This window comes from Cnephaeus nilssonii (assembly GCF_951640355.1).
Source record: "Cnephaeus nilssonii genome assembly, chromosome: 19".
NCBI lineage: Eukaryota > Metazoa > Chordata > Mammalia > Chiroptera > Vespertilionidae > Cnephaeus > Cnephaeus nilssonii.
This window is the reverse complement of record NC_137090.1, coordinates 36,140,423-36,284,601: the sequence shown is the minus strand read 5'-3', so window position 1 is coordinate 36,284,601 and position 144,179 is coordinate 36,140,423. Positions and strand designations below refer to the sequence as shown.

Sequence of the window (144,179 nt, the reverse complement as noted above, 5' to 3'; positions counted from 1 at the left end):
AATATGAATCCTCCCCTCCTGAAAATGCTTCTCCTTGGGATTTGTCCAAGAAAACAGGATGAGGAAGGTCATCTCTTTCCACCTCCTGAAGTAATTGTGTATGGAGTGGGGAAGGGGAGATGTGCATGCACACGTGCATGAATGCACTAACACTCACCCAAGTGCATTATCTTAGAGAGGAGCTACAACCCCCCCCCCCCCCCCACACACACACACACAAACACCCTTTGCTCCCACAGTCAAGGGTGCTTGCTAAGAGCCCTCTTCCAGAAATTATGTTATTTCATTGTCAAAGCACTGATGAATGAACTGAACTATCCGGGGGTCTCAGCGCTCAGTGATTCCCCTCTGGCTTGTTTGCTGCCCCAGATGACAAGGAAATGCACTTGGCTCTTCTGTCCCTTCCAAACTGTCCTCAGCATCATCACACTCAGTGAGGGATATCTCACCGCACACTCTCCAGGAGAGGGGTTTTCAGAGGCTCAGCATTGGCTGGTGCTCTTACTCTGCCTCTAGCGTTCAGGCTGATGCATCTCCTGGCTCTCCCACTGCGGGCCTGTGGTTCTTTACCTCTTTCTTTAGGGTTTCTGCAGAAATCCTTCCTCCCTGGAATGACACTGTGACCCTTGACATCCTGCACTGAGGATCTCTGTCCTCACTCCCTGTGCTCAGAAGCCTCTCTGCTCTGGTTCCTGTTCAGTCTCCGCATTGATTATACCAACCACTTCTTTTCCAATGCTGTTCTTTCTTACACTTTTAGTTCTTTATCATTTTATTACCTGTGGTTGTAATTGCACCAGATTATCTTTCAAAATAGTGTTTTACTGACCACTCATTTAACGTATATGCCCAAATACCTAGGCTTATTTATATTAAACCAAAGGTTGTATATTTCTATTACCAGGCTTGAAGTTCTTTTGGTAGAATTATTTGAGATTATCTAAAATTTCTCTTGCTGTTGTGAATGGGAAATTTTTAAAATTATAATTTCTAATTTATTGTTACTTAACAATAGAAGCTGTATTGCTTTTATTATTGATTTATATCCAAGAATTTTATTAGCTTATCTATAGATTGCCTTAAATTTTCATTGAAGACAAGCATGATTTCTGTGAATTTGCTCTATTTTGCTCTTTCCTTTTCAATTGCTACATTGCAAAATAAATAAATAAACAAACAAACAAATAAATGTAGTGCTCTTTTCCCAAATAGATCACAGTTCAAGTGCTGTAAGTGGGGAGCTCAAGTTACGCTTCTACTTCCTATGGATCTGTGGCTACATTTCCTGCACCAAAGAGACATTATCACCCTAGACTCTGGCCCTTGGAGCTTAATTCCTGGTTGATAATGCTATTAGGGCAACCCAAGCAACAGTTTTTGCTTACAACCTTTGCTCTAGTTTTCTTTTTGTTTCTCATGCCTAGGTATTCCTTTTTTTTTTTTTTAAAGCTTGGCCACAGGGTTGATTTGTTTGTTTTTACCATTTGTGTGTTATCTAGAATTTCTTTAATACAAACAAGGCATGTTTCAACAGCAGCTTAAACTGCCATATTACTGAGACCCCTCCTCCAAAATCCTACCTAAGTCATAATCTCTGAGCCCTCCAACTTACTAAACACTTATAATTCTGACATATTATGATTCCGTGTCGAGATAGAAGAGGGCATTTCAAGAGAGAAAACGGAATTCCTTCAGGTGCAGATATGAGAAAGCACATCACATTTGGAGAATTAGTCAGCATCTTCCTACCAACCAATCTGAGCAGATAATTTACATGTATACAATAGAATTGGTGATTTAATTAATTTTATACTTCATTAATTATTGAATAGAGGTTCAATAATTAGTGAGTTACTTAGGATATCCTGGACCACATTAACAAATTGGTCATGAAATAAGTAATAGTTTAAATGGAACACAATTTATTTATCTCCTATGTTACAGTCCTAGTGGGTGTTTTCTTGGTGGGTGGTGGATCTGCAGGATGTGGAAAACTAGAAACACAGACTCTTTCCACCATGTGACACCACCATCCCATTCAGCCTCCTGGCCATTTGTAAGCAACTGGCACAAGAGCAAAGATAATTTGGAGGAAGTCCAGAACAGGAGCACAAGGATGCATTGGCTAGAACTCAGTCACAAGTCCACACTTCAATGCAAGGGAAGCTGGGAAGCATACTCTAGTTGAGTGACCAAGAAATGCACAATTTAGAATTGGCTGAGCAGCTAATAGTCTCTGCCACAAGTACGATGGTCACAAGTGCCAGAGACAAAAGAGGAAGGAATCTATAATCAAGCAGGGAAGGGAACATTACAATGTACATATTTGTGTTGTTTGTTTGTTTTTGTCAATCCTCACTTGAGGATATTTTCCTATTGATTTTTAGGGAGAGTGGAAGAGAGAAGGAAAGACAGAGAGAAACATCGATGTGAGAGAAACACATTGCTTGATTGCCTCTTGCATGAGCCCCAACCAGAGCCCAGGCTGGGGAGGAGTCTGCAACTGTGGTATGTGGCCTTGACCAGAATAGAACCTGGGACCCTTTGGTCCACAGACTGGCATTCTAGCCACTGAGCCAAACCAGCTAGGGTATTAGTACAATATTTTTAAGTAGAAAATTATGATAGTCTAAGTTAAAACACTGAAACAATAGTTACAAATTTTGAATTATGTAGGAGTTATTTTAAATGAAGAGTTACCAAGATCAGGTGTAGAAGTGGGGATAACTGGATGACTGTGCCTGTACTTCACATCTGGGAAGCCTGTAAAATAAACCTAGGTATGACTCAAGAAATATCAAGTGCAAACTTATTGGTGCATAAAATGAATAATATTCCATAATAATCTCTCCGGAGGAGATGTAAATAAACAAGATATGGTTTTCCTCCTTAAAAAGGTTTGCAAACCAATTAGATTGGATATGCAGAGTATGGGGTTTAGTTTGACATGTTAACAGCATGACAAATGTGGAAATATAGGAAAGAGATATCACGTCTAAGGTCAAACCTGTTCCTAAGAGTCTATGAAGCAGTAGCTGAAGCCACTATAAAGTTGCATGAGTCCTCAAAAAAGTAAATTAAAAACAAACAAAAAAATAAATAAATAAATAACAAAGCAAAGGAAAAAAAAACCAAAGAGAAAAACATTTTGCTTATATATATTTAAGGTGTGGAAAAGAGATAAAACTTATCAAAGAGATAGCAAAAATACACTTTGATAATGGGAAACCTGAGAGAAATTTACTGGCTTACTTTGCTAGACCTTTTCCCAGTTGTCTTTCTGATTTAAAATCTTTTAACACAAGTGTAGACAACTGATAACACCTGGACTCTGATATCATTCCGATATTGTTCGGTGGAACAATTTCTAATTCCCCAGGATCCTCTTTGTATGACACACATTGTACTCTAAGAGTTTTCTTCAACTACTCCCAAATGCTGTCCTTTTCTTATCATGCATAGCAAATTAGTATGTGAACATTGTTTTGCTGCGGAGAGCAAAGACTATGTCACTTTTGTTGAAAAATGGATAAAACAAAATGTACTTTTCACATGTTCATAATTTTCCTGTGAGACCTAACCAAGAAGCTAGCACATCCAATATGAAATTTGAGTATCTGTTAACCGATTAAATCCAATGTGCTTGAGAGATGGTACTGGGATTGGTGGGAGAGAGGGGGTGGTCACCTTTGATTCACATTGCTAACTTCTTAGACATAAATGTCAATGGCTATCTGACAATTAGTCCAACTGACGAAGAGGAATTTTCCCCCCAAGAATTGGTGGTTATCTCTGGATGTAGTATACCCAAGCATAAATACAGGTAATCAAAGGTGGTGAGTAAAAAAGATATTAATAACAGTAACTTCACTAATAATTCTGATTCTTCTCCCTTTCTTAATAAAAGAGACATGAGGGAAGGTAATCAATCCTTTACCCTGGATTTTATCCTCCTGGGAGTTAGCGGTCAGCAGAGACAGGAAAATTTCTTCTTCATCCTCTTCCTGCTCATTTACCCCATCACACTGATTGGAAACCTGCTCATCATCTTGGCCATTTGCTCTGACATTCGCCTTCACCACCCCATGTACTTTTTCCTTGCTAACCTCTCCTTTGTTGACATCTTCTTCTCTTCTGTAACCATCCCGAAGATGCTAGCCAACCATCTCTTGAGCATCAAAACCATCTCCTTTGGGGGATGCCTGACACAGATGTATTTCATGATTGCCTTGGCTAACACAGATAGCTATATCCTGGCTGCAATGGCATATGATCGTGCTGTGGCCATCAGCCGGCCACTTCATTATACAACGATTATGAGCCCACAAACTTGTGTCCTGCTAGTTGTTGGGTCTTGGGTGGTTGGAAACACTAATGCCCTCCCCCATACTCTGCTCACAGCTCGCCTGTCCTTCTGTGGCAACCAGGAAGTGGCCAACTTCTACTGTGACATTGTACCTTTGCTCAAACTGTCCTGCTCTAACATCCATTTTAATGTGAAGATGATGTACCTCGGGGTTGGTGTTTTCTCTGTGCCATTGCTGTGTATCATCATCTCCTATGTTCGGGTCTTTTCCACAGTCTTACTAGTACATGTTCCATCCGCCAAGGGTGTGCGCAAAGCCTTCTCCACCTGTGGTTCCCACCTCACAGTTGTTTCTTTGTATTATGGGACAGTCATGGGCATGTATTTCCGCCCTCTGACTAGCTACAGTCTAAAGGATGCTGTGATAACTGTGATGTACATGGCAGTGACTCCAATGTTAAACCCTTTCATCTACAGTCTGAGAAATCGGGACATGAAGGCTGCCCTGGGGAAACTTGTCAGCAAGAGAATCTCCATGTAACCAATGTGAGGTCGTATTGGAGACTATAGTCACCATTAGGAGGCACCTGGAAATCCATCTCCAATGTCTTCCCCTCTAAGAAACTGACTTTGATCTTTCTAGTTAGAAATTCTTCTCTGCTGAGAGTATTGTGCTAAGTGAAATAAGCCACTCAGAGATAGACAAGTATCACATGATCTCACTTATATGTGGAATTTAATGAACAAAATAATTTGACAAGCAAAATAGACCAGAGACTTGGAAGCATGCAACAGACTGAGGATTCTCAGAGAGAATGGGAGGAGGGAAGGGATCAGCCAAAGGCCTTATATGCATATATGCATAGCCGACAGACACAGTCAACAGTGGGGTAAAGGCCTGGAGAGGGGATGGGAGTAGGGAGAAGGGGGTCAAGGTGGGGGAAAAGGGAGAACACCTGTAATACTTTTGACAATAAAGATAAAGTAGAAAAAAAGAACAATGGAACAGAATACAAAAAGGGGGGGAAAAGGAATTCTCTGAAATCTTATAACAATTTATGATACATCTTATTGAATTTATCACTTTTTACACATTATTGTCCCTTGGCAGGGTTGCAGCACAAAATATTGGGTTCATGCCTCAGCTATGGCACTATCAAAGTAAAGTTGAGAAAAGACTGAGGCTAAGCATCTCTATCTACATATTAAGAATACTAATTATCTGCCTAACCACTGTCATAATGTGTGAGGTCACAATAATTCATGCTGAAGGGTATAAAACATTATTCAATTGTTATTTTGATTGGACTATATGTTCTCACCTCTACTATGCTTAAAAGCCACTTAACATGAGCTGTCTTAACATATCTCTTTACTTTTTATAATCTTGGTCAAATAAGTGCATCCAATGAATCTTGGTAGAAAACAGAATGAATGTATGAAAATATTAGTCTTGGAAATGTAATATGACAATGATTATACATAATTACACGGGGCATTAGCTATCCATTCTGGAAAGACAAATGACACTAGATATGTTTAAACCAAGAATACTTAACACAGGAAATTACATACATAGGTGTGTCCTGAAAAGGAATAAAGGTGGCAAAAGAAAGAAGCTGAAGTGACCCAGAGATGTAAACTGTAGAAAAAAGTTTCACCCTCTTGATTGGGTAACAAAAAAGCAAAAGGTGGTATTTCCACAACATAGGAGCTAAGAAAGGGCTGACCACATGTCTGATGCTCAGATCTCTGACAAGAGTGTCAAATAACTGGCATTGGTCTTCATTTATTGATGTTACCCACAGTTTTATTTCTGGGGGGTCTGATTCCTTAATTGTGTTGCTTCGGTGGGTGGGGTTTTTTAAATTGTTTTGGTAACCTGTTAATCTTTGCTATTGAGTGGGGAAATGCTACATTCACTCTAGACATAGTTTTAGACATAGTCTTCCTTGCCCCTCATTGTGTAGCAACAACACAATATCCACGATCATTAGAATCTACAACTCTAACTCCTTTTTTTCTGAATGGACCACAGAGGCATGCTCTAATTTGGTTAAATAATAGCAACATAATATTAACATGGTCTGAATGTTTGTGTCCTCCCATCTCAATTCATATGGTCAAATCTTCATGCCCAATGTGATGGTATTAGGAGGTGGGGCCTCACAAACAAGACTAGTGATCTTATAAAAGAGATCCTACAGAGGCCTCTCCCTGCGTCTGCTAAGAGAGGACACAGGAACCAAGAAGCCTGCATCATGATTCTAGATTTCTCAAGCCTCCAGAACCATGAAAAATAAATTTCTGTTGTTCATAAGCTACCTAGTCTGTGGTATTTTTTTTATATAAGCCCAAATAGACTAAGGCAGTTTCTGAATTCTTTCCTGAACATTATTAACTTTTTTTCTGAAATGTCAATTCTGCCCAGAAAGCCAGTTAAAATTAATTTTATGTTCCTTATTCACTTCTGTCTGCTGTTTCTATATCAATTTCATTTTCATCTAAATTTTCTTCTGTTTGATACTTTCTTATTTTAAACTAGAGGCCTGTTGCACGATATTCGTGCAAGAAAAGGCCTTCCTTCCCCTGGCTTCGCTCCCGGCAGCCTGGGCACCCGCAAGTCCTTACTCCTGGCTGCCCAGGAGCCTGGGACCCCGCAAGTCCTCGCGCCCAGCCAGAGCACTGCTCCTGTAGCTCCCTCCACCACCACCCCCTCCTCATAGCAGGTGTTCCGCCACTCCACGCCTGTATATGCAAATTAATCCAACATCTTTGTTGGGTTAATTTGCATACTCACTCCTTATTGGCTGTGGGCATAGTGGACGTACAGTCAATTTACATGTTTGTCTATTATTAGGTAAGATGTCTTAAGAATATGGAAAAAATTTTTTGTTTAAAGTATTACAAATGTCTCCTTTTTCCCCCATGGACTCCTCCCCAGCAACTCCCACCCCCCCAGGACAAGCCCCCACCGCCCCAGTGTTCATGTCCATTGCATGCAGATAAGTCTTTTGGTTGATCTCTTTCCCACCCCTTCACCCTCCCCTACCTTCTCTCTGAGGTTTGACGGTCTGTTCAGTGTTTCTCTGTCTCTGGATCTATTTTTGTTCATCAGTTTATGTTGTTCATTATATTCCACAAATGAGTGAGATCATGTGATATTTATCTTTCTCTGACTGACTCATTTTGGTTAGTATAATGCTCTCCAGGACCCTCCATGCTGTTGCAAATGGAAAAAGTTCCTTCTTTTTTACAGCAGCGGAGTATTCCATTGCGTAGATGTACCACAGTCTTCTAATCCACTCATCTGCTGATGGACACTTAGGTTGTTTCCAAATCTTAGCTATTGTAAATTGTGCTGCTATGAGCATAGGGGTGCATATATCCTTTCTGATTGGTGTTTCTGATTTATTGAGGAAAATATTTTTAAAAAATATTTTTGAAAAATTTTGGTTTTTCTTCAAAGTGCTTAAGGTGTTGCTCCTCTTCTCTTACTCTGCAAATAAATTTCATAGATCATTATTCTTTACGTTTCTTTATACTAGAAGAAATTTAACAAAGCCTGGAATTTTCTAGCAATTCAATTTAGCCTCTTTCACCATACACAGGATTTTTCTCTTTAGGATATGGAAGGTAAGATATTTCTTTCATAAGCTAATGAAAGATGTAGTCAGTCACTATACATGGAAATATTTGCAATGTTTAGGGCAGTGATGGCGAACCTATGACACGCGTGTCAGCACTGACACGCGTAGCCATTTCTGATGACACGTGGCCGCTTAGGCGGCCGCATGCCGAGGATGAAACATTTGCTGCTCCTGAGGATGAAACATTTGCGAAATAATGTTTTTTCCTCAAAGTGACACACTACCCGTGTTATGCTCAGTTTTTTGGCGAAGTTTGACACACCAAGCTCAAAAGGTTGCCCATCACTGGTTTAGGGTTAAAACATCGTTTTGTTCATAGTTCTCTTTGATGTTGTTGCACAAGTCCTTGACCCTAATGGTACCCAGAAAATAAAACACGGGAGGAAGTGGTCAGAGATTCCAAGAAAAACATAAAGAGCAAAATGTGATCACTAAGAAGAAAATATTCTCATGAGATGTCATTTTATCCATGTCGGGGGAGCCCATGCCCTGAACCCTGCAGCATGATCTGAACACAGGAGCAAACAGGAGGGTGCAACTTGAAAGACGTCTAAAGGAAAATGTAATTCAACAAATATTTCAACATCTACCATGTGAAAATCTGAAGAAGATTTTGGAGTGTTGTTTAACCATTACATGACTCATAGTAAAATTGGCAGTTAATAGGCATATTACCTATAATAATAAAAACATAATATGCTAATTAGACTGGACAGCCAAATGACCTTCCAGACATCATTCCAGGCATCCTTCCAGACAAAGCCACTGTGGCGGGGGACGAGGCAGAGGTGGTTAGGGGTGATCAGGCAGGCAGGAAAGCAGTTAGGGGCAATCAGGCAGGCAGGCAGAGTGGTTAGGGGTGATCAGGCAGGCAGGCAAGTGGTTAGGGGCGATCAGGCAGGCAGGTAGGTGAGCAGTTAGGAGCCAGCAGTTCGAATTGCAAGAGGGATGTCTGATCAAGCCTAAACTGGCAGACAGACATCCCCCAAGAGGTCCCAGATTGTGAGAGGGTGCAGGCCAAGCTGAGGGCTAGAATTTCATGCACCGGGCCGCTAGTAGGTAATGAAGAGGTAGTAAAATAGTTAAACATTTCTGTTATTCTAAGTGCTAACTATGTACCAGGCTCTGGTTTCAGAACTTTTCATATATTAATTCCTTTGATCCTCAGAACAATTTTATGAAGATGTTGTTATTGTTATGCAGTTGTTATTCCCATTATAAAGATGAGTGAGCACATACTGTCCAAATTCATTTATAGCCAGTAAGCTGCAGAGCCTGGACTGAAACCCAGCCAGCACTCACAGTCTTTACCGTGGTCTTCTACAGAGGAGGGGCTAAGTCACAGCACAGTGAGCATCAATCAGGGCTGTCATAAAGGTGATACATACACAAAGCGAGCTAGGTAACATCTAGGCCCTTGGCATCTCTACGAATCTAAAAAATCTGGAGACCCACTATCAAAATACTAGAAAAAAACAAGTTTACTAGTAAATAGGTCCCTTGCCCATAACACTTCTCAAGACAAATCCTAGACAAAGGTGGGATACAATTCTTCTTCTTCTTAATACCAGAAAGGCTTGAAATAAAGACCAGGAGCTCAGTCGTACCACAGTCCCAAGGGATGGTGCCAAGTTTGTCCTGAACAGCAGAGGACAGGGGCCCATATTCCAACAAAGGGGTTAGACTTGGACAGCCTAGTGCTTGGACCCTGGAGACATACTATCTCAAAAAACCCATTGCCCCTTCTTCCTTCTAGAAGAACTCTGGGAAAGATTACTCTTGAGAGCACGATGTCCCCTCAGGCACAGCTGTAGGAGTGTCTAATGAGTCTCAACAATTACTCTACGGCTTGAATGAACATGGGAGACCTGTTTCAAGAGACTTTATAACCTGGTGCAGAAGTCACAGTTTTCTCTATCCTATGAGCTTTCCTGCTGCCTAGAGGAGGAAACTCATCTTCCGGCTCCATCCAGGACAGCTGCGGCCATCCCTTCTGCTCCAAGGTCAGAAAACCTGGGGCTCCTCTTCTAAAGCATCCAGGCCTTATCTCTTCTGGCTCAGGGACAGAGGACTCCTGCTCCACACCCGGCCTCCAAAAAGGAACGATAACAGGTGTTGGACCAGCTGGCTGTAAACTTCCCATTTGTGAGAGAGGAGTGAAGGCCACAGGACCAGGGCCCTTTCTGAGAGCATCTGAGCTACTCCCTAGGTAGGGCCTGTGGACATCAGAGAACAGATTCTCTATGACAGTGACATCAAAGGATAGGTAGCCAGCAACTGCACTACATACATCGTCCCCCTTGGACCCTTACAACACCTCCAAGAGGTGAGTAGAATTGTTGGTTTGGTTTTTTTTATAAGATGAACAAATTGGTGAATTGAATTGCCTGAAGTCACACAGAGAAGGACTGGCAAAACTCACACGTTGGCTCCAGAACCCAAGGTCTCAAGAAAGACTAAGAAAGAGAGAGAGAAAGAGAGAGAGAGGAACCCTTCCCATCTGAAGATGGTTATTTTGAGGCCTCATTCATAAAAACAGGATCAGGAAGGGGTAGTTTTTTTTAACCTTTTTTATTTATTCTTTTATTGATAATTGTTTCTATTTACCAGCACTGTGTTATTCCGTGTTTAAAGCTCACTGCCACCATTTAATTTTTAACATTTTAGTGTCCTTTTGAATTCTGCAACCGGCAGACATCTGCACAGTACAACATTGCTATCAACATTTTGCTTGTTTCATCTTATCCAATAATTTAGAAGTTTAAAATTTTGTACCATATTTTTTGTCCCAAAACAGTTATAACTCTATGTATTAATAATTTTCTAACCCAATCTTTCTTTTGGATCCCCTTTTATTTCAAAAAAGCAAGACATAGGAAGGGGTAGTTTTGATTTGGGTATTTCAGTCCTGAGCTCTCCGCCTCCTGAAGGAATGGTGTGTGTGTGTGTGTGTGTGTGTGTGTGTGTGTGTGTGTGTGTGTTTCTGTTACCCATGATGCCAAAGGGAAGTATTTGGTTTCTGTGTCCCTGAAAACCTATCCTCAGCACTGTCACACTCAGAGCACCAATATTTTCCAGGAAAAAAGATTTCCGTGGCTCACCACTACCTGGAACTTTGGTTAATTCCAGTGAACTCAGGGCTCTCACTCTGTCTCTGTCATTCATGCTGATGCTTCTCCTGACTCCTCTCCCTGTAGGCCTATGGTCCTTTCACCTCTCTCCTCAATCTTTCAGCAGAAATCACCGCTCCCATAATGACACTGCAGAACATGAAAATCCTGTGCTCAGAACCTTCTCTTCTCTGTTTCCCTTGTGTTTAGTTCTCATATTGATTATACCAACCACTTCTTATCTGGTGCAGCTTTTTCTTACATTTATTAACTCTTTTTTTAATCAACTTATGATCATCCTTGCAACCAGATTGTCATTCAAATGTTGACTTACTCATCAGTCATCTTATATTGCCAAAATATCTAAGTTTGTATTAAACAAATGGTTGCATATTTCTATTACCAAAAAAAGTGTTGTTCAATTTACATCCACTGACCTAATTTTTAGTATGCAAGGAATCCAGTCCATACTAAAAAGTCCCCACAGTATAACCACAAACTTATTTTCCAGGCTGATTTCCTACTTGTGCGTGTTTTCTCTATTATTCCTTGTTAAGTTTTGTTTTTACTTCACATTTTTCTTTTGTTTGTTGGCTGTACCTTTCCTCTCCTGACTTGTCTAGTCTAACCTTTTGCCCATTATTTCCTACTGCATTTTTGGTCCGCTTATTTTTTTAAATATATTTTATTAATTTTTTACAGAGAAAAAGGGAGAGGAATAGAGAGAAACATCGATGAGAAACATCAATCAGCTGCCTCCTGCACACTCCCCACTGGGTATGTGCTCGCAACCAAGGTACATGCCCTTGACCAGAATCAAACCTGGGACCCTGAGTCCGCAGGCCGACTCTCTATCCACTGAGCCAAACCGGTTATGGCTTTGGTCCTCTTCTTATCAGTGTGTGAGACTCACATGTATTCTGAATACTAGTGCTTCATTGATTATGTGTATAGCAGACACCTCTTTCCAAGCCAAGACTTATCTTTCCCCTTTCTTTATAGTGTCTTTTTCATATAAATGTTTTCAATTTCATTTAAAGTAGTCAATGTGTAAAAATTTTTTCTTATATTTGTGTGTTTTGTGCTGGTTTAAGAAATTAATTACATTTCCTGTATCATAAACATATTATCCTCTTAAATTATTTCAGTGTAATTGAGATATAATTGACATATAACATTGTATAAGTGTAAGGAGGACAATGTCTTGATTTGATATGCTTACATGTTCCCCTACATTTTTTGAAGTTTTGCTTTTCACAATTGATCCTTTAAGGATTATTTTTCATATATAGGTATCCCATTGTTCCAGCACTCTTTACTTCATGGTCAGTCCCTCCTTTCCCTGCCCATTTCTAAGCCAAGACATGTCATATGCCCTCTGCTAATAAATGCTTGATCTGGGTCTGACTCTATCATCTGTTAATAGGTCTATATTTCATTCCCGACATCAGCACTACTTCACTGTTTGAATTTCCATAGCAATTCATCTTGAATCCTAATGGGACCATTACTCCCTCCTTATTCTAACCTGTCTTAGCTCTTTATGGCTCCTCATTCTTCTGCATGTTAAATTTCATATTTAAAAGAAACCAGTAATATTTCGATTGAGATTGCATCCAATTCATAGATTAATTGGAAGAGAACTGACAATTTTACCACATTAAGTCTTGCCATGAACATTGCTTATCTCTTCATATTTTTAGGTATTCTTTTATTTATTTTTTTTGTCCTTCAGTAAAATTTTGTAATTTTTGAAACCAGTTGGATCTCTTTTGTTAAATGATTTCTAAATTCTTTAGTGTTTTCTATTGCTGTTGTGAGGAGTCTTTATAAAAATTGTATTTTCTGATTTATTATTATTTAAGTATATGAACAGTGTTGATTGTTTCTAATATTGGTCTATATGAAACAAACTTGCTGATATTTCTAGAGATTCCCTTGGGAATTCTTTTTCCCCCCACTCAATTCTTCCACCCAACTCTCTACCAAGCCCCTCCCCCCCACACACACACCAACATCTGTCAGCCTGCTCTCTATGAGTCTGTTATTATTTTGCTTGTTAGTTTATTTTGTTCGTTAGATTCCACATATGAATGAAATCATATGATACTTGTCTTTCTTGGGAATTATTGACTTATATAGAGATTATATTGGATTTTCTTTGTGGACAATCATTTTTTCTGTGAATTTTCTTCTTTTGTACTTTGCTTTCCAATTCTAACATAGCAAAAAAAAAATCTAGTGTTACTTTACAAATAGGGAAGGACTTGCATGTTTTACACAGAGGACTCAAATTAGCTCACTACTTCATGTAGATCTGTGGGCACATCTCCTGTACCAAAGAGAAATTACAAGCTAGACTCCTGCCTTTAGGGCCTTGTTAATAGTTGGGAACCTCAAGGGGCCATAACAGATTCAGCTCTGGCTTGCTGAGCATTCTTTTTGTTTCTCATACCTACGTATTCACATTTCTTTCTTACAGATTTGGTTATATGTATATTTCATTATTTTAAAAATTTATTTATAATTTCTATGTACTTTACTTGGAATGGGCTCTGTCCACATCAGCTTGCTTTGCCATATTGCCAAGAATCACAGCCCTAAAAACCTTATACTTCCACACCAAAGGAATTACCATGCTCTCTGAGCCCTTCAGCTTTATTGAAACCTCTCAACCCTAAGATATTATGATTCTGTACAAAGATAAGAAAAGGAATTTCAGGAAATAATTCCAGATTCTTTTAGGTTCGGAGATAGACAATCTGGAAATTTTAGGTTCATTATGTTTGGGGAAAATATACTTAGATCTATATCCCCTGTGCCTAGCACATAACTCACACATGTTGAGAATAATGTTTTAATTAATTGTTGAGTAGAGTTCTTTTTGGAAAAATTAGTGAATTATTCAGGATACCCTGGGGAAAGGATATTAAATAGTACAATATAAGATAATAAATGCTAAAGTTAATAAATAGATCTCAAACTGTATAATTGTTTAAACAGAATGAAAGGGTCTGTCCCTCCTATGCAACAGTCCCAGTGGGTATCTTTTGTGGTGGGTGGCTCTGGTACGTGGAGAACTAGAGACACAGGCTCATTTCACCATGTGACTCCACCATCCCATTCAGCCCCTTGGCCATTTTATCTAGCATGCACAAGGGGAAAACAAGTATGGAGAAAGCCCAGAAACGGAACACATGGATGAACTGGCAGTTGAAAACTCAGTCACGTGGCCACACCTCAGTGCAAGGGAGCTTGGGAAATCTAGTCTACTTGTGCATCCCGGAAGAAAAGAACAACATGGGTTTGGATAAGTAGCTAGTAGGCTCTGCCATAGTTAGTATGCCTCAGAGTACAAGTGGATCAAAGAGGAGGGGATCTATAGCCAATAAGCTAAGGAAACACTACAGTATTTCAGGTAGAAAATGATTATCTAAGCTAAAGCTCTGAGACAGTGGCTAGAAAAGTTAAATTATGTGACAATGCTTTTAAATAATCAATAAGATTAAATGTAAAAGTGAAGGATAAACTTGTGTGTGTGTGCCTGTGAGCATCCCACATGTGGGGAACCAAAGAAATAAACCCTGAATTAACTCTAGAAATATTAAGTGCAAACTTATTGGTTCATAAAATGAACAATGTTTCACAATGAACTCTCTGGGGGTGATTAAAACACACACACACACACACACACACACACACACACACACACAGTATGGTTCCATGCCTGAAAAACAGCCTGCAAACTATAGGTTGGATGTGCAAAATAGAGAGTTTGGACAGACATGATGGCAGAATGACTGAATGTATAAATATGGGAGAGAGACATCAAAGGGACAGATGCAGATCTGAGAGTTTACTGTGCTGTCCATGAAGTGACTGTAGAATTGGATGAGTCACCACAAGAAATAAAAAAGAAAAGAGAAGACCAAAGAGAAAAGCTTTGCAATGATCTATATTGGAGAGTTTTACAAAAAGGTAAAACTTATCTAAGGAGGCGGTGAAAGTCTTATTTGTAAATGGGAATGTTGGGGAGGAAATTCACTAGGCTTGTTTTTCCTAGATCGTAACTCTGTGGTCCTTGTGGTTTATAATCTGTCAGCGTCAGTGCAAATACCTTTTACTCCTTGGGCCTGGGATCACTATGACTTTGGTCACTGGAATAATTCCTAATTTCCAGGCTGGTCCTTGTACTAACACACCTTTTGCACTGGTGTATTTAGCCAAAGACTCCAAAATGCTGTCATTTCCATATCATATTTAATAAAATTGCCATGTGATTCTGGCTTCTCCATTAAGTTGGAAGGTCCCTGAGAGCAGAGACTATGTCTTACAGGTTGAATAAATAGATTAAAAGATTGCATTTTCACATATTTTTTATTTTCCCGTAAGCCTAACAAAGTATCTAGTTCATGCAATGTTGAGAATCAAGTGCTTGTTAATTGATTAAATACTATATGGTTGGGTAGTGGCACTGGGATGGGGGAGGTTTGGCAATTCTGATTCAAAAATTGCTCACTTCTTAGACATGAGTGTCCAGGCCTAACTGTCAATTAGTCCCACTGAGCAACAAGGATATTTCCCCAAAATGCTGGATTTCTATGGATTTATTAAACTCAGTTGCGGAGATGACTTATCATTGAGACAAAACTGGTGGATACGGAAGATCATTATACACACTAACTTCACTAATAATTCTGGATTTCTCTCCTCAATCTAAACAAAAGAATAATGAGTGAAGATAATCAATCCTCTACCCTGGATTTTATCCTCCTGGGAGTTAGCAGTCAGCAGGAACAGGAAGATTTCTTCTTCATCCTCTTCCTGCTCATTTACCCCATCACACTGATTGGAAACCTGCTCATCATCTTGGCCATTTGCTCTGACATTCGCCTTCACCACCCCATGTATTTTTTCCTTGCTAACCTCTCCTTTGTTGACATCTTCTTCTCTTCTGTAACCATCCCAAAGATGCTAGCCAACCATCTCTTGAGCATCAAAACCATCTCCTTTGGGGGATGCCTAACACAGATGTATTTCATGATTGCTTTGGGTAACACAGATAGCTATATCCTGGCTGCAATGGCATATGATCGTGCTGTGGCCATCAGCCGGCCACTTCATTACACAATGATTATGAGCTCACGAACTTGTATCCTGCTAGTTGTTGGGTCTTGGGTGGTTGGAAACGTCAATGCCCTCCCCCATACTCTGCTCACAGCTCGCCTGTCCTTCTGTGGCAACCAGGAAGTGGCCAACTTCTACTGTGACATTACCCCTTTGCTCAAACTGTCCTGCTCTAACATCGACTTTAATGTGAAGATGATGTACCTTGGGGTTGGTGTTTTCTCTGTGCCATTGCTATGTATCATCATATCCTATGTTCGGGTCTTTTCCACAGTCTTACATGTTCCATCCACCAAGGGTGTGCGCAAAGCCTTCTCCACCTGTGGTTCCCACCTCACAGTTGTTTCTTTGTATTATGGGACAGTCATGGGCATGTATTTCCGCCCTCTGACTAGCTACAGTCTAAAGGATGCTGTGATAACTGTGATGTACATGGCAGTGACTCCAATGTTAAACCCTTTCATCTACAGTCTGAGAAATCGGGACATGAAGGCTGCCCTGGGGAAACTCATCAGCAAGAGAATCTCCATGTAACCAATGTGAGGTCGTATTGGAGACTGTAGTCACCAATTAAAATGCACTTGGCAACCCATCCCCAATGTCCTCACTCTTCAAGAAACCACCTTTGCTCTTTCCAGCTGAAAATTATTCTTCTCCAATATTTGTAACAATTTATGATTCATCTTATTGACATTGTCACTTTGAACACACTGTTGTCCTTGGGCAGAGTTGCAGCACAGGAATATTGGGTTCAGGTCCAGCTACTGTCTTGTCTCTCAGAGTAAAGTGGAAAAGGCAAGAAGCTCAGCTTCCACATCCACATTTAGTAACATCTGCCTGCCACTCTCACAGGATGTGAGTATAGTGGTCATTCTTTATTTGAAGGATATAAATCATTCATCAAATGGCCAATTTTTATTGCACTATTATGTTTAACCATCTCTGCTCAGCTTACCACCTTCTGAGAGCGGGTCTTAACACATCACTCTACCTTTCATAATCTTGGTCATAGAAACTATATCCAATAATTCTTGGTGGAAAGTGGGATGAACAAATGAAAAATATCAGCCTCTGAAATGTAATGTGCCAATGACCAGGCATAATCATCCTCGATGTTACTCACCCATCCAGGAAATCTTTAAATACACTGACCTGGGGAAGCATTCTTGTTCTTGCTGTATTGTGAAGCAAACTAGACTGTTTCTAAAGAGCAGACGACTCTCCCTCAAATGACACTCATCAATTGTTATTGCATTCTAAACTAATAAATATTCTAAATCAATTCATATAATAAAGTGTTGATTTAATTACTTATAAAATTAAAGAAAGCTACACTGAAAAAAGTCCGGGTGCCAAATAAGTGAAGGAAAAAGAGAAGTATTGAGGATTAGGTGGCCTTGCTTCTCCAGAATGGCCCAGCAAAGATGAGTTTTTATTCTGGATGGCCAGCCCTGGTGATGCAGGTGATAGTCCCCAAACAGATGTAGTTAACCCAGCAGGTCACTAAGTAACCACTAATGAATTCCACTACCTATGATTTGATTCTGTTCATGAGAAAACTATAAATTTTTTCTCAAAATATAAATAAGATATAAATGATTGTCCTTAAATATCATATTCCCAAACAGGACAACATTTTGAAGAGGTAAATTGACTGTGTCATAGAACAGTATGCAATTTGTTTTATTATCTACTATTTTAAACTGCCAGTAAAAATATAAAATTATCTCTTATAGCTAATTCACAATGCCAAGAATTGTCCATGAATGTTAGAAGACGGTGTTATTCATCTTTTAATACTTTCTTTGCCTCTAAATACCAAGGATGATAACTAGACCAATTATCTTTCTTTTTTTAACTAAAAAGAATTTGATTATAAATGCATATGAACCTGTGTGAATGAATGACAAAATTATGGAGAGAATGAAGATATTTCATTTAGGGAATTTTCAAAGTTAGCCAATGAAAATATTACGTGAATTTCTGGTTGGTCTCACCCCAGGGGAAGGTGAGGATTAGGGCTCGGTTTTGTTCTGCTGTAGCTTCAGCACTTAGTGCTGACATATAGTCATTAGTTAATAAATTTGTATTGAATTAATAAACAAATCCTGCAATATTATGTTTAAATGATGAATGCAACAAGTTTAATTTTCCTGTCATGGGTAAACAAAAAACCCAAATGTTATGCGATATTTCAAATATTTCCCATAATAAAATATTAAGTGCCAAGAGGAAGTTATACAAGAAGAGCTGAAGATGTAAACTCTTAGAAGAATTCCTTACCACCAACCTGCTCTGTCAGTCTGACATTATTTCTGTTCTAATACAGACAAAAGACTTTGATCTCCATAGTGTATTCTGTACAATAACCATAAGAATTGATATGTATGTTTATACCTTTAAATGCAAATTAAAGTCATTGCACCCCTATGTAAAGTCCCTGTCTCAGCCATCTTTCTTTGATTCTGTGACATATGCCATCCTTGTGTAATTTTGGCATTATAACGTAAATGACATTATGTACCAATGTCTAGGGATTGGTTAAGTCTGAAAAAGACTCTATAGTGAGTAGATCTGTTCAGGTCAGTGAGGGTCCAGTCAGGAAACAGAAATAACATCTGCTATGTTTAAACCACGAAGATCGAATACAGGGAAGTAGATGCATATAGGTGTGTCCTGAAAGAGACGAAAGGAGAAAAGAGATGGATCCCAGAAGGAATTACTCCCCCTGGTTACAAAAGGAAAAGGTGGTGTTGCCTTAACCTGGGGGCTCAGAGGACGAATGGCCACGGGTCTGATACTCCAAGGGAACTGCTGAACAGCTTCCATGTGGCTTCTCTCCTGCTGAGGGGACGCAAACTTTTATTCTTGAGGGACCTGAGTCCTCAACAGTACTTCTCCATTTGTGTGTGTGTGTGTGGGGGCGGGGGGGGGTGAAGGGGGGACGCTGCTGTACTTGCTATTAATCTCTGCTGGCCTGGGGAGGGAGGGAGAGTGGGTCGGGGGAAGGTCAATGGGGGAAAAGGGACATCTATAATTCTTCAACAATAAAGATAATTTTTTTAAAAAGAAGACTAAAAAAAGGCATCCCAGACATAGTTTAAGACATGGTCCCCCTTCCTCCCCTTCATTATGTATCAGCAGCACAATGTCCTTGGTAATTGGGTCAGTTGCTCTTTTTCTGAATGACCCACAGAGACATGCTACAATGTGACTGAATTTTAGCAACATAATAGTAACATTTAAAAATGTGAATCCCAAAAGATTATTATTGCTATCCTTCTATCTATACTAATAAAAGGGTAATATGCTAATTAGACCGGGAGACCTTCTGGGAGACCTTCCGAACGTCCTTTCAGACAAAGCCATGGTGGCAGGGCTGAGGCAGAGGCCATTAGGGGCGATCAGGCCAGGAGGGGAGGGCAATTGGGGGTGATCAGACTGGCATAGGGGGCAGTTGGGGCGAGCAGGCCAGCAGGGAGGGCCAGTTGGGATTGAGCAGGCCAGCAGGGGTGGGCAGTTCGGTGCAATCAGGCTGGCGGGGGCGGGGGGGCAGTTGGGGGCTAGCAGGCCGGCAGTTGGGGGCAAGTAGGCCGGCAGTGGTGGGCAGTTGGGGGTGACAGGCAGGTGGAGGGGGCAGTTGGGGGAGATCAGGCTGGCGGGGGAGCTGTTGGGGTGAGCAGGCTGGTGGAGGAGCAGTTGGGGTGAGCAGGCCAGCAGGGGGGGATTGGGGGTGAGCAGGCCAGCAGGGGGAGCAGTTGGGAGAGATCAGGCTGGCAGGGGGGGAAGTTGGGGGTGAGCAGGCTGGCGGGGGAGGGGCAGTTGGAGGTGAGCAGGCCAGCAAGGGGGGGCACTTGGGAGCGAGAAGGCCAACTGGGGGGCACTTGGCGCGAGCAGGCCAGCAGGCAGAGTGGTTAGGGGCAACCAGGCAGGCAGGCAAGTGAGCAGTTAAGAGCCAGTGGTCCCAGATTGTGAGAGGGATGTCCAACTGCCAGTTAGGCCTGATTTCCCCCTGCTGGCCTGATCACCCCCAACTGCCCTCCCCTCCTGTTTTGATCACCCCTAACTGCCTCTGCCTCAGCCCTGCCACCATGGCCTAAACCAGCAGTTGGACATCCCTTGAGGGGTCCCAGATTGGAAAGGGTGCAGGCCAGGATGAGGGACACCCCACCCCTCCACCCCCCATGCATGAATTTTATGTACTGGGCCACTAGTAAGTTATAAACAGTTAAAATAACCAAAAAAGAAATTTGCTAGGAATAGGTATAAATGCCCCCTTCTCCCCCCCCCCCCCCCCAAAAAAAAAAAGCTTTGAAAACAAAGTCAAGGCGAAATGGGCATAGGATTCAGATTAAAGAAATTCAAGAGGGGAGAGTTAGGAGAATGCAGCAGAAGCTACAATGTAGTTAGATGTAAGTTATCACTAAAGTCCTAACTTTCAGATTGCATGGTGGGTCTAGGGGTATTTGTGACATTATTCAGATAGATAAATAGATAAGTAGACAGATGATAGATGGTAGACAGATACATAGATGATAGATGACAACAGCTCTACATGAAGCAATGATGAGAGTTTGTCTTGAAACAAGATGGGATAGAGAGAAGTAAGGGAGCAGAAAAGGGTGGTGACATCAGGAGTTTAATTAGGCAGCTCTGAAGAATCTAAAGAGCTCTAAAGAACTGAGAGCAATCTAAACAAGCAGTGAACATATAGATAAAGGATCTAGAAGCCAAGGTAATGTGGAAAGGGAAAGAACAGGAGGTGGCAATTTGTATGAAAGTTGTGAGTAAGAGGATGTCTTCTAGGTTTTAAGCTTGAGCTGCTGGGGAAAAAAATGCGGTTGTACCTTTAATGAAAAGAGAAAACATGGCTCTGATACTTTTGGGTGTATTTTCAAGAGATATCCAAATGAATAGTAGAATGAGAGAGAAAACAAAGCACGGATCAGAGTTGATAAGTGAAGTTATAGAAATAGATGAAGTCATCTAGGAGTAGGAGAGTCACGCCTGGGATTCTTGCAGAATGACTAAATGTTTACACAGAATGAGGATCCTAGTGGGGGAGAAAGGCATTTGTACAATCTGGAATTGATATCAGGCTCTTTGTTTGTCTCCTTTTTGTATCAGCCAAAGAGCACAGCAGAGTGTATTTGATAGTAATTTGGAGTAGGCATGCAATTGAACTGTAATGTATAATTATACAATATAAAACACGTGAGCTAAACTATAATATATGCACATACAATGTAAATACATAAATAATAATGGAGTTTTATTGTATCTTTATATGTTTGAAATATTTTCTACACTAATAAAAGAGAAACATGCAAATTACCATCACTAATCTATGCTACCAGCCAATCAGAGTGAATATGCAAATTAACCTGAAAACATGGTGGAAGCCCTGCCCCCCCCCCCCCCCCCCGCCCCCGTGGGGGTCAGAGAAGTCAGGCGCCAGTGCCTAAGGCTGGCTGCAGCACGGGAGATGAAGAAGCCGCCTGCACCCTGATCCCAGGCCGCAGCCAGCAGCAGAAACTTCATGTCCGCCTGCCCCATGTCCTGGGGGAGACAGAGAAACCGGACCCCAGCGCCTGATGGCTGGGTGTGGCCCGGGAGACGAAGAAACCGCCTGCCCTGTGATCCCAGGCCACAGACAGCCTGAGAAGTCACCCACACTGCATCCCAGGGAAGACTGAGAAGCCGCCTGCCTGCGGCCCAGGCACCAGTACCTGTGGCTGGCTGTGGCCCAGGAGATAGAGAAGCCACCCACCCCGTGGGTCCCAGTGCCAGCACTTGCTGCTATAGCCCAGGAGAAGCCACCTGCCCACCATCCCCTGCGGCTACAGCTGGCCTGGGCGCCTATGAGTGACCAGAGGCAGGGAAGCCCGGATCCTGGGTGCCTGTGGTCGGCTGGAGGAGGGAATCCTGGGTCACAGATGCAGGGCCAAGGCAGAGGTGGTTAGGGGCAATCAAGCCAGCAGGGGAGCAGTTAGAGACAATCAGGTTGGCAGGCAGAAGAAGTTAGGGGCAATAAGGCAGGCAAGCGGTTAGGAGCCAGCAGTTCTGGATTGTGAGAGAGATGTCAGACTGCCGGTTATCCCCTGAGGGTCCCAGATTGGAGAGGGTGTAGGCCGGGCTGAGGGACACCCCCAACCCCCGCATGAATTTTGTGCACTGGGCCACTAGTGTAATAATTCTTTTAAACATTAAATGATGGTCTTTCAGAATAACCAATTAAATTACTCTTGGACTTTAGGGATTAACCTTGACACGACTAGCTCTCCCTCACCCATAACCATCCAATAAGTCACCAGTTTACATGGATAAACTACCTTTATCATTTCTGTATCTTTCCTTCTCTCTTCTCTTCCCAGAGCTGCAGTCTTCTTTTGGACCCTCAACACATAGAGCAGTTTATCAGCCACATGGTTGCAGCCCAATCTTTCCAAAATGCAAATCTGATCCTATCTCCCTGCTACTTGAAATCCATTAAGATCACCCTCGGCCTTCAGAGTTATCTGCTGCCTCCTGCAGGCAGCTGTACTGAAAGAATTGCAGCTCCCTGACCAGTCAAAGCACTGACTGCCCTAGGCCTTCATTCATTTTGCCCCCACCCCCCACAGTTTAGAATTCCCCCTTTGTCTCCTTTCTCTTGCTCCCACCTGCACTCAACTCATTTACCTCCACCAATCAGTTTGGGCATCGTCTTCTCCAGAAAGTCAACCCTTATGACCACAGACTTGGGGGTTTAATTTCCATACCATGGCTCATGCTATACTAGGGGCTTAATCACAAGGAACAACAACAGCCTGTAATTATTGGAATCGAGAGTCTAGGTCAGTGGTTGGCAAACTCATTAGTCAACAGAGCGGCAAACCGTGGCTCGCGAGCTGCAATTTGCCGACCACTGCTCTATAGCAACAGTCCTCCAAGCATGGGCCAGGGCTTCCTCAGGACCTTTTCCAAGGTCCTGCGAAGACAAAACTATTTCCTGAGAAATACCAAGACATTATTTGCTTTTTTCACTGTGTTCTGTTTGCACCAATGGTGCCAAAGCATCAGTGGGTAAAACGGCTAGTGCTTTTTCATGAAGCAAGGCAGTGGCACCCAACCATACTGGTACTCATTGATTTCTTCAGCATCACACACTTGCAGTAAATTTTAACAATGTTAAAGCCCAGATTCCCTCAAATAGCTCCGTGATGAAGCAGTAAGAATTAATATTTTTATTCACTTAAGTACCCATCCTTTTAAATATTGATGTCATGAGGAAAAGCATTTGTGAGACTGTTCGAATTGAGAGCTAAATAGGCACTTTTTTCCTGGAATACCATCTTACTTAAAGGAAAAACTGACATACTATGGTTATGGAGACTTGGGTATTTGGAAGATATTTATTTAAAATGAATGAAGCGCCCTAGCCAGTTTGGCTCAGTGGATAGAGCATCAGCCTGTGGACTGAAGGGTCCTACGTTTGATTCCGGACAGGGGCACATACCTCGGTTTCAGGCTCCTCCCAGGCCCAGTCCCTGGTCGGGGCTCATGAAGGAGGCAACCAATCAATTTCTCTCACATTGATGTTTCTCTCTGTCTTTCCCTCTCTCTTCTACTCTCCCTAAAAATCAATGGAAAAATATCCTCGGGTGAGGATGGACAAAAAATAAAATAAAATGAATGAAGTGAACCTGCTATTTCAAGGAAAACAACTGACAGTATTTGTTGCCAATAATAAAATTCAAGCACTCAAGAAAATAATTTTTTCATTAATTTTTACTGAATTTATTGGGGTGACATTGGCTGGTAAAATTATATATGTTTCAAGTGTACAATTCTATAACACATCATCTGTATATTGCGTTCATCATCCAAAGACAAGTCGCCTTTCATCACCATGAACCCCCCCCCACTTAACCCTCTTCTGCCTCCCCACCCTCCCTTTCCCTTTTGTAATCACTTTACTGTTTTTGTGTCTATGAGGGTTTTTTTTTTAAATTAATCCCTTTACCTTTTTCACCCAACCCCTCAACCTCCCTGAGTTATGACAGCTGTCAGTCTGTTTTCTGTATCTATGTGTCCGTTTCTATTTTGTTTGTTTGTTTGTTTTATTCATTAGGTTCCACATATACATGAAATCATATGGTATTTGTCTTCCTCTGACTGGCTTGTTTCACTTAACACCGTGGTCAGCAAACTGCGGCTCTTGAGCCACATGCGGCTCTTTGGCCCCTTGAATGTGGCTCTTCCATATAATACCACGGCCTGGGCGAGTCTATTTTGAAGAAGTGGTGTTAGAAAAAGTTTAAGTTTACAAAATTTGGCTCTCAAAAGAAATTTCAATCGTTGTTCTGTTGATAGTTGGCTCTGTTGACTAATGAGTTTGCTAACCACTGAGTTAGCATAATACTCTCCAGGTCCATCCATGCTGTCACAGAAGACTTCCTTCTTTTTTTTTGGACAAGTAGTATTCTATTGTATAAATATACCACAGCTTTTTTATCCATTCATCTATTGATGGACAATGAGGTTAAAAACAGATTTTATGTTTAAAAATGTATAGATAGAAATATCACCCATTTTCTAGGAAAAAAAATAGTAAAGATAACTTAATATGCCAAAATTACTAGGTGTGTAGTTTTGCTTTATATAAAATTCCGTCAAATTTAAATGTAATTCCCATGTAGCAATAAAGTCCATATCTCTGGACTATCTATAACTTGCATGATGGGATCCAAGAAACTGTCTAGAGCAGTGATTCTTGCTTTAAAAGTACACTTGTGGAATATTGGTTTTGATGTAAACCTCACCATTTAACATTTAAATTTGAAAGTAGGTTACCATTTTTAACACCACCAAAACATATTGACCCTATATAGGAAGTTGGATCAGCGTTAGAAATAAAGATTCACAGTTTGCCTTTCCAAATTTGTCATTAGCATTTCACACTTATGCTCTTGGCTTTCTTTGTGTGCCTCACAGGTGAATTCAAATTCAAGCATAATCGCACTACTGTGCAATGTTCATTAGGCAGTTTCTCCAAATCTGAGAACATCAGTGCTAATCTAGCTGTATTATTTTGAGGCTTCACAGCTTAAATCCATCATAGCATTATGGAATCCATAGCTCAGGATTGTGAAGAAGGGCTTCAGGGAAGAGTTCTTTGTTGTTACAATAATCTAATTAAGGGACCAATCCCACAAAATGTGGAGTGGGTCAATCATTAAAAAATAAGGCATAAACGGGAGTGGTACCTCTGGGGCAAGAGTTGATGTGACCAGGAGGAAATGTTTGAGTCGGATAAGGGCTCTTACCAGACTGATAATGGGAAAGCAGAGTGGAGAAGTACATTTGGTGAAAGAACAGCCGGTCAGCAGAACGGAGGGGAAGCATTTTGTGACCTTGTGGAAAGTGCTGGAATAAAGGGTGTAAGACCAGGGGAGCAGGAGATCCACAGGGGATGGGACATCCTGAGGCCTTGACCACCTGGCCACAAACCTGGGCTGCTCTGGAGGAGATGGGAGCTCAGCTGCTGTAGGGAAGACAGGTGATCAGATCTGTAATGTAGAAAGCACACCTTGTGCAGCAAGGAGCGTGCTCAGCCAGTACCGCATACTTTGCATGAATTTGCTCCTTTCCTTCTCACAGTGACAGCGAGGAGTAGGTCCTACTAGGATCGCAGAAGCATAATTGGTATTTTTTTCTATTTTACTAGGTAAGAAGAAATTGTTTTTAACATAACAATGATCATGAACACACATACAAGTGGAATACATACTGACTTAAAATGGCTTCACTGTGTGCCCTTAATTGAATGGAGTGTGCACTTTCCTTGTATCTCTAATGGTGGGAGTTTAAGTTGCTGCGTGTGTGTGTCTGTGTGTGTGTGTGTGTGTGTGTGTGTTAACAAGGCCCTGATAAACATCTTATACATACACACATCTATGTTTCTGTCTTGTTAGAGTTTAAGATAAATCCCCAAACTGGGATTGCTTTCCTTCCGCAGTGCTCATTATCCAGTGCTTGACTAGACTGGCTGCTTCGTCCTTTGAGAGTCAAAGAGAGAACACAGGTCAGAGTGATCATTGTTGAGAGAGAGAGAAAGAGAGAGAGAGAGAGAGAGAGAGAGAGAGAGAGTGAGTGACACCAATGTGAGAGAGAAGCATTGGTTGGTTGTCTCATGTACTCACCCTGCCTGGGGGGATCAAAACCAAAACCTAGGTATGTGCCCTGACCAAGAATTAAACCAGCAATCTTCCAGTGCACAGGACAATGCCTGAGCCACTCTGTCTGGGTTAGGCACTGACATTTTGTAACCAAATCATGGGAGTTGGATTCCTTTGCCGTCTCCTATGGCGTCACTACTGACACCCACACTTAAAGGGAGGGCACCCATTCACACCACACAAGGAAGGTGAAGACCATGGGGAGTCACTGAGGAGAGAACCGGTGACTCGAGAGGTACATGCCTTGTCCAGGATCACAGACAGCCAGAATGCAGAGCCTGAGATAAACCCAGCTGTGTGTCCTCAAAGTTGGGGTCCTAGGTGCAACCAGGTTTGCTCAGGGGCTCTGGAAAAGGCTGTGCTGGTGGAATCGTGTACAGACATGGAGATGGTATGGGGAGAAGGTGAGCATTCGGCAGCCTAGACAGGCATTGGCCAGAATGTGTCTGAAAAGGAGCCCAGATTTGGAACCACAGATGTGCACCTCTGTCCACAGCCCGTCCAGGGGGGAGAGAACTGGGCTCCCTTTATACTGAGCTCACATTTAAGCAGTTCTGAATCACACCCTCATTGGATAATTGGGAAGCTGGGGCCCATAGACAGGCAGATGCTGCTGAATGTACATGACATTCAGAGACCCGAGTTCAGAAATGTTCAGACCTTCTAGGCCGAGGCTTTCCCCCAACCCCCCTCCACAGAGTTGGTTTGAAAATTAGAAATGCTGACAGATTAGGAAGCTCCTGCCTATTCCTCCCTATGTGGGGCCTGTTATGTACTGGGACCTAGGAAAAGAGCACTGGCATGCTTACACACACACACACACACACACACGCACACACACACACACACACACACAGAGTCTAGATGTGATGACCTTGGGTGGGATTAGAAGAAAAGCAGACACAGAGGAGGTGACAACAGGAAGGAAAAGGAGGTTGGAGGCACTACCTACATGTGACAGTCCTCCTCCTAATTTCCAGCTACTCCCCACATGAGCCTGAACAGCCCTAAGAAGCACTTGCTGCATAACCCATTGTGCAGGCAGGAGAGAGAAGGGCCCTGACAGGCACAGTGACTTATCCAGGATCCAGAAGAGGTAAGAATGAGGGCTTGAGTCTGAGCCCAGGTCTGTCTCCTCAAATCTGGATCTTGGCTGCCACCAGAAGTTCTAAGGTGCTGGGGAGAGGGGTGTGTTGGTGCCTCTAGGGGTGTGTTGGTGCCACTGTGTATAGATCAGGTGCTTCATGGGGAAGAGGGGTCCGCAGACAGTGCCCACAGGACTATTTGCATAGCTGTCATGAGATGAGGGGACTCAGGGAAGACAATCCCAGGTACTGAGGTCACTATCCAATAGAACTTGGACACCCTGTAACCAGGCACCCACCTCTAGCCCCACAGGCAGCTCACTTGCCACGAGGCATTTGCCAGCGCAAGATGTTCTCTTGTTGTCTTCCCAGTGATTGGTGCTCTTGCTTCCGGAGAACCCGCAGTGAGAGCTTTTTCAGTCGGTGTAGGCGTTGGTTCAACCGTCGTCCCCGATGTTGCCGGCTATCTTCAAAAATATGGCCTCAGGTAACATAAGGTGGCCGGAGTCAGACCAGTCCTGGCTAGGCCACCTCTGTGGGCCATCCCTGTGCAGCCCACATACCCCCGGGACAGAAAGAGGTTGCTGGGTCTCGGATAACCTAGCAGTCCTGTCATGGTCACACCCCAGGACAGGGCAGGCAGATGGAGGCAGATGGGCTTCCAGAGGGGTCCCTTATCTGTGCCAATGGGAGTCCTAGCCCTCAGGCTGTCACGCCTGTTCCTCACCAGTAGAGGTGTCAGCAGATCACACTGTGTGTGTGTGTGTGTGTGTGTGTGTGTGTGTGTGTGTGTGTGTGTGTGTTGTCCTGAATGGAGGGTCACAGGGGCAGAGAACCAGCAAAACAGGGCTCTGAGGCTTTCCTCTGGTGACTGGGAACTGTCTTTACAGAGCTCCGCGCAGGAGAATGGACCGGAGCCCACAGATGGGGTCCTCAACTCCATGCCCCTGCAGGAGGCACAGGTGCCCCATCCCTCCTCCAGCGTGCAGCACGGCCGCAGGGTGAGTGTAGGAGCTGGGTTGACCCAGACTCCAGGACCTCTTGCAGTCAAAGAGGCCCTCAGGTTTGAGAAGGCTCCCTTCTACTCCCCAGAGATCTCTCCCAGATTCCAATTTCCAAAGGAATCTGGGTCCACATCTCCTCCTTCCAACCCACTCTCAATGTCTATCCCCTTTTAGATAAGATGTAAGTCACTGTCCACAAAGTTTTGGGAATATCAGAAGGGAGACTTTGTATTATTTCACTTTATGCTCAGTCACGAGTATTTTTGCCGTTTTCTACAGACTTTCCTTTTGTTATAATATATAGTTTTAATTCAGAGAGAGGAAGGGAGGGGGAGAAAGATAAAAACATCAATGATGAGAGAGAAACTTCCCGTGGCTGTCTCCTGTACTCCCCCTCCTGGGGATCAGGCCTGCAACCTGAGCATGTGCCCTTGACTGGAATTGAACACAAGACTCTTCAGTCCACAGGCCAATGTGCTATCCACTGAGCCAAACCAGCTAGAGCCAGACTTTCCCTTTCTAATGCCCATTTCCACGTGTCCATGTTGTCCTGACAATCCTTACACACCTTCTCCCATCTTACACATCATGGTGATTAGTGGGGATGCTTTTCCCAAAAGGAAGTGGAGCTCAAGGTACCAAGTCTGTTGCTTTACCCTTTGCTGCCTTGGGGACCACATCCCCATAGACCCTCCCGGTCAGGAGCTGGGGCCTCCCTGGGCTGCACAACATACCAGGAAGGGGACATGTTATCAGGGCTGGCGATCCATCTCTTCACTGCTGTGGGACCTGGACGTGATCCCCTCCTGTTGCCATGTCAGCAGTGCTGCCCTGAACACCCCACATTTCCTCATATCCAGACCCTCCCACCCCAGAAAAACCTCTATGTTCTCATCTTAGAATGAGATGTTTTGTCAGAAATCCCAGGACTGATGCTGTTAATACAGAGAGGTGATGTCCATTCTCTGCTAAGAAATAACCTAAGGTACTAATGTGTTTCATCATTCCTCACCTATAATTCCTGCAAGTATCTTTTTCATGTGAAGAATTTTTGTGAGTTTATTTGAGCCAAAGTGTCACCAATTGCCAGGAAAAAAAATCTCAATGGATGGAGATAATGCTCTGGAGAATGGGAGCTTTGCACTTTATTTTATACATTAAAATTCAAACAGGAGACCTATGTCTCCTGTTCAATGGGTCCCATGAAGTCCATTGGTGATAGATTAGGGAGCCAGGAGAAAGCAAAGTGGGGAAAACTCTGAGGTTGGAGGAACAGTAAAATGGTAGACACGTACTTCTTTCACTTGGGTGTGTGCAGGGTAGTTAACAGTCAACAACGAACCCAATAACAATGAGGGGATGTGTGGTCTCTGCAGAGAGCAGAGCGGTGCCTGTGCTTGGAGGGGTCTGAAAAAAGGAAAATTACGTTGACATTCCGAGGATATGTTATTCTAGATGCACAAAGAAAATAGACTCAATTAAGGTAAAGATTGACCCCAGTCAGGGAAGATGCAGGCCTAGGATGTGACTGCCCACCATAAACTGCTTTTATTTTAGTTTAAAAGTTTTTATTTCAGACCATCCTTTGTGGCCACTTTAGGTCTCTGAGTTTGCAAGGCCGCCAGGTTAGCACATGGCCCCTATGGTCACTCCTGCCCCACCTATTGCCACCAATCACTGAGTGCCTGGGGGTTCAGTCTGAGCTGCAGCCCCCAACCCACCTGGCAGTTTATGAGCTGCCACTGATGGCATGTGCCCCCTCTCCCAACACAGGGTAAAAGTAAGACCTCTATGAGGCCTGCAGCTACAGCTTCATCACCATCTGCTGGCCTAGACAGCATGCCAGCTTCCTGCAAAAAACCGGAGCCTCTGAACCTCTTTGGAGACTGGGAGGTGGACTGCTCTAGCCCTACCTGCGTGCCCAGGCTATGCAGCCTCACCTTGACCAAGCTGCTGATTCTCAAGGAGCTGGCTAAGGAGCCGACCTCCTTAGTGATTTCTGTGAGGATTAAGGATGCAAAGTTCGTCCTGAGGTCTAATGAGATTGTGCTGCCTCCCAGGAGACCAGTGAAGACCGACCTGGCACTGACCTTCTCCATGCAGTACCCCCACTCTATCAAGAGGGAAGGCAACAAGCTGCAGATCATGCTGCAGAAGAAGCTGCTTCTTGAAAACCAGACCATCCTGGGTTACCAGACGCTGGCCATGGGCATCATCGACATGGCTGAGGTGATGCAGCGAGCCCTTGAGGATGGCCAGGTTTTGAGCCTCCACTCCACCATCAGGGAGGCATCTACCCACGTAGCCGAAGTCACCATCTCTTCACTGTCCAGCAAGCCCATTGACCTCATTCACAGCACCCAGGAGGCCAAATCCAGGGTTCATTATTCTGAAATAGAATATGAAACCATCTCTGAACAGCAGGTCACTCATGATCCTGGGCACAGGCAGGACCAGGATGAGGAGGACTTCAAAGTGGAAGAACCCAAAAAGCAGCAGGAAGAAAGAGTAAGTTCGCCATGCAAGACCAGGCAACAAGATGCCAACAAGAAAGTTGGGATGTGGCTGCGCCAGGTCCAAATGTGGAAGAAAGATCTGGACCTGGAGGAGGCGTCTTTGGAGAATGTCCCTGAGGTGGAGAACATAGATCTATTGTACGATTCGATAGAAAAGTTTAATGATAGTGGCCCATGAGAGTGTCCTGAGCACCATCCTCTCATGGATAAAGTTACTCTCACTACAATTCCCAGCCCCTGATGCCAATGAAGATCGTGGTGGCAGGGGCACAACACTACTTCAGCGCTGTGCTGTGGGTCTTAATGGAGCTTCTGTCACACGAGAAGCCTGACTGACTGGGCAACTGGGTTCCCACCCTATGACTAGGTACCTGCGCTCTGTGGGTTACCGCTACAACTTCTAAGACCTGGTCTGGTGGGACCTATTCCCTAAGCTGGAGGCTGGGAGGGTGTGCAGGACATGCTGAGCATGTGTTGATATCACACAGTACATCCAGGGGATCTACTGTGTCCACCAGTGGCCCATCAAGAAAGCCATGCTCTCCTACCAGCAGAAGCGCTCCAGTGAAGAAGAGCCCTTCCATTCATTCCCTTTGTGGGGATGGTGGAATTTGCAATAGTTGGACTGTCCTGGGCCACATCAGGAGACACAGACGATGCAGTCCCCTTGGGTGTCAGCATGCTTTCATCCACCCCGCCATACAGGTTTCACCACCCAAGATGCCACACTACCCACCTCCCCAAGGCAGAATATCAGCACCAAGCTGATGTGGCTTCAGCAGGCTGCCCAGCAGTGGTGAGGATGCAGCCATGCCCTTTATGTAGCTGCTGTGGTCACCAAAGTGAAAAATAAGAAGGTGATGCTTTTTCCCAACAAAACCAAGGACAGGGGTCGAGGGGACACTGCCAGGGAGGACAGAAGGGTTGGGCTCACTACCTCTGCAGGCTGGTGAGCCCGGGCTCCTTCTCTCAGAGTGACTGTGACTATTAAGAAGGATGGTATAATGAGGAGACAAAATGGCGGCAGAATAGACAGAAGTGTCCTGAGTCTTGTCCCAGAGCAGATAGAATGAACAGCTGAAACAAATAACATCAATCCCGAATTGGCAAAGGAGACTCAGTGGCCAAGGGCACTGCAACCTTGCAAACATCAGACACGTGAACAGCCTGCTCCAGTCCAATGAGCAGCAGCCCTGCGAGCAGCCCATCCCCTGTCCAAAGAGCAGCAGCTATATGAGCAGCCAGCCACCTTACCAGGAACAGCAGCATCATGAGCAGTCCACACTGGTCCAAAGAGCAGCAGCCGCCAGAGCAGGCCGCACTGATCTGAGGAGCAGCAGCCACCTGAGCAGACCACCCATGTTTGAAGAGGAGCAACAACCTAGCAGCAGCCACGAAAGCAGCCCATCCCCTGTCCAAGGAACAGCAGCGTTGTGAGCAGCCAGCCCCTTACGGGGAACATCATTGCCACACACAGCCCGCCTCCATTCAAGGAGAAGCAGCCGCCTGAGAAGCCCGCCCCAGACCAAGGAGCAGCAGCCACAGGAGCAGACCGCCCACATCCGAGGAGCAATAATCCTGCGCAGCCTGCACTGGTCTGAGGAGCAGCAGCCACATGCAGCCTGCCCCTGACTGAAGAGCAGCAGCGGGGTGAGGAGCCAGCACCTATCTGAGAAGCAGCAGCCGCACATACAGCTCACTCCCCACCAAGGAGCAGCAGCCGTGCAAGAAGCTCATCCCCTGTCCAAGCAGCAGCAGCTTTATGAGCAGCCAGCCAATGTAGAAGGAACAGCAGCACTATGAGCAGCCTGCACTGGTGCAGCAGCCAGATAGCAGAACGCCCATGTCCAAAGAGTGTCAGCCCTCCGCAGCCCTCACTGGTCCAAAGAGCAGCAGCCGCCAGAGCAGACAACACTGATCTGAGGAGCAGCAGCCACCTGAGCAGACCACCCATGTTTGAAGAGGAGCAACAACCTAGCAGCAGCCACGCAAACAGCCCATCCCCTGTCCAAGGAACAGCAGCTTTGTGAGCAGCCCAGGCCCTTATCAGGAACAGCAGTGGCACAAGCAGCCCGCCCCCAATGAAAGAGAAGCAACCGCCGGAGAAGCCGCCCTGGACCAAGGAGCATCATTCACAGGAGCAGATCGCCCACATCTGAGGAGCAGCAATCTTGCGCAGATTGGTCTGAGGTGCAGCAATCTTGCGCAGATTGGTCTGAGGAGCAGCAGCCACAGGCATCCTGCCCCTGTTCAAGGAGCAGAAGCTGGGTGAGTTGCCCGCCCCCATCCTCGAAGCAACAGCTTAAATGGCCTGAGGAGCAGCAGTCAAGCATGCTGTCCATCCCCTGTCCAAAGAGCAGCAGCTATGTGAGCAGCCAGCCACCTTCCGAGGAACAGCAGCTGACCAGGAGCAGCCCACCCTGGTCCGAAGAGCAGCAGCCTCCAGAGCAGCCCACACTGGTCCGAGGACAAGCAGCCACCCGAGCAGACCACCCATGTTTGAAGAGGAGCAACAACCTAGCAGCAGCCATGCAAACAGCCCATCCCCTGTCCAAGGAACAGCAGCGTTGTGAGCAGCCAGGCACCTTACCAGGAACAGCAGCGTCATGAGCAGCCCACACTGGTCCAAAGAGCAGCAGCCGCCAGAGCAGGCCGCACTGATCTGAGGAGCAGCAGCCACCTGAGCAGACCACCCATGTTTGAAGAGGAGCAACAACCTAGCAGCAGCCACGCAAACAGCCCATCCCCTGTCCAAGGAACAGCAGCTTTGTGAGCAGCCCAGGCCCTTATCAGGAACAGCAGTGGCACAAGCAGCCCGCCCCCATTGAAGGAGAAGCAACCGCCAGAGAAGCCGCCCTGGACCAAGGAGCATCATTCACAGGAGCAGATCGCCCACATCTGAGGAGCAGCAATCTTGCGCAGATTGGTCTGAGGAGCAGCAGCCACAGGCATCCTGCCCCTGTTCAAGGAGCAGCAGCTGGGTGAGTTGCCCGCCCCCATCCTCGGAGCAACAGCTTAAACGGCCTGAGGAGCAGCAGTCAAGCATGCTGTCCATCCCCTGTCCAAAGAGCAGCAGCTATGTGAGCAGCCAGCCACCTTCCGAGGATCAGCAGCTGACCAGGAGCAGCCCACCCTGGTCCGAAGAGCAGCAGCCTCCAGAGCAGCCCACACTGGTCCGAGGACAAGCAGCCACCCGAGCAGACCACCCATGTTTGAAGAGGAGCAACAACCTAGCAGCAGCCACGCAAGCATCCCATCCCCTGTCCAAGGAACAGCAGCGTTGTGAGCAGCACCCCCTCACCCCCCATGAGAAACAGCAGTGCCACAAGCAGCCCGCCTCCATTCAAGGAGAAGCAGCTGCCAGAGAAGCCCGTTCTGGACCGAGGAGCAGCAGCCACGCAAGCAGCCCATCTCCTGTCCAAGTAGCAGCAGCTGTATGAGCAGCCCGCCCCAGAACTAGGACATAAGCACTGAGAGCAGCCCGCACTGGTCTGAGGAGCAGAGGCACACCAGCAGATCACAGATGTCTGAAGAGCGGAAGCCCTTACTGGTCTGAGGAGCAGCTGCCACACAGCCTGCGCCTGTTCGAGAAGCAGCAGCTGGGTGAGCTGCCCACCCTCATCCCAGGAGCAGCAGCCACAGGTACAGCTCACTCCTGCCGGAGGTGCAGCAGCAGGGCAAGCAGCCCATCCCCTGTCCAAAGAGCAGCAGCTATGTGAGCAGCCAGCCGCCTTACCAGGAACAGAATGGTCGCGAGCAGCCCGCACTGGTCTGAAGAGCAGCAGCCGCCAGAGCAGCCCGCACTGCTCTGAGGAGCAGCAGTCACACGCAGCCTGCACCTGTCCGAGGAGCAGCAGCTGGGTGGGTTCCCCAGCCACCCTTCTGTGTTCATACAGAACATTTGCTACTAACCAACGTGGTGGGACCAACCATGTCCCAGGTGAGCCCTGCCCCTCCACAGCACAGTGGCCACTCGGCCACCTGCTTGCTGTGAGTCTTCAGGTCACTGCATCTCTCTTGAGTGTTTGATCCTCTGAACATGGGGAGAGCCTAGGCCCAGCCTCATAGGGTTATTGTAGGGACTCGGGTGGAGGGAGAGGTGGGTTCTCCCTAGAAAGTGTTGTTTGGGTGCCTGGACAGTGGAGAGTGAGCTGGAGGGGCTGTGGTTGTGCTAACTGGTCATTTTCTCTTCCTCTTGATGAAGCCTCTGCCTCATTTGTGATTTTCATCCGGGCCTTGGGCTAAACTCTTTTCTCATTTGATAAAGAGATTGGAGAGTCCATTAGGGGTCCCTCTCCAGGGTGAAATCAGGTTAGAAATCCCAGTGGTGAGCATTGGGGCCTCAAGGTCACCCAGCTATCTGATTAGGGCTCATTCATTCAGCAAATATGAGAAGCCCTGTCAGGTACAGACACGTCTCTAGGCACTGAGCATAATCCAGTGCACAGAGCAGACCCCAAGCCTGCACTGCAGAGCTTCCTGCTAGTTGGGAGCGATTCAGTCACACTAGGCCAGTGGTTGGCAAACTCTTTAGTCAACAGAGCCAAATATCAACAGTACAACGATTGAAATTTCTTTTGAGAGCCAAATTTTTTAAACTTCTAACGCCACTTCTTCAAAATAGACTCGCCCAGGCCGAAAACCGACTTCTGCGCATAGGCCACAAAGTTTCAATTGCACTGTACGTGTAAATATCACCCGCACATGGTATTTTGTGGATGAGCCATACTCGGGGGGCCAAAGAGCCGCATGTGGCTCATGAGCCACTGTTTTCTGACCACTGCACTGGGCTGCACAGGCAGGTAGTGTCCACAGGAGAGTTGATGTGACATCCTTCTGGCCTCCTTGATGTATCGCTGCATCTTCCCATGTTTTGAAGAGGAGGGTGGACCTCTGGACCAGCACAAAACGTGAGTGGGCTTAGAATCAGGGCGTTGAGGGCAGTATGGGGCTGTGATTTGGAGAAGCTGGCAAAACTCTGGATCCCACATATGGTGGAATTTCTGCAAGAGGACAGAGGTCTGAGGGCTTCTAGAAAAAAGGGAAAGAGTCAAAGAGAGCTGTGAATGTGGATTTGGTGGTGTGGGCAAGTGGGGATGGGATCTGGCTGGACCACACAGAGAAGAGCCCCCAGAGGCTGGGCTTAGGCAGGAGCACAGAGCCGCTCAGGTCAGTGCCCATGGCCTGCAGTCAGGAGGACTTCCCAGGGTGGGGGCTTGAACTGGGACTTCAGTGATGGAGATGGGAGGTTCCCTTCCTTGGAAGGCACACGAAGGACAGTCATGGTGTAACATGTTCTCTTCCAGGATCTACAGAAGCAACTCAAAGCAAGATGAAGAAACACCTAAAGAGGCAATGCCAACTCTGGTGCCCTCTCCTGAGCTCCATGCACAGATGTCACTGAACTTCCATGTGGGATCCCTTATCACATCCCGCGTGTTTCAGGGTTCCCGTTCAGGTCCGGTTTCTGGAGAAGGCCGCAATCAAAATGAAAAGAGACTGGAAAAGAGTTAATTGGGGAAAATGGGGGGCCAGGCGTGAGTCCACCTCTAGGGAGAGGACTGCCACAGCTCTGGCGTTGCCATCCCTTTTATTGGGGTTCTGAGATACACCCGCATCCTTTAGGCAGGAAATTCCAACAATAGACAATCAGCAAACATTTACATATGATTAACAGGTGAGAGTTGCTTTAACTACCAATGTCTCAACTAAACAATGAGTGACTAGCTCTGACCATTCAGAGCGATTAAGGTTGACCAAAGCATTCCGGATTCCCTTTTCACATTTAACTACCAAGTGTCAATGTTCGGTTTCCAGCACTTCCAGACGTGGAACCACCTGCAGCTTATGAGCAACGCGCCTGAGCTCCTGCGAGGCCTGCGGTCCCAGGTCCTGGGTGGCAGCCTGTGTCAGCTGCCATGGCAGAGAGGGCTTCCCCTCCCCAATAATAGCAGTTTTCAAAATGTTTGTGTTTATCTTACATATACTTTGAATTTTTCTGTGTTTTTCTTATACTACTGAGTAAAATAGAATGTATTTTCAATAAAACTTAATTAATACTATTAAAAATAAAGAATTTAAATGATATAACATTTGACTCTGTGATCCTTCAAAGTGTCAATCTCAACGTCATTAAGCAGATTCACCATTTTTGGCAACCATCACATCACATCACAATCCCTCTCCAGAATATTTCATCCAGACCAGTCCAGGTGAGTCCCTCATCTCTCTGTGTGTCTATGGATTTACGTACCTTGGGTGTTCATTGAACTGAAATCAGTTCACATGCCGCCTTTCATATCTGACAACGCAATTGATGAGAAGACAAGACTGAATTTGATTTGGTTTGAATAAAATTAAGTTTTATTAAGAGGGAAAATCCCTAAGAGTCAAAGATTATATGTAAAAAAAAAGAGGCCCCAATATTAAATATTTACATTACCTTGGGGTATGGAGCACTTTGAGAATTACGATATGAGTGTTCAGAAACCATAGGGAAATGCCTGGGTCTCTGAGACACCTTTAAAATCTTTCTTTTCTTGGACAGGCAGCGTTTAACCGTTTATAGTGTGCAGAGTATAAAAATATAAACTCAGATGTTTCCCTTAGTTACCATGTATTAAGTATTAAAAATGTGTTTTTAAAGTTTTTGATAAATGAATTTTGTTTTTTTTAAATAAATTTTTATTGATTTTAGAGAGAGAGGAAGGGAGAGGGGTAGTGAGATGGAAACATTGATGAGAGAGACATGGATCAGCTGCCTCCTGCACACAGCCTACTGGGAATCGAGTCAGCAACCTGGGCATGTGTCCTGACCTGGAATCAACCTCTTGATGCCTGAGGGAACCCTCAATCCACTCAGCCAACCGTCCAGGCTGCTTACAGTTCTTCTATGGGGTTTATAGTTTCATCTCTTACATTTATGTCTTTAATTCATTTTTAGTTTATTCTAGTATATGGTTTAAGAAAGTGGTCTAGTTCCACTTTTAAATGTATTTGTCCAATTTTCCCAACACCATTTATTAAATGGACTGTCTCTACCCCATTCTTGCCTTTGTTAAATATTAATTGACCATATAGGTGTGGGTTTGTTTCTGGACACTATTCTGTTCCACTGATTTACGTTTTTGTTTTTATGCCAGTGCCATGCTCTTTTGATGAACATAGCCTTGTAGAATAGTTTGCTATCAGGTAGCCTGGTACCTCTAACTTTGTTCTTTTTTCTCAAGACTGTTGTGGCTATTTGGCATCTTTTGTGCTTCCATATACATTTTTGGATTCTTTGTTTTAGTTCTGTGAAAAATGCTATAGATAGGCATTACGTTGAATCTATATTGGTTTGGGTAATATGACAATTGTAATGATGTTAATTTCTTTCTATCTAAGACTACCAGATATGCTTTTATTTTTTTATCTTCTTAAATTTCTCTATTCAATGTCTAATAATTTTCTGATTATTGTTCCTTTATCTCCTTCATAGCCTTGCTACTCAAAGTGTGCTTTTCACACCACCAACATTAATATCATTTGTGAGCCTCTTAGCTGTGCAAGGGATAGGGAAGATATTGGTGAAAGGCTGCAAAATATAGTTCTTTAAGATGAATAATTTCTGAAGATTGAACATCACTATGCCTATAGTTAACAATACTGTTTACATACTTGTTATCTCACATACTCACACACACACACACACACACACACACACATACACACACACAGGAGAAAATGGTAACTGCTTTATTTTAATGGTTGCTAAAATTTTTGCTTCATACCTTTAAGGCAATAAGTGTTTATAAGTGGAAGAGCTATAGTGGATGATGAATGTGTAGCTTAGTTACATCTCCTATGCTATATCCAGAGCCCTGTTAGGGAAGGGGTGAGACCTTGAGTCCTGGATGGGGAAGTTTGATAAGGTTAGCATGAGCATTTGGAACCCTCCAAATGCAATGCTCCTGAACTTGACTGGTAAAAGTATCCTTGCTCCCTTGCTAGAGGGAGTCAATCTTTTTTTTTTTTTTTTTTTTTGCCGATGATCATACAAAGGAGGTGATTCTAATCCTCCTCAAGAAGTTCTCCCATTTCTCCTCAGTGCCTCCAGAAAAATTAGGGTTAGGTCTAGGCATAAGAAAATCCCATCTATAATCCAATAGGAAATAATTATCTCCTGAAAAGAATTCCCATAGCTGGCTGTGGCAGGCTAAATAATGGCCCCCAAAGATATCCAGGCCCTAATTCCTAAAATCAACTTTTGATATGGTAAAAAAGACTGTAGATTATTAGAGTGTCTTGGAGCTGAGAGCCCAAAAAGCAAGAGTCTTTATAATAGACAAGTAGAGTTATTTTATTACAGATGGAGGCAGAGATTGGAGTGATGTGGCCACAAGCCAAAGGATGGATTCTCTCCTGGACCCCGCAGGAAGAACTTTCCCTGCTGACACCTTGAAGTTGGCCCTGTAGGAATCATTTTGGATTGGCCTCCAAACCATAAGCGAATACATTTTTATTGGCTTAAGTCACCAACTTTATGGTAATTTGGTAGAGGAGTAATAAGAAATTAATACACTGGCTATTATATCATGGCATAAACTGGAAGTTCCTATAGTTCATAGAGGAGCAATACGGGAATGGATCATGAGGAATGAATGATAGGTACAACGTAAGGCTGAATAGAAAGAGTTCATTGACATGGGAGCACTTTTCAGGATTTAGGGTTTAATCATCAGGCAGGGATGCCTGGAGCTGGCCCCAGTAAACTGCTGAGATGTCTCTTTGAAATTGGATATTGGTTATAGGGCTTCTGCAAGAACCACCATCAGACCAAGTTTGGCTGGCCTACCTGTGGGACTGTTCCTCCAAGTCACTGGGTGGACAGAAAGAAGTGTTCCTAGCCTGTGCTTCAAAGGGTAGGAGCTGGATTATGGGGTCACTTCAAGATCTGCAGTTGGGCCTAGCTCTGAGGACACAGAAGAAGAATGTGTCTTCTGACACTCTTCAGGATTGTGTGTTCAATTCCCAATCAGAGCACATATCTAGGTTACGTCTTTGATCCCCAGTGGGGGCACCTGTGGGAGGCAAACGATCAATGTTTCTCTCTCACATCAATATTTTTCTCTCTCCCTTTTCCTCTCTCTAAAATCATTAAACATATCCTAGGATGAGGATGTTTTAAAAATTTTCACACAGGAATCATGCTCTTCAGAGTTACTTAGAGAACACGTGACCATTCAGCTCCCATTTGTCCCCTCTATATTCCAGGGCATCTTTGTGTGATATAAAGAGATGAGATGCATTTTCAGACTTGTAGAAGCTTGATGAGATAAATAAAATAATCCTGATTTCTAGGCCTATGTTTTATTAACAGACCAAGTATACCTGAACTCCAGGCAATCAGATGACCCCCTGGTGGGGAAAATTTGCAGGAATATTTGGGAAACCCAGGCTATAACTAACCAAAGAGTCATTTTCAATGGGACTTGAACCTGTAAGCATTCAGGGCTCCCTAGGTTTCACTTCTCCCCAGAAAAGGGAGCACACAGTGACTGAAGTTGTAATTTGTCAAGGGAACTGACAGCATTAATTTACATATCCATTGTCTATAACTGGGCAGAGGTTCTTTGGGATGCAATCACTATTATCCCCTACCAAAAAAAAAAAAAAAATCCTCATGCTCAGAGAGAGAGAGAGAGAAGCAGTTACTGGCCCCAGAGGATTTCTCCTTTAGTCCAAAAAGAGAATAGGAGGAAGTGAAACTGGAAGCCTTATTAAGTCAGTGACCACTTCTCTGTGATTACCCTCCAGAGGGCACCCTGCACATCAGGGTTTCTAAGGCTAAAGATAATTGGATTCAGCATAGGGTTGAAGATGGTGTTAAAAATTGTTCCATAGAAGAGGCAAACCACAGTGAGATGGGAGCCACATGTGAAGAAAACTTTCTTCCTGCCTTCCACTGAGCGGATTTGTAGAACTGCAGCTGCCACGTGGATGTAGGAGGTGATGATGAGAACCACAGGTAGACCTGCCATTACAAAACTCATAGCGAAGAGCAGCCCCTCATTGAGTTGGGTACTAGAGCAAGAGAGCTGGAAGATCTGTGGGAGGTCACAGTAGAAGTGATTGACCTCATTGGGACCACAGAAATTGAGTGTAGTTAGGGCAATAGTGTGGATCAGTGCATTGGTGAGGGCACAGGCCCAGGACACAGCCACCAATATCCACTGCACTGAATGGCTCATGCGTGTGCTGTAGGTGAGGGGCCGGCAGATGGCCAGAAATCGGTCATAGGCCATGGCTGTCAACAGGAAGCAGTCCACCCCAGCCAACTGATGGAAGAAGAAAAGCTGTGTGTCGCATGCTCCATAGGAAACTGCACGCTTGTGGGACAAGAGGTGACCCAGCGTTGCGGGAACAGTTACGGTATTGCACCCACTGTCTAGCATGGATAGGCTCCCCAGGAAGAAGTACATGGGGGTATGGATTTGGGCTCCACCAGGATGGCAGCCAGGATGCTGAGGTTGCCCCCAACTGTGATCAGGTAGGCAAAGAGGAAGAGCACAAAGACAAGAGGCCACAGCTCCGGTGTCTCCACCAAGCCCAATAGAAGGAACTCAGTAATGGTTGTTCCATTGGACCCCGATTTTGGCTGCATTAGTTACTGCAGGAAAACATCCAAGGAGATAAAGAATCATTCCTCTCAATATATTTATTCAAAAAGAAGAAATTTTTTCTATATGCTGAGCCTTTTACTAAGTACCCACTCTCCAAGTAAGTACTTTCCTACTCCCAAAGACACACCACAGTTATTAACTCTCTTGTGACAATTACCTCAATGGCTTTCTTCATTCTCAGGTATATGGACAGGTGACATCATCATTCTGGACTTCTCTCCCTGTCTTAGCTGAAAGAATCTATTAGCAGAAATTATGAAGGGCAAAACCCTTGGGAAAAATAAATAAGTAGAAAGTGTATTTCTGATTTAAACATAGCAGAGTAAATCTGGAACTTTCTCTTCACAAATCTCTTCCCACTACAGATAAAACAAGAATAAAAATATAGATTCTATATTCAAAGAAACTAGCAAATATCCAAAACTCTTAGTGCACAAACTAGATCAGAGTACTTCAAGCATAGTGGAGGTTAAATAGCAGACTGGCAGAAAGAGAAAAATCCATGACCATAGCAAAATCTAGACAAGTATAATTCTCCATAAAAAGGGGGCACTCACTAGGGAATAAAACCAAAAGCCCTTCTTTGCAATAATGGGAATAGGGTACATAGTATGACATCATTACCTCTGTGATCCTGAGTTGGATTCAAGAAACAGGGGAGAGTTAAATGACAAATCTCACAGGTAGGCTGTATTTGCAGGCTGTAGACAAAACATAAAGCTGGGATGAGAGATAAAGAAAACAGTACTAGTTACCTATCTACATTGATTACAGACAAGGAAATGGTAAAATAACTCACCCCTAATTTTGAATCATAAGGGTGCCAGAAGAGGTAATAGTTATGCAAATGAATGCTCTCAATATATGGTATTCATATATACAGCCAAAAGTGCATGATTTCAAGCAGAAATAGAATAATAGCTAGTGGATTTTAGTTACTTTTACAATAGAGTTAATTTGATAGAAAAGTAAGGCTATAAAAGACCTCAATATAATTAATTATTCAAGAGGTAGAACTGATATGCTCACCTTTTTCTTTTTTTTCTTATACTCAACTTTTTCAAATGCCCACAAAACATTCACCCTCCCAAAAGAGCATATATAAACCAAAAATTCAGCAAATTCTTAAAGCATAAATAATTCAGATAATAATATTTAATCACAATTCAATTTAAAGGAAAACAATTTTTACCAATAAATCCCAATATTTTAAAAAATCTTTAAGAAACAGTTGGACCAAAGAGGGAATCAAAACTAAAAATAAATAATGTCTGTGGGAGGAAAAGGGGAGATAATGAAATCAATACACACTAAAGGATTATCACTAAATCAGTGTTCAGAAGAAAATGTATAACCCTAAGTAAATATATTAACAAAAAGAAAGGACATTGATTAAAAAATCAAATCAAGAAATTAGAAAAGAACTATAAGAAATGGGGAGAGATTGGAAAAGGGTGCATTTAGTTAAAAGAAGAATGAAGTTTAAGGATCAAATGTATAAGATGGTGACTATCTATATATGTAAAAGCCTAATATGCTAAGTGTCCAACCGATGAGTCGACTGTTCAGTTGACCACTGGACCAGTTGCTATGATGCACACTGACCATGAGGGGGCAGACGCTCCAACCAGTAGATTAGCTTGCTGCTGGGGTCTGGCTGATCAGGACTGGGCAAGATGGCCCCAATCGTCCTCAATCACCGGCCAGGCCAATGGACCCCACCCATCATGAATTCGTGCACTGGGCCTCTAGTTGTTAATAATACTGCATTGCATCATTGAAATTTGCTAAGAGAACTTAAATGTTCTCACACACAAAAAAAAATTAACTATGTGAGGTGATAGGTGTGCTCATTAATTTGATTGTAGGAATCTTTTCACAATGTAAATGTATGTAATCATTATGTTGTACATTTGAAACACATTTCAATTTTATTTGTCAGTCATATTTCAAAAAAGCTGATAAAAATTAAAATAAAGTGAAATTTTATAAGCTTTAAAAAAATGATGAGTCCAGGAATAGACCTAAGGTAATCTAGGAATTTAATACATGATGTAAGTGGAATCTTAAATGAATGGGAAAATGTACTATGCACTAAGTACTATGAGTAGAAGCAATAACAGAGCTATCTTGGAAAAACATAAGTTGCATATGTACCTCATATATTTTGCAAAAGTAAAATTCTAAACAGATCAAATATTTAAATGCAAAATTAAAATTATTGGGGGGAAATGTGGAATTTTAATAATATAAGGGTGATGCAAAAATATAGAAAAAACTTAAAAATAACCAAAATTGACTAATCTATAAAAATTTAAAACTTCCAGCAAATTAGCTAAGCTGAAACTACATTCCCAAATTCCATTCTCTGTATGATTCCAGGTTAGGTTTGGCCACAAGGGGAATTTGCATGGTAGTTGTAAGGCAAAATCAAAACGGAAAAAGAGAAATTTGGCAATATTTTTCAAAATTACTGGTGTGTTTTTTCTTTCACCCAAAAATTCCACTTCTGAGAGTTTATGCAAAAGGTATATGGGCACAAAAGTGACATACGCATGAGGTTATTTGTTGCAGCACTGTTTGTAATAGCAAATAATTGAAAATAACATAACTGTTCTTTATCAGAGGACTGGCTAAATTCATAATGGTATATCCTTATGAAGCAATACTATGCAGCTATAGAAAACAGCTTTTTCTGTGCTAATTTGAAAGATATCAAAGCTATATTATTAAATGTAAAATACAACTTGTAGGATGAATACAGTATGTTTTGGTTTACATTGAAAAGGAGAAAAAGAACACACACAGGCACAATGATTAATATAATATAATATAATATAATATAATATAATATAATATAATATAATATAATCCTACATAATAAAATGGTAATATGTAAATTACCATCACTCCGCTACGCCCACGATTGGGCCAGCAGGAGGCGCAAGGGGCGGGACTCAGGGTGGCCGGGGTAGCTGATTGGGCCAGCAGGACGCTGAGCTCGTGGCGCCACTGGCCTGGCTGTCTGTCTGCTCCGGCACAAGGCCTTTCGAAAGCCTCCGTCGCGCCGGAGGCTTTCGGAAGGCCTGTTGCACCAGGTGCATGATTAAATCATGCACTGGGCCTCTAGTATAGTATAATATAATATAATATAATATAATACAATACAATACAATATATAATATAATATAATATAATATAATATAATATAATATAACCTTACCTAATAATAGACAAATATGTAAATTGACCGTACTTTCGCTATGCCCACAGCCAATCAGAGTGAGTGAGTATGCAAATTAACCCACCAAAGATGGCGGTTAATTTGCATATGAAGGCAGGGTAGGCAGCACCATGGCCTGCTTCCGGGGGTATGGGTCCATCATGGCAGAGGAGGCCCTGCGGGCAGTGCCAGACACCGCCCACAAGGTACCAGTTCATCAGCTGGGGAGGTGGTGGGGTGGGCAGCGCCAGACAGCACAGGAGGCCCCAGGAGAGGCAGCGGCCTGCCTAGCCGCTCCCCAGGGTCCCTGGAAACATCGCCGCCCCAGGGAGGCGAGGCAGGACCCACCTAGCCGCTCCCGGGGGTCACTGGGAACATCGCCGCCCCAGGGAGGCGAGGCAGGACCGCCTAGCCGCTCCCGGGGGTCCCTGGGAACATCGCAGGCATGGGGTTGCTGAGACCCAGACCTGGCCTCTGGCCACAGATTCATAGCTTCGCGGAGACCAGGGCAGGGATCTGCCTCATCTGCAGAGAGACAGAGGTTCTGCAGTGGCCCCAAGACGCAGGTGGGCCCAGCCAGGGATCAAGGGGCATGGAAGGACTCCCGGGGAGAGGGGCAAGGACCCTCACCCCTGAGGCGGGGGTTGAGGGGTGGTGCCACTTCAGTGGAGGGGTGCTGCACTGCAGGGTACTGGACTGACTGATGTGATTCAGAGAAGCTCCCAGTGCTAACGGGCCTCGCTCAGGTGGCCTTCACACTTCAGAGGCAGTGACTCCTGCTCCTGCCTTGACCCAAAAGCAAGCCCACGGTGCCCTGCCCCATGGCAGAGCATGCCTAGGCAGTGAGTGTGAAGCCTTCCACCTGCTCCGGAGAAGCGGGGGCAGTAAAGAATGGGGGGCAGGGGACGGGGAGAGGAAAGAATGTGGAGCATCCGCAATGAAGAGGTGCTCGAGAAAGAGGCTCGGAAGCCTGACTGGAAGGTTTGTTCTGTTTGCTGGGTGGCTGCCCCTTAGGAAGCACAAAGAGCATGGCTCTGAGGGCTTCCTGTGTGCTGAGTCAAGTTCCACAGCCAACTGGAATTGGCCTCAGTTTCCTGGTCGGTAAAATGGATGAAGCGTGTCCCAGTGCCTTCACTGAGCTTTGATGGCCAATTGAGATACTATATAAAGAAAATGAGGGAATAAGTGAGAAAGAAAAGGAAGGACGAGCAACACAAAAGAAAGACTGAAAGGAACCTGTAAACCCATTGTCACTTAATAGGGAATATAGTCAATAGTGTTATAATGATGGTATGATGCCAGGTAGGTACTAGAAATATCGGGAAACACTTTGTAAAGTATATGATTGTCTAACCACTATTCTGTAACTAATATAAAACCTGAAACCAATACAAAATAATATTGAATGTAAAGAAATGAAAATGCAGCTGTGCATCACTGCAGGTTGCCCAGGACCAAACCAGAGAGGGTCAGACCAGCATTACCACCATTTGTCCACCATCCAGAACTGTAATGTCATTGCTGACATGTACACATAAGGAACTGTTGGACATTGAAATTGGGTCTCAAAAGAACTGTTGGCCCAGAAAGAAACTCACTACAGACTGATTCATTTGCCTGTCAACATAACCATTATTGCTTGTCTCATTTTCGGTTCTTATAAGTATATTTCTAATAGCACATGATCTCACTCATCTAGGGGAAATAATGAACAACATAGACTGATGAACAAGAACAGACCCAGAAACAAGGAGGCATCGATTGGACTGTCGGGCCTCAGAGGGAGGGGAGGGGAGGGTGGGGGTAAAGGGGAGAGATCAACCAAAGGACTTGTGTGAAAGCATATGAGCCTAACCAGCGGTTGAGGACAACATGGGGGTGGGGGCATGTGTGGGGAGGGGTGTGGGATGGGAATGGGGGGATGAGGACAAATATGTGACGCCTTAATCAATAAAGAAATTTAAAAAAATAAATTTCAAAGTTCAAATAAAAGCTGTAAAGGAAGGAAGGGGAGAATAAAAATAGTAATCCACCTGCAGCTCCATCAGCTTGGTGCCTATGCCCTGGCTGGGGGAGGAGAGTGGGATGTGTGAGGCCTCCTTGTTTGCCACAGACTGTATGGCATTCTCCGGCATGTTCTCCAGCATGTTATACAGAAGATATCCACCTGAAAATGGTCAAAACGCAGTTTTCTTTGCATGCCTAAATTAACTTTTTGGAATGCAATAAGAATTAGAAAAATGCCAGCTCTACCATTAAACTGAATGAATGGGAAGCATATCGTGATTTGGAAATGAGGAGATTCTAAGGAGAAGAAAAAATAATTTTTTTAAAAAAAGAAAGGAATTAGACATTTTAGAGACTGTGTCTGAACTCTTCCAAAGCTAATGAATACCAACAACCCATTCTTCTGCCTTCTCTGGCTCCCCCACTATATCCTTTGCCCTTTCCCCTCCCTTCTTCCTTCCCCTTCAGTCCCCTCCACTACCACTCCCTATTGACTTCAGGAATAATGAGAATAGGAATTCCAACAGCTCCCTTTGGAGAAAAGCTTGTCTCAGCGAGAGAGGAACCAGCAATTGTTCCTGATTTTCTCAATGACCCTGATGGGTTCACAAAGACATTTAACTGTTAGAACTTGTAATCCTGGCTCTTCCAATCTATGCTAATTAATATACCTCCTGGTTTCTATGAGCAAATGTAACACTATTACTAAAAATGGTTTGCAAGAAAATTCCTGTAAAGAAGTCTGGCCACTGTTAGGATTACAGAAAACTGAAATAGGATTTAGGAAAAGAAAAACAAGCATAGGGTTGACTCAAGGATGTTTCCCCTTCTCACTGAGAGTTTGGGAGCAGTTGAAATGATCATAGAAAGGGAAGCCACTAAGAAGCCTGTAGATACGGGGGCTACTTTATTTGTTTCTAACCACATCCAACTAATTGTCTTCTCCTTCAGAGTAAAGCTTCTGTACAAATGGCAGAAATATCTAACCAATATCTGTTTTTTAATCAAAACATATTTCCTTCCAACTAGAATATATATAATATGTATAATATATATATATATATATATATATATATATATATATATATATATTCTATATATATATCTAACCAGGCAAGATGGCCATTTCCTCAGTATTGAAAAGGAGCTGAGATTTGGAACCCACAGAGGTGCACCTCTGTCCACATCCCATCCAGGGTTGAGGGAGCTGGGCCCCCTGTCTTCTGAGCTCAGGCTTACTAGTATGCAGTTCTGAACCCAGCCTCAGTGGAAAATTGGGAAACTGACCTCAATAGAGTGGCAGATGCTGCCCAAGGTACCTGACATTCAGAGTCCAGAGTTCAGGAATGTTCAGGCCTTCCAGGCCAAGGCTCCAAACTCTCCTACAGAGTTAGTCTCCAAATTTACAAATCCTGACAGATTGCCTATTCCTGGGACCGGGGGGGGGGGGGGGGGGGCAGGGGGGAGGAGGGAGGGTGCTTTGTTCTGGGATATACACACACACACTAGATCTAATGACTTTGGCTGGAATTAGAAGAAAAGCAGACACAGAATAGGAAGAAAAAAGAGGCTGGAAGCATTACTGACAAGTGACAGTCCTCCTCCTACTTGATAGCTACTCCTCACATGAGCCGGAACATCCATCCCTAAGAAGCATATGCTACTATAACCCATTGTGCAGGCAGTTGGAGAGACGGGCCCTGACAGGTACAGTGACTTATCCAAGATCAAGAAGAGGTAATAATGAGGGGTTGAATTTGAACCTAGGTCTGTCTCTTCAACTCTCAGACCTTGACTGTACCCAGACCAATCTAGGGGCTGTGGAGAGGGTGTGTTGGTGTCACTGTGTACACTGTTGGTTTTCCATGGAGAAGGTGGGTGAGCAGTCAGCAGCCCACTGGACTATCTATAGCTGTTATTTAGGAGAGGGGAATGGCAGGTGGGGGCAATCCCAGGAAGTGAGGTCACTTCCTAATAGAACTCGGAACCCCCGTAACCAGGAACCCACTTTCTAGCAACAGCCCAACTGCCACTCACTTGGCAAGAGACGGTTGACAGTTCAACATGTTCTCTTGTTGTGTTCCCAGTTATCGGGGCTCTGGTTCCCGGAGACCCTGCAGTGAGAGTTGTTCCAGACACTGTAGACGGTTCAACACTCGTGCTCGACACCTCTGGCCATTTTCAAGAAGATCCCGTCAGGTAAGAGAAGGTGGCCTGGGTCAGACCCATTCACGCCAGGCCAGCCTCCTCTGTGGGCCATCCCTGTGCAGCCCACATGCCTTCCCTTCATGTGGTGGGAAGAGGGACCTAAAGGGAGAACCCCAGGGCAGGAACAGCTTTAGGGGCAGTGGATAACCTAGAGGTCCTACTGTGATCACACCCCAGGGCAGGGCAGGGCAGGTAGTTGGAGATGGGCTTCCAGAGGGGTCTCTTATCTGTGCCAATGGGAATCCTATGCCCTCATGGAGGTCTCAGCAGATCACAATGTGTGCATGTCTGGAGTGGAGGGTCACAGGGGCAGAGAACCAGCAAAACAGGGCTCTGGGGCTTTCCCCTGGTGACTGGGAACTGTCTTTACAGAGCTCCGCACAGGAGAATGAACCGGAGCCGACAGATGGGGTCCTCAACTCCATGCCCCTGCAGGAGGCACGGATACCTGATATATCCACAAGTATGCAGCATGACCTCAGGGTAAGTGTAGGTGCCCAGTTGACCCAAACTCCAGAACCCCAGGAGTCAACGGGACCCGGGTTCCAGAAGGCTCCCTGCTACTCCCCTGAGATCCCTCCTAGCATCCAGTTTCCAAAAGAATCTGGGTCCACATCTCCTCCAGGTCAGGATCTGGGGCCTCCCTGGGCTGCACATTGTACCAGGACAGGGAAGGCTTATCACGATGATCCATGTCTTCATTGCTGTGGGACCTGCACCTTATCCCCTTCTGTTGTCATGACAATAGTGCCACCCTGAACATACCACATGTCCTAATATCCAGACCCTCCACCCCAGGAAAAGCCTCTGTGTCTCATTTTACATTGGGATGTCTTGTCAGAAATCACACGGGTGACACTGTTAATAAAGCATATGCTGTCTGTTCCCTGCTAATAAAATTACCTAAGATACTAATGTGTTTCATATTCCTCACCTCCAGTTCTACTTTTCCTGCCAAGAACTTTTTCTCTTATCAATGTAAAAAAACATTCAAAGCTGTGAAAAAGTTTTGTGTGTTTATTTGAACCAAAGTGTGGACAATGCAGGCGAGCAAAATCTCAATGGGTTGAGAGAACGCATGGGAGAATGACAATTTTGTGCCTTATGTTATAAATTACAAGTAAAGTGCAGACTTATGTGGGTTACGTGAAATCCATGGGTGATAGATTAGGGAGAGAGGAGAAAGCAAAGTGTGGAAATTCAGTGATTGGATAAACAGTAAAATGATAGGCACATACTTCTTTTCCATAGGTGGATGTAGGATAGTTTCAAGTCAACAATGAACTCATTAACAACAAAGGGATTTGTGTTCTCCGCAGGGCACAGAGTGGTGCCTGTACATGAGTTGTCCAAAATAAGGAAGATTCCTTTGATAATCCAAAGATATGTTATCATAGAAGCAAAAAGGCAGTACACAGGCTCAGTTAAGGTAAAGATTGACCTTTGTCTGGGAAGATGCCAGACTACGACATGACTACCCACTTGAGCTCCTTTTAATTAATGTTTTAATTTCAGACTATCCTTTGTAGTTACTTAAGTTCTCTGAATTTGCAAGACCTCCACGCAGGACTTCCCTGAGCTAGTCAGGTTACCATGGGGCCCCTTTTCATCCACACATTCTCCTTTTGTTCATAAATCAATACACATTATGCATTAATGATGAGTGTTAGTGTTTTGTCTTGCTGAACAATGGAACATTGGGGAGGAGGCAAAACTATAAACTTAAATGGCATTCAAGGTGGAATTTGTATTCAAAATAAAAAGGCAGGTGAATGGGAGGTCATGAGCTCCTATATGTCCTTGTTACAAAATATTCTGAATCAATTTTTAATTTTGAGCTACCATGAGCAGAGTCCTTTTGCTGCTTGTCTTAAGTTTTGGTATTTTGCATCTAGTATAACATTTACATACCAGGAACAAAAGCAACAATATTAAAGCAGTAACACCATTTAGGAATAGAAAATGTCTAGTGCTAGACTGAGGGGAATAAGAATCCTAGTCAACCAAAAATCACTTTACATGTATTATAATTGTTTATTAAGCTAATTATATGTTTTCCTTTTTCATCCACTGTCTCTTGTACTTATGATATGTTTGGCCAGATGAATTAAGACTCTCTACTCTTTCGTTATCATAACTGATCATCAGAGTGTCATTGTCTAGTAGGAGGGAAAAATGAGCAGGTATCCAAATTCAACTTTTCATGTGTAATAAGGGAGGAGCCTGGGGAAATATATATTGTTTCCATTAGGAATCCATAAAGAGTTTAATCTACACTAATAAAAGAGAAACATGCAAATTGACCATCACTCCACTACATCCACCAGACAATCAGGAGGGAATATGCAAATTAGGACAAAAATGGTGGCTTCCCAGCTTCTGTAGGTGCAGAGTGGCCAGGCAGGGCAGGACGCCTGCTATGAGAGGGAGGGTGGGGGGAGAAGGGATCTACTGGAGAGGCACTCTGGCGCAGCAAAGACAAAGACAGCAGACTTTGGCCGGAGTCTGCAGCGAAGGAGCCAAGACGAAGATGGCAGACTCTGGCTGGAGATGAAGATGAAGGCAGCCTTCAGCTGGAGCAAAGGCCTGGGTTCCGGGTGCCGGAGGAAAACTGGTCCTGGAAGCTAAGGGAAGGAAGGCCTATTGCATGAATCTCTTCATGCAACAGGACTCTAGTCTTTTTCTCTTGGGAGTACTGTGAAATGAATGTCACTAATTTATCATTACCTATAACCTTCTTAGTGAGTCATTGATAGTAATGTAGAATGTCTGCTTTTAGTTTTCTTCAAATTTGGAAAAAAAATTATTTAAAAATCAGCAGTATTTTAAACAGAGTCATACAAAAAATAATCATATTCACTTCATTTAGTCCAATACCCATTTTTTGTTTATTCTGATTATTTGCCAGTATTTTCATGAATTCAGTTATTCCTTAGATTTCTATACATTTTCATTCAATTCAAAGATATGACCTGCTTAGAAACCTGTAATTTAGAGTAAATCAGAATCCTTTTCATGGATTTTTCTAAAGGTGTAACATTTGAAAATGCATTAGAGTAAAATAATAACTATCTATGAATGACAAAACAAAGTGGCATGGTTATAGATTAGATTATAATGCAATTGATAAAAAATTTTGCTTGTTTAGTAAGCTATATCATTTTAAGACAATAATTTTTGGAAAATAATTATTACTATAAAATGAGAGAGAATAATATCATATATATACGTACATATATATTTAGCTTCAATACATAATTTCAATATAGAAAGAACAAATAATATATAAGATTTTAAAACATTGTCCATGGATTCTTGTATTGAGCATTGGAAATAATTCATAAACTTCCAATGTTTGCGCCACAAATATCTGGAGTCCCACTGCCAGGCATCCTCACAGGGAACCATCCCTCTTGGCTGGACTGGTGTCGCTGACAAGTCAACTGTTACACCTGTGAGTTTCCTATTTGAACTTTTCTTTGAATCTTGGTAGATCCCTCAGACGGCAGGTTGAAATCTTTAGAAAATCCATTTTAATAAAAGCATATGTATACAAATAGAAATCATTTTTATTTTTTAATTTAGCAAAGTTTCCCATGTAATTTCAAGCATATAAAATAGGCCTAATTTAGTTAAAAAACATTCCTTTAATAAAGATAGAGAATAAATCCTTGAGGTATTCCAGGGCCCATTGGAATTAACTCAAAGTCATTCTTTTGTTCAAAAAGTATCTTTAAATGGAAACTTTGGGAAGGTTGCAAATATACATACACAAAAGCTTATAGCCTGGACTTTTTGTAAATTGAAGGAAAGCAAACACAGACTTATGGTAATAATTCTAAAAGACATTAATTTCTGTCAACACTTAAAAACAGTTTTAATATTAAATATTTTGTCCAGACTACAGAATTTGCCTTAAATTACATAAATATATAATCTTTTTAGGCCAATAAAAGATTATATGCTAGTAATGCCATCTGGAGGCTGAAAATTCACCACACATATCACATATAAACACATATCACATAAAGACTATACACATCATTTGAATTACTAATTTTTACAGAGAAAATGCAAGAATATTTTTATATAAAACTTTCACAAAATTTTATAGCCTATAGCCCCTTATACAAACCTTTCCTCAACTTTCATAAACCTTCTTACCCATTCAGAAATAACTATCCTTAGAGAAACTTGCATTTGTCCTTTTCCTTCAAATATGACTTCCCATACCTTAAGCCTTCTATTATCACAAATATATAATTGGTTCCAACTTAACTGGAACTTTTAACTCTTAGGAGCCTTAATTTCCAATGATAAGCACAAAAGTAAACAAATGGCATTCCTTAGATGGGCATTGATGAACATATTTTAATCACACTCTCACATTCAAGAAACACACCTTCAACAAAGCACAGAACATTACATCAACAGCTCCAAATCCATTTTATAGACCTTCTTTTTTTATTTTTATTAAGGTATTATATGTGTACATATCTTACCATTGTCTCCCCCACCCCATTCCCATACATGCCCTCACCCCCCCCCCCCTGAGTTTTGCGTCCATAGGTTATGCTTATACGCATGCATACAAGACCTTCGGTTGATCTCTTATTTTATAGACCTTCTATAATAAAAAACCCCAAAGCAGGTGAACTTAAGACTTGTCTAGCAACCAATGTTTCAGTATTTCATGTTATTTCAAAATATCCAGATATTCAATAACTTTCATTAATACTTACTAAGTTAGAAAGAAATAGTTGAAATAAGATAAAGTGATTTGGTAGGTGGCTAAGGTATTTTTTTTTCTATTGGGATAAGACATATCTTCCAGAGATTTGTATTTTTAAAAATAGCCTAGACAAGAGGTCTTGGTGAACTCAGGTATTTCCACTTCAAAGGTTCTGGGACTTTGGTTGCATAAAGCCAGTTATCTACAAGCCTCTGAAATGAATAGGGGAGTGGTTTGGGAAAGGTAAAAGGAGTTGGTGGGCTTTGAATTGTTTCTGGAGCCAAACCTCTGGCCCCTTGAAACCTTCATTTGTAAAACAAGGATAGTCATTTTCAATACCTCAGGGACTGGGTTGCCACCCAAATGTTGGCAAGGGACTGACAAAATCATTCACCCAGTTTTGGAATGTTTCTTTCTATTTGGGTACATTTTTCTAGTTTCCAGAAAGCACATACCTCTGAGAGGTATAAGTTCTTTCAGGTATATGAAACCTCTGTCCATCTCCCTTGGGAATGGCAAAACAGGTCCTAGCTGCAAGATAGTCTTGAAATTAATGGTGCGAAGCCTCTCTATCACCCACTTTATATTGGACCAGGTAGGTGGTGTAACAAAAGAAGGTTGGATTCTTTCTTGAAGGACTCAGGATCAAGTTTCTCCCATTTGGTGAATATGTACCCCAAAAGAGGACTCTCAAGTCACTGTGGGCTGGTTCCCCATCTATAGAGAGACATAAGATCAAGCCACGTGTTACAGGCATCTCTGCAAGTGTCTGGGCTGTTTGGGGCCATTCTGAGTAGGGTGTGTACCCTCTGAAGCCATCTCTCAGGCTCTCATGGAAGATAATAAAGAAGAAAAGATGATTAGCAAATGTTTGGTCAGTCTCAAGCTTAGTTTCCTCCTGGAAGGTTCCCTTAAAATCAATAATTTCCCTTTTGGTTCAGTATCTGATTCATTTATTCTAAATATATAACTATTCTGGGAAAAGCATATGTAAGCATCACTAATTTTATATATATATAAAAAAAACCTCCTCACCTATCAGGTGAATTGGGGCAGATTTGATTAGCAAACTATATATATGTTGTTCCATACCATGCCCTAGTTGAAAGGAAACAGGTTTTGATTAAAAAGCAGACATTTGTACAGGAGGTTTAGTCCAATGCAGAAAGCAATTAGTTGGGTGCGGTTAAGAACGAGTAAAGTAGCCCCAGTTTCTACAGTGGCCTTGGTGGATTACCTTTTTAAGATAATTTCAAATTTCCCAAACTATCAGTGAGAAGGGGAAATACTCTCGAAGCAACTCTATGCTTGTTTACTTTTTCTAAATCCTATTTCAGTTTCCTATCATCCTTAAAGTGGGCAGACTTCTCTATAGGAGTTTTCTTACAACCTCATTTAGTAATTCTGTTGCTGTGCTCCCAGAAACCAGGAGTGTATTAATTGGGATAGGTTAGAATAGCCAGGATTACATGTTCTAACAGTTAAATTTCTTTGTGAACTAATCAGGGCCATAGAGAAAATCCAGAACAATTGCTGGTTCCGCTCTCTCTGAGAGCAGCTTCTCTCCAAAGGGAGCTGTTGGAATCCTATTCTATCAGGAATATTAATGAGGGCTGGAGTACGGGAGTTCCCAGCCTTAGAGGCACAACTTCCCATGTTAATTAGAGGTGTATTTGTTGTTGTTTTATATCTTCAGAGTCTAAGCATATTTTCTAGGGATGTTATGGAGTGGGTCGAAGTGTGCAGCTTATGGCTCCATGATGCTCACACCCCTCGAGTCTCATTCAGCCCTCTCATGTGCCTCAGCTTCTCTCCCAGCTATCTAAAGTGACCTGAAGGCCTCTAGCCAGTTCGACTCAGTGGGTAGAATGCAGGTCCTTAGAGGTCCTGGGTTTGATTCCAGGTGAAGGGCATGACCTCAGTTGCAAATCCCCGGCCCTAACTGGAACATGTGGGGGAGGCAACCAATCTGTGTCTCTCTCATTCTTTCTCTCTGTATTTCCCCCTCCCTTCCTCTCTCTCTAAGCCCATGGGAAAAATATACTCCAGTGAGGATAAATAAGTAAATAAAAATAAAAACCACAGGAAGGGCTAGGAACGCTGGTGGACCACGCCTTATGGGCTCTCCCCCAGGAAGAGGCAGTCAGTTGAATTACAGTTGAGTTGGAATTTCCCTATGGGGCTCCTGCATGGCCTGAGGAGTCATCTCTGACAGCTCCGCAAAGATTCTTAGCTGCTTAAGAACAACTGAGATCCGGGTCAGAGGAGGATGTACCCCTCGGAGCTGAACAAGTTCAGCTCTCACTTATACAGTGAAGGTTTTTTTGGTCAGACTCTCAGAAAGCAAATCCAAATGAAAACCCAGAATTAAAAACCAGCCACCCATATTTCCTCTTGTCTCTCCTTAGCCTTGGTTCTGTCAACCCTTAACCTTAGTTCCACCTTGAGGATTTAAAAATACAGCTCAAATAAAGTCAGACCCTCTACCACAAGCAAAGGAAGATTCTGGATCCAAGAGACAACTGAGCCAAATTCACCTGACAGGCAGGGAACTGGCAGGCCAATGGGCCCTTTGTTAGGTCCGAGCACCGGGTCTGGGCCTGCAGGGTGGTCCTGATGAGCTTCTTTGGAATCCTGCCACAGCAAGCCAAGTAAATATCAATGTAAGCAGCATTCAACCCTGTGCAGAGTTTTTGTGAGTTTATTGGAGTCCAACTGTCAAAAATTGCCAGAAAACAAAATCTCAATGTATTGAGGGAGTGCTCCAGAGAATGGCAGTATTGCATCTTATTTTGTACATTATAATAAAAGTGGATATGTATGTGGGGTACATGGAATCCATTGCTTAGGGAGGCAGGAGAAAGCAAAGCAGGAAAATCTCTGGGATTAGATAAAGTAAAACGATAAACACATGCCTCTCTTATACAGGTGCCTACAGGCTAGTTAGCAGTCAGCAATGAACTCAATAGCAATGAGCAGATCTGTGGTCTCTGCAGAGCACAGAGCAGTGCCTGTGCTTGGAGGTGTCCAGAAAAAGGGAAATTCCTTTGACATTCCGAAGGTGTGTTATTATAGATGCCAAAAGACAATAGACAGGCTCAGTTAAGGTAAAGACTGACCTTTGTCAGAAAAGACACTGAACTAGCACTTGACCACACAGCATAAACTGCTTTTAGATAAAAAGTTTTAATTTCAGGCCAACTTTGTGGTTAATTTAGGTCTCTGAGTTTGAAAGACCACCATGCAGGCCTTACCGGTTCTAGTCACCGGCGAGCATGTGACCATTTTTCATCCACTTACTCCTTCGATCACTTGTGTTCCACCTCTTGCCACCAATCATGTCCCTCCTCTGTCCCACCACAGGGGGAGAAACCATCAAGTACCTGTTTGCTGCAAGCAGCTGCAGCTTCCTCATCACCTGCAGGCCTGGCCAGCTCGCCCACCGTGGTCAACACCCCAGTGCCCATGAACATCTTCTCTACCTGGGAGGTGGACTGCTCCAGCCCCAGCTGCGTGCTCAGGTTGTGCAGCCTGACTTTAAAGAAGCTGGTGATCTTGAAGGAGCTGGAGAAGGAGCTCATCTCCATGGTGATAGCAGTGCAGATGCAGGGCTCCAAGGGCATCTTGAGATCCCACGAAATTATGCTGCCCACTAGTGGACAAGTGGAGACTGACCTGGCGCTGACCTTCTCCCTGCAGTACCCCCACTTCCTCAAGGGAGAAGGCAACAAACTACAGATCATGCTGCAGCAGAGGAAGTGCAATAACAACCAGATCATCCTGGGCTACAGGACACTGGCCACAGGTGCCATCCACATGGCTGAGGTGATACAGCGACCCCCGGAAGGTGGCCAGGTGCTGAGCCTCAGCAGCAGCATCCAGGAGTCCTCCATCAAGGTGGCTGAGATCTGGATCTCTTCCCTGTCCAGTCAGCCCATCAACTACAAGGACACCACCATGCAGGCCAGCCCCAAGGCCAAGTCCACAAATAGCTACACCGAGGGGAAATCTGAGAGCTTCTCTGAGCTGGAGGCCAGCTACAATGCGACACCCAGGCAGGACCTGGAAGAAGATGACTTTGACCTGAGGCAGCCCAAGAAGCAGCAGCGGTGCATGCAACGAAACTTGAAGCAGAAAGTCATGGTGCTGCTTCCCAGGTCCAACATGTCAGAAGAGGTCCTTGACTCAGATCAGGACCCTACAGTGCATGTCCCCAAGATGAAGGAGGACCTGGACCTTCTGTATGACAACCTTGAGAATCCCAGCAATAGTGGCCCAGACATGGAGGATGATGGCATCATCCTTAGCAACACCAAGACCAAGACCAGACAATACTTTGAAGGCCTGGCACACTCCAGCTGGCAGACGGAGATGAGGAGCGCACACAGTGCCTGGAGGCAGAAGGAGCCTCCTCAGCTGGCCGACATGCCCGTGAAGGCCCAGGGCCCGGGCAGAAAGATGTTCAGTGGCAGTGTCTCTGACTTGATGGCCTACAGCACGCCTGCCACCAAGGTGGACAAGACCTGTATCTTCTCCCTATTGAGCCAGCCCGTCAACCACCTGGACAGTGCCATGCCGGCCAGCACCAAGGCGGATAACTTCTCTGAAGTAGACTCTGATATCATCTTCTCTGAGCTGGAGGTCACCTACAATGCTGCCCACAGGCATGACCTGGACGAAGATGACTTGGACCTGGAGAAGCCGATAGGAAGAAGGAGGTCCATGACCAGGCAACAGAACTATCAGCAGAAAGTCGCAGCGTGGCTGCACAGGTTCCAAATGACGGAGGAGGTCCTGGACTCAGAGCAGGACCCTGAGGAGCAAGTCCCCGATGTGGACAAGGACGTGGCTCTTCTGTTTTACAGGCTGGTGAACCCCAGCGACAGTAGCTCAGATATGGAAGATGATGACCGTCTCCTAACCCCTCCCATGCCTGAGCTCATGACATACTCTGAAAGCTTGTCAAGTGGCCTCGATATGGAGGAGGATGACAGAGTCCTCGGCACCTCCAAGCCCAAGCCCAAGCCCAGGTCACACTTTGAAAGCCATTCAAGTGACAGTGGCTCTGACTGGGTGGCCCACAGCATGCCCAACCCTGGGGAGCACCCGGCACAGCCTGAGGACAGCCCGGAGGCAGAGACCTCTGCCCACGTCATGCTCACTAAGAAGCTGCCACCCAGCAGGCGCACCACCAAGACCGAGGCTCTGGTCCTCCCCTCCAGCAGCTCCAAAGGGAAGCAGCCCGCCTGCCGGGGCTGGAGCAGGTCCCTGAATGAGTCATCCAACAGCCTGATCAAGGAGCGCTGCCCAGTCCCACAGAGCCACCTGCAGATCCCCAGGAAGACCGTGTACGATCAACTGAACCACATCCTCATCTCCAGTGACTGTCTGCCCAAGAACATCATCCTCATCAGCACCTCTGACAGGCAGGGGCAGTTCCTGTCGGACGTCCTGCAGCAGCACATGCTGCCCGTCGTGTGCACCTGCTCCATGGTGGATGTCCAGGAGGCCTTCAGCTCCATCATCTCCTGGATACAAAGATACTGCAACTGCAATACCGAGGCCCCGATGCCAGTGAAGATCGCGGTGGCGGGGGCTCAGCACTACTTCAGCACCGTGCTGCGGGTCTTTGTGGAGCAGCTGTCCCACAAGAACCCTGACTGGCTGGGCTACATGCGCTTCCTGGTCATCCCGCTGGGTTCCCACCCTGTGGCCAGCTACCTGAGCTCTGTGGATTACCGCTACAACCACCTCTTCCAGGATCTGGCCTGGCAGGACATGCTCAACAATGTGGAGGCCCAGAGTTCTGTGCAGAACATTGTGTCAAGAATGACAGAGTACATCTCAGGGGCCAACTGTGTCCACCAGCTGCCCATTGCAGAGGCCATGCTCATCTCTAAGCCGAAGAGCCCAGGCAAGTTGTCCTCACAGAAGTTCATTCCCTTTGTGGGAGCAGTGAAAGTTGAAAGAGTGGAACCAATTTCAGCCAGGTCAGGAGACACAGATGATGCGGTCCCCTCATGCTCCAACATGCTTTTGTCCACCGCCAGGGAGGCCTCACACAACCCAACCTTCTCCTCATCAGTGAGTGGAGGCCTACCTTCCTCCATCCAGGGTGTCAGTGCTGAGCTGATGGAGCTACAGGTGGATTATTGGGTGGCAGCCAAGCCCACAAACAGGAAGAGAAACGGGGAGAAGGAAGACCTGCCTACCACCAAAAACACACTCCAGAGCACCTTCCGGTCTCTCCAGGTCAGCAGGCTGCCCAGCAGTGGCGAGGATACAGGCACGCCCACAATGTCCATGACTGTGGTCACCAAGAAGAAAAAGAAGGTGATGTTTTTGCCCAAGAAAGACAAGAACAAGGACTTGGTGTCCAAAAGCCAGTGCATCCAGGGCATTGGCCGCTTGGTCTGCTCAGCTAAGAACCAGGAGAACAGGCTGCGGGTCCTCATTGATGGCGTGGAGTGGAACGACGTGACATTCTTCCAGCTGGCAGCCCAGTGGTCCTCCCACGTCAAGCACTTCCCCATCTGCATCTTCGGACACTCCAATTCCACCTTCTAGCCCTGCCCCTCCCCCTGCCCTTCACGCTGCCTGGGCCAAGCCCAGAAGGGCCCAGCTGCTTTTCTGTCAACAGTTCAGTTTACTACAGACACAGACCCTGAAAACACATAGAAACTGTTTTAAGTTAGAATGTGCTCACAGCCTGGAACCTAAGGGGGTTGCCCCCACAGGGACCCCCCAAATGCTCTGTTTAATAACCAGAAAATACCAGCAGGTGGGAGGTCAGGTGGGCACTTGTTGAACTGGAGCATCATGGAAGGTGTGTTTTAGCCTCAGGATCCCCAACACTTTCAGTGAGAATGGTTCTGGCCTTGGAGACCTGCCCTTCCTGGAAACCAGGGCTCTGCTTCACCCTGGGAGCTGGCTCCAGCCTGTGCCCAGACTCAGAGCTGGGCCGCCAGAGGCAAAGGGCTGGCCTCCCATTGGGGCATCCGGAGCACAACATGGAGGCCGGCCAGCCCAACCTTGGACCCCAGCTGCCAACCATCCAAGTGGCCCCAGCACCATCCACTTATGGTTCCCAATGAACTCCCGCCTCACAGGGCAAGATAACAAAAAAGAGCTGCATGGTGCAGACCCACAGGCACACGGGCTGGACAAACCAGTGCCCTCCTTCGTGGGCAGCCACCCACCTTCGTCCCTACCTCTTCATGTTATCACAGAACATTCGCTGCCACGCAACAGGTGTTGGACCAGCTATTGACAAGGTGAGCAACCTGCCTCTCCACAGCACGGTGATCATTTGGCCACTTGCTTGCTGTGACCTCTCAGATCACAGCATCCCTCTGAGTGTTTGTTTCTAAGAACATGAGGTGAGTCAAGAAGCAACCTCATAAGGTTTTTGTAGGGACCCTGTAGGGTGTTCCCCTAAAGCTTTCTCTGGGTGCCTGGACTGTGGATAGGGGCTGTGGTTGTGCTAGTTGGTCATTTTTCTTCCTCAAATGTGATTCTTCTCGGGGCCTTGGGCTAAGCTCTTTTCTCATGTCATAAAGGGACTGGAGATTCTGTTTTTGGTCCCTGTCCTGGGTGAAGCCAGAGCAGAGACCCCAGGGGTGAGCAGAGGGGCCCAGGCTCTCTCAGCTATCAGTGATGGGGCTGGTTTGGGCTCACTCATTCAGCAAACATATCAGAAGTCTGTCAGTTACAGTCATGTCTCTAGGCACTGACCATAATCCAGTGCTCAGAGCAGACCCCAAGCCTGCACTCCAGAACTTCCTTCTTGTTGGGAGCAATTCAGTCACACTAGGCTGCACAGGCTCGTAGTGTCCACAGGACAGCCGATGTGACGTCCTCCTGGCCTCCTCTCCCTATGGCTGCATCTTCTCATACTGTGAAGAGGAAGGTGAAACTCTGTTCCAGCAGAAAACGTGAGTCAGTTTTGGGTCAGAACCAGGGGGGGAGTATGGGGAGTGTGAATTCAAGGTGCTGGCAGAACCCTGGATCCCACTCATGGTGCGATTTCTACAAGAGGGCAGAGGTCTGAGGGCTTCTCCTAGAAAAAAGGGAAGGCGTCAAGGAGAGCTGTGCATGTGGATATGGGTGGTGTGGGAGAGCAGTGGAGCTCAATGAGAAAGTCAGTCCCTCAGAAAATTTATACCCTTCTGCTCCTAATCCCAGCCCTGCCTGCACTCCTATCCAGGGACCGTGCTCACTAATTTGATAGAACCTTCTCAGTGGCAGTTTGGCAAGTATACCCCTCCCTGTGAGGGTTGAGTTTCAGTGGGAGGCAAAGAACCCCACAGGGCAGCTAGTGAATTGGGCAGCACATAGGTGCAGGACCCAAAGTTTGAGCTGATAGGAAAGCCCTTGGAAGCCAGGGATGGAGACAGAGTTTGTTGGTTTGCTCGTTGGTCAGCTATTCCTGGAGCATCTACTGTGTGCCAATGAGTGACATGAACAGGGACGACACCAGCCTTCCCTGTCCTCATGGAGTTGACATTTTGGTGGGAGGGTAGTGGGAGAGGACAGGGACACTGAGAGAGCATGTCAGGTTCCCTTGAAGAAGGGGACAGGTGGTTCCCTCATTGATCCAGAGCTGTCAGTTAGGAGGGCTTTCTGCCAGCCCCTCCTGGGTGACCAGGCATGTCTCTGCCAGAACTGCCAGGTTGAAGGTGGGCAAGGAGTAGGTCTGGCTTCTGGATGGGCAGGAGCAGCAGGCACAGGACCCCAGTTTCTCTGAGTGGTGCTCTGGGAGGGCCGTGTGGAAGGAAAGGCCAGGCCTCAGACTCTGCTTCCCACCTCTCTCTCCCCAGGGCCATCTCCTGCATCCTGGGCATCTGGTTGGATCAGTATCCTCAGGATTTGAATCCGCTGCCAGAATTTCTCAGCCTGATGATGCTGTTGGCCTCCATAGAGCCAACTTTCCAGTCCCCGACCTGCCAAACCAGGCCCAGTGCCTCCAGTCGTGACAGTAGCACTTGAGCCCACTGAGGCCGAGACAGGAGGAGGAGGCGGCCTCCAGGGGTGGGGTGGGTGAGTGTGCCTTTGGAAGGCACACAAAAGGCAATGAGGGTGGTAACATGTCCTCCTCTTGGATCTGCAGAACCAGCTCCAGAACATCAGGAAAACCCTCCAGAGGCAACGCCACCCTAGTGACCTCTCCAGAGCCAGAGCCGGACCCAGGCCCAGCTTTCACTGAACTTCAAGAGGCAGAAGAACCACCTGCAGCATTTCAGCAACTCACCCAGCTCCTGCGGGGCCTGTGGTGCCAGATCCCGGGCCACAGCACGTGTCAGCTGCCATGGCAGAGAGTGCTCCCCCAACCCCACCCCCATTTAGATGCACTGTTAAAAGTTTATGTTCATGTTATATATGTTTACAATTTTACTGTATTTTTTATGATATTTACTAACATAGATTGTATTGTAGAGAACATTTAATGAAATACTACTAAACATAACCTTAATTTAGATTCTATAAAATTTAACCCTATTAACCCTCAGAGCTTTGAGCAAGTCTGTTTTTCTGGACCCTGACCCACACAGGGAGAACTCTCCTCACCTTCTCCACCTGCCAGCCATCCTAGCCCTGGGCCTTCATGTTAACTCCAACACCACTCACTCAGGCTTCCAAATAAACTTGACCCTCAGAGAGCAAAAATAAAATAAAAGGATGTACAGTGCAGGCTTCCCAGGAACAGTGACTGGACAAAGTGATCAAATACTTGGTGTCCAGCTTCCTGGGCAGCATCCCCACCTTGGTCCCCACCCACCCTTCTGTGTTAATACAGAACATTTGCTACTAACCAACGTGGGTGGGACTAACCATGTACCAGGTGAGCCCTGCCCCTCCACAGCACAGTGTTCACTCAACCACCGGCTTGCTGTGAGTCTTCAGGTCACTGCATGTTTCTGAGTGTTTGTTTCTCTGACCATGGGGAATACTGAGGCCCAGCCTCATAGGGTTATTGTAGGGACTCGGGGGGGGGGGTGGGGGGTGGGGGGGGAGGGTTCCCCTGGATAAAAGGCCCTCTGGGTGCCCGGACACTGGAGAGGTGTGCTGGAGGGGCTGTGGTTGTCCTAATTGGCCATTTTCTCTTCTTAAAGAAGCTTCTGCCTTATTTGTGATTCTCCTCAGGCCTCAGGCTAAGCTATTTTCTCTTGTGATAAAGACATTGGAGATTCCATTAGGGTCCCTGTCCTGAGTGAAGCCAGATTAGAAACCCCAGGGGTGAGCATGGGGACCGTAGGGTCACCCAGCTATCTGAGATGGGGCTGGTTTGGGCTCATTCAGTCAGCAAATGCCCTGCCCCCAGGACTGCACTCCAGCGCTTCCTTCTAGTCAGGAGTGATTCAGTCACACTAGGCTGCACAGGCACTTAGCATCCACAGGACAGTCAATGTGACTTCTTCCTCGAAGTATCGCCACATTTTCTCATATTTTGAAGCAGAAAGTGGATCTCTGGACCAGCAGAAAAAGTGAGTGGGCTTTGGATCAGAGCCTTAAGGGGAGTATGGGGACTGTGACTTGGAGAACATGGCAACACCCTGGGTCCCATGCCTTGTGGGATTTCTGCAAGAGGTCAGAGGTCTGAGGGCTTCTCCTAGGAAAAAGGGAGGGAGTCAAAGAGAGTTGTGCATGCGGATTTGGGAAGTGTGGGTGAGTGGGGAGGGGATGGGGTTGCCCACACCGAGAAGAGCTCCCAGAGGCTGGGGTTAGGCAGGAGCACAGAGCCTCTCAGGTCAGTGCCCAGGGCCTGCAGTGTGGAGGACTTCCTGGGGTGGGGGCTTGAACTGAGACTTTAGTGATGGAGATGGGAGGTTCTCTTCCTTGGAAGGCGCACAAAAGGCAGTCATGGTGTAACATGTTCTCTTCCTGGATCTACAGAAGCAGCTCCAGTGCAAAATCAAGAAACACCTGAAGAGGAAATGCCAACACTGGTGCCCTCTCTTGAGCCAGAGCAGTCTCCAGGCACAGCTGTCACTGAACTTCCAGATGTGGAACCACCTGCAGCATTTGAGCAACTCACCTCAGCTCCTGGGAGGCCTGTGGTGCCAGATTCTGGGCTGCAGTGTGTGTCAGCTGCCATGGCAGATGGGGCTCCCACACCCCCTTTAATATACAGTTTGAAAATATTTGTGTTTAGTTTATATATACTTAAAATGTTACTGTATTTTTCTTATACTATCCAGTAACATATAATCTATTTTAAAGAAATTGTAATGAAATAGTCTTAAACATAAATTTAATTTAGATTCTATAAAATTTAACTCTATAAACCTTCAGAGCCTTGAGCAAGTCTGTTTCTTCTGGGCCTTCATGGGGTTACAATGAGTCATAGGTTGGGAATAATTAGTGTCTCAGGAGCCATCTGCTCTACGAATGTGACGTTCTTGAGGCCCAGCACAATGGGACTTCGGGGAAAATGACGGAGGAGCATTGGGGCAGGGACCCTTTATGTCAGGGCTACCCCTGGAACCCACATTTTGTTTGACATCTCCCACCAGCACATGGGCAAAGCATGGCCTTAAGCGCCCCCTGTCTTCCAGATTGCAAAATGCTGTAGGGTTTAACCAGCAGCAAGCAGTTCCTGAACACTGACTGCTACCTGCACCTGGAGAGAAACTCCGCCCTGCTCCACTAGCACTGAACAGCACTCTCAGCCTCTCCTCTGTTGGCCCATAGCACTGAAGAGGGGGCAGGGAATGTCCCAGGGCCCGGGGTCCACACTCATCTCCTCCACATGCACCACTTCAAAGTCTCCTCCGGGGTCAGAGCCTCTCTCCACCCTCAGCCCCTGAGCTCTGGTTCAGCTGGGCTTTTTCCTGAGGCTCTTCCGTCTCACCAGAGCCCAGTGGCCATTCTTTCTCACTCCTCACGGCTGAACAAGGTTGTGGATGCGGCCTGGCTTCTCCTTTTACATCAGTCCTCTTCTGTGCCCTGAACCACCCTGGTGAGGATGGACTAACAGCCTTGTACGGCGCCCCACCATGGCACAAGCTACACTGTTTTAGGACAAATGGGTATTAACTTTGGACCACATCCAGGGTCCCTGCTCTCAAGCAGTTTAGCCCTGTTGGTTGACGCGGATAGAAAGAAAATTCTAATGGAGTGTGATGAGTCCTACCATTGACCCTGAGGACCGTAAGCACTGAGAACGTGAGCCCATCGCGGGGACATTACTAAACCAGAAAGTTGAATAAATACTGAGGTCACTATCCAATGGAACTTGGACACCCTGTAACCTGGCACCCACATCAGCCCCATAGGCAGCTCACTTGCCAAGAGGCATTTGCCAGTGCAAGATGTTCTCTTGCTGTGTTCCCAGTGATTGGTGCTCTTGCTTCCGGAGACCCCACAGTGAGAGCTTTTCCAGACGGTGCAGACATTGGTTCAACCCTTGTCCCCGGCATTGCTGGCCATTTTCAAAAATATGGCCTCAGGTAACACAAGGTGGCCTGGGTCAGATCCATTCAGGCCAGGCCACCTCTGTGCGCCATCCCTGTAGAGCCCACATCCCCTCCCCTTCATGTGTTGGGAAGAGGGAACTGAAGGGAGAACCCTGGGGCAGGAACAGCTTTGGGGGCAGTGGATCACCTAGAGGTCCTGCTGTGATCACACCCCAGGGCAGGGCAGGCAGTTGGAGATGTGGTTCCAGAGGGGACCCTTATCTCTGCCAATGGGAATCCAAGCTCTCAGGATGTCACGCCTTTTCCTTTGCAGTGGAGTTTGGAGCACATCACACTATGTGTGTGCATGTCTGGAGTGGAGGGTCACAGGGGAACAGAACCAGCAAAACAGGGCTCTGAGGCTTCCCCCTGGTGACTGGGAACTGTCTTTACAGAGCTCCGCACAGGAGAACAGAGAGGAGCCGACAGATGGGGTCCTCAACTCCATGCCCCTGCAGGAGGCACAGGTGCCCCATCCATCCTCCAGCGTGCAGCACGGCCGCAGGGTGAGTGCAGGTGCTGAGGTGACCCAGACTCCAGGACCCCATGTAGTTGAAGAGAGCCCTGGGTTCCAGAAGCTGTCCTGTCACACCCCTAGCTCTCTCCTAGAGTCCAATTTCCAAAGGAATCTGGGGCCCATATTCTCCCCACAACCCACTCTCACTGATGCAAAGTCACTGACCACAAAGTGTTAGGAACATCAGAAGACTTTGTACCATTTCACGTCATGCTCAGTCAAGTGCATTTTTGCATTTTCCTACAGACTTTCCCTTTTAATGCCCATCTCCACGTGTCCATGTTGTCCAGACAATCCTTACTCACCGTCTCCCACTCTTACACATCATCATGATTAGTAGGGATGCTTTTCCCAAAAGGACATGGGGCTCAAGGTACCAAGTCTGTTGCTTTGCCCTTTGCTGCCTGGAGGATCACATCCCTGTGGTCCCTCCTGGTCAGGAGCTGGAGCCTCCCTGGGCTGCACAACATACCAGGAAGGGGACCTGTTATCAGGGCTGGCGATCCATCTCTTCACTGCTGTGGGACCTGGACATGATCCTCTCCTGTTGTCATGTTAACGGTGCTGCCCTAAACACCCCATTGTCCTAATATCCAGACCTTCCCACCCCAGGAAAAGCCTCTGTGTTCCCATCTTAGAATGGGATGTTCTGTCAGAAATCCCAGCATGACCTTGTTAACACAGGGAGGTGCTATCCATCTTCTGCTAAGAAATGACTAAGACACCAATGTGTCTCATCATCACTCACCTCCAAGTCTACATTGCCTGCTGATAACCTTTTCTCTTGTCCACGTAGAAAACATGGAAACCTGTGCAGAATTTTTCTGAGTTTATTTGAGCCAAAGTATAGACAATTGCGGTGAAGCAAAATCTCAACCGAATGAGATAATGCTCAGGAGAATGGCAGCTTTGCACCTTGTTTTATACATTACAATCAAAAGTGGAGACTTGTGTGGGTTTCATGAAATCCATTGGTGATAGATTAGGGAAGCAGGAGAAATCACAGCAGGGAAATCTCTGGGACTGGATAAAAGGTAAAATAATAGATACTGAGGGCAAGTGCTGGGTGGTAGGGGAGGACGGGGGAGGTGAATGGGGGGGGGGGGAAGAGACATATGTACTACTATTTGTAATACCTTAAACAATAAAATTTAAAAAATCAATATTCAAATACATTTATTATACCCCCCCCCAAAGTAAAATAAAATAAAATGATAGGCAAGTACTTCTTTCACTTAGATGTGTGCAAGATAGTTAACACTCAACAATGAACTCAATGAGGGTATGTGTGGTCTTTGCAGACAGCAGAGCAGTGCCTGTACTTTGAGGGGTCTGAATAAAGGAAAATTACTTTGACATTACAAAAATATGTTGTTACTAGTGGCTCAGTGCATGAAATTCATGCACATTAAAAGGGAATTAATCAGAGGAAATATTTTAATATTGCTATTTGCCTTTCTCTATAATAGAGGTGTCAGAGATGAAAGAAACTTAGTAAAATGTATATGAAAATCTCCCTCCTGTCAGAGTCTGGGGCGTGCCCTGGGACCGAGTCAAGTCCCCGCCCACCTGCGCGTGCCTCAAAATTGCATGAGACCCAGACCCGGCCGGCACCACCCCGTCAAGCCCCGCAGGTCTGGGGGCGCAGGCTCATGTCCCCTGGCCTGGCGCTGAGTGCGGGGCTCGGCCTCAGGTCCCTCGGCACAGCCTCAGGTCCTCTGGCCCCGGTGCCAGGGTGGGGGACACAGCCTAAGGTCCCCTGGCGTGGCCTCAGGTCCCCTGGCCTTGCGCAGGGGTGGGAGGTGTGGCCTCAGGTCCCCATCAAGTCCCGCTGGGCGGAGGGCACAGCCTCAGGTCCCCCATCAAGCCCCGCCAGGCAGGGTGTGCAGCCTCAGGTCCCCTGGCCCTGGTGTGAGGGCTTGACTACCATTTGCATATTAACTCTTTATTATATAGGATAGATGCAATAGACAGGCTCAGTTAAGATAAAGATAGACCTTTTTCAGGGAAGATGACAGCCTAGGACACCACTATCCATCATAAGCTGCTTTTAGTTAAAAAAACAAACACTTTAATTTCAGACCATCCTGTTTGGTCACTTTAGGTCTCTAGTTTGCAGGCCGCCAGGTTAGCATGTGTGTGGTTCCTGTGATCACTCCTGTCCCACCTCTTGCCACCAATCACTGAGTGCTTGGGGTTCAGTCTGAGCTGCAGTCCCCAACCCACCTGGCAGTTTATGAGCTGCCTCTGATGGCATGTACCCCCTCTCCCAACACAGGATAGAAATCATACCGCTATGTCGGCACCTGCGGGCCTGGACAGCATGCCCGTCGCACTCAGCACACAGGTGCCCATGAACTTGTTTTCCACCTGGGAGGTGGACTGCTCCAGCCCCGCCTGCGTGCCCAGGCTGTGTAGCCTCACCTTAGCCAAGCTGCTGATCTACAAGGAGCTGGAGAAGGAGCTCAGAGCTGTGGTGATCACTGTGAAACTGCAGAGCTCCAAACGCATCTTGAGGTCAGATGAGATTCTGCTGCCCCCTAGTGGTCACGTGAAGACGGACCTGGTGCTGACCTCCCTGAAGTACCCTCACTCCCTCAAGAGAGAAGGCAACAGCTTACAGATCATGCTGCAGCAGAAGCAGCCTCTTAAAAACCAGACCATCCTGGGTTACCGGACGCTTGCCGTGGGCACCATCGACATGGCTGAGGTGATGCAGTGACCCCTCGAGGGTGGCCAGATGCTGAGCCTCCATAGAACCATCACGGAGGCATCTGCCCACGTGGCTGAGGTCAGCATCTCCCCCCTGTCCAACCAGCCCATTGACCCCGAGGACAGCACCGAGAAGGCCGGCCTCAAGGCCAAGTCCAGGGTTCATTACTCAGAGATGGAGTATGACATCTTCTCGGAACAACAGGGCAGCCGTGATTCCAGACACAGGCAAGACCAAAAGGAGGAGGACTTCGACTTTGAAGAGTCCAAAAAGCAGCACCAAGGAGAAGTAAGATCGCCATTGATGACCAGGCAACAAGATGCCAACAAGAAAGTTGGGGCGTGGCTGCGCAGGGTGCAAGTGTGGAAGGAGGTCCTGGACTCAGAGCAGGAGTCTTCGGAGCAGGTCCCTGAGGTGGAGGACCTGGATCTGCTGTAGGACTCACTTGGGAACCCCAGTGACAGTGGCTGTGGACAAGGAGAACAACAAGAAGGTGATGAGTTTGCCCAAGAAAACCAAGGACAAGGACGTGGCGTACCAGAGCCAGTGCCTCGAGGGCATCAGCCGCCTGATCTGCAGGGCCAAGCACCCTCAGGACACACTGCGGGTCCTCGTGGACGCGTGAAGTGGAACAACGTGAAGCTCCCACGTCAAGCACTTCCCCACCCACATCTTCAGAGGCTCCAATCCCACCTTCGAGCCTGCCCGTCCCCTGCCCATCCCCCTGCCCTGGCCAAGCCCGGGAAGGACCAGCTGCTTTTCTGTTCACAGTTCAGTTTAGCACCGAGACAGACTCCGGAAACACAAAGTGGAACCCTTTTCAGTGTGAATGAGCTCACAACCTGGAAACGAACGTGGTGGAGCCCACAGGGAGCTCCAGCTGCTCTGCTTATTACCCAGGATGCTCTGGCGAATGGGGGGTCAGGCAGACGGGGTTGATCTGGTCAATCATTGAGATGATGGCCCTCTAGACCCAGAAACCGCCATTGAGAAAAGTTCTCACCGTCAAGACCTGCCCCTCCTGGAAGCCAGGACCCTGCGGGAGTCAGCCTCACTGTGTGTCCAACTCAGCGCGGGCCTCCCATGGGGACACCTGTCAGAACACGGAGGCAGTGGTGCCCCAGGGTGACCCAGCTATCTGAGATGGGGCTGGTTTAGGCTCATTCATTCAGCAAATATATTAGAAGCCCAGCCATGTACAGACACGTCTCTAGGCACTTAGCATAATCCAGCACACACAGCAGACCCCAAGCCTACACTGCAGAGCTTCCTTCTTGTTGGGAGCAATTCAGTCACACTAGGCTGCACAGGCTCGTAGTGTCCACAGGACTGCCGATGTGACGTCCTCCTGGCCTCCTCTTCCTATGGCTGCATCTTCCCGTATTGTGAAGAGGAAGGTGAACCTCTGTTCCAGCTGAAAACGTGAGTCCGTTTTGGGTCAGAGCCAGGAGGGGAGTATGGAGAGTGTGAATTCAAGGTGCTGGCAGAACCCTGGATCCCACTCATGGTGGGAATTTCTGCAAGAGGGCGGAGGTCTGAGGGCTTCTCCTAGAAAAAAGGACACGAGTCAGAGAGCTGTGCATGTGGATATGGGTGGTGTGGGCAAGTAGTGGGAGCTCAGTGAGAGAGTCAGCCCCTCAGAAAATTCATACCCTTCCGCTCCTAATCCCAGCCCTGCCTGCACCCCTATCCTGGGGCCTTGCTCACTAATCCGTAGAAACTCCTCAGTGGCAGCGTGGCTGTTGCTCTCTACCCATGGGAGGTAAATGTCAATGGGAGGAGAAGAACCCCACAGGCAGCTAGTGAATTAGGCAGCATGTAGGTGCAGGAGCCAAAGTCTGAGGTGTTAGGAGGTCTCTGGGTTGCCAGATGTGGAGATGGATTTTCTTTGTTCGCTCATTGGTCAGCTATTCCTGTAGCATCTAATGTGTGCCAATGAGTGAAAGACATGACAGAGCAGACACCAGCCCTCCCTGTCCTCGTGGAGTTGACATTTGGGCAGAAGAGTAGTGGGAGGGGACAAGGACACTGAGAGAGCATGCCAGGTTCCCCTGAAGAAGGGGGCAGGTGGTTCCCTCAATGATCCAGACTGTCAGTTAGGAGAGCTTTCTGCCAGCCCCTCCTGGGTGACCAGGCATGTCTCTGCCAGGACTGCCAGGTTGAAGGTGGACAAGGAGTAGGTCTGGCTTCTGGATGGGCAGGAGCAGCAGGCACAGGACCCCCGGCTCTCTGAGTGCTGCTCTGGGAGGGCCGTGTGGAAGGAAAGGCCAGGCCTCAGACCCTACTGTCCACCTCTCTCTCTCCCCAGGGCCATCTCCTGCATCCTGGGCATTTGGCTGAACCAGTACCCTCAAGATTTTTATTGGCCACCAGAATTTTCTAGCCTGATCATGCTTTTGGCCTCCACAGAGCTCACCTTTCCAGTCCCAGACATGCCAAACCAGGCCCAGTATCTCCCGCACAGCTGGAGCACCTGAGCCCACTGAGGCGGAGACAGAGGTTGAGAAGGAGTCAGAGAGGGTGGTGTGGTCAAGGGGGCGGGGGGCGGCATGTGGCTGGGCCACACAAAGAAGAGCTCCCAGAGGCTGGGCTTAGGCAGGAGCACAGAGCCTCTCAGGTCAGTGCCCATGGCCTGCAGTCTGGAGGACTTCCTGGGGTGGGGTTTGAACTGGGAATTTAGTGATGGAGATGAGAAGTTTCCTTTATTGAAAGGCACACAAAGGCAGTCATGGTGTAACATGTTTTCTTCCTGGATCTATAGATGCAGCTCCAGAATAAGGTGAAGAAATACCTAAAGAGGAAACGCCAACTCTGGTGCCCTCTCCAGAACCAGAGCAGGCTCCAGGCACAGCTGTCACTGAACTTCCAGATGTGGACCCACCTGCAGCTTGTGAGCCACTCGCCTCAGCTCCTGCGAGGTCTGTGGTCCCAGGAACTGGGCCTCAGCGTGTATCAGCTGCCACAGCAGAGAGGACTTCCCTTACCCAATAATGGGAATTTAAAAAATTTTTGTGTTTATCTTAGAATTTGTGTATTTTTCTTATACTATTGAGTAAAATAAAATGTATTTTAAATATTATATTAAAATAAATTTAAATTATATAAATTTTATTTTTTTAAATTTAATTAATCTTTATTGCTCAGATTATTACAATTATTCCTCTTTTTTCCCCCCATAGCTCCCTTCCACCTGGTTCCCACCCGACCCTCTGCCCTTACCTCCCACCCACTCTCCTCATCCATAGGTGTATGATTTTTGTCCAGTCTCTTCCCGCACCCGCCACACCCCTTTCCCCCTGAGAATTATCAGTCCACTCCCTTTCTATGCCCCTGATTCTATTATATTTACCAGTTTATTCTGTTCATCAGATTTTTAATTCACTTGATTTTTAGATTCACTTGTTGATAGATATGTATTTGTTGTTCATAATTTTTATCTTTACCTTTTTCTTCTTCTTCCTCTTCTTAAAGAATACCTTTCAGCATTTCATGTAATACTGGTTTGGTGGTGATGAACTCCTTTAGCTTTTCCTTATTTGTGAAGCTCTTTATCTGACCTTCAATTCTGAATGATAGCTTTGCTGGGTAGCATAATCTTGGTTGTAGGTTCTTGCTATTCATCACTTTGTATATTTCTTGCCACTCCCATCTGACCTGCATAATTTCTGTTGAGAAATCAGCTGACAGTCGTATCGGTGCTCCCTTGTAGGTAACTAACTGTTTTTCTCTTGCTGCTTTTAAGATTCTCTCTTTGTCTTTTGCTCTTGGCATTTTAATTATGACGTGTCTTGGTGTGGTCCTCTTTGGATTCCTTTTGTTTGGGGTTCTCTGTGCTTCCTGGACTTGTAAGTCTATTTCTTTCAGCAGGTGGGGGAAGTTTTCAGTCATTATTTCTTCAAATAGGTTTTCAGTATCTTGCTCTCTCTCTTCTTCTGGCACCCCCATTATTCTGTCGTTGTTACGCTTGAAGTTGTCCCAGAGGCTTCTTACACTATCTTCAAATTTTTGGATTCTTTTTGCTTTTTGCTTTTTTGGTTGAGTGTTTTTTGCTTCTTTGTATTTCAAATGTTTGACTTGATTCTTGCGTTCCTCTAGTCTGCCGTTGGGTCTCTGTATATTTTTTATTGCAGTCAGCGTATGTTTAATTTCTAGTTGGTCCTTTTTCATATCCTTGAGGGTATCACTAAATTTATTGACCTTTTCTAGGAAATTCTTGAAAAACCTTATAACCGTAGTTTTGAACTCTATATCCAGTCGTTTGTTTTCCTCCATTTCTTTCGTTTGTGATCTGTTTCTTTGTCTCTGCATTTTTGATGCTACCTTTAGTTGGTAGGGTGGCTTTGTGTGCTAGGTGTCCTATATGGCCCAGTGGGTCGGCCTCCCAGTTACCTGACGTGGACACTCTTGGTGCACCCCATTGTAGACTGTGTGTACAGCCTTATTGTAGTTAAGTCTTGATTGCTGTTGTTATCACTGGGAGGAATTGACTTCCAGGCCAATTGGCTGTGAGGATCAGCTATATCTACACCAGGAGAACTTCTGTGATGGAGACAGCCTTATGAGACAAGATTTGCAAAATTGCAAAAGCCTCTGTGCTCAGCTTGGATGGGGCGGAGTCTCAGGGCTGAGCAGACAGTCTTGGTTTCCCGTCAGCCCTGCCCTATGAATCCCCTGGGTCTCAGTGTCCCTCGGTAATTGCTGCAAGCACCTCTAAGAGTAAGCTGCCCTCGAGTTTTGCCCGCTGCCAGACAGTCCAGTTTCTCCCCCAATGAATCTGGATTCCCAGATTATCACCCTGGACTGGAGTTCAGCGTATTGGGGGAGCTTCCATTTCCCACCCGCTAGAGAAAGCCAGCAGCACTCAGCAGTCAGTCCTCTTTTTGCACACTCGCATGTGCACCTCCAGACCTCTGCCCTTCGCGGCTCCCCTGAGTTTCTGCCTGACAGTTCAGATTCCCCCCGTATAGGCCTTGGTCCCCAGGGTCTCAACTGGAGCTGGGGTTCAGTGCAGTCAGAACTGGGGTTCAGTGTAGTGGGGGAGCTTCCGTTTCCCACCCACTAGAGAAAGCCAGCGGTGGTTCAGCACAGTAGGGAGCTTTTGTCTCCTTCCCGCTAGCGAAAGCCAGCCAGGCACTCAGGCGTCTGTGCACGTGTCTCCGTACCTCAGCCTTTCGTAGCTCCTCTGATTCTCCGTGTGCTTTCCTCTTTCCTTCTAGTTGTATAATTTCCACTCAGCCAGCTTTCCTGTGGTTCTGGATGATGTTCGTTTTGTCTTTTAGTTGTAGTTTTGAAATTGTTGTGCGAGGCAGCAGTTTAGGTGTTTATCTATGCCACCATCTTGGTTTCTCTCTAAATTATATAAATTTTAGTTCTATGATCCTTCCAAGTATAAATTCCAACATCAAGTACATTCACAATATTTTGCAACTGTTCCATAACATCACAAACACTGTTTAGTTCCAAAACCTAGGTATGTGCCCTGACCGGGAATCAAACCTGCAATCTTTTGGTGTATGGGATGATTCCCCAACCAACTGATGAGACACCCTGTCCAGGGAGAGAAAGAGCAATATTTTCATTTGAATTGTTCATTCTGGTTTAAACTGCAGTTGGATATCTTTCACATACTTTTGGCCTATTCCTTGTTTTGGAATTTCAGTTTGAGATCTTTTGCCCTCTTTTCCAATGGATTGTTAGCAAATCTGAATTGTCATGAGTATCAGCTTTTTGCCATGTAACTTGCCAATGGTTTTCTAGCTTGCCATTTGTCTCAATTGGATGTGTGTTTTGCCAAATAGATGCATTACATTTTGATGTGGTCAAATCTGTCTTCTCTTATCATGCTTTTTAATTTTGTGTCTCACTTTGAGTGGAAAAGATGTTTTCCGTCTTATCAGGAAGATAGGCTAGCTTGTATTGTATTTCATAGTCATAGTTAATTTCAGATAAATTGATAAAGAGTTCCTGTTTTTCAGATTGTTCATCTTTTTTTTTTTTTTTTCTTGTAAGGATAGAAGTAAGGACTTCCAAGCTCTTATATGTCAGAGTGGAAATCAGAAGTCAATATTTTATTTGTCCTGTGGTGGACATGACTTCCATTTCCCCTTCTAACAGCTGCCAATTTCCACATCCAGGTGGTTCGGAGGAGTGTGGTTCAGGACCCCAGAGTGGAGGTATCAGCACATCTCACTGGCCTGGCCACAATGATGATGGTTGCATGTGGACATGTGACTTCAGTGAGTTTAATAAAATTCTTTTTATTAGTCACAAGAAAAAAAATTCTGTTTTCATATGTCTCTTGGCCTTATGAAAATATGCTCAAAGCCACTAATCATCCGAGAGATGCAAATCAAAACAACAATAAGGGTCCTAGCTGGTTTGACTCAGTGGATAGAGTGTCTGCCTGCAGACTGAAAGATCCAGGGTTCGATTGCAGTTAAGGGCACATGACCAGGGTGGGGGATCGATCCCCAATAGAGGGTGTGCAGGAGGCAACCAATCAATGATTCTCTCATCATTGATGTTTCTATTCCTCTCTGAAATCAATAAAAATATATTTAAAAACACACACAATGAGATACCATCTCTCACACCGGTCAGAGTGGCTATCATCAACAAATCAAGAAAAGACAAATGCTGGTGAGGATGTGGAGGAAAAGGAACCCTTGTGCACTACTGGTGGGAACACAAACTGGTGCAGCCAATGTGGAGAACAATATGGAGTTTGTTTAAAAAATTAAAAATGGAACTCCCATTTGACCCAGTAATTCCACTTCTAGGAATATATCTCAAGAAATCAGAAACACCAATCAGAAAAGATATATGCACCCCTGTGTTTATAGCAGCATAATAGCTAATATTTGGAAACAGCCTAAGTGCCCATCAGCCGATGAGTGGATTAAAAAACTGTGGTATATCTGCACAATGGAATACTGTGCTGCTGTGAAAAAAGAAAGAACTCTTACCATTCACAACAGCTTGGATGGACATGGCGAGCATTATGCTAAGTGAAATAAGCCAGTCGGAGAAAGATAAATATCACATGATCTCACTCATTTGTGGAAAATAATGAACAACATAAACTGATGAACAAAAATAGATCCAGAGACAGATAAGAATCAAACCAATCCTCAAATCTCAATGGGAAGGCAGAGGAGAGTCGGGGGGAGAGTAAGAGTTCAACCAAAGGACTTGTATTCCTGCATATAGGCATAACCATTGGACACAGACACTGGGGGTATGGAAGCATGTGCTAGTGGGTGGGAGTGGCTGGGGAGGGATCCATGGGGGAAAATGGAAACATATGTAATACTTTAAACAATAAAAAAATAATAAAATAAAAATTCCTCTTAGTAAAACAAACAAAAACAGCTAGTGCTCTTTCTGGATCCCAGAACACAGCATCCCCCTTCCCTCCTACCCCAGCCCCCAGATACAGAGGAACAGGCAGGAGCTTCCCAGTATGTCAGGATTTCTAATGTCCAGACCAACTCTGTTGGAGAGGTTGAAGCCTTGGCCTGGCAGGTCTGAACATTCCTGAACTCTAGATTCTGAATGTCTTAGACATTGGGTAACATCTGCCACTCTATGGACATCAGTTTCCCCATTTTCCATTGAGGGTTGGGTTCCGAACTCCATAAGCCTGAGCTCAGAACAAAGGGGCCCAGCTCCCTCCACCCTGGGTGGGTACTGGACAGAGGTGCATGAATGTGGTTCCAACTCTGGGCTCCTTTTCAGACAAATGTTGGCCAAATGCCCATCTGACCTGCTGAATGCTCACCATCTCCCCCATGCCTCTCCATGTCTGGGCATGATTCCACCAGCAGATCCTTTTCCAGAGCCCCTGAGGAAAGCTGGGTGCAGCCAGGACCCCAACTTTGAGGACACACCGCTGGGTTCATCTGAGGCTCTGTTGGGTTCGGTATCTTGTTCATTTATTTCTAAACACATATTACCCTTCTAGAAAAAGCATGTGTGAGTATCACTGACTTCATAAAACAAATTAACAAACAAACAAAACACTTCTCCCTATCAGTTGAATTGGGGCAGATTTTATTAGCAAAGATATATATTTGCTAATATTGCTATAACATTCCCTAGTTGGAAACAGGTTTTGATTTAAAACAGACATTGGGTATATATTCCTGCCATTTGCACGGAAGCTTTACTCTGACCAATGGACACGGACACTGAGGGGGTGGGAGCATGTGCTAGGGGGTGAGAGTGGCTGGGGAGGGGTCCATGGGGGGAAAAGGAAACATGTAATACTTTAAACAATACAAAGAATAATAAAATAAAATAAAAATTCCTCTTAGTTGGATGTGGTTAGGAACAAATAAAGTAGCCCCAGTATCTATAGGGTTCTTAGTGGCTTCCCTTTCTATGATCATTTTAACTTCTCCCAAACTATCAGTGAGAAGGGGAAACACCCTTGGGTCAACTCTATGGTTGTTTTTTTGGGGGTTTTCCCCCTTTTTCTACATTTTATTTCAGTTTCCTATGATTCTACAGGAATTTTCTTGCAAACCTTATTTAGAAATTGTGTTGCATTTGCTGGCAGAAACCACTAGCTATATTAATTGGAATTGGTTAGAATAGCCAGGATTACATGTTCTAACAGTTATTTAACTTTGTGAACCCATCAGGGTCATTGAGAAAATCAAGAACAATTGCTGATTCCTCTCTTGCTGAGACAAACTTTTCTCCAAAGGGAGCTGTTGGAATTCCTATTCTCATTATTCCTTAAGTCAGTAGGGAGTGGTAGTGGAGGGGACTGAAGGGGAAGGAAGAAGGGAGGGAAAGGGTGAAGGATATAGTGGGGGAGCTAAAGAAGGCAGAAGAATGGGGTGTTGGCATTCATTACCTTCGGAAGAGTTGAGAGACAGTCTCTAAAGTTTCTAATTCCTTAATTTTTTTAAAAAAGAATTTATATGTTCTTCTCCTTAAATTCTCCTCATTTCCAAATCAAGATATTCTTCCATTCATTCATTCAGTTTAATGTTAGACCTGGCATTTTTCTAATTTTTATTGCATGCCAAAAAATTAATTTAGGCACACAAATAAAACTGCATTTTGGCCATTTTTAGGAGGATATTTTCTAGTTAAATCTTCCCATTTCTGTAAAGCACTTGCAAGTAAAAGCTTCCTATCAGGAGCATTAATGAGGGCTGGGATCTGGCATCTCCTGGCCTTGGAGGCACAATCCCATGTTAATTTTAGGTGTGTATTTGTTGTTGTTTTGTAGTTGTGTGTGTGTGTGTGTGTGTGTGTGTGTGTGTGTGTGTGTGTGTGTGTTGTTGTTGTTGTTGTTTGTTTGTTTGTTTTTCTGATATCTTCAGAATCTGAGCAAATTTTTTAGGATTGTTATATAATGTAGTTGGTCAACATATATCGCTTATGGTTGAGCTCCATGAGGCTCTCACTCCTCAAGTAACATTCAATCCTCTTATGTGCCTCAGTTTATCTCCCTGCTGTCTAAAACAACCAGAGAGTTCAGGGAACTAGTTGACCAAAACTTATGGGTGCTCCCCCACAGAACCAGTCACTTTAATTGCAGTTGAGTTGAAATTTTTGCTTTGGGGCCCCTGCATGTCATGAGGAATGACCTGACACCTCCACAGTGATTCTTAGTCACCTAAGAATACCCGATATTCAGGCTGGAGGGAGGACATGCCCCTGTATTTTTGGAGCTGATCGAGTTCAACTTTAATTTATACAGCAAAGGTTAATTTTTCTCAGATTCTCAGAAAGGAATTCCAATTGGAAACCACAATATAAAACCAGCCACCCATTGTTCCTCCTGTCTTGTCTTAGCCTAAGTTCCCTCAACCCTTAATCTTAGTTACACCTGGAGTATTTAAAATACAGCTCAAATAAATCAAACCCTCTACCACCAGCAAGGGAAAGTCCTTGATCTAAGACACAATTCACCCAGGCTCACCTGATGGGTGGGGAGCCAGTGGGTTCAATGGGTTTTTTGTTGAATCCTAGCACTGGGTCCACAGTTTGGTCCGGGAGGGGGCTGAAGGGGGTTCTTTGGAATACTGCCCCACTATGCCAAGTAAATGTCAAAGTAAGAAACACTCAAACTTGTGAAGAATTTTTGTGAGTTTATTTAAGGTCAGCTGTCAAAAATTAGTGGGAAGAAAATCTCAGTGGATTGAGATAATGCTCTGGAGAATGGCGGTTGTGCACCTTATGTTATACATTACATCAAAACAGGAGATGTGTGTTGGTAACATGAAATCCAGTCGTGATACATTAGGGTCCCAGAGAAATCAAAGTGGGGAATTCTATGTGACTGGATAAACATTAAAATGACACAGGCATACTTCTTTTACATAGGTGGATATAGGAGAGTTACAAGTCAACAATTAACTCGGGTACAATGAGGGCATTTGTGGTCTCCACAGAGCATTGCCTATGCTTTGAGGGGTCTGGAAAAAGGGAAATTCTTTGACATTCAAAAGATATATTATTGTAGATGCCAAAAGACAATAGACAGGCTCAGTTAAGGTAAAGATTGACCTTAGTCAGAGAAAATGCCAGCCTAGGACATGACTATCCACCTTAAACTGCATTTAGCTAAAAGTTTTCATTTCAGAACATCCTTTGTAATAACTTTAAGTCTCTGAGTTTGCAAGAACACCACACAGGCCTTCCCTGAGCTAGTCATGTGGTCCCTTTTCGCACACGCTCTCCTTGGATCACTCGTGTCCCACCTCCTGACAACCATCACTGAGTGCTTAGGGGTTCGGTCTGCACTACAGCCCCCAACCCACCTGGCAGGTCATCAGCTGCCCCTGATAGAATGTTTCTCCTCTGTCCCAACAAGAGAAGAGAAACCATAACCCCAGAATACAGAAAGGACCTGTATGGGGCAAGCAGCTGCAGCTTCTTTGTTGCCCACAGTACTGGTCTCCACAACCCCTGAACCCCCACCCCCGTGCCCAGGCTCAACACACCAATGCCCACGAACCTGTTTGTTACCTCGGAGTTGGACAGCCCCAGCCTCAGATTTTTGCCCAGGTTGTGCAACCTGACCGTAGTGAAGATGGTGGTCTTTAAAGAGCTGGAGAAGGACCTCATCCCCATGGTGATTGCCATGAAGATGCAGGGCTCCAACCTCATATTAATGGTGATCAACATGAAGATGTAGGGCTACAAGCACATCCTACAGGAGTGTGCTGTTCCCCAGTGGACAACTGGAGACAGACCTGGGGCTGACCTCACTGAAAGACCCCAACTTCCTCAGGAGAGAAGGCAACAAGCTACAGGTCCTGTGCACTGGAGGAAGCGCTTTAAGAAACAGATCATCTGGAGCTACTAGACACTCCCTGTGGGCGCCATCCACATGGCCGAGGTCAGGCAGCGACCCCTCAAGGGTGGCCACGGGCTGTGTCTCTGCAGCAGCATCAACGAGGCTTTTGCCAAAGTGGCCGAGATCTGGATCTGCTCCCTGTCCGGCCAGCACATCCTCCAGGAGAACAGTGCCATACAGGCCAGATGCAAGGCCAAGTCAAGGGTTAACTACTCCAAGGGGGTATATCAGAGGTTCTCCTCTGAACAACAGGCCAACAACAATGCCACCCATGGGCTAGACCTGGCTGAGGAGGGCATTGACATGGGGATGCCCAAGAAGCAGAGGCCATAGATATTAGGAAAGACGTCCATTACCAGGCCGCAAAATATCAAGGAGAAAGTCGTGGCATGGCTGGGCAAGTTCAAAGTGTCAGAGGAGGTTGTGGACTCCAGCATATCCCCAAGTTGGAGGGGGATCTGGACCTTCTATTTGACACACTAGAAAACTACAGCGACAGTGACCCAGACATGGAGGATGATAACAGCACCCTCAGCACCCCCAAGCCGAAGCTCAGGCTGTTCTTTGAAGGCTTGGCACACTCCAGCTCACAGACAAAGATGGGGAGCATCCACAGGGCCCGGAGCCAATAGCCTGCAAATCTGGCCAAAGTGTGAGAAAACACATGAGCCTCAGGCATCAATCAGCCCAGCGACAGTGTTTGGAACACGGTGGCCCACAGCAGACCCAACCCCAAGGTCTCCTGGGTCTGTACCTTTGCCATGACTAGCATGAGGACAGTGCCATGCAGGTCGGCCCAAGGCCAAGTCCACAAATCACTACTCTAAGGAGGAGTATGAGAGCTTCTCAGAGCAGGAGGCCAGTGAAGATGCCGCCCATGGGTAGGACCCAGACCAGGATGACTTTGACATGGGGGAGCCCAGGAAGCAGCGACTATTGAAAGTCACAACCATGTCCATGACAAGGCATCCAAACTTAAATCAGAAAGTCCTGGCTTGGCTGAGCAGGGCGAAGTGTCAGAGGAGGTCCTACACTCAGAGCAGGACCCTGCAGATCCTGTCCCCGAGTGGAGGAGGACCTGCACCTTCTGTCTGACATGCTGGAGAACCAGCGACAGTATCCCAGACAGGGAGGAGGATGACAGCCTTCTCAGCACCACCAAGCCCAAGCTCAGGCCATACTGCGGAGGCCTGTCACATTTATGTTCGAAAAAGGACATGGGGAGCATCCATGGTGCCTAGAGCCAGGAAGAGCTTCCGAGCCCTAGTAGGTTTCATTGGGGGCTAGTGTGTTGGCCAATGGACTAAAAGGGCCCGGGTTCCATTCTGGTCAAGGGCACACCTGTCTCAATTACAGGCCTGATCCCCAGCCCTGGTCATGGCATGTGCAGGAGGCAACCAATCCATGTGTCTCTCTCACATTGATGCTTCTCTCCCTCTCTATATCTCCCTCTCCCTTAAACTCTCTCTAAAAAATCAGTGGAAAAATAACCTCCGGTGAAGGTTAACAAAACAAACAAAGGAGCCTCCTAGTCTGGCTGCAGTGCCCGAGAAGACCAAGCCCAGGCAGCAATAGCCAAGTGACAGTGTCTCCCACTTATCACCTCAGAGCACGCCCACCGAGGGCAGCAGCCAGCACAGTCCAAGGACAGCCTGGAGGCAGAGCCCTCAGCCCTGGACATGCTCACCAAGAAGCTGCTGCCCAGTGGGCGCATCACCAAGACCGAAGCTCTCATCATCCCCTTCACCAAGGCCAAGGGGAAGCATCCTGGCCACCATGGCTGGGGCAGGTACCTGAAGGAGCGGCAGACAGCACAGCCACAGAACAAGCGGCCAACAGCCTAGCGCTGCCAGACCCAGGGAGCCAGCTGCAGATCCCCAGGAAGACCACGTACAACCAGCTGAAACACATCCTCATCTCTGATGACCAGCTGCCGGAGAACATCATTCTCCTCCACACCTCCGACTGGCAGGGCCAGTTCCCCTCGGACACCCTGCAGGGGTACACGCTGCCTTGCTGTGCACCTACCCCCCGACTGATGTTCCGGCAGCCTTCAGCTCCATCATCTGGCGGATACAGAGATACTGTCACGATAATTCCCAGCCCCCGAAGCCGGTGAGGATCCTGGTGGCAGGGGCACAACTACTTCAGCGCTGTGCTGCGCATCTTCCTGGAGCTGCTGTCCTACAAGGTGCTCGACTGGCTGGGCTACATGCGCTTCCTGGTCATCCCGCTGGGTTCCCACCCCGTGGCCAGGCACCTGGGCTCCGTGCATTACTGCTACAACAGCTTCTTCCAGGACCTGGCCTGGCGGGACCTGTTCCACAAGCTGGAGGCCAGAGTGCCATGCAGGACACGCTGGACATCGTGACGAGAATCACACAGTACATCACAGGGCCAACTGTGCCTCCCAGCTGCCATCGAGGAAGCCCTGCTCTCCGACAAGCAGAAGAGCCCCCAGGAGGAGTCCTTATGGTCATTACCTTCAGGGGAGCGGGTGAAAGTTGGGACAGTGCAACAGTCCTCAGACAGGTCAGGAGACTCAGATGATGGGCCCCCTTGGGCTGCAGCGTGCTTTGGTCCATCCCTCTGTCCATACCTCTCTGGTCGCCAAGGAGGCCTCGTCACCCCACTCTGCTCCCCGTCAGTGAGTGGGGCATGTCCTCCCCCAGCCAGGGCGATGGCACCAAGCTGATGGAGCGGCAGGTGGATTACTGGACGGCAGCCCAGCCCACAGACAGGAAGAGAGACTCGAAGAAGAAAGGCCTGCCTACCGCCAACAACACCCTCAGGTGCTCCTCCCACTCTCTCCAGGTCAGCAGGCTGCCCAGCAGTGGAGGGGCCACAGCAACACCCACCGTCCATGACGGGGCTCACCAAGGAGGAGAAGAAGAAGAAGGTGCTGTTTTTGCCCAAGAAAACCAAGGACAAGGTCGTGGAGTCCAAAAGCCAGTGCCTGGAGGGCATAGGCCGCCTGGTCTGCAGGCCCAGCACCAGCAGAACAGGCTGCGGGTCCTCATCAAAGGTGTGGTGTGGAATGACGTGAAGTTCTTCCAGCTGGCAGCCCAGGGTCCTCCCACGTCCAGCGCTTCACCATCTGCATCTCCAGACGCTCCGACTCCACCTTCCAGCCCTGCCTGTGGCCCTGCTGACGCCAAGCACAGGAGGGCCCAGCTGCTTTTCTCTGAATGTTTCAGTTTTGTACAGAGACTGACCCTGGAAACACAAAGAGAAACCTTCTTAAGTACAAATGTGCTCACAACCCGGAAACTAATGTGGTTGCCCCCAGTGGGAGCCCCCAACTGCTCTGCTGATTACCCAGAACTCTCTGGTGGTGGGAGGTCAGGCGGGCAGTGCTGAGCTGGAGACTCATGGGAGGTGAGTTTGGCCTCAGGACCCCTAACACTCCCAAGGAGAAGGGCTCTCACCTTCTCCACCTGCCCTTCCTGGAAGCCAGGACTCTGCCCCCACAGGACTCAGAGCTGGTGGTCAGATGCCAAGGGCTGGCCTCCCAATGGGGGCGTCCTGAGCAGAACACGGAGGCCAGTCAGCCCAGCTCTGGGCCCCAGCTGCCAACCAGCCAAGTGGCCCCAGCACCACCCACTTGTGGTTCCCTAAAAAAATACCTGTATGGTGCAGACCCCCAGGCTCACGGACTAGACAAACTGTTGGAACACCAGCTGCCCGCTTCCTGAGCAGAAACTCCACTTTTGCCCTCATCATTCTGTGTTATTTCAGAACATTTGTACCACCCAACAGGTGTGGGACCATGTATTTCCCAGGTGAGCACCCTGCCCCTCCACAGCACAGTGGTCCCTCTGCCATCTGCTGCTGTGAGTCTTCAGGTCACTTTGTGTCTCTGAGTGCTGGTGCCTCTAAACACGGGGTGAGCCTAGGATCACTCACAGGTTTATTGTAGAGACTCAGTGGGGGCCTCCCTGGAAAGTGCTCTCTGGGTGCCTGCACAGTGGAGAGGTCTGCTGGACGGGCTGTGATTGAGCTCATTGGCCATTTTCTCTTCCTCGTGACAAAGCCTCTACCTCATTTGTGATTCTCCCCGAGGCCTTGGGCTAAGCTCTTTTCTCCTTAGATACAGATATTAGAGATTCTAACAGGGGTCCGTGTCCTGGGTGAAGCCAGAACCAAAAATCCCAGAAGTCAGCAATGCGGCTCCATGCTAAGTTTATTCTTGGCTAAAAGAATACAGAAAAAGTGTGAAAAAATTTTAAAATACTAGATAGTGAAAGCACTGTATAGTGGATGAGGGAGAGCATGTTAAAGAGCTTATCTTGCTGAGTAAAATATAGACATGTGTAAGAAACCACAGGGACACATTTAAGTAAATGTATTTTAAGTTAAGGGAAAGCATCATGTTTTGCAAAATAGAATGCGTTAATTTTAACCTCCTTTAAGAAATAGGACCTATTAAATGAGAAGCAATAAATGATTTTCTAAAAATCAGAAGAAAATTTGACAAATGGAAGTAATTGTTTGCTTTGTTATACATATTATATCAGACTAACAGATAATACTAGTCTTTTAAACAAAAATAAATCATTACTACCTACTATGTCACATAGGAAGTCTCAATAAATTCTAAAGAAGAAATATATGTTTGTTTTCCATTGACACGTTCATGAACCATAATGTATGATGCATATATGTTCTCTAACATAATGCACTAAGATAAGTTAATAATAAAGGATGGCTTTAAAATTCCCAAATATCTGGACACTTAAGAAGGTATAACTGAAGCTGAAGTGAAATATATTCTATATAAACCCTGAGTTCAAAGGAAACCATGAGTGAGATAATGGAATACTGACAACTAAAAAACAATAAAGAGAAGATGCAGATCAAAAGCAGCCATAATGAAGATAGTTTTAGTTTTAAATAGACTTCTAAGGAAAGAATTACAGCTGTGATGTGAGATCTATGTATCCAAATAGTAAATTAGAGAGAGCAACCAAGTGACCTTGAAGAAGTAAGGAAGGGGGAAAACATAATGACAGAAATCAGTAAAACAAAGAATTTCAAAATAGCCTTCAACAAACTGAGAAACTGCTTCTCTAGAAATATTGGTAAAATAAACAGATTTTTAGCCATTCTGACCAAGAAACAGAGAAAAGCGCTGAGCACATAGTTCCAACGAGTTAGGTGAAATGACCGATTCCTGGAAAGAAACAAACTACACAACCTTCCTCAGAAGAAAGTGACGCCCTGACTAGTCTATTAACGGGATTGAATTTGAGGTTACAGCATTCTAATGAAGGGCTTCCAGGTCCAGGAGGTTTCACTGGAGAATTAAACGGAATAAATGAACAGACAGTTCACTGAAGAGGCTATAACATGTCACATGCGCACTTGAAAAGTTCAACATCATAAGCCATTAGGAAAAGGTTAATTAAACCACAAGGAGACTAACTAAAATAAAAGACTGTGGTAACAGTGCTGGGGAGGATGTGGAGAAACTCACTCATTCGGGGCTGGTGGGAATGTAGACTAGTACAGCCACTGGGGAAAGCAGTTTGGTTGTTTCTTATAAAACTAAACATGCAACTACCACACAAGCCAGCAATTGCACTCCTGGGCACTTATCCCAGAGAAATCGAAACTTTCATCCACTCAAAAACCTGAGCACAAATGTCTATAGGAGCTCTGTCTTAAAACTTGCAAGCTTTCTCTGAAATCCCATGTTAGGATTAATATCTAGAGTTTGTAAGAAACGTTTGTCACATAAAAAATGGGTAGAGTATATGAAAAGGGAATTTCATAAAGGAAAATCCAAAACGTTAACAAGATATGAAGAGACGTTAAATTCACTTGTAATCAGAGAAGTAATGAGGCTCTCTTTACACCAATCTGCATGACAGATGAGAGTGTGATGATGGGAAGTGTTTGTGAGGCTATGGGACAAATGGAAACATCATGGACTGATGGGACTGTAAACTAGTTCAGGCATCCAGGAGACCATCTATAAGTACTTAGCAAAATTAAAATTAAATATGCTTTTAGATATTTGAATATTCACATATATAATTGTGCTACGTCCAAAGGGCATGAAGAATCACCGTAGGAGAACCTATAACATAGGCCTCTCATTCTCAAGCTTGAACTGATCACTTTTTGAATAACATTTCCTCGGCTGGGCCACAGGGGAAAAAGCAGGCCTTCTGTGTCAAAATATAGCCCCTCAGAGTCCAAGAGCATGAACCTGGTTCTGCAGATCAGCATCACTGGGTGGGAATGGACCACTGGAAATATTTGCTAGGATAGATAGCAAAGAGACAGCTGGGTAAGTGGGTTCCCAAACATTATCCTGTCAATTCCATCTCAGAAACTTTAGCCTTTTTATGAGTATTTTCCCACTGACATAAACATCCTCCCGCGAAGTTAATGGTATTGTATATGAACAGCATGGCTAACAAACTCATGTGACATGATGAAACGTGGCAAAGTGCTGTGATGGAGCCTAAAAAAGAAAATGGGTCGTCTGTGTACTTCCTTCTGTTTTCATTTGCAAGTAAAATGATAACATAGGAAAAACAAAAAGTATCACTATAGGTGTACATATAGCCACATAAATAGTTTTTGTAATATTTAAAGTGTGAATACTATGTATTAAATGTAAAAGAATAAAATATAAGTAGAATAAATTATGATCACCTGTGTTACTACTGAATCTTAAAATGCTGCCATTCCTGTGTGTCTTTAAGTAGAACATTAGGGTGACAGTTGGGAGACCGTTGAACTCCTGATTCCATCCCAGTTTTTCCTTCCCCAGAGCTACTTACTATCATCCACTTTGTGCTTGTCCTTAAGTAGGTTTCTATAATTTTACTCAAAAGTTGTGTACACAGTTATATTTACTGTTGATTTTTCACTCAAATCATGCTTTATTAGATTTGTCCACGTGGCTACACATACTCCAGTCCACTAATTTTACTGCTTTACTAGGTATTTACTATGATTACTTTATTCTCCTGTTGAAGGACATTTAGGTTATCTCTAGTTTTCCACCATCATAAACAATGCTGAAATGACTTCTTGTATCTTCCTTCATGGGCACGTGAATGAAGGTTCTCTAGAGTATGTTGCTAAGAATGAATTTCTAGCAGGAAGGCCACGCACACCTTAGGTTTTCCTAGTGGGTGCAACTTCACTGGTTCAGCCATCCCCGCCTCCCAGCTGCTTGGATGTTGGCTGCTCATGGCTCCTGAAGGCCCTTTCCCTGTTCAGAGGGAGTAGGCGCTCCCCCTCCAGTGCCCTGGAAGGCTCAGCCAGAGGCCAGTGATGACTGGCACTGGGTAGACAAGCCTGGCTCCCTACCTCCAATGGGACTCATTCAATGGGTACAATTCCTGTTCCAGATCCCCTCTCAAGACCAGGCTGAATGTAATGTGCTAAATCCACATCTCTGCTCACCTCCCTCCGTCTTCTCCTTCTGAGGTCACTCCTTCACTAAACTCTGTCCCAGTTCCCAGAAGTCACTGCTTCCAGGGAGCTTGGCCTACATGACTAATATTGCCAAAGTCTCTCCAAAAGGGCTGCACCAATGTCCACAGTTAGGAGAGGCTTGAAGGCTGAGAAAGAGGAAGCCTTTCCAAGAGATGAGGTGGGGGAGGGGGAGAAGGCAAAGGCTCTGAGATGAAGAGCTTTGTGAATTCCACAAACCCAGTGAAAGCCAGTATGGCTGAAGTGTGGGGAGCAGAAGAAAGAGAAGGACACTGGTTGAGGTTGGAGATGTATGTAGGAGCTGACAAGTAGACCTCATAGGCTAGTTTCCTTTTTTTCTTTTAATGGTAACGGGAAGTCCTTTAAATGCTTTGAGCAAGAAATTGATAGGGTTTGATTTAGACTAAGAAAATTCGTCTGTGTGTAGAGAGAATGGTTTGGAAAAAGATAAAAGAAGCAGGGATTTGAGTATCCACACAGCAAGCAGAGTGGATCATAAAAATTATAGTGTTAGCACAGAAAGTAAGAAACATTATGGGGTTTATAGCACAACACGGTGTGTATATAAAACACACAAGCACACAAAGACATGAATTATTCAAGTGCACATACCTATTTTTCAGTGGCTACCTTTATGGAGGGAGAAGAAGGGAATGGAGATTCGATGTAATAAAAGACAATAATATTAAGAAGATATCTTGCAAGGAATGGTGGTGACGAGGTGTCATGAATTGAGGCATATGATTTACGGAGCCCAGAACCAAGAAAACAAAAATCAAAACAGCAACCACCCACCTCCCTACCCATTATTTTCCTTCGCCCTGTGGAGACGCATGTCTGGGAAGGGGAACGGGTTTTCTGAGAGACCTTCCAAATAACCCAACTTTTACCCACTAAGTGGGTTGACCTGGATGGCAGAGACCTTCCTAGTGATTAATGCAGCATCTGAGTCAAGGAACCTGGAGGGAGGAGGAAGCAGACCCTCCCTGGAGCCGCATTAGTGAGGACACAGATGGGAGCACTGAGGCAGTCTCATGCCTGACCTGGTGGGTGCTCCTGATGCTCCCTCTCAGCCTAGTTTCTCTTTTCCCTGGGGGCTCCATGGAGCCAGGTCTTATCTCTGGGCTCAGAGATAATCCAGGTTAACATGCCTTGTTATTTCCCCTTTGCACTAGTTTATGACCTGGTCCCAGGAGATCTGGGGACCAAACTTCTACCATGTCTGGTAGCTCTGAGCCCAGGTGCCCAGGGCAAGAGTAGACACCCATAAGGTATCAATAAATGCCTGTGGATTAAAAGTGATCGCTTGAATCTTTGACTGGGATCAAGGACCCTGAGATTTCCCTTGACGTTTTTCTTCAAGTGCCCAGAGAAGCACATGGCATGCTTTGCAAATGCATTTGTCAGTTGGCCTTCAAAGAGTTTGTTGAGTTGGTGCCTTTGTTTCGCTGTCTGGCCCTGAGAGACAAAATCCCAGTGGATAGAATAGAGTGGATGCTGGCTTTACCCAATGGCATGCTGCTCTGAGGCACTCCAGAGCGACACTCTGGCAAAGTGTATAAAAATGAAGTGTGCTTCCCTGTGAATGAACCTAGAAATATACCCAAAAAAGATGTACAAAGACATTTACTGATTCATTGTCTGTAGTAGGAAAAACAAGAAAAAACTAAATATTATCATCACAATATTGATTAAAACTATACCTGATGCAGTCATAAAATGTAATAGCATGCATCCATTAAAAATGATGAAAATATTTACAGAGTATGCTCACCAGCACAATGAGTGAATAAAAATAATTTAGTAAGAAAATAAAATTGGACGAATTTTCACGAAAATGTAAACAGGACCTGAAGTGATTTTTACTTTCTTTACATTTTATACTTAAGGATATTAAAGAAAATTCAACAAAATCCAAATAGTATAAAATAAACATATGTGAAAGCAAATTTAATATGGAAGTTAATGCAACAGATATCATAATAAAAAGTAAGTTTGGCACATACAAAGAACCAGCTGTGGACCAACCTATTAATAAATATGACTACAAAAGCCTAAATAAAACATTAGCATATCTACTTCATTAGTTTATACTGGAACACAAGTATGGTTTAATATTAGGAGGCTTCTAAAAGCTCTACCCCTATGTTCACTGCATCATTATTTGCAATAGCCGAGATATGGGAGTAACCTAGGTATCTATCAACAGATGAATGGATGAAGATGATGTGGTGCACATGTACAATGGAATATACTGGACCATTAAGAAGAAGGAAATCTTACTATTTGCAACAACATGGGTGGGTCTAGAGATTATTATACTAAGTGACCTAACTTAGAAGGCAAAAAACAATTACCATAGAATTTTATTTATATGTGGACTCTAAAAACAAAACAAAACACAGACTCATTAAAAAAAAGAGAGAGAAAAAGGAATAGTTACCAGAAGGATGGTGTGGGGCATGAGTGAAAAGGGGAAGGGAAATATAGTCAATAATATTGTGATAAATTTACATGGTGACAGATTGATTATGAATTGGTGAGCTGATAAAATGGTCGAATTACTATATCATAGACCTGAAACAATACTTATACTAATAAAAGGGCAATATGCTAATCAGACCAGGAGACCTTCCGGACATCCTTCCGGACAAAGCCATGGTGGCAGGGCCAAGGCAGAGGCAGTTAGGGGCGATCAGGCCAGGAGGGGAGGGCAGTTGGGGGTGATTAGGCCTGCGGGGGTGGGGGTGAAGTTGGGGACAAGAAGGCTGCAGGAAGGACCAGTTGGGGGCAAGCAGGCCAGCAGGGGGGGGGTAGTTGGGGGTGAGCAGACCATGTGGGGGTGGCAGTTGGTGGTGAGCAGGCCAGCAGGCAAAGTGGTTAGGGGCAATCCGGCAGGCAGGCAGGTGAGCAGTTAGAAGCCAGCAGTCCCGGATTGTGAGAGGGATGTCTGACTCTGGTTTAGGCCCGATCCCACAGTTGAACATCCCCAGAGGAGTCCCAGATTGGAGAGGGTGCAGGCTGGGCTGAGGGACACAACCCCACCATGCCCTCCCGTGCACAAATTTTGTGCACTGGGCCACTAGTAACCATATAAGATTGTATATCAACTATACTTAAATTAAAAATAAAATAAATAAATTTCTCAGATGCTGTAGGTTTTTTAGAAAATTAATCCTAGGAATGAATATTCTAAAATTTAAAAACATATCTTAATAAAAGTTAATAAAAAGTGATAGGCACTGAAAAAGCATCTGATCACAAATGCAACAGCCGTATCTGATTATTAAAGTACTATTGTCAAATACAAACAGAAAGGTAGTTGCTAAATGTCTTTCACTTAAAATCCTCTAAAAGGCCTCATTGCACTTGGAATACATTTTACAGCCTGAACAAGACTCTGCAGGCTCTGCACCCCGTTGGCCTGAACAACTTCCTGTCTCACACTCTCCTCTTTCCTCCAGCCACACTGGCTCTATTTCATTCCTTCAACCCAGTGAGCTCTTCCCCACCTCAGGGCCTTTGCACACACACCTCTCTGTCTGCAAGGCTCTTTGCTTAGGACTTCATAGGACTGACCTTTTTTCTCCTTTACATCTCACCCAAAAAAGACATCAGCGTGTGGAAAGTGTTCTCTATCTCTATATCATGGAATTAAGTAGAGTCTATTTATATCCTCTCATTTTTTATTTTTAAAATTTTCATTCCACCTGCATTAGGTTTTCAAAAGGAAAAAGACACAGTAAAATGTATTAATTTAAAATACATTTAAATGTTTCTGTAAGATCTGAAATATTGATCTAAAGTTTTCCCCTCAACCCCCTAACTGGTTTGTCTCAGTGGATAGAGCATTGGCCTGCGGACTGAAGGGTCCTAGGTTTGATTCCAGTCAAGGACACATCCCCATTAGGCGGTGTGCAGGAGGCAGCTGGTAGATGTTTCTAACTCTCTATCCCTCTCCCTTCCTCTCTGTAAAAAATCAATAGAATATATTTTTAAAAAATAATGTTTTCCCCTCAACAACTGAGCAGCTGTCCCAGTGCTATTTACTGCCACAGGGCCTCCATAATGATCCACTCAGTCCCACGTGTGCTCGGCCCTGTTCCTGATGTCACTGCCCAGCTCCCGTGGCCTGCTCACTCCAGCACTCAACTGCACTGCTTGAGAAATCTGTCTATTTGACAGAGCAAGTCCCCTTCTTATGTTCTTTTCAACTGTTTCCTAATTTGTTTGCATATTTATTTTTAAAATGAAATTTAGAATATTTTTTGTTTCCCCAAAATCCTGCTATGATTTTTACTTCAAATAAGTAAATTTTAGATTAATTCAGGAGAATATGTGCCTTTGCCATATTTTACCTTTCTATCCAGAAATTAGTAAGTCCATGCCTTTATGATTAAATGGAGAAATAGAGCATTGGCAGGCCCTGGGAAATTCCTGTTAACATCTTACTGCTTTAGATTATTTTGTTGATGTCACACTTTGCATTTCCACCTAATGGTTGTTTACATACATACCCTATATAATAAAGAGCTAATATGCTAATTAGTCTGAACAGTCTGGATGACATTCTGGATGAAGCCTAGGCTGCGAGGGCCAGCCAGTGCTGTGACCAGCTGCGAGAGCCAAGCTCCTTGCATGAATTTTGTGCATCGGGCCTCTAGTGTATTTATAATAGTAATGGGCAATATATATTGAGTGCCCACCACATGCCAAGTCTTTATGTTAAGCACTTTATTACTCAATTTTATTCGTGCAACTCATCTTTCATGTGAAAAGAACAAGCCTTAATGAACTCAGCTAAGATGCCTGAGGTTCTAATGCAAGTGGCAGTGCCATTCTCTCACTAAAATTTTTTTAGTTAATTCTCACCGAAGGATAAGTTTCCTCTTTTTTAGAGAGAGTGGGAGGGAGGGAGGAAGACAGAGAGAGAGAAACATCGATGTGAGAAAGAGAGAAATTGATTGGCTACCTACTTTGATTGCTCAGACCAGGGCCAAGGATCTAGCCTGCAACTGAGGTATGTACCCTTGACTGGAATCAAACCCAAGACCCTCCTATCCACGGGCTCCCAACTATTACAGGCTCACAGCTCTGTCTCTTTCTCTCACTCTCCAGCTGCTCTAATTTAATTGAGAACATCCGGAATTTTCTTCTGGTCACTTGTATAAAGAATCTTATTAAACTCACTGAAGTCACATGTCCACATACAACCATCATCACTGTGGTCTGGCCAGAGAAATGTGCTGATACCTCCACTCTGGGGCCCTGAACCACACACCTCAGAACCAGGTGGATGTGGAAATTGGCAGCTGTTAGAAAGGAGGAAATGGAAGTCATATCCACCACAGGCCATTGTCAATTAAAATATTGACTTCTGGTTTCTACTCTGACATTTAACAGCTTGGATGTCCTTACTCATATCCTTACAAGAAGAAAAACGATGAACAATCCAAAAGACTGGAATTCTTTTTAGATCCACCAGATCATTGAAGTCACATGGCTATGAAATTAACCTTTGCTGCTGTAAACCACTGAGATTCAGGGCTCTGTTAACACAATACAACCTAATACTAGCTCTTGTGTGTGTGCGCGCGCAGAAGAAAAGCAGACACCTAGGAAGAAAAAAGCGTTTGGAGGCACTTTTGCTTTGTGGCATTCCTCCTCCTACTTGATAGCTACTCCCCCTCATGAGCCTGAACATCCCTAAGAAGCACTTTCTGCAATAACCCATTGTGCAGGCAGGGGAGAGACAGACCTGACAAGTACAGTGACTTATCCAGGATCAAGAAGAGGTAAGTATGAGGGGTTGAGTCTGAGCCCTGGTCTGTCTCCTCAAATCTGGGGCCAGACCTTCTAGGGGCTGGAGAGGGTGTGTTGGTGTCACTGTGTACACTGTTGGTATTCCACGGAGAAGGTGGGTGAGCAGTCAGCAGCCCACAGGACTATCTACAGCTGTTATTAGGTGAGGGGAGGTGGAGGGGGCAATCCCAGGAAGTGAGGTCACTTCCTAATAGAACTTGGAACCCCAGTAACCAGGCACCCACTTTCTAGCAACTGCCCAACCGCCACTCACTTGGCAAGAGACAGTTGACAGTTCAAGATGTTCTCTTGTTGTGTTCCCAGTTATCGGGGCTCTGGTTCCCGGAGACCCTGCAGTGAGAGTTGTTCCAGACTCTGTAGACGGTTCAACACTCGTGCCCGACACCTCTGGCCGTTTTCAAGAAGATCCCGTCAGGTAAGAGAAGGTGGCCTGGATCAGACCCATTCACGCAGGCCAGCCTCCTCTGTGGGCCATCCCTGTGCAGCCCACATGCCTTCCCTTCATGTGGTGGGAAGAGGACCTGAAGGGAGAACCCCGGGGCAGGAGCAGCTTTTGGGGCAGTGGATCACCTAGATGTCCTGCTGTGATAACACCCCAGGGCAGGGCAGGTAGTTGGAGATGGGCTTCCAGAGGGGTCCCTTATCTGTGCCAATGGGAATCCCCACCCTCAGCCTGTAACACCTTTTCCTCGCCAGTGGAGGTCTCAATAGATCACACTGTGTGTGTGTGTGTGTGTGTGTGTGTGTGTGTGTGTGTGTGTGTGTGTGTGTCTGGAGTGGAGGGTCACAGGGGTCACAGAACCAGCACAACAGGGCTCTGAGGCTTTCCCCTGGTGACTGGGAACTGTCTTTACAGAGCTCCGCACAGGAGAATGGACCGGAGCCCACAGATGGGGTCCTCAACTCCATGCCCCTGCAGGAGGCACAGGTGCCCCATACCTCCTCCAGCGTGCAGCATGGCCGCAGGGTGAGTATAGGTGCCCAGTTGACCCAGACTCCTGAACCCCTGGGAGTCACCAGGACCTGGGTTCCCGAAAGCATCCTGCTACTCCCCTGAGATCCTTCCTAGTGTCCAGTTTCCAAAGGAATCTGTATCCCCATCGCCTCCAGGTCAGGAGCTGGGGCCTTCCTGGGCTGCACATTGTACCAGGACAGGGATGGCTTATCACGGCGATCTAGGTCTTCATTGTTGTGGGACCTGAACCTTATAACCTTCTGTTGCCATGACAATGGTGCCACCCTGAACGCACCACATGCCCTAATATCAGATTCTCCACCCCAGGAAACGCCTCTGTGTCTCATCTTACATTGGGATGTTTTGTCAGAAATCACATGGGTGACACTGTTAATAAAGCATGTGCTGTCTGTCCTCTGCTAAGAAAATGATCTAAGATACTAATGTGTTTCATATTCCTCACCTCCAATTCTACTTTTCCTGCCAAGAACCTTTACTCTTATCAATGTAAAAAAACATTCAAAGTTGTGAAAAAATTTTGTGTGTTTCTTTGAGCCAAAGTGTCGACAATTGCCAGGGAGCAAAATGTCAATGGGTTGAGAGAAAGCACGGGAGAATGACAATTTTGCACCTTATTTTACACATTACAAGCAAAGTGCAGACTTATGTGGGTTACATGAACTCCATGGGTGATAGATTAGGGAGAGAGGGGAAAGCAAAGTGTGGAAATTCTGTGATTGGATAAACAGTAAAATGATAGGCACATACTTCTTTTCCATAGGTGGATGTAGGATAGCTTCAAGTCAACAATGAACTCAATAACAACGAAGGGATTTGTGATCTCCACAGGGCATCTAGTGGTGCCTGTACATGAGTTGTGCAAAATAAGGAAGATTCCTTTGATAATCCAAAGATATGTTATCATAGATGCCAAAAGGCTGTACATAGACTCTGTTAAGGTAAAGATTGACATTTGTCAGGGAAGATGCCAGACTAAGACATGACTGCCCACCATGAGCTCCTTTGAGTTAGCGTTTTAATTTCAGACCATCCTTTGTAGTTACTTAAGGTGTCTTAGTTTGCAAGGCCTCCACACAGGACTTCCCTGACCTAGTCAAGTTAGCATGTGGCTCCTTTTTTCGTCCACACATCCTCCTTTTCTTCACAAATCAATACACATTATGCATTGTTTATCAGCGTTAGTGCTTTGTCTTGCTGAACAATGGATTATTGGGGATGAGGCAAGACCTTACATAAACTTAAATGGCATTCAAGGTGGAATTTTTATTATTATTCAAAATAAACAGCAGTTGAATGGGAGGCCATGAGCTTCTATATGTCCTTGTTACAAAATATTCTGGATCAATTTTAAATTTTGAGCTACCATGAGCAGAGTCCTTTTGCTGCTTGTATTAAGTTTTGGTATTTTGCATCTAGTATAACATTTACAACCAGGAACAAAAGCAACGGTATTAAAGCAGTAACACCGTTTAGGAATAAAAAATGTCTAGTGCTAGCATGCCAGGCAACCAAAAAACCCTTTGCATGCATTATCATAATTGTTCATTAAGCTAAGTATAGGTTTTCCTCCTTCATCCACTGTCCCTTGTACTTATGATATGTTTGGCCAGATGAATTAAGACTCTCTACTCTTTCATTATCATAATTGATCATCAGAATGTCATTGTCTAGTAGGTGGGAAACATTAGCAGGTATCCAAATTCAACTTTTCATATTTAATGAGGGTGGGGGGCTGGGGAGACAGATATTGTTTCCATTAGGAAACCATAGGAGGGTAATAACAATATAAAAATCAGTTGATGTATATTCAATCAATAACAATAAAGTGATATAAGAACAAGGTTTGAGCGGTAGTAATTTGTGAGCATCCAGGCCTTGGTGACTTCTTGGGCTAGCTGTCAGCCCCCATGGCCAGTGGTTTCTCATCCTTGAAAAGTCTTCAATCTCCATGGTGGATGGAGGCCAGTGTCAGAGACAGATGTCCACTTGTGGCTAGGCCTCTGATAAGGTAACGTCCTTTTTAACATGTTGGAGAGAGCCTTTAATTAATTTCTTTATCAATAAACAAAAATCTCCCGGTTGTAAGTTATGGTCTTTAAAGTCTTTTTCTATTGGGAGTACTGTGAAATGAATGTCACAAATTTATCAGGCCTATAACCTCCTTAGAGAGTCATTGATAGTAATGTAGAATGTCTTCATTTCCCCTATATTTGGAAAACAAAAAGATTTAAAAATCAGCAGTATTTTAAACAGAGTCATAACAACAATAATCATCTTCACTTCATTTAGTTCCATACCCATTTTTTTGTTTATCCTGATTATTTGCCAGTATTTTCATGAATTCAGTTATTCCTTAGAATTCTATACTTCTTCATTCAGTTCAAAGATGTGACCTGCTTAGAAACCTGTAATTTAGAGTAAGTCAGAGTCCTTTTCATGGATTTTTCTAAAGATGTAACATATTTGAAAATTCATTAGAATAAAACAATAACTATCTATGAATGACAAAACAAAGTGGCATGGTTATAGTTTTGATTGTAATGCAATAGATAAAAAACTTAGCTTTTTTGGTAAACTATAACAGTTCATGCTATAATTTTTGGAAAATTATAATTACTATAAAATGACAGAATAATATGAAAATATATAAGTATATGTATATATTTGGATTCAATACACAATTTCCATATAAAAAGAACAAATAATATGTAAGATTTTAAAACATTGTTCATGGCTTCTTGTATTGAGCATTGGATATAATTCATAAACTTCCAATGTTTGCACCACAAATACCTTGAGTCCCACTGCCAGACGCCCTCACAGGGAACCATCCCTCTTGGCTGGCCTGGTGTCGCTGACACCAACACCCGTGTTATACCTGAGACTTTCCTATTTGAACTTTTCTTTGAATCTTTCTATGTTCCTTCCTAGGGCAGGTTGAAATTTTAAGAATATCCATTTTAATAAAAACATATGTACACAAATAGCACAGTTGTATTTATATTTTTAATTTGGCAAATCTTTGCAGATAATTTCAATCATATTAAGTAGTCCTAAATTAGTTAAAAATGTTTCTCTAATAAGGAGACAGAATAAATCCTTGAGGTATTCCAGGGCCCATTGGAATTAACTTAAAATCATATTTTGTTTAAAATGTATCTTAAAATGGGAACTTTAGGAAGGTTGTCAAATATACATATGCAAAAGATTATACCATGTATATTTTGTAAATCTAAGTAAAGCAAACACAGGCTTATGGTAGTAATTCTAAAAGACATTAATCATACTTAAAAACAGTTTTAATATTAAATATTTTGTCCAGACTACAGAATTCATCCTAATTTCCATAAGAATTTAATCTTTTTAGGTCAATAAAAGATTGTATCCTAATAATGCCATTTGGAGGCTGAAAATTCACCACACATATCACATAGATAAACACATATCACATAAAGACTATACACATAATTTGAATTACTGTTTTTGCAGAGAAAATACGAGAATATTTTTATATAAAACTTTCACAAAAGTTTATAGCCTATACCCCCATTTAAAAACCTTTCCTCAACTTTCACAAACCTTCTTACCCATTCAGAAATAACTATCCTTAGAGAAACTTGTATTTTTCTTTTCCTTCAAATATGACTCCCCATACCTCAAGCCTTCTATTATCACAACTATATAATTTCTTCCAACGTAACTGGAACTTTTAACTCTTAGGAGCCTTAATTTCCAATGACAAGACAAAAGTGAACAACCGGCATTACTTAGATTGACGTTAATGAACATATTTGAATCACACTCTGACGTTCAAGAAACACACCTTCAACAAAGCACAAAACAGTACATCAACAGCTCCAAATGCATTTTACACACCTTCTGTAATAAAAAACCAAAAAGCAGATGGACTTAAGACTTTTCTAGCAACCAAAGTTTCAGTATTTCATGTTATTTCAAAATATCTAGATATTCAATAACTTTCATTAAAACTTACTAAATTAGAAAGAAATAGTTGAAATAAGCTAAAGTGATTTGTGTAGGTGGGTAAGGTAATTTTTTTTTCTATTGGGATAAGACATATCTTCTAGAGATTTGTATTTTAAAAAATGGCCTAGACAAGAGGTCTTGGTGAACTCAGGTATTTCTACTTCAAAGGTTCTGGGACTTTGGTTGCATAAAGCCAATTATCTACAAGCCTCTGAAATGAATAGGGGAGGTTCCAGGAAGGTAAAAAGCGTTGGTGGGATTTGAATTGTTTCTGGAGCCAAACCTCCGGCCCCTTGAAACCTTCATTTGTAAAACAAGAATAGTCATTTTCAATACCTCAGGGACTGGGTTGCCACCCAAATGTTGGCAAGGGACTGACAAAACCATTCACCCAGTTTGGGAATGTTTCTTTCTATTTGGGTACATTTTTCTAGTTTCCAGAAAGCACATACCTCTGAGAGGTATAAAGGCTTTCAGGTATATGAAACCTCTGTCAGTCTCCCATGGGAATGGCAAAACAGGTCCTAGTTTCAAGATAGTCTTGAAATTAATGGTGTGAAACCTCTCTGTCACCCACTTTATGTTGGGACCAGGTAGGTGGGGTAACAAAAGAAGGTTGGATTCTTCCTTGAGGGACTCAGGGTCATGTTTCTCCGGTTTGGTGAATATATACTCCAAAAGAGGACTCTCAAGTCACTGTAGGGTTGTTCCCCGTGTATATAGAGACATAAGTGCAAGCCAAGTGTTACAGGCATCTCAGCACGTGTCTGGGCTGTTTGGGGCCATTCTGAGTAGGGTGGGTACCCTGTGAAGCCATCTCCCGGGCTCTTCTGGAAGATAATAATGAAGAAAAGCTGATTAGCAAACATTTGGTCAGTCTCAAGCTTAGTTTCCTCCTGGAAGGTTCCTTTAAAATCATTAATTTCCCTTTTGGTTCAGTATCTCATTCACTTATTCTAAATATATAACTACTAGAAGCCCGGTGCTCGAAATTCGTGCACGGAGGGGGGTTGTCCCTCAGCCCAGCCTGTACCCTCTCCAATCTGGGACCCCTGGAGGGTGTCCGACTGCCCGTTTAGGCCCGATCCCGGGATCGGGCCTAAACGGGCAGTCGGACATCCCTCTCACAATCCAGGACTGCTGGCTCCAAACTGCTCACCTGCCTGCCTTCCTGATTGCCCCTAACTGCTTCTGCCTGCCAGCCTGATCACTCCCTAACCACTCCACTGCCAGCTTGGTTGATGCTTAACTGCTCCCCTGCCAGCCTGTTTACCCCCAACTTCCCTCCTCTGCCAGCCTGGTCACCCCTAACTGCCCTCTCCTGCAGGGTTGATCACCTCCAACTGCCCTCCCTTGCAAGCCTGGTCCCTCACAACTGCCCTCCCTTGCAGGCCTGGTCCCTTTCAACTGCCCTCCCTTGCAGGCAGGGTGCCTCCCAACTGCCCTCTCCTGCTGGCCATCTTGTAGTGGCCATCTTGTTTCCACATGGGGGCGGGATCTTTGACCACATGGGGGCAGACATATTGTGTGTTGGAGTGATGGTCAATCTGCATATTACTCTTTTATTAGATAGGATAGAGGCCTGGTGCAGGAGTGGGGGCCAGCTGGTTTGCCCTGAAGGGTGTCCCGGATCAGGGTGGGGGTTCCCTTGGGGCATGGGGCGGCCTGAGCGAGGGGCCTGTGGTGGTTTGCAGGCCAGCCACTCCCCCTGGCAACCCAAGCGGAGGCCCTGGTATCTGGAATTTATTTTCCTTCTACAATTGAAACTTTGTAGCCTGGAGCAGAGCCAAGCCTGGGGCTCCCTCCGCGGCCGGCAGCCATTTCTGTTGGGGTTATAATTGAAACTTTGTTGCCTTAATCGGGTGGGCCAGGACAGGGTGTGTGGAAAGCTTTGCTTCCCCTGTTGCCGCTGGCAACCCTGGCTTGCTCTCTCAAGCTCCGTTCTGCTGCCATTTCTGTTTGCATTTGTTTACCTTCTATAATTGAAATTTTGTAGCTTGAGTGGAGGCTTGGGCCTGCAATGGCTCACGGAAAGCTTGGTTGCTCTGTTACCTGGGAAACCTTGCTCTGTGTGCTGTAGCCATCTTGGTTGGGTTAATTTGCATACTTGCTCTGATTGGCTTTCTGGGCATGGCTTGTGGGTGTGTCGATGGTATGGTCAATTTGCATATTACCTTTTTATTAGGTAGGATTATTTATTTATTTATTTATTTATTCATTTATTTATTACTTTATTGATTAAGGTATCACATATTTGTCTTCAAAACCCCCCATTCCCATCCCAAACCCCTCCACACGCATGCCCCACCCCCCTGTTGTCCGTGATCACTGGTTAGGCTCATATGCAAGCACACAAGTCCTTTGGTTGATCTTTCTCCCTTATCCCCACCCTCCCCTACCTTCCCTCTGAGGTCAGACAGTCTGATCAATGCTGATCTTGTTCTTCAGTCTATGTTGTTCAGCATTTCCCCTAGATGAGTGAGCTCATGTGATACTAGGAATACACTTACAGGAACCGAAAATGAGACAAGCAATAATGGTTATGCTGAGAGGCAAATGACCCATTACCATCATTTGTCCACCACCCAGAACTGAAATATCATTGCTGTTATGTACACATAAAGAACTGTTGGTGCTTAAACCGGTTTGGCTCAGTGGATAGAGCGTCGGTCTGCGGACTGGAAGGTCCCAGGTTCGATTCCGGTCAAGGGCATGTACATTGGTTGCGAGCACATCCCCCGGTGGGGGGTGTACAGGAGGCAGCTGGTCGATGTCTCTCTCTCATCGATGTTTCTAGCTCCCTATCCCTCTCCCTTCCTCTCTGTGAAAGATCAATAAAATATATTTTTTTAAAAAAAGAACTGTTGGACATAGAAATTGGGACTCAAAAGAACTGTTGGCCCAGAAAGAAACTCACTATAGACTGATTCATTTGCCTTTCCTCCCCCTTTTTAAAAAATAGATTTTTATTGATTTCAGAGAGGAAGGGAGAGGGAGAGAGAGATAGAAACATCCATGATGGGAGAGAATCATCCATTGGCTGACTCTTGCACGCCCCCTACTGGGGATAGAGCCCACAACCTGGGTATCTGCCCTTGACAAGAATCAAACCTGGAAGCCTTCAGTCTTCAGGCCAATACTCTATCTCCTGAGCCAAACTGGCTAGGGCAGTGGTTTCCCTTTTAGTGATAATTTAAAATTCTCCCAAAGTATCAGTGAGAAGGTGAAACACACTTGTAGCAACCCTATGCTTGTTTGTGTTTGTTTACTTTTTCTAAATCCTACTTCAGTTTCCTATCATTCTTAAAGTGGGCAGACTTCTCTACAGGAGTTATCTTACAACCTTATTTAGTAATTCTGTTGCTGTGCTCCCAGAAATCAGGAGTATATTAATTGGAATAGGTTAGAATAGCCACTACATGTTCTAACAGTTAAATTTCTTTGTGAACCAATCAGGGCCATAGAGAAAATCGGGAACAATTTCTGGTTCCTCCCTGGCTGAGAGCAGCTTTTCTCCAAAGGGAGCTGTTGGAATCCTATTCTCATTTTTCCTTAAGTCAGTAGGGAGTGGTAGTGGAGGAGACAGAAGGGGAATGCAGAAGGGAAGGGAAGGGAAGGAACACGTCTGAACAAGGAAGCTCAGAGAGCAAAAGATGTAGTGGACATGCTATAGAAGGGAGAAAATGGGGTGTCAGCGTTTATTAGCTTCAGGAGAATTCAGAGATAAACTCTGAAATGTCCTTTTTAAAAAATAAATCTTTATTGTTCAGATTATTACAGTTGTTTCTAACCGCCCCCCCCCCCAATAGCTCCCTACTACTCAGTTCCCACCCCACCCCATGCGCTTACCCCCTCCATTGTCGTCATGCATAGGTGTAAGCTTTTTGTCCAATCTCTTCCCGCACCACCCACACCTCCGTTACCCTTGGGAATTGTCAGTCCACTCTTTTTCTATGCCCCTGATTCTATTATATTCACCAGTTTATTCTGTTCTTCAGATTTTGTATTCACTTGATTGTTAGATTCACTTGTTGATGTGTATTTGCTGTCACTTTGTTGTTCATAATTTTTATCTTTATCTTTTTCTTTCCATTCTTAGAGAATACCCTTCAGCATTTCATATAATACTGGTTTGGTGGTGATGAACTCCTTTAGTTTTTTCTTGTCTGTGAAGCTCTTTATCTGGACTTCAATTCTGAATGATAGCTTTGCTGGGTAGAGTAATCTTGGATGTAGGTTCTTGCTATTCATCACTTTGCATATTTCTTGCCACTCCCTTCTGGCCTGCAAAGTTTCTGCTGAGAAATCAGCTGACAGTCATATGGGTACTCCCTTGTCGGTAACTAACTGTTTTTCTGTTGCTGCTTTTAAGATTCTCTCTTTGTCTTTTGCCCTTGGCATTTTAATTATGATGTGTCTTGGTGTGGTCCTCTTTAGATTCTTCTTGTTTTGGGTTCTCTGCGCTTCCTGGACTTGTAAGTCTATTTCTTTCACCAGGTAGGGGAAGTTTTCTGTCATTATTTTTTCAAATAATTTTCAATAGCTTGCTCTCTCTCTTCTTCTGGCACCCCCATAATTCAGATGTTGGTATGATTGAAGTTGTCCCAGAGGCTCCTTACACTCTCTTCATAGTTTTAAATTCTTTTTTTCATTTTGCTTTTCCAGTTGGGTGTATTTTGCTTCTTCATATTTCACATTTTTTACTTGATTCTTGGGATCCTCTAGTCTGCTGTTGGATCTCTGTATATTATTCTTTATTTCAGTCAGTGTATACTTGATTTCTGTTTGGTCCTTTTCCATATCCTTGAGGGTCTCACTAAATTTCTCAGAGGTTTCTAGAAGATTCGTGAGTAACCTTATAACTGTGGTTTTGAACTCTATATCCAGTATTTTGCTTTCATCCATTTCTTTCATTTGTGACTTGTTTCTTTGTCTCCGCATTTTGGGTGCTTGCCTGTGTTTGTTTCTATGTACGGGGTAGCTGCTAAGTCTCCTTGAGTTGATAGAATGGCCTTGTGTGTTATTGTCCTATAGGGCCCAGTGGTTCAGCCTCCCCAGTGACTCGTGGTGGATACTCTTGGTGCACCCCATTTTAGGTTGTTTGCACAGTCTTGTTGTAGTTAACCCTTAAAAGCTATTGATATCACTGGGAGGAATTGAGCTCCAGGCCCATTGGCTTTGATGACCGGCTGTGTCTACACTGGAAGATCTGTTGCACAGGAGACACCCTTATGGGGTAGGACATGCTTCAGTGAGGCTTCGGTGTTCACTGAGTCTGCTCCTTGAGTGTGTCTCTTTATGGATGTGAAGAGTTGTAATTCAGTATGGTCTCACTCTGATCCCTGGGTAGACTGGCTCTTGGATCTCCAAGGAAGTACAAGGTCAGTCATTGTTTGGGGCCACCCAGCAGGAGCTACAGAGACATCTGCAGATTCCTCCTCTTTGTATGGGGTTTGGATATGCCCAGAAGAGGCCCAGCTGTGATGCAAGGCCTCTGATGCTGTCAAGTTATGGGCCTTCTTTTGGAATCTCTGACCCAGGTGCAGTTTATTTTAGGCAAAAGGACAGGCAATTCATATGCAAAAGCTGATGCTCTCAGCTTGGATGGGGTTGTAAATTGGGTGGGGTGGGGTCTCTGAGAATCACCAGGACAGAGCAAACAGCAATGGCTGCCCTGAACCAGAAAAGTCCCAGGTTCTCTGGGTTCTGACCAAGTTCCCCCCTACCCCCGCCCCCCGCCCCTGGTGCATGAACAATGAACGCTGCGAGCACCTCTAAGAGTAAGCCGTCCTTGAGTTCCTGTCCTGATGCCAGACAGTCCAGTTTCACCCTGTATGTGCCTGGGTCCCGCAGAGTCTAGCCCTGAACTGGAGTTCAGAGCAAGCGGGAGCTTTTATCTCTAGGTTTAAAGAGCCGCACATCCAGGTGACAGCACTTTCCAAGCCTCCGCACCTCTCACTGGTCTCAATGTGCTTTCTTCACCTCTTCTAGTTGTGGAACTTCCACTCAGCCAGCTTTCCCATGGTTCTGGGTGGTAGATTTTCTGCCATTTAGTTGTGGTTTTGATGTGGTTGTGAGAGGCAGCAAGTTTAGGTGACCATCTATACCATCTTAATTTCTTATTAATTTCTTTTTTAAGGAGATTTTATTGGTGCACTTCCTTAGAATTTTCTAATTTCCAAATCAAGATATGCATCCTATTCATTCAATCAGTTTAATTTTCAGGCTGGCATTTTTCTAGGTTTTTTTTTTTTTTTTTTTTTTGCCTGGGAAATATTAACTTAGGCATGCAAAGACAACTATATATTGGTCAATTTATAGTTGATAATTTATAGATAAGTCTTCCCATTTCTGTAAGACACTTGCAAGTCAAGGCTCCCTATCAGAGATATTAATGAGGGCTGGATTCTGGGAGTTCCCAGCTGTGGAGGCACAACTTCCCTTGTTAACTAGAGATGTGTTTGCTGCTGTTGTTTTTATTGTTTTTAGTATCTCAGCATATTTTCGAGGGTGTGATGTAGGGGGTTGAAGTGTGTTGCTTTATAGGTTGAGCTTCACGATGCTTACTCCTCTAAAGTCTCATTCAACCTTCTTATGTGCCTCGGTTTCTCTCCCTGCTGTGTAAAACAACCAGAAGGGTTACCAGTGCAGGTGGACCAAACCTGATTAGTGCTCCCCCTGAAGAGCCAGGTAGTTTAGTTACAGTTGTGTGGGAATTTCCCTCTTGGGCTCCTGCATGTGGTGAGGAATGACCTCTGACACATCCGCAAATAGCCTCAGTTGGCTAAGAACACCTGAGATTGGTGCAGCAAGGGGAATGTGCCGCTTCAAGATCTTCTGAGCTGAAGAAGATAAGCTCTCATTTATACAGCCAAGGTTTCCCCCCCACACTCTCAAAAGGCAATTCCAGTAGAAAAGCCAGAACCAGGCCCATTTTTCCTCCTGTCTCTCCTTAGCCTGGGATGTGTAAACCATTAATCTTAGTTCCACCAAGAGTATTCAAAAATACACCTCAAATAAAGTCAGCAGCACAAGCAAGGGAAGGTCCTGGGTCCAATAGACAATTCACACAAATTCACCCGACAGGCAGGGAACTGCTGGGTCAATGGGCCCTTTGCTGCATCCCAGCACCAGGTGTAGGTCTGCAGGGTGGTGCTGGGCGAGCTTTTCTGAGATCCTGCTGTATTGTGCCAAGTAAATGTCAATGTAAGAAGCAGTCAAAATTGTAAACAATTGCTGAGATTTTATCTGAGCCAAACTGTAAATTGCCTTGAAGCAAAATTTCAATGATTGAAATTATGCTCTGGAGAATGGCAGCTTTCACCTTATTTTAGATATTACAGTCAACAGTGGAGATGTATGTGGGTTGCATGAAATCCATTGTTGACAGATTGCATAAAAAGTAAAGTGATAGACACATACTTCTTTCCGATAGGTGGATATAGGAGAGAACAGCCAATAATGAACTCAATAACAATGATGGGATTTGTGGTCTCTGCAGAGCACAGAGTGTCCAGAACCAGGAAAATTTCTTTGACATTCTAAAGCTATGTTCTTGTAGATTGCAAAAGACAATAGGCAGGTTCAGTGAAGGTAAAGATTGACCTTTTTTTAGAGAAGATTCCAGCCTAGGACATAGCTACCCACAATAAACTGCTTTGAGTTAAAAAGTTTTAACTTTAGGACATTCTTTGTGACAACTTTAGGTCTCTGAGTTTAAAAGACCACCACCCAGGCCTTCCCTGACCTAATGACAGCTTAGTGAGTGGCCACTTTTTATGTCTCCACACTCGATCACTTATGCCCCACCTCTTGTCACCAATCATGTCCCTCCTCTGTCCCACCACAGGAGAACAAACCATCAACCCTGAGTAGGAAAAAGACCGGTAAGGTGCCAGCAGCTGCAGCTTCCTCACGAAATGTGGGCCTGGCCAGCACATCCACTGTGCTCAAAACACAGGTACCCCAGAAACTGTTCGCCACCTGGGTGGTGGACTACTCCAACCCAACCTGCGTGCCCAGGTGGTGCAGTCTCACTTTGAAGAAGCTAGTGATCTTCAAGAAGCTGGCAAAGGACCTCAAGTTTGTGGTGATTTCCCTGAAGATGCAGGACTGCAAGGGCATCCTGAGGTCCCAAGAGATTGTGCTGCCCTCCAGTAGACCAGTGCAGACCGACCTGGCGCTGACCTTCTCCCTGCAGTACTCCCACTTCCTCAAGGGAGAAGCCAACGAACTACAGGTCATGCTGGAGCAGAGAAAGCTGTATAAGAACAGGGCCGTCCTGGAGTACAAGACACTGGCCACGGGCGCCATCCACATGGCTGAAGTCATGCAGCAAAACCCCAAGTGTGGCCAGATGCTGAGCCTCTACAGCAGTGTCAAGGAGTCCTCCACCAAGGTGGCCGAAATCTGGATCTCCTCCCTGTGCAGTCAGCCCATCGAACCAGAGCACGGTGTCAGGCAGGCCAGCCCGAAGGCCAAGTCTGCAGGTAAATACACCGAGGGGCAGGATGAGAGCTCCTTTTCTGAGTGGGAAGCCAGCTGCAGTAGAAAGCACAGACAGGACCTGCACAAGGTTGACTTTGAGAAGGAGAAGCCAAAGAAGCAGCGGCGATCAATCCGAGGAAACTTGAAGCGAAAAGTCCTGGCGCTGTTTCACAGGTCCAAAGTGTCAGAGAGGGGCCGTCGGTGTGACATGATGGGGAACCCCAGGAAAAGTGACCCATACATGGAGGAGGATGAGAGCGTCCTCAGTGTCCCTAGGCCCAAGCTCAAGCCATACCTCGAAGGCCTGTCAGACTCCAGCTCACAGACGGAGATGTGGGGCAGCCATAGTGACAGGACCCAAACGGAGCCTCTGAGTCTGGCCCACATGCCGGAGAAGGCATGGGCCCTGGGCGCCAAGCAGCCAAGTGACACTGAAAATGCATTTGTGGCCTACAGCACACCCACCAGCAAGGTGGACAAGATCCGGATGACCTGCCTGTCCGGGCCGCCCATCGACCACGAGGACAGAGCCAGGCAATCCAGTCCCAAGGCTGAGTCCTCGGATACCTACTATGAGTGCAAGTGTGAGGACTTCTTCTCACAGCTGGAGGCCAGCTCCAATGACGCCCACAGGCAGGACCAGGAGGAGGATGACTTCAATGAGGGGAATCCGGAAGGCAGAAGAAGGACCATGACCGGGCAACAGACCTACCATGAGAAAGTCCTGTTATGGCTGCACACAGTCCAAGTGTCAGAGGAGGTCCTGGACCCTGAGCAGGACCCTGGCGAGCATGTCCTGGAGGTGGAGGAAGACCTGGACCTCCTGTATGACATGCTGGAGAACCCCAGTGACAGTGGCCCCGACATTGAGGATGATGACAGCATCCTCAGCACCCCCACACCGAAGCTCAGGCCATACTTCGAAAGCCTGTCTTGCGTGCCAGACATGAAGGACAATCACAGCGTCCTCAGCAGCCCCAACCCCAAACTGAGGCCATGCATCGAGGGCCTGTCAGACTCCAGCTTGCAGATGGAGATGTGGGGCCTCCACAGCACCAGGATCCGAAAGGAGCCTCTGAGTCTGGCCCACCTGCCTGGGAACACATGTGCCCCGGGAGGCAAGCAGCCAAGCCACAGTGACTCCAAATTTGTGGCCTACAGCACACCCACCACTAAGGTGGACAAGATCCAGATGGCCTCCCCATCCAGCCAGCAAATCGATCATGAGGCCAGTGCCAGGCAGGCCAGCACCACGGCCCTGACCTCGCCTAATGACTCTGCCGGCCCGGCTGAGAGCTTCTTCTTTCAGCAGGCGGCCAGCTACAGTGCCACCCACAGGCAGTCCCAGGAGCATAACTTTGAGGAAGGGAACCTGATAGTAAGAAGAAGGTGCATGCCCTGGCAACAGAATTACCTCCAGAAAGCTGTGGCATCTAATCTCAAGGCCAAAGTGTCCAAGGAGGTCATGTCCTCAGAACAGGCCCTGGTGAGGCATGTCCCCAAAGTGGAGAAGGCCCTGGACCATCGTCAGTATGACATTGTGGAGAGTTCCAGCGAGAGTAGCCTAGACATGGAGGACGATATCAGCGTCCCCAGCACCCCAAAGCCCAAGCTCAGGCGATACTTTGACAGCATGTCAAGTCTTAGTAGCTCTGACTCAAAGGCTCACAGAATTCGCTCCCCTAGGAAGCAGCTGGCAGACAGTGGGGAGGCAGAGTCCTCTGCCCGAGGTTGGTTCACCAGGAAGCTGCCATCCATAGTGCGCTTCACCAAGTCTCTAGTCATCCCCTCCAGCAGGTCCAAGAGGAAGCAGGCTGGCCACCAAGGATGTAACACATCCGTGAATGAATGGTTCAACAGATGGGACAACGAGGACCCAGAACCACAGAGCCAGCAGCAGATCCCTAGGAAGCCTGTGTGTGACCAGCTAAACAACATCCTCATTTCCCACGACAAGCTGCCTGAGAACATCATCCTGGTCAACACCTCAGACTGGCCGGGCCAGTTACTTTCGGACATCCTGCAGGGGCACACGCTGCCCATGGTGTGCACTTGCTCCACAGATGACGTCCAGGAGGCCTTCAGCATCATCATCTCCTGGATGCAGAGATACTGCACCTGCACTTCCCAGGCCCTGACGCCTGTGAAGATCGCGGTGGCAGGAGCACAGCCCTACTTCAGCGCTGTGCTGGGGGTCTTCGTGGAGCAGCTGTCCCACCAGCCACCCCAATGGCTGGACTACATGCGCTTCCTGGTCATCCCGCTGGGTTCCCACCCCTTGGCCAGCTACCTGGGCTCCATGGATTGCCGCTACCACAAGTTCTTCCAGGACCTGTATTGGTCGGACATGTTCAACAACCTGGATTCTCTGAACATCTTGCAGGACACACAGGACGTTGTGTCGAGAATCACAGAGTATGTCGTGGGGGCCAATTGTGTCTACCTGCTGCCCATCGCAGAGGCCATGCTCATGTCTAAACAACAGCGCCCTGACGAGAAGTCCTCCAAGAAGCTCATTCCCTTTGTGGGGGCAGTGATGGTTGGAAGAGTGGAACCATCTTCAGCCATGTCAGGAGACTCAGATGATGCGGCCTCCTCATCCAACACCCTGTTCCCCCCGTCAGTGAGTGGGGGCATGTCCTCCTCCAGCCAGAGTGTCCATGCAGAGATGATGGAACTGCAGGTGGATTACTGGACGGCAGCCCAGCCAATAGACACGAAGAGAGTAGCGGAGAAGAAAGACCTGCCTACCGCCAAGAACACACTCAAGTGCTTCTTCCAGTCTGTCCAGGTCAGCATGCTCCCCAGCAGTGGTGAGGCCACCACAACACCCGCCATGTGCATGACAGTGGTCACCAAGGAGAAGAAAAAGAAGGCGCCCAAGAAAACCAAGGATGAGGATGTTGAGTCCAAAAGCCAGTGCATCAAGGGCATCAGTCGCCTGGTTTGCAAGGCCAAGCACCAGCAGAACATGCTGCCGGTCATCATTGACGATGTGGAGTGGAACGGCGTGACATTCCTCCAGCTGGCAGCCCAGTGGTCGTCCCACGTCAAGCACTTCCCCATCTGCATCTTCGGACACTCCAATTCCACCTTCTAGCCCTGCCCCTCCCCCTGCCCTTCACCCTGCCTTGGCCAAGCCCAGAAGGGCCCAGCTGCTTTTCTGTGAACAGTTCAGTTTACTACAGACACACACCCTGGAAACCCAAAAAGAAACCGTTTTGGGATCAAATGCACTCACAGCCTGGAACTTAAGGGGGTTGCCCTCACTGGGAGCTCCTCACTGGAGAGCATTGTTGAGCTGGAGAATCATGGGCGATGTGTTTTGGCCTCAGGATGCCCAACATTCCCAGCGAGAAGGTTCTGGCCTTGAAGACCTGCCCTTCCTGGAAGCCAGGACTCTGCTTCCCTGGAAGCCAGCTCCAGCCTGTATCCAGCCTCAGAGCTGGGTGGCAAGAGGTCAAGGGCTGGCCTCTGATTGTGGGCATCTGAGCCCTACCACGTGGAGGTCAGTCAGCCCAACCTTAGGATCCAGCTGCCAGCCAGCCAACTGGCCCCAGCACCACATACTTGGGGTTCCCAATGAACTTCAGCCTCACAGGGAGAGAAAAAGACCTGTATGGTGCACATCGCCCTGGCACACTGGCTAGACAAAGTGGTCGAATTCCTGAACAGTGAACCCATCTTTGTTCCTGTCTGATACTACAGAACATTGCTACCACCCAACAGCTGTGGGACCAATTACTTACCAGGTGAGTCCCTCCCCCTTCAGAGCACATAGTCACCAGGCCACATGTTGGCTCTTTGCCTTCAGGTCACTGCACTCTCTGAGTGTTTGTTCCTCTGAACCCTCGGTGAACCCCGGAGCCAGCTCATAGGGCTATTGTAGGGACTGGCTGGGTCCTCCTGGTAAGTTTTCATGGGTGCCTAGACAGTGGAGAGGTCTGCTGGAGGGGCTGTGTTTGAGCCAATTGGTCATTTTCTCTTCCTCTTGAGGAAGCCTCTGCCAAATTTGTGATTCTCTTTGGGGCCTTGGGCTAAGCTCTTCTCTCATTTCATAAAGAGATTGGAGATCCCATTAGGGGTCGCTGTCCCAGGTGAATCCAGATCAGAGATGCCAGGGGTGAGCAGTGGGGTCCCAGGGTGACCCAACTATCTGAGATGGGGCTGGTTTGGGCTCATTCATTCAGCAAATATATGAGAAGCCCAGCCATGTACAGACACATCTCTAGGCACGGAGCATAATCCAGCACACACAGCAGACCCCAAGCCTGCACTCCAGAACTTCCTTCTTGTTGGGAGCAATTCAGTCACACTAGGCTGCACAGGCTCGTAGTGTCCACAGGACTGCCGATGTGACGTCCTCCTGGCCTCCTCTCCCTATGGCTGCATCTTTCCATATTGTGAAGAGGAAGGTGAACCTCTGTTCCAGCAGAAAACGTGAGTCCGTTTTGGGTCAGAGCCGGGAGGGGAGTATGGAGAGTGTGATTTCAAGGTGCTGGCAGAACTCTAGATCCCATTCATCGTGGGATTTCTGTAAGAGGGCGGAGGTGTGAGGGCTTCTCCTAGAAAAAAGGACACGAGTCAGAGAGCTGTGCATGTGGATATGGGTGGTGTGGGCAAGTAGTGGGAGCTCAGTGAGAGAGTCAGCCCCTCAGAAAATTCATACCCTTCCGTTCCTAATCCCAGCCCTGCCTGCACCGCTATACTGGGACCTTGCTGACCAACCTGGTATAACCTCCTCAGTGGCAGCTTGGCAGGTGTACCCCACCCTGTGGGAGTTGAATTTCAGTGGGAGGCCAAGAACCACATGGGACAGCTAGTGAATTAGGCAGCATGTAGGAGCAAGAGCCAAAATATGAGGTGATAGGAAGGCCCTGGGGTTCTTTGTTCGCTCATTGGTCAGTATTCCTGAAACTCATACTCTGTGCCAATGAACAGGGTGGACACCAGCCCTCTCAGTCCTAATGGGAGGGGACAGGGACACTGAACGTGCACACCTCAGACTCTGCTGCCCGCCACTTTCTCTCCCCAGGGCCATCTCCTGCATCCTGGGCATCTGGCTGGACCGGTAACTCCAGAATTTCCCAGCCTGATGATGCTGTTGGCCTCCGTAGACCCAACTTTCCAGTCCCTGACCTGCCAAACCAGGCCCAGTGACTCCATTCACGGTGGAGCACTTGAGCCAACTGAGGCCGAGAAAGGAGGAGGCTGCGGCCTCCGGGGGTGGTGTGGGTGAGTGTGCCTTTGGAAGGCACACAAAAGGCAGTGAGGGTGGTAACATGTCCTCCTCTTGGATCTGCAGAACCAGCTCCAGAGCAACATCAGGAAAACCCTCCAGAGGCAACGCCACCCTAGTGACCTTTCCAGAGCCAGAGCCGGACCCAGGCCCAGCTTTCACTGAACTTCAAGAGGCAGAAGAACCACCTGCAGCATCTCACCCAACTCCTGCGAGGCCAGATCCCGGACCACAGCACGTGTCAGCTGCCATGGCAGAGAGAGCACCCCCACCCCCATTTAGATGCAGTGTTAAATGTTTATTGTTCATGTTATATATATTTATAATTGTACTGTAGTTTTTATGATATTTAATAACATAGAGTGTATTGTAGAAAACATTTAATGAAATACTCACAAATATAACCTTAATTTAGATTCTATAAAATTTAACCCTATTAACCCTCAGAACTTTGAGCAAGTCTGTTTTTCTGGACCCTGACCCATTCAGGGAGAACTGTCCTCACCTCCTCCACCTGCCCTTCCTGGAGCCAGGACTCTGCTTCCCAGGGAGCTGGCTCCCCCCTGTGCCCAGACTCAGAGCTGGGTGGCCAGAGGCCAGGTAATGTCCTCCCATGGGGGCATCCTGAGCCCAACATGGAGGCCAGTAGGCTCAGCCCTGGGCCTCCATGTTGACCCCAACACCACTCTCTCAGGCTTCCAAATAAACTTGACCCTCACAGGGCTGAGAATGTATAGTGCAGGCTGCCCAGGAACAGTGACTTGATAAACTGATCAAAACCTTGGTGCCCAGCTTCCTGGGTAGCGTCCCCACATTCGTCCCCACCCACCCATCTGTGTTCATACAGAACCTTTGCTACTAACCAACGTGGGTGGGACCAACCATGTAGCATGTGAGCCCTGCCCCTCCACAGCACAGTGGTCACTCAGCCACCTGCTTGCTGTGAGTCTTCAAGTCACTGAATCTCTCTGAGTGTTTGGTTCTCTAACCATGGGGAGAACCTAGGCCCAGCCTCATAGGGTTATTGTAGGGACTCGGGAGGAGGGCTTCCTCCTGGGAAAAGGCCCTCTGGGTGCCTGGACATTGGAGAGGTATGCTGGAGGGGCTATGGTTGTTCTCATTGGCCATTTTGTCTTCTTCTTAACAAAGTTTCTGCCTTATTTGTGATTCTCCTCAGGCCTTAGGTTAAGCTATTTTCTTTTGTGATAAAGAGATTGGAGATTCCATTAGGCGTCCCTGTCCTGGGTGTAGCCAGATTAGAAATCCCAGGGGTGGGCAGGGGGACCTCAGGCTCACCCAGCTATCTGAGATGGGGCTCATTTGGACTCATTCATTCAGCAAATGCCCTGCCCCCAGGACTGCACTCCAGCGCTTCCTTCTAGTCAGGAGTGATTCAGTCACACCAGGCTGAACAGGCAGGTAGTGTCCAGAGGACAGTCATGTGACTTCTTCCTCAAAGTATCGCCGCATCTTCTCATATTTTGAAGTAGAAAGTGGATCTCTGGACCAGCAGAAAGAGTGAATGGGCTTTGGATCAGAGACTTCAGGGGAGTATGGGGACTGTGACTTAGAGAATGTGGCAACACCCTGGATCCCACATATGGTGGATTTCTGTAAGATGGCAGAGGTTTGAGGGCTTCTGCTAGAAAAAAGGGAGGGAGTCAAAGAGAGCTGTGCATGCGGATTTGGGAAGTGTTGGGGAGTGGGGAGGGTTGTGGCTGGACCACACAGAGAAGAGCCCCCAGAGGCTGGGCTTAGGCAGGAGCACAGAGCCGCTCAGGTCAGTACCCATGGCCTGCAGTGTGGAGGACTTCCTGGGGTGGGGGCTTGAACTGGGACTTCAGTGATGGAGATGGGAGGCTCCCTTCCTTGGAAGGCGCACAAAAGGCAGTCATGGTGTAACATGTTCTCTTCCAGGATCTACAGAAGCAGCTCCAGAGCAAGATCAAGAAACACCTGAAGAGGAAACGCCAACTCTGCTGCCCTCTCCAGACCCAGAGCAGGTTCCAGGCACAGCTGTCACTGAACTTCCAAATGTGGAACCACCTGCAGCTTGTGAGCCACTCACCTCAGCTCCTGGGACGCCTGTGGTCCCAGGTCTTGTGCCACAGTGTGTGTCAGCTGCCATGGCAGATGGGGCTCCCACAACCCCTTTATATACAGTTTGAAAATATTTGTGTTTATTTTGTTTACGGTTACAATGTTACTGTATTTTTCTCATACTACTCAGTAACCTACAGTCTATTTTAAATAAAATGTAATGAAATACTCTTAATATAAATTTAATTTAGATTCTATAAAATTTAACTCTACAATCCTTCAGAGCCTTGAGCAAGTCTGTTTCTTCTGGGCCACTATGGTGTTACTATGAGTCATAGGTTGGGAATAATTAGTGTCTCAGGAGCCATCTGCTATATGAATAGGACGTTCTTGAGGCCCAGGACAATGGGACTTTGGGTGAAACTGACCAACGAGTATTGGGACAGGGACCTTTTATGTTAGGGCTGCCCCTGGGAACCCACATTTCCTTTGACTTCATCTCCCACCAGCACATGGACAAAGCGTGGTCTTTAGCACCCCCTGTCTTCCACATTGCAGAATGCTGTAGGGTTTAACCTGCAGCAAACAGTTCCTGAACACTGACTGCCACCTGCACCTGGAGAGAAACTCCGCCCTGCTCCACTAGCACTGAACAGCATTCTGAGCATCTCCTTTGTTGGCCCATAGCACTGAAGAGGGGCAGGGAATGTCCTAGGGCCCGGGGTCCACACTCACCTCCACAGGCACCGCTTCCAAATCTCCTCTGGGGTCAGAGCCTCTCTCTGCCCTCAGCCCCTGAGCTCTGGTTCAGCTGGGCTTTTTCCTGAGGCTCTTCCATCTCCCCAGAGCCCAGCGGCCATTCTTTCTCACTCCTCGTGGCTGTACAAGGTTGTGGGTGCAGCCTGGCTTCTCCCTTTACATCAGTCCTCTTTGCGCTCCAAACCACCCTGGAGAGAAGGGACTAACACCCTTCTAGGCACCTTGCCCTGGAAAAAGCTGCAATGTGTCAGGACAAATGGGAATAAGCTTTGGACCAGGCACACAGTCCATGCCCTCAAGATGTGCACCTCTCTGGGCTGACACGGGTATTAAGGAATTTCTAGTGGGATGTGAGGAGTCCTATGGTTGACCTGTTCCCATAAGCATCGAGAACACGAGCCCATCTGGGGATCACATACAAGGCTCTTTAGGATGGGATTCCTAAAGCAAACCAGAAGATGTACAAGAATTTGTCTACCCATTTATCCTGATTTTTCATGTGCCAAGCAAATTAGGGAATCATTATTAGATTAAACAAAGGCTCCATTAAATAGGTGATGGGCCATTTTACATTTAGAGTTGCTGGTAACAGTAGATGGGATGGATCATAATTTGAAGAAATACATTTTAACAAGAAATGGTTTTAGAGTAAGTTCTGCAAATGCATTGCCCTCCAGTGGACGAGTGAGACATGGCACACGTGTTGTGGGGCTCACGGTTCTGTCAGCAATAGAAGCAGACACCAAACTGAGCCTTTGCCTGGGCTTGCCTTTAGACCAAAATAAAATCGGTCAAAGTCAATATTTTGGGGTGCCTTCTAGTAGAAGTCATTGTCCTGTCATTTCACACTAGGAAGACACAGGCTTTGTCCCAGGTCTGGCATTTCAGGGAGTCTGCATTGAGCTCCTGATTCAGGCCCTGGGTTCCAGGAGAGAAAAGGCAGACAAGGTCCCAACCCCTGGACTTAAGGGCAGGGGCAGGGAAGTTTGGGGATAATGGGCTTACATCACAGTGCCGTATGTCTGGTTGAAAAAATTAGTACATAAACCAAAGCATGTTGATGGAAGCCTTCTGATCAAACAATAAACAGTTTAGAAGATTAGATTACCCTCAACCTATTTGTAAATTTTCATCTACATTCAAATACAAAGTTATTCCAAATATGAATATTCCACCCTATATTCCCACTCTCTGTTCATTTAAAATGAATATTATCCCTGCACTTTAATAATTTTGACCTATGATTGCATGGCTGCATAGCTCCTCTTATGATACACTGTACATAACTGACCTTCTGCCCACCTCCTGGACAACCACATCTTGTTTGCCTCTGAAAGTGCAGTTCAACTTCTATGAGCTCCAGGTAGCTTCTACATGTGGAATATTCACTAACCTTCCAGATCACAGGCACCCTATTCTTTTCACTTAAAATGTTGGCACCTCTTGTCTTACCTCCTTCTTTAGATCAGAAGCTCATTCTAGGCCAAGATGCTGCTCAATCAGATCTCCCTCCAGCTCTTAGCACAGCGCTTGGCATATGTTGAACCCTCCGTAAAGAGGTGAATAGCACCTTAATTCTAAATGAGTTACTCATGGTGGCAAAGAATTTTAATTGTCCATCAAATCCATTCACCCGACTTGGAGTACACAGCTGGATGGCACATCCCAGCCCCCTTGCTGCCCTATGAGCTGCCGTTGTCAGTGGGAGAGGACAGGGACTGATGAACGCCCTGGCAGACCTGGCGGTTACAATCCCCCAGCATGCACTTCTCTGTGACCTGTCCCCTCGGGCTGATGGAAGCACAGGGGGGTGAGGTCCTAGGAATGAAGAAAGCCCATGATGGAAGAACTCTGGGTTCCTGAGTGACCACAGAAGGATGCATTTCTCCAATCTGAGCATCTCCCTCCCCCTGCACCAGCACTGGTATGTGGGAAAATATATAGTCACATGCTATGGAAATTTGCGGGGATTTTTCTGTAATCCAGCATAAGTTAATTCCCCCACAAGAGGATTAAACCACAGGAAGAACTTACATGGCTACCCTTCTAGACCATTTAAAATGACAAAGTCAGTTTGGCTCTAAGAACTGAGCTGGTCTGTGGTGGATGGATCTGCCTTTCTTTTCCTGCAGCAACTGTGCCCTGAGCACTCACACTGGGTCCATTTGGAGAAACCACAGGCCCCGCCCTCTAGGAGTTCACAGGCTGCCTGGAAGGTGGACACAACCAGGCAGACACAGTCCTGTGAGAGGGAAGAGCAGGGGCTGTGTGCAAAGGGAGCAGGTGCTGCAAGGAGGGCTGGAGGATCCTGGGAAAGGGGCTGAAAGGCTGCACTGAGGTGGTATTTATATTCCCAGCAGCAGGACCAGGAGGAGCCAGCCCTGCACCAACTCAGGTGTAGTTAGATTGGTGGAAGGCACAGCTGTGCAGACCCTTGGAGGCAGAAAGTGTCTGGATAGAGAGGAGGTTAGAAAGATGGACGGCATGGCTGGAGGGAACTGGGAGGAGACAAGGGAAGGAGTGAGGGCAGGCCCAGGGTCTGGTGTGGGACGACTGTGCTAGTGATCTATTGCTGAGAGTTCCCCCACACTAGAGACTAAACCAGCACACACTTATTAGCTCACGTCTGTGACGAGGAATCCGCATGGCTCAGCTGGGACTATTGTGGCCTCACCTGAGGCAGGATCTGTGTCACTGAGGGTCTGAGCTCACTCAGGGGGACTTTGGGATTCAGTTTGGATGGAAGGCCTGACTTCCTCTCTGTCTGTTGGTCTCATTCAGTGCTAGGCCATGTGGGTCTCTCCAGATAGCAGCTCAGAGCACAGAGGCTTATTCCTCAGTGTGGCCTGAGAGAAACAGAGGCAGAGACAGACAGAGAGAGAAAAAACAGTTCAGTGTGCGCAAGTGTGCAGGCACTGACTTTTTGAAAAAAATGTTTTTAATTGATTTTATAGAGAGAGAAAGGGTAAGAGACAGAGAAACATCCATGCAAGAGAACAGCATCAATTAGTTGCCTCCTGTAGCCTTCCCAACCAGGGATTGTACCTACAGCCTAGGCATGTGCCCTGTCATGGAATCATACCAGCAATATTTTGGTGCACAGGACAACACTCAACCAACTGAGCCACTCTGGCTGGGTCAGGCACTGACTTTTTATAACCAAATCATGGAGGTCATGTTGGATCCCTTTGCCATCTTCTATGGCATCACTACTGACACCCACACTTAAGGGGAGGGCACACATTCACACCACACGAGGAAGGTGAAGACCATGGGGAGTCACTGAGGAGAGAACCGGTGATCTGAAAGGTCACAGACAGTCAGAATGCAGAGCCTGAGATAAACCCAGCTGTGTGTCCTGAAAGTGGGGTCCTAGCTGCAACCAGGTTTGCTCAGGGGCTCTGGAAAAGGCTGTGCTGGTGGAATCGTGTACAGACATGGAGATGGCATGGGAGAGATGGTGGGCATTTGGCAGCCTAGCCAGGCATTTGGCCAGAATTTGTCTGAAAAAGCGCCCATACCTGGAACCACAGAGCCGCACCTCTGTCCACACCCCACCTAGGGTGGAAGGAGCTGGGCCCTCTTAGGCTGAGCTCATGTATATGCAGTTCTGAATCACACCCTCATTGGATAATTGGGAAACTGATGCCCATATTCAGACAGGGACTATCTGGGGTACCTGACATTCAAAGTCCAGAGTTCTGGAATGTTCAGAACTTCCAAGCCAAGGCTCCCACCTCCCCCACAGAGTTGGTCTGGAAATTAGAAATCCTGACTTACTGGGCAGCTCCTGCCTGTTCCTCCCTATGTGGGGTCTCTCTCTCTCTCTCTCTCTCTCTCTCTCTCTCTCTCTCTCTCTCTCTCTCTCTCTCTCTCTCTTTCTCAATGTAATGATCTTGGATAGTATTAAAAGAAAAGTAGACTCAGAGGAGGCAACAACAGGAAGGAAAAGGTTTGAGGCACTACCTACACATGACAGTCCTCCTCCTAATTTCCAGCTACTCCCCACATGAGCCTGAACAGCCCTAAGAAGCACTTGCTGCATAACCCATTGTGCAGGCAGGAGAGAGACAGGCCCTGACAGGCACAATGACTTATCCAGGATCCAGAAGAGGTAAGAATGAGGGCTTGAATCTGAGCCCAGGTCTGTCTCCTCAAATCCGAGACCTTGGCTGCAACCAGACCTTCTAAGGTGCTCAAGAGAGGGGTGTGCTGGTGGCACTGTATACAGATCAGGTGTCTGAAGAGGGGTCTACAGACAGCGCCCACAGGACTATTTGCATAGCTGATAAGGGGACTCAGGCAAGACAATCCCAGGTACTGAGGTCACTATCAAATAGAACTTGGCACCCCCATAACCAGGCACCCACATCTAGCCCCACAGGCAGCCCACGAGGCATTTGCCAGCGCAAGATGTTCTCTTGCTGTCTTCCCAGTGATTGGTGCTCTTGCTTCTGGAGACCCCACCGTGAGAGCTTTTCCAGACGGTGCAGGTGTTGGTTCAACCCTCGTCCCCGAAATTGCTGGCTATTTTCTAAAATATGGCCTCAGGTAACATAAGGTGGCCGGGGTTAGACCAGTCCTGGCTAGGCCACCTCTGGGAGCCATCCCTGTGCAGCCCGCATACCCCCGGGACAGAAAGAGGTTGCTGGGTCTCGGATAACCTAGCAGTCCTGTCACGGTCACACCCCCGGACAGGGCAGGCAGATGGAGGCAGATGGGCCTCCAGAGGGGTCCCTTATCTGTGCCAATGGGAGTCCTCGCCCTCAGGCTGTCATGCCTGTTCCTCACCAGTAGAGGTGTCAGCAGATCACACTGTGTGTGTGTGTGTGTGTGTGTGTGTGTGTGTGTGTGTGTGTGTCTGGCGTGGAGGGTCACAGGAGCAGAGAACCAGCAAAACAGGGCTCTGAGGCTTTCCCCAGGTGACTGGGAACTGTCTTTACAGAGCTCCGCACAGGAGAGCAGAGAGGAGCTGACAGATGGGGTCCTCAACTCCATGCCCCTGCAGGAGGCACAGGTGCCCCATCCATCCTCCAGCGTGCAGCAAAGCCGCAGGGTGAGTGCAGGTGCTGAGGTGACCCAGACTCCAGGATCCCTTGCAGTCAAAGGAGTCCCTGGGTTCCAGAAGCTTCCCTGCTATTCCCTGGAGATCCCTCCCAGAATCCAATTTCCCAAGGCTTCTGGGTCTCCATCTCCTCCTCCCAACCCACTCTCACTGTCCGTCCTCTTAGAGATGAGATGCAAAGTCACTACCCACAAAGTGTTAGAAATATCAGAGGAGAGACTTTGTAGCATTTCATATCATGCTCAGACAAGAGTATTTTTGTATTTTTCTACAGACTTTCCCTTCTTAACGCCCATCTCCACGTGTCCATGTTGTCCTGACAATCCTTGCACACCTTCTCCCACTTTTACACATCATCGTGATTAGTAAGGATGCTTTTCTCAAAAGGACATGAGGCTCAGGGTACCAAGTCTGTTGCTTTACCCTTTGCTGCCTCGAGAACCACATCTCCATAGACCCTCCCGGTCAGGAGCCGGGGCCTCCCTGGGCTGCACAACATACCAAGAGGGGGACCTGTTATTAGGGCTGGCGATCCATCTCTTCACTGCTGTGGGAGCTGGATGTGATCCTGTCCTGTTGACATGTCAGCGGTGCTGCCCTGAACACCCATTGTCCTAATATCCAGAACCTCCCACCCCAGGAAAAGCCTCTGTGTTCCCATCTTAGAATGAGATGTTTTGTCAGAAATCCCATGACTGATGCTGTTAATACAGGGAGGTGCTGTCCATCCTCCGCTAACAAGTAACCTAAGGTACTAATGTGTTTCATCAGTCCTCATGTACAATTCCACTTTTCCTGTCAAGTAACTTTTCTCATGTCAATGTAAGAAATTTTAAAGCCTGTGAAGAATTTTTGTGAGTTTATTTGAGCCAAAGTGTCACCAATTTCCAGGAAACAAAATCTCAATGGATAGAGATAATGCTCTGGAGAATGGCAGCTTTGCACCTTATTTTATACATTAAAATTCAACAGGAGACCTATGTGGATCTCATGAAATCCTCTGGTGACAGATTAGGGAGCCAGGAGAAAGCAAAGTGGGGAAAACTCTGAGGTTGGAGGAACAGTAAAATGGTAGACACGTACTTCTTTCACTTGGGTGTGTGCAGGGTAGTTAACAGTCAACAACGAACCCAATAACAATGAGGGGATGTGTGGTCTCTGCAGAGAGCAGAGTGGTGCCTGTGCTTGGAGGGATCTGAATAAAGGAAAATTATGTTGACATTCCGAGGATATGTTATTCTAGATGCAAAAAGACAATGGGCTATGTTAAGGTAAAGATTGACCCTTGTTAGGGAAGATGCAGGTCTAGGACTTGACTACCCATCATAAAATGCATTTAGTTAAAAGTTTCAATTTCAGACCATCCTTTGTGATAAATTTAGGTCTCTGAGTTTGCAAGGCCGCCAGGTTAGCATGTGGCCCCTGTGGTCACTCCTGCCCCACCTCTTGCTACCAATCACTGAGTGCCTGGGGGTTTGGTCTGAGCTGCAGCCCCCAACCCACCTGTCAGTTTATGAGCTGCCTCTGATGGCATGTGCCCCTTATGTCCCAACACAGGATAGAAATAAGACCTCTATGGGGCCTGCAGCTACAGCTTCATCACCACCTGCTGGCCTAGACAGCATGCCAGCTGCCTGCAACACACAAATGCCCATGAACTTCTTTGCAACCTGGGAGGTGGACTACTCCAGCCCCACCTGCGTGCCCAGGCTATGCAGCCTCACGTTGACCAAGCTGCTGATTCTCAAGGCGCTGGCCAAGGAGCTCAGGGTCCTCCCACATTCAGCACTTCTCCATCTGCATCTCTGGACACTCAAGTCCACCTTCCAGCCCTGCCTGTAGCCCTGCTGATGCCAAGCACTTGAGGGCCCAATTGCTTTTCTGTTAACATTTCATTTGAGTATAGAGACCAACCCTGGAAACACAAACAGAAACCTTCTTAAGTACAAATGTGCTCACAATCAGGAAACTAATGTGGTGGACCCCACAGGGAGCCCCCAACTGCTCTGCTGATTACCCAGAACTCTCTGGTGGGTGTGTGTAGTCAGGCAGGCAGTGCTGAGCTGGAGAATCATGGAAAGTGTGTTTTGGCTTGAGGACCCCTAACACTCCCAAGGAGAACTGTACTCACCTCCTCAATGTGCCCTTCCTGGGAGCCAGGACTCTACTGTGCTAGAGAGTCAGCTCCACTATGTGCCCAGACTCAGAGCAGGGAGGCCAGAGGTCAAGAGCTGGCCTCCCACGGGGGCATCCTGAGCAGAGCATGGAGTCCAGTCAGCCCAGCCCTGGGCCTCAGCTGCCAAACAGCAATGTGGCCCCAGCACCACTCACTTGGTTTACAAATAAACTTGACCCTCACAGACAAAAAAAGGACCTGTAAGATGGAGACCGCCCAGGCACACCATCTGGACAAATTGATCAACTACCCGGTGCCAGCCTTCCTGGGCAGCGTCCCCACCTTTGTCCCCACCCACCCTTCTGTGTTAATACAGAACTTTTGCTACTAACCAACGTGGGTGGGACCAACCATGTACCAGGTGAGCCCTGCCCCGTCACAGCACAGTGGTCACTCAGCCACCTGCTTGCTGTGAGTCTTCAAGTCACTGCATCTCTCTGAGTGTTTGGTCTCTGAACACGGGGAGACCCGAGGCCCAGCATCATAGGGTTATTGTAAGGACTCCGTGGGGTTCTACCTGGAAAGTGCTCTCTGGGTACCTGGGCAGTGCAGAGGTCTACTGGAGGGGCTGTAGCTGTGCTAATTCGCCATTTTCTCTTCCTCTTGACAAAGCCTCACCATCATTTACAATTCTCCTCTGGTCTTGGCATAAGCTCTTTTCTTTTTTGATAAAGAGGTTAGATATCCATTAGGGGTTCCTCTCCTGGGTGAAGCTAGATTAGAAATTCCAGGGGTGAGCAGTGGGGCCCCAGGCTCACTCAGCTATCTGAGGTGGGACTCATTTGGGCTCATTAATTCAGCAAATATATGAGAAGTCTGTCAGGTACAGACACGTCTCTAGGCACTGACCATAATCCAGTGCTCAGAGCAGACCCCAAGCCTGCACTCCAGAGCTGCCTTCTAGTCAGGAGCGATTCAGTCACACTAGGCTGCACAGGCTCGTAGTGTCCACAGGACAGTTGATGTGACGTCCTCCTGGCCTCCTGATGTATTGCTGCATCTTCCCATGTTTTGACGAGAAGGGTGGACCTGTGGAACTCTGCACAAAATGTGAGTGGGATTTGAATCAGAGCCATGAGGAGAGTATGGGGAATGTGATTTTGAAATGCTAGCAAAACCTTGGATCCCACACATTGGAAGATATTTGCAAGAGGGCAGAGGTTTGAGGGCTTCTCCTAGAAAAAAGGGAGTCAGAGAGAGCTGTGCATGTGGATTTGGGTGGTGTGGGGAGTGGGGAGGGGATGGGGTTGCCCACACAGAGAAGAGCTCCCAGAGGCTGGGCTTAGGCAGGAGCACAGAGCCGCTCAGGTCAGTGCCCAGGGCCTGTAGTCTGGAGGACTTCCTGGGGTGGGGCTTGAACTGGGACTTCAGTGATGGAGATGGGAGGTTCCCTTCCTTGGAAGGCGCACAAAAGGCAGTCATGGTGTAACATGTTCTTTTCCTGGATCTACAGAAGAGGCTCCAGAACAAGATCAGGAAACACCGAAGGATGAAACGTCAACTCTGCTGCTCTCTCCAGAGCCAGAGCAGGCTCCAGGCACAGCTGTCACTGCACTTCCAGACGTGGAACCACCTGCAGCTTGTGAGCCACTCACCTCAGCTCCTGGGAGGCCTGAGGTCCTAGGTCCTGGGCGGCAGCCTGTGTCAGCTGCCATGGCAGAGTGGGCTTCCCCTCCCCAATAATAGCAGTTTTCAAAATGTTTGTGTTTATCTTACATATGCTTTGAATTTGTTTTTTCTTATGCTAATAAGTAAAATCAAATGTACTTTGAATAAAATTTAATAAAATACTATTCACAAATTTAATTTAAATTACATAAAATTTAATTCTATGATCCTTCAAAGTGCCAATTGCAACATCATTAAGTACATTCACAATTTTTGGCAACCGTGACATCACATCACAATCCCTCTCCAGAATATTTCATCCAGATCAATCCAGGTGGTAGCCAGTCATTGCTCACCCTCCCTGTCAGCCCCTGACAGTCCCTCATCTCTAAGTGTCCCCATGGATTTACCTTTTGTGGGTTTTCACAGAAGCACAAGAGGCCTTTCCTGTCTGAATATGTAATGAATCAGATGAGAAGACTGATTGTGATTTGGTGAGAATGAAAACAATTTTTATTAAGAGGGGAAATCCCTAAGAGGCAAATATTATGTGTAAAAAGAAGCCCCAATATTAAATGTTTGTACTACTTTGAGGTATAGACCACTTTGAGAATTACAACATGAGACTTGGAAACCTTAGGGAAATGTCTGGGTCTCTGAGACACCTTTAAAATCTTTCTTTTCCTGGACAGGCAGTGTTTATCTATGGGTTGTATTTTGTTCTACTATGCATAGTATAAAGATATGAAAGGCAGATATTTCTCTTTAACATCATATATTAAGTAATAAAATATATGATTTTTTAAGGTTTTAGGAAAATGTTGTTTTTTAAAATATCATTTTATTGATTTTAGAAACAGAGGAAGGGAGAGGGATGGAGAGATACAAACATAGATGAGAGAAAACCATTCCATGGCTGCCTCCTGCATGCCCCTTATGGGGATCCAGCCAGCAACCTTGCATGTGCCCTAACCAGGAATCAAACTGGGAACTTTTTGATTCATAGGGCAACACAAAACCACTGAGGCACATGGGCTGGGGAGAAAGAATAATGTTTATTAGTTAAATAAGGATTTAAATGTGAACCAAAAGAAGATATACTCACTTCTTCTACCAATAAATAATTTCCATGAACAAGAGGTTTCCATCTTTCAAACTCAGTGCTGCAGTGTATGGGGTGTTGCTGGGAGAGGGTATCAGGGCTGTGCTCTTGTGTAAGCTGACATCTTCACAGGTGGCCATAGCACAGTCTTGTTCCCCTCATTCATCCTCAGTGACCAACACAGACTCCTTGACTTGTCAAGTTCATGGCTAAGTTGTTCCATTTTAATCACTGAGTGGCCCACCTCCAGGGACATGCAACAGTGGATGTTTTTGTTTGGGGCAGTGACAGGCAGTGAATAACCATATCTTTGCTCTGTATGCACAGGGTATGCAAAGGACTCATTTAAATGCCCCCGCACACACTCTCAGAGTATCTTAAGACCAGAGGCATCCATTCTAGAGCTGGCAGCCTCCTCAAACCCAAGGGCTCAGACCAAACAATGCTTTTCAGAATTTGAAGTTAACTTTTTCACCCTGAACTTAAACAACCTGAGGGTGTGTATAAAACAAAAGAGGCATGCGGGGCTTCTCTCTTGGGAAACACACTGTGGGGGGAGGGGATACAAACCTCTGACAGACACACACCTCTAAGGAGACATGTGCAAAGACAGCCAGACTGGTTCTGCTTTGATCTCCTGACAGTCCCTGTCATCAGGTCTCCCAGGTTGTAGTGAATTTCCACAGTCTTTGAGCAGATCACTTGCTGCCCAAACATTCATATCACCAAGATGGCTCAACATGATAGACGGATGTCTCCAATATATCACATCTAAGGTCAAAAGATATTTTGTAAAGATAAACATTTATACATGAATGGAGGGAGAGGAGAGGGGCTGAAGGTGGACACAGAAACTTGGATCCACCATTTTACACATCTATGTCACAAAGGACATCTTCCAATCCATGGATCACCTTATATTTGTTACTTGGAGGGGGTTTTATTAGCTCCCAAATTAAATAGAAAAGAAAATCAAATATTCCTTTTAAATCTTTCAATTTTATTAAATACATTCATAAGAAGGCAAACTTCTCTTTTTAAAGAGACATTTTATAGATTTTTTATTGCATTTATTGGAGTGGCCTTGCTTAATCTTTTGCACTCGGATGTCGAGTGTGACTCGACACGGTTAGCATCGGTAGCAGCTCTTTTTATACTCTTTGAATGTATCAATAATTTGAAATATAAAAAAATCCAAATAAATAAGTTTGTATGAAAAGAAACTCCAGTTTTTTATTCTACTGCCGCACTTTGTAAAATCTGGGGTATTTAAAAAATTAAATCCCGAGTAGAATAAAGGAATCGAGAAAAAAACAAGCGAGTGCAAAGGGTTAATCCTATCTAATCAAAGAGTAATGTGCAAATTAACCATCACTCTGCTACACCCGCAAGCCATGCCCACAAGCCAATCAGGAGCGAATATGCAAATAAACCCAACCAAGATGGCTATGGCCACAGAGAGCAGGAGGGAAGCTTGGGTTTCCCTGGCAATGGAGGAAGCCAAGCTTTCCACCTGCCCTTGCCAGCCTAGGCCTCCACTCCAGGCTACAAAGTTTCAATTGTAGAAGATAAATAAACCCCAGATACCAGGGCCTCTGCTTGGGTCGCCCAGGGGTGTGCCCAGCCTGCAAACCACCACAGGATCCTCACCCAGGCCACCCCATGCCCCAAGGGAAACCCCATCCTGATCCAGGATATCCTTCAGGGCAAACCAGCTGGCCCTCACCCGTGCACCAGGCCTCTATCCTATCTAATAAAAGAGTAATAAGCAGATTGACCATCACTCCAACACACAAGATGGCTGCCCCCATGTGGACACAAGATGGCTGCCACAAGATGGCTAGCAGGGGAGGGCAGTTGGGAGGGACCAGGCCTGCAAGGGAGGGCAGTAGGGGGCAATCAAGTCTGCAGGGGAGGGCAGTTAGGAGTGACCAGGCCGGCAGAGGAGGGAAGTTGGGGGTGACCGGGCCTGCAAGGGAGGGCAGTTAGGGGCAAACCGGCTGGCAGGGGAGCAGTTAGGCATCAATCAGGCTGTCAGGGGAGTGGTTAGGGGGTGATCAGGCTGGCAGGCAGAAGTGGTTAGGGACAATCAGGAAGGCAGGCAGGCAAGTGGTTGGGAGCCAGCAGTCCTGGATTGTGAGAGGGATGTCCGACTGCCCGGTGGGATCGGGCCTAAACGGGCAGTCAGACATCCCTCGAGGGGTCCCAGATTGGAGAGGGTGCAGGCTGGGCTGAGGGACACCCCCCACTGCATGCACGAATTCTGTGCACTGAACCTCTAGTAAAATTATATAGCTTTTAGGGGTATAATTCCATAATATATCATTTGTATATGCATTTTGTGTTCTCCACCTTAAGTCAAGTGTCCTTTCATCATCATTTATCCCCACTATACCATCTACTGCCTTTTCCCATACCCCTTCCCTTCTGGTAATCACCATGCTGTTGTCTATGAGATCTTTTTTCTTTGTTTGTTTCTCTTTTTCTTGATCCCTTCACTTAAAAAAAATTTTTTTTTACTGATTTTGAGAGACAGAGAGAGCAATGAGACAGAGAGAGAAAGAGACAGACAGAGAGAGAGAGAGAGAGAGAGAGAGAGAGAGATCAATGAGATGTGAGTTAAATATCCAGAGGCTACCTCTTGCACACCCGCTACCGGAGACAGGTCTAGCAACCCCTTTACGTGCCCTGACCTGGAATCCATCCAGCAACCTTCAGGTGCATCTGCAATGCCCAAACAACTGAGCCACACCACCCAGGGCTTCCTTCACCTTTTCACCCTGTTCTGCAGTCCCCGCCCCTCTGACAGCTTTCACTCTGTTCTCTTTCTTTGATAGTTGTAAGTGCCTTGAAATTTCACTCATTTTCCCTTTCTAATTAAAGTTAAATTAGGTATTTGACTCTGGTAGATTTTTTTTTAAAACTAAAAATTGGAGGGTCTACTTCTCTTTCTATAATAGACTACAGTTGATTTGATTTGATATAGTGACTTCTACTTTTTAAAATTTTGTCAATGGATACCTAGTTAAATAGTAGAATGACATACTTAACCTTTCATTTCTCTATTTATAGAGTCATGAACAAAAAGTAACTTGAGTTCCCTTTATGAAACACAAGAATTAGAATGTGTTTTCTTCCTTGCATTCATTTCTTGTCTTCAAATTTATGGCCTTTGCTAAATTAACCAGAGATTTAAGAAGCTATATTCATATTTGTGCTGATAAAATGCTAGTGAAAAATACTTTTACAATTTTCATTTAATTTTGTAAATATATTTACCATAGAAATAACCTGTGTATAGATTTTGAGTTGTGAAAAATTCCTCTTAAAACTAATAATTTGCCTGGGCTGGAGTGCCTCAAAATGGTCCAATGAGGAAGGAACCAGTAGTCAAGAAGTTAAGAAAGCATTACAATATTTCAGGTGGAAAATGATAGTGGTCAAAAGTAAGGCATTGGGACGATGATTAGAAAAGTTATGTGAATAATTTTAAATAAAGAACCAATGATCAGATGTAGAGGTGAGGAATAAACATGGTGAGTGTGCCTGTGAACATCCCACATGTGGGGAACCCATAAAATAAACCTGGATGTACTACAAAGATTATTGACTCAAACTGATTGGTGCATAGACTAAAAAAATATTCCATAATAATCTTAAGGTTATGAAGAAATTAAGGTTAAATTGGGATGCGGCCCTAATCAATAAAACTATGGCATTAGATGGAATGAAGAAATAGAGAGGAACACTCTCTCTCCTGCCATGTGAGGACAGAGTGGGAGGGCAGCTCTCTGTGAACAGGAGGAGAAATCTCACCACAACTTGACCTCACTAGCACCCAGATCTCAGACTTCCAGCTTTCCAAACTGTAAAGAAATACATTTATGTGGTTTAAACTACCCAGGCAACCCAGCATGTGCCCAGACTTGGAATTGATTTTTTTTTAATAAAGTCCTGAGCTGACTAATACAATCCATTAGTATTTCCTCATTGGAAATTATTTTTTTCCCAAGATTTTCGAGGAATAATCAACAAATATTCCTTCATGTATTATTAACAGAAGTCACTATGCTGTACATTAGATTTTCAGAACTTATTCATTTTACAACTGAAAGGTGTACCCTTTGACCTAGATCTCCCCATTTCCCCAATTCCCCTTCTCCCTCCCACCCCCCCAAGTTAGTTCCTGGCAACCAAAATTCTACTCTCTGTTTCTATGACATTGGCTTAAAAAAAAAAATATTCCACACACCAGTGATACTGAGGATATAGAAGAGGGATTGGAAGTTAAGGACAGGATCATGGGAGGAAAGGAAAATATGGAAGTCCAAGAATAACAAGATACAGCTTGCTGACTAGTGGCTAAGGCAGCCCAGCTGGGCGAAACCCAGCTAGGAGAGAGTTGCTGGGGCAACCCAACTGGGCAGGGAAGACCAACACCCTAGACAGAGAGCTTCCTCTACTCCTAGACAGAGAGCCTCCTCTACTTCTAGACAGAGAGCTTCCTTTACTAAACAGAGAGCTTCCTCCACCCCTGGACAGAGAGCTTCCTCTACTAAACAGAGAGCTTCCTCTACTCCTAGAGAGCTTCTTTGGAAGAACCAATCAGAAGCCAGCAATATCCTGCCTAATAAAAGGGTAATATGCAGATTGACCGCACCTTTGCTACGCCTAAGCCACACCCACCAGCCATGACCACCAGCCAATCAGGGCGAGTATGCAAATAAACCCAACCAAGATAGCTACAGCCACAGAGAGCAAGGTTTCCCAGGCAATGGAGAAAGCCAAGCTTTCCTCCTGCCCTTGCTAGGCCTAAGCCTCCACTCAAGCTACAAAGTTTCAATTATAGAAGGTAAACAAATCTTAACAGAAATGATGGCAGCCACGGAGCTGGAGAGAGCAGGCTAGGGTTGGCCCCGGCAATGGAGAAAGCAAAGCTTTCCGCACACCCTGGCCAGGCCCAGGCCTCCGCTTAAGGCTACAAAGTTTCAATTATAGAAGGTGAATTAACCCCAACAGAAATGGCTGCCGGCCACGGAGCGAGCAGGAGGCTTGGCTCCGCTCCAGGCTACAAAGTTTCAATTGTAGAAGGTAAATAAATTCCAGATACCAGGGCCTCCTCTTGGGTTGCCAGGGGGCGTGGCTGGCATGCAAACCACCACAGGCCCCTTGCTCAGGCTGCCCCATGCCCCAAGGGAACCCCCATCCTGATCCGGGACACCCTTCAGGGCAAACCAGCTGGCCCCCACCCGTGCACCAGGCCTCTATCCTGTCTAATAAAAGAGTAATATGCAGAATTGACCATAACTCCAACACACAATATGGATGCCCCCATGTGGTCAAAGATGGCTGCCCCCATGTGGACACAAGATGGCCACCACAAGATGGCCAGCAGGGGAGGGCAGTTGGGAGGCACCAGGCCTGCAAGGGAGGACAGTTGAGAGGGACCCAGGCCTGCAAGGGAGGGAAGTTGGAGGCGATCAACCCTGCAGGGGAGGGCAGTTAGGGGTGACCAGGTCGGCAGAGGAGGAAAGTTGGGGGCAAACAGGCTGGCAGGGGAGCAGTTAGGCATAAATCAGGCTGGCAGCGGAGTGGTTAGGGGGTGATCAGGCTAGCAGCCAGAACCGGTTAGGGGCAATCAGGAAGGCAGGCAGGTGAGCCGTTGGGAGCCAGCAGTCCTGGATTGTGAGAGGGATGTCCCAGATTGGAGAGGGTACAGGCTGGGCTGAGGGACACCCCCCCTCTCCATGCACGAATTTCGTGCAATGGGCCTCTAGTATATATATATGCCCCTAGGGCCTAGACAGAGTGCTTCCACAGCAACATACAAGGGTCCCTTCCATGCTGGAGGGAGTCTGTCTTTTTCTCAACAAACTTCACTTTTGTTTTCACTTACCTTTTTGTCCATGAACTCATGCTTAGATTTTGAGAGACAATGAACCTGGATCCGAACACAGCAATTTGATTTCAATATCACACAGAATATGTCTCTCTCTCTCTGGTTCGCTTATTTCACTCAGCATGATTCCATCAAATTCCAATATATATATATATATATATATATATATATATATATATATATATATATAATTTAAATATTCTGTTATTGATTTCAGAGAGAGGAAGGGAGAGGGAGAGAAACATCAATGATGAGAGAGAATCATTGATTGGCTGCCTCCTTCATAGACCTGGAATCAAACCGTGACCTCCTGGTTCATAGGTTGACACTCAAGCACGGAACCACACTGCTAGGGTCTGATTAATATTTATTTATATATACATAAAACATTTTTAAATCCAATCACCTGTCAGATGGTAGAAAGGATTCCCCTACAGGTTTCAAAGGGAGCACAGGCCTTCCAATACTGATGCTTGATTTCAGACATCTAACCTTCAGAACTGTGAACAATGAATTTCCATTGTTTCAAGCCACCCAGTCTGTAGTCCTTTGTTATGGCAGCTCTAGGAAACTAATATATCGAACCTTCTTTGCTAGTGAGACTAGGTTCTAGCGAAGTTACTTATATGAATAATTTAACACCTCAGATGAAGGTATGTTCTCCCAGAGATCATTCATTTCTTTCAAAGGTGATTCGTTTCTGTTTTGGTGGTCCCTGGCAGCTGTCTGTCTTAGTCTGTTCAGACTGCTAGAATATCATAGACTGGATGGCGTATAAACAACAGAAATTAATTTCTCACAGTTTTGGAGGCTGGGAAGTCCAAGACCAAGGTGCCAGCAGATTCAGTGCCTGATGAGGGCCCACTTCCTGGTCCATTTCATAGTTGGCCATATTTCCATTGTGTCTTCACATGACAGAAGGGATGAATGGCAGAAGGGGTGAGGAAGTTCTCTGGGGTCACTTTTATATATTTTAAAATCCTTACCTAAGGAATGAGGATATTTTTTTCCCATTGATTTAAAGAGAGAGAGGACGAGAGGGGGAAGGGAGGAGAGAGAGATAGGGAAGAGAGAAACATCCATGTGATAGAGACATATCAATCAGTTGCCTCCCACATGCTCCCAGACTGGGGGGTAGGACCAGATCTGCAACCCTGGTATGTGCCCTTGACCCAGAATTGAACCTGCGACCCTCCAGTGTGCAGGCCGATGCTCTAACCACTGAGCAATGCTGGCCAGGGCTCTGGGATCATTTTTAAAGGGCACTGATCCCATTCATAAGGCCTCTGCCCTCATGAGCTAGTCACCTGCCAAAGGCCCCACCTCTGAATACCATCACAATAAGACATTTGAACTTTGGTGGGGACACAAAAATTCAGCCCATAACAGTGGTACTACCTGTCCAACACAAGTTTAAACTGGCTCAAGGCTTAAAGATTTCTGACCACCAAGATCACGTGTACCTAGGCTGAAAATTAATATGAAGGCTGGTTCTTGCATGCATGTAATACTGCACTAGTAGTTTTCCTCCTTTAGTTCAGAATTATTTTTAAAGTATATTTAATTTTGCTGTAGATTTTTATTGATGTTTAAGCTTCTACTATCATTTATAATTTTTGTGTTTAGAAGAATGTTACTGAATGATGAAGAGTCTTAACATTCACACATCACATCCCTAAGCCAACCATGCAAGCCTAACAATGGAGTGTCAACTTTTAGTAATACCACCAAGTCTTTGCAGTGAGACTAAGTAGCAGATACAATGGGCGAGCAAGAGAGTGACGCTGGAGTAGCAGGTGCATGTGGATCTCAGTGCTGCAGACTGAGCTATTGGAGTGGAGCTGAGGCTGCTATTACTGAGGGTTGAGTGCTTCAGGCTCAATCCTAGAGCACAGCCTGTGGTATATTTGAAACAGTATTTATCACAAACAACAGGAGCTGAAAGTATGTTGTTTGGGGAAGAGGGATTGATTAGAAGGAGGTGGGAGAGTAAGTCACACCGCATAATTGTTGAGATCATGTACCTTAGAGTCAGACGAATACAGGTTTGCATCCCAATTCCTCAAAGTTCTAACTCTGTGGCCTTAGGCAAATTACTGAATCACTCTGAACCTCAATTTATTTATCTGTAAAATGAAAATAATAAAGGGATCTACTTCAGGGAATTGTTTAAAGGGTGGATTGGGATTCAGTGCATATAAAGCTCATGGTATGATGTAACATACATGGCAAGCACATGATAAATGTTAACGATTGTTATGTTAATTAACAACATGTGTGGTCTCCTATTAGGAACTTTGTGCATTACTTCATTAAATCCTCCCAGCAACCTGAAGAGGGGATATTACTCTCATTCCAATGGCAAGAATACTGGGGTCCAAAGGGGTTCAGTAGCTGCTAGTAACTGGAGAGCAGGTCTATTCTTCTACAAAGTCCAGAAGAACGTAGGCTCTCACAAGAGCGATGGCAGTAATTCATTGAGGAAGACATGAGAGTCCAAGGGCCGCACTCCACAACCTCTCCAAATCCCTGTCTTTCCTCCTCTCCACCACTAGGCTGTCACCTTCTAAGGTCCTGGCCCAGAACTGGTGGTAGGGTGCATCTTCCCAGAGGCCCCTGGGCCCTCCCAGCACAGCACAGTGCTTCCGCCACCTCTTGGAATCATTATGGGACTCCCACAGCACAGTCTCTGTGGCCCTCACTAACAAGGCCCTGGGTGAGAATGTACTTTGTTCCTGAGAATTCATTAAGAATTAGATGTTTGAAAAGGTTTCTGCAGTTTTTGTCTCCTTTCTTGGGTTTCTCCCTCATCTCCAGCTTCAGAAGTCAGCTTGTCTCTGCCCACAGGTCCTATTTGGACTAGACATCTGAGAGAGTGAAGTTCCCTGGGTGACAAACAACTCCCCTATGTCCTAGGTGGTAAGTGGAGTTATTACAGTAACTGCCCAAATGATTCCCGCAGATTAATATGGAAAGGGGGGTAGGAATGTTTGGAAAATTTCTAAACCATTACAGGTATATAAGGCCCCACTGCTTGACCACTGTAGTATTAATTAGGGCTTGTATTATCTACCTGTGCTTAGCTCTCCCTCTATTCTCCTCCCCCTTCTTCGGCTAATTTTGAGGTCCCATGAGGATAACACTATGGTGGAGAAGTCCATGTCAGAGATGATCTCAGCCTCTCTTTATCTTATTACCATATATATATAGCCCATATATTCTTTCGTCCTGAGTAGCTGACTGAGCTTGGGCAGGTGTTACCCCCTTTTCTTCCCTTTTCATAAAACCTTGCTGGCCTCTGCACCAACACAAGGTGAGGTTCTTTCGTGGCCTTCCCTCTGCTCTCATGTAACAGGGAAGGGACTTTAGTTGTTATTGAGTAGTAAAACCTCCTGGTTTTACCGATGCAGCAACCAAGGTCTCACAAGCAAAACTCAGAGGCTTGCTCAGGATGACTTGTCAGGTGAGTGGAATAGCTGGGACTATGATGCAGAGATTGGAGCTCCTCCTCCAGGCATCTTTATCAGTCCCCTCTCTTTTAGATGAAAGCTTGTGTTTTTGTTTTTAATTATTTTTATTCTGTTATGGGTGAACAGGATGAGATTCAGTGTTCCACTTCCCTTATTGGGAATCCAGTCCTCATTGGGCAGCCTGACCAGGTCACTAAGACCAACCATAGTGCATGAAGGACCTAGTGGAACTTCAGAGCAGGAAGCGGTCACAGCATAACAGACAGCCTGAAGAATAGAATTGCAGGACCCTAAGAGTAGTGGTCTTGAAGGGACCCCTTGACTCTGATCGCTCTTGTGATTTTTATCAGCACAGATGTCCTGGATAGATAGTCCAGTAGACAATCCAGAATTTAGAAGTTCTCATGTAAGCTTCATCCTTTATTAACTGAAGACTAGTCAGCAGCTCATGATTTACTTATTTTTAAGGACTATTTCTTCTGATTATAGAAAATATATGGAAAATTTATATAAAACTGTGTCAGTGTGTGGATGGCTACAACTGCATGCCCCACCTAGACAAATGAAGGAGCCATCTCTACAGCACTAACCTTGTGTCTTTTACACGACTCTACCGCCTCCAAATCAGATCAATTCTTCAAAGTCCAGCACAGACCCCAACCTGTTCAGAAGCCCTTTCCTCACTCCCATAGGCCACAATGATGCCCTCTTTGTCAGAATATATTAATTTATCTATGAATGGAACATTACTAAAATGAATTTATGCAGATAGTTCTTAAAGTGGAATCAGACTTGAATCTTATCCTAAAATGGACTGTAGGAAGTACAGCGAATGAGTAACTGATTGGGCCAGAAGGTGAAGTGGTGAGGCCACATAGAAGACAAAGTGCAGCTGGAATGTTGAAGATGTAAATGTCACTTTAAGATGGGCACAGATCAGGGAGGTATTTCTGTAGGAGGGAGCATTTGAGCTGAGATAAGGACATTCTATATAGAGGCAATAGCATGAGCAAAGATGGGGATATAGAAAGTCACAAAGTTTGCAATCTGATGACATGCAGTCTGCTGACTGTGACCCTGACCCGCCCAAGGCACTCACTTGGACTTCTACTGCACCCTGGGGTCTACAAGGGCACAGCTACAGTGATTGTGGGACTGGGTCTTTGAGTCATAAGAATGAGTCAGAAATAGATTTAGAGAGAATTGAGGAGGAGGACATGGCCTTATGATCCTTGAGATACCTTGGGTTTCTTAGAGCAGCGGTGTGTGTAAAGGTTAAGAGCAGGCTCTGGAGTCAGACTACATGGGTTAAAATCCTGCCTCTGCCACTTGCTTTATGTGACTTATGTCCCCCCCCTCCCCCTCCCCCCCCTCCTCCCCCTGTGAAATAGGGATTAAAAATGGTATCCATCTAATAGGGAGGTTTTGAGGAATAAGTGAGAAGTGAGTTGATACATGCAAAGCACTTAGACCTGTACAAGGTGCCTAGTCCCGAGTAAGTGTCTTGGTAATGGTTAGCTATGATTATCATCAGGGAATGCTCCCAGGAAATTCTGTCAGCATTAAAGATATTGGGGCAGCCTGTGCAGTGGAAATCACGGGGGAAGTGGTTTCTGGTTTCTCTTTTGTTCAGTTAGTTTACTGTGATGTGGCACTTAATAGGTATGTCTTGATCATGCCCACAAGGTGTTACTTTGTAAAATATTATTAAAATAAACTGTATTAATTTAGAGACATCAGAAAGTAGAGAAGAGTAGAAGAAAGATAATAAAAATCACCTGTATTATAACTAAAATCATGGATACATTTTGGTATTTACTTCAAGTCTTGTTTCTCTGTGTGTGAGAGTGTGAGTGTTGAGTGTTTTTATGTTAGTATTTAAATAATATTATATTGTATAGTTTTGCAGTATTGGGGTGCTTAATGTTTTTCTGTTGCAGGGAAGTTCATATACCATGTGATATTCTAGTCATCAAAGTTAAACAAAATTTCTTTCAACAATTTTATGAGCCTAGAGCTTGCTATTAGTGGAATTATTTACTTGACAATTTTTTTTTACTTTTCTCCTCTGTTTTGTCTGGTTTTTGAGACTATTTAAAATATATTTTAATGTACATTTTCCTATAATTGTGCTTATTTTACTTAAATTTTTTATTTAAGTAATATAGAGCTATAGGGAGTATTCTCTTAAAATTTATTTTTTTCTTGTGTAACTCTGGCTGTAATGTTTTCTATTTGTAATTGCTTGCATTTACCCATTTTTTTCTTGCTTAGACTTACTTGCCCAATATCGGTTTATTGGCTTATTTAAATGGATTTACTTTTCTTTTGTTTTTCTAATATATTATTTACTCATTCATTCTATCACTCTGCCTTCCACTAAGTCAATCTTCTTCCCCAGAGAAGACCAATACTTCCAGTGTCTTGAGTATTCTTCTGGATATATAAATTACAAATAAAAACTTATATTATATATTATATTATATTATATTATATTATATTATATTATATTATATTATATTATATTATGTTATGTTAATCAGTGTGCCTGTGTGTGTTCTTTTTCTCCTTTTCAATGTAAACCAAAGCATACTGTATCCATCCTACAAGTTGTATTTTACATTTAATAATATAGCTTTGATATCTTTCAAATTAGCACAGACAAAGCTGTTTTCTATAACTGCATAGTATTTATTCATAAGGATATACCATTATGAATTTAGCCAGTCCTCTGATAAAGAACAGTTATGTTATTTTCAATTATTTGCTATTACAAACAGTGCTGCAACAAATAACCTCATGCATATGTCACTTTTTAAATGTGCCCATATACCTTTTGCATAAACTCTCAGAAGTGGAATTTTTGGGTGAAAGAAAAAACACACCAGTAATTTTGAAAAATATTGCCAAATTTCCCTTTTTCCTTTTTGATTCTGCCTTACAAGTACCATGCAAATTCCCCTTGTGGCCAACCCTAACCTGGAATTATACAGAGAATGGAATTTGGGAATGTAGTTTCAGCTTAGCTAATTTGCTGGAAGTTTTAGATGTTTATAAATTAGTAAATTTTGGTTATTTAAAAATTTTTTCTATATTTTGCATCATCCTTATACTATTAAAATTCCACATTTCCCCCCAATAATTTTAATTTTGCATTTAAATATTTGATCCATTTAGAATTTTATTTTTGCAAAATATATGATGTACATATGCAACTTATGTTTTTCCAAGATAGCTCTGTTATTGCTTCTACTCATAGTACTTAGTGCATAGTACATTTTCCCATTCATTTAAGATTCCACTTACATCATGTATTAAATTCCTACATTACCTTAGGTCTATACCTGGACTTGTCATTTTTTTAAAAGCTTATAAAATGTCATTTTATTTTCATTTTTTCTTAGCTTTTTTGAAGTATGACTGACAAATAAAATTGAAATGTGTTTGAAATGTACAACATAATGATTACATACATTTACATTGTGAAAGGATTCGTACAATCAAATTAATGAGCACACCTATCACCTCACAAAGTTACTTTTTTTTTTTTTTTTGGTGAGAACATTTAAGTTCTCCTAGCAAATTTTAATGATGCAATGCAGTATTATTAACAACTAGATGCCCGGTGCATGAATTCATTGTGAAAGGATTCCTACAATCAAATTAATGAGCACACCACACCCGGTGCATGGGTGGGGTCCCTTGGTCTGGCCAGTGATTGAGGACGAGTGGGGCCATCTTGACCAGTCCTGATCAGCCAGACCCCAGCAGCAAGTTAATCTAATGGTCCGAGCGTCTGCCCCCTCATGGTCAGTGTGCATCATAGCGACTGGTCGAGTGGTCAACTGAACAGTAGACCGATCAGTCAGACACTTAGCATATTAAGCTTTTATATATATAGATAGTCACCACTTTATACATTTGATCCTTAAACTTCATTCTTCTTTTAATTAAATGCACCCTTTTTCCAACCTCTCCCCATTTCTTATAGATCTTTTCTAATTTCTTGATTTGATTTTTTAATCAATGTTCTTTGGTTTAGTTAATATATTTACTTAAGGTTATACATTTTCTTCTGAACACTGATTTAGTGATAATCCTTTAGTGTGTATTGATTTCATTATCTCCCCTTTTCCTCCCACAGACATTATTTATTTTTAGTTTTGATTCCCTCTTTGGTCCAACTGTTTCTTAAAGATTTTTAAAAATATTGGGATTTATTGGTAAAAATTGTTTTCCTTTAAATTGGATTGTGATTAAATATTATTGTCTGAATTATTTGTTCTTTAAGAATTTGCTGAATTTCTGGTTTATATATGCTCTTTTGGGAGGGTGAATGTTTTGTGGGAATTTGAAAAAGTTGAGTATAAGAGAAAAAAAGAAAAAGGTGAGCATGTCAGTTCTACCTCTTGAGTAATCAATTATATTGAGGTCTTTTATAGTCTTACTTTTCTATCAAATTAACTCTATTAAAAAAGTCACTAAAATCCACTAGCTATTATTCTATACCTGCTTGAAATCCTGCACTTTTGGCTGTATTTATCAATACCAGATATTGGGAGCATTCATTTGCCTAACTATTATGTCTTCTGGCACCCTTATGATTCAAAATTAGGGGTGAGTTATTTTACCATTTCCTTGTCTGTAATCAATATAGATAGGTAACTAGTACTGTTTTCTTTATCTCTCATCCCAGCTTTATGTGTTGTCTACAGCCTGCAAATACAGCCTACCTGTGAGATTTGTCATTTAACTCTCCCCTGCTTCTTGAATCCAACTCAGGATCACAGAGGTAACGATGCCATACTATGTACTCTATTCCCATTATTGCAAAGAAGGGCTTTTGGTTTTATTCCCTAGTGAGTGCCCCCTTTTTATGGAGAATTAAACTTGTCTAGATTTTGCTATGGTCATGGATTTTTCTCTTTCTGGCACTCTGCTATTTAACCTCCACTACATTTGAAGTACTCTGATCTAGTTTGTGCACTAAGAGTTTTGAATATTTGCTAGTCTCTTTGAAGATAGAATCTATATTTTTATTCTTATTTTATCTGTAGTGGGAAGAGATTTGAGAAGAGAAAGTTCCAGATTTACTCTGCTATGTTTAAATCAGAAATACACTTTCTACTTATTTATTTTCCCCAAGGGTTTTGCCCTTCATAATCTCTATTAATAGATTTTTTCAGCTAAGACAGAGAAAGAAGTCCAGGATGATGATATCACCTGTCCATATACCTGAGAAAGAAGAAAGCCATTGAGGTAATTGTCACAAGAGAGTTAATAGCTGTGGTGTGTCTCTGGGAGTAGGAAAGTCCTTACTTGGAGAGTGGGTACTTAGTAAAAGGCTCAGCATATAGAAAAAAATTTCTTTTTGAATAAATTTATCGAGAGGAATGATTCTTTATCTCCTTGGATGTTTTCCTGCAGGAACTAATGCAGCCAAAATCGGGGTCCAATGGAACAACCATTACTGAGTTCCTTCTATTGGGCTTGGTGGAGACACCGGAGCTGTGGCCTCTTGTCTTTGTGCTCTTCCTCTTTGCCTACCTGGTCACAGTTGGGGGCAACCTCAGCATCCTGGCTGCCATCTTGGTGGAGCCCAAACTCCATACCCCCATGTACTTCTTCCTGGGGAACCTATCCATGCTAGACATTGGGTGCATCACTGTAACTGTTCCCTCAACATTGGGTCGCCTCTTGTCCCACAATCGTGCAGTTTCCTATGGAGCATGCCTCACACAGCTTTTCTTCTTCCATCAGTTGGCTGGTGTAGACTGCTTCCTGTTGACAGCCATGGCCTATGACCGATTTCTGGCCATCTGCCGGCCCCTAACCTACAGCACACGCATGAGCCATTCAGTGCAGTGGATATTGGTGGCTGTGTCCTGGGCCTGTGCCCTCACCAATGCACTGATCCACACTATTGCCCTAACTACACTCAATTTCTGTGGTCCCAATGAGGTGAATCACTTCTACTGTGACCTCCCACAGCTCTTCCAGCTCTCTTGCTCTAGTACCCAACTCAATGAGGGGCTGCTCTTTGCTATGAGTTTTGTAATGGCAGGTATACCTGTTCTTCTCATCATCACATCCTACACCCACGTGGCAGCTGCAGTTCTACAAATCCGCTCAGTGGAGGGCAGGAAGAAAGCCTTCTTCACATGTGGCTCCCATCTCACTGTGGTTTGCCTCTTCTATGGAACTGGTATCTTCAACTACATGCGTATGGGTTCAGAGGAGGCTTCAGACAAAGATAAAGCTGTTGGAGTTTTTAACACTGTCTTCAACCCTATGCTGAATCCAATTATCTATAGCCTTAGAAACCCTGATGTGCAGGGTGCCCTCTGGCGGGTAATCACAGGAAAGCGGTCACTGACTTAATAAGGTTTCCAGTTTCACTTCCTCCTATTTTCTTTGGATTAAAGGAGAAATCCTCTGGGGTCAGTAACTGCTTCTATCTCTCTGAGCATAAGGATTTTTTTTTTTTTTTTTTGGTAGGGGATAGTCGTTACAGCATCCCAAAGAACCTTTGCCCAGTTATAGACAATGGATATGTAAATTAATGCTGTCAGTTCCCTTGACAAATTACAACTTTAGTCACTGTGTGCTCCCTTTTCTGGGGAGAAGTGAAACCTAGGGAGCCCCGAATGCTTGCAGGTTCAAGTACCATTGGGAATGACTCTTTGGTTAGTTATAGCCTGGGTTTCCCAAATATTCCTGCAAATTTTCCCCACCAGGGGTTCATCTGATTCCCTGGAGTTCAGGTATACTTGGACTGTTAATAAAACATAGGCCTAGAAATCAGGATTATTTTATTTATCTCATCAGGCTTCTACACGTCTGAAAATGCATCTCATCTCTTTATATCACACAAAGATGCCCTGGAATATAGAGGGGACAAATGGGAGCTGAATGGTCACGTGTTCTCTAGTAACTCTGAAGAGCATGATTCCTGTGTGAAAATTTTTAAAACATCCTCATCCTAGGATATGTTTAATGATTTTAAAGAGAGGAAAAGGGAGAGAGAAAAATATTGATATGAGAGAGAAACATTGATCGTTTGCCTCCCACAGGTGCCCCCACTGGGGATCAAAGACGTAACCTAGATATGTGCTCTGATTGGGAATTGAACACACAATCCTGAAGAGTGTCAGAAGACACATTCTTCTTCTGTGTCCTCAGAGCTAGGCCCAACTGCAGATCTTGAAGTGACCCCATAATCCAGCTCCTACCCTTTGAAGCACAGGCTAGGAACACTTCTTTCTGCCCACCCAGTGACTTGGAGGAACAGTCCCACAGGTAGGCCTGCCAAACTTGGTCTGACTGTGGTTCTTGCAGAAGCCCTATAACCAATATCCAATTTCAAAGAGACATCTCAGCAGTTTACTGGGGCCAGCTCCAGGCATCCCTGCCTGATGATTAAACCCTAAATCCTGAAAAGTGCTCCCATGTCAATGAACTCTTTCTATTCAGCCTTACGTTGTACCTATCCTTCATTCCTCATGATCCATTCCCATATTGCTCCTCTATGAACTATAGGAACTTCCATTTTATGCCATGATATAATAGCCAGTGTATTAGTTTCTTATTACTCCTCTACCAAATTACCATAAAGTTGGTGACTTAAACCAATAGAAATGTATTCACTTATGGTCTGGTGGCTAATCCAAAATGAGTCCTAGAGGGCTAACTTCAAGGTGTCAGCAGGGAAAGTTCTTCCTGGGGGGTCCAGGGGAGAATCCATCCTTTGGCTTGTGGCCACATCACTCCAATCTCTGCCTCCATCTGTAATAAAATAACTCTACTTGTCTATTATAAGGACTCTTGCTTTTTGGGCTCTCTTGGATAATCTAGGACAAGCTCCCTAGCTGAAGACCTCTAATAATCTACAGTCTTTTTTACCATATCAAAAGTTGATTTTAGGAATTAGGGCCTGGATATCTTTGTGGGCCATTATTCAGCCTGCCACAGCCAGTTTTGGGAATTCTTTTCAGGAGATAATTATTTCCTCTTGGATTATAGATGGGATTTTCTTATGTGTAGACCTAACCCTAATTTTTCTGGATGCACTGAGGAGAAATGAGAGAACTTCTTAAGGAAGAGTAGAATCACCCCCTTTGCATGGTCTTCGGGAAAAAAAAAAAAAAAAAAAGATTGACTCCCTCTAGCAAGGGAGCAAGGATACTTTTACCAGTCAAGTTCAGGAGCATTTGGAGGGTTCCAAATGCTCATGCTAACCTTCTGAAACGTCCCATCCAGGACTCAAGGTGTCACCCCTTCCCTATCAGGGCTCTGGATTTAGCATAGGAGATGCAACTAAGCTACACACTCATCATCCACTATAGTTCTACCACCCTTACAATTAGGTCCAAGTTTAGATTTTCTGCACTGTCTCCCTTGTGGCTGCAGAAGATTAATGTCTCATTAATGTTGCCATGGAAGTATCCTGGCTTTCACAACATACCTTGAATTGATAGCTGGCTGACCTGGGTCCATCATTATGTTTTTTCAAGACTTCTAAGAAAGTTAACAAAAACCACCCTTTATTTTTAAAACTCCACTATTCTTATAATTACCATCTATCTATCCTATATAATAAAAAGGTAATATGCAAATTGACCATCACTCCAACACACAAGATGGCCGCCCCCATGTGGTCAAAGATGGCCACTCCCATGTGGACACAAGATGGCCATCAGGGGAGGGCAGTTCTGGGCGATCAGGCCAGCAGGGGAGGGTAATTGAAGGCAATCAGGCTTGAAGGGGAGGGTAGTTAGGGGTGACCAGGCTGGCAGAGGAGGGCTGTTGGAGGCGAGCAGGCCTGCAGGGGAGGACAGTTGGGGGCAACCAGTCCTGCAGGGGAGGGCAGTTGCGGGGGGAACCAGGCCTGCAGGGGAGGACAGTTAGGGGTGATCAGGCTGGCAGGGGAAGGCAGTTAAGGGCAATCGGGCTGGCAGGGGAGCAGTTAGGCGTCGACCAGGCTGGCAGGGGAATGGTTAAGGGGTGATCAGGCTGGCAGGCAGAAGTGGTTAGGGGCAATCAGGCAGGTAGGCAGGCGAGCGGTTGGGAGCCAGCAGTCCTGGATTGTGAGAGGGATGTCCCAGATTGGAGAGGATGCAGGCTGGGCTGAGGGACACCCCCCACCCAGTGCACGAATTTCATGCACTGGGCCTCTAGTCTATATATAAAAGCCTAAGTGATGAACGACCAGTCAACTGGTCACTATGACACACACT

The 144,179-nt window shown here is 45.5% G+C and overlaps 4 protein-coding genes and 2 pseudogenes across 6 annotated transcripts; 5 read left to right on the top strand and 1 right to left on the bottom strand.

The window, feature by feature from the left end:
• Positions 1-3,911: 3,911 nt before the first annotated feature.
• Positions 3,912-4,847, top strand: LOC307115470 (olfactory receptor 1A1-like; the record flags this gene model as incomplete). Its single annotated transcript, XM_079798678.1, has 1 exon — positions 3,912-4,847. One exon carries the CDS (start codon positions 3,912-3,914, stop codon positions 4,845-4,847), a length of 936 nt encoding a protein of 311 aa, XP_079654804.1.
• Positions 4,848-15,797: 10,950 nt separating this feature from the next.
• LOC307115469 (olfactory receptor 1A1) lies at positions 15,798-16,727 on the top strand (the record flags this gene model as incomplete). The annotated part of the gene is made up of 1 exon (XM_079798677.1): positions 15,798-16,727. The coding sequence occupies one exon, from the start codon at positions 15,798-15,800 to the stop codon at positions 16,725-16,727; it is 930 nt and encodes a 309-aa protein (XP_079654803.1).
• Positions 16,728-40,779: 24,052 nt separating this feature from the next.
• On the bottom strand, positions 40,780-41,663 carry LOC307115700 (olfactory receptor 3A2-like; annotated as a pseudogene). Its single transcript has one exon. The product of its transcript is annotated as an olfactory receptor 3A2-like (transcript).
• A 15,628-nt stretch (positions 41,664-57,291) lies between these two features.
• On the top strand, positions 57,292-60,419 carry LOC307115468 (phosphofurin acidic cluster sorting protein 2-like; the record flags this gene model as incomplete). Its single annotated transcript, XM_079798676.1, has 1 exon — positions 57,292-60,419. The coding sequence occupies exon 1, from the start codon at positions 57,318-57,320 to the stop codon at positions 60,417-60,419; it is 3,102 nt and encodes a 1,033-aa protein (XP_079654802.1). The 5' UTR covers positions 57,292-57,317.
• Positions 60,420-69,120: 8,701 nt separating this feature from the next.
• LOC307115467 (phosphofurin acidic cluster sorting protein 2-like) lies at positions 69,121-110,685 on the top strand (annotated as a pseudogene). Its single transcript has 6 exons — positions 69,121-69,971; positions 80,491-80,691; positions 80,947-81,079; positions 81,292-81,485; positions 82,375-83,927; positions 110,618-110,685. The product of its transcript is annotated as a phosphofurin acidic cluster sorting protein 2-like (transcript).
• A 29,691-nt stretch (positions 110,686-140,376) lies between these two features.
• LOC307114566 (olfactory receptor 3A2-like) lies at positions 140,377-141,324 on the top strand (the record flags this gene model as incomplete). The annotated part of the gene is made up of 1 exon (XM_079797105.1): positions 140,377-141,324. The coding sequence occupies one exon, from the start codon at positions 140,377-140,379 to the stop codon at positions 141,322-141,324; it is 948 nt and encodes a 315-aa protein (XP_079653231.1).
• Between the last annotated feature and the right edge of the window lie 2,855 nt (positions 141,325-144,179).